The 138,193-nt window shown below is 50.7% G+C and overlaps 4 protein-coding genes and 1 long non-coding RNA gene across 19 annotated transcripts; 3 read left to right on the plus strand and 2 right to left on the minus strand.

Moving 5' to 3' along the window:
* The first annotated feature begins 17,709 nt into the window (after positions 1-17,709).
* Positions 17,710-60,452, plus strand: MAP3K14 (mitogen-activated protein kinase kinase kinase 14). Of its 7 annotated transcripts, none has more exons than XM_081577056.1 (18): positions 17,710-17,869; positions 18,759-18,897; positions 37,968-39,329; positions 40,356-40,631; positions 41,551-41,620; positions 43,486-43,696; positions 43,822-44,430; positions 45,574-45,711; positions 51,089-51,218; positions 51,448-51,579; positions 52,041-52,145; positions 53,932-54,095; positions 54,608-54,758; positions 56,177-56,551; positions 56,719-56,825; positions 57,265-57,409; positions 58,385-58,485; positions 58,852-60,452. In XM_081577056.1, the coding sequence occupies exons 4-18, from the start codon at positions 40,376-40,378 to the stop codon at positions 59,014-59,016; spliced, it is 2,859 nt and encodes a 952-aa protein (XP_081433182.1). In that variant the 5' UTR covers positions 17,710-17,869; positions 18,759-18,897; positions 37,968-39,329; positions 40,356-40,375; the 3' UTR covers positions 59,017-60,452. The 7 variants fall into 7 exon arrangements, with proteins under 7 accessions (XP_081433182.1, XP_081433181.1, XP_081433184.1 ...); XM_081577055.1 differs by lacking the exon at positions 37,968-39,329 and adding an exon at positions 37,659-37,865 and having other exon boundaries at positions 17,711-17,869; XM_081577057.1 differs by lacking the exon at positions 18,759-18,897 and adding an exon at positions 37,659-37,865 and having other exon boundaries at positions 17,741-17,869; positions 37,939-39,329.
* A 954-nt stretch (positions 60,453-61,406) lies between these two features.
* On the plus strand, positions 61,407-73,764 carry SPATA32 (spermatogenesis associated 32). The gene is made up of 5 exons (XM_081577066.1): positions 61,407-61,496; positions 64,179-64,287; positions 71,412-71,489; positions 72,334-72,388; positions 72,728-73,764. The coding sequence occupies exons 2-5, from the start codon at positions 64,247-64,249 to the stop codon at positions 73,619-73,621; spliced, it is 1,068 nt and encodes a 355-aa protein (XP_081433192.1). The 5' UTR covers positions 61,407-61,496; positions 64,179-64,246; the 3' UTR covers positions 73,622-73,764.
* Positions 67,143-73,696, minus strand: LOC145541214 (uncharacterized). The gene is made up of 2 exons (XR_014078877.1): positions 73,514-73,696; positions 67,143-67,240 (listed from the first exon to the last, which is right to left on the minus strand). It is a non-coding gene; the product is annotated as an uncharacterized LOC145541214 (long non-coding RNA).
* Positions 72,726-79,880, plus strand: LOC145541212 (EF-hand calcium-binding domain-containing protein 3-like). Of its 6 annotated transcripts, none has more exons than XM_081577065.1 (10): positions 72,726-73,617; positions 76,017-76,068; positions 76,248-76,496; positions 76,613-76,665; positions 77,467-77,610; positions 77,993-78,064; positions 78,153-78,273; positions 78,510-78,688; positions 78,793-78,951; positions 79,726-79,880. In XM_081577065.1, exons 3-10 carry the CDS (start codon positions 76,300-76,302, stop codon positions 79,860-79,862), a joined length of 1,062 nt encoding a protein of 353 aa, XP_081433191.1. In that variant the 5' UTR covers positions 72,726-73,617; positions 76,017-76,068; positions 76,248-76,299; the 3' UTR covers positions 79,863-79,880. The 6 variants fall into 6 exon arrangements, 5 of the variants coding, with proteins under 5 accessions (XP_081433191.1, XP_081433187.1, XP_081433188.1 ...); XR_014078876.1 differs by lacking the exon at positions 72,726-73,617 and adding an exon at positions 73,770-73,825 and having other exon boundaries at positions 76,272-76,496; positions 78,153-78,256; XM_081577061.1 differs by lacking the exon at positions 72,726-73,617 and adding an exon at positions 73,770-73,825.
* A 43-nt stretch (positions 79,881-79,923) lies between these two features.
* On the minus strand, positions 79,924-105,694 carry FMNL1 (formin like 1). Of its 4 annotated transcripts, none has more exons than XM_081577052.1 (26): positions 105,242-105,694; positions 96,105-96,188; positions 94,516-94,629; positions 93,696-93,769; positions 93,238-93,321; positions 92,767-92,904; positions 90,541-90,649; positions 89,754-89,830; positions 89,469-89,562; positions 88,496-88,570; positions 88,082-88,192; positions 86,917-87,066; positions 86,327-86,428; positions 85,905-86,157; positions 85,366-85,689; positions 85,048-85,172; positions 84,185-84,387; positions 83,505-83,739; positions 83,275-83,343; positions 82,431-82,511; positions 82,213-82,342; positions 81,914-82,077; positions 81,561-81,662; positions 81,318-81,413; positions 80,922-81,042; positions 79,924-80,405 (listed from the first exon to the last, which is right to left on the minus strand). In XM_081577052.1, exons 1-26 carry the CDS (start codon positions 105,368-105,370, stop codon positions 80,302-80,304), a joined length of 3,348 nt encoding a protein of 1,115 aa, XP_081433178.1. In that variant the 5' UTR covers positions 105,371-105,694; the 3' UTR covers positions 79,924-80,301. The 4 variants fall into 4 exon arrangements, with proteins under 4 accessions (XP_081433178.1, XP_081433175.1, XP_081433179.1 ...); XM_081577049.1 differs by having other exon boundaries at positions 90,541-90,669; positions 92,763-92,904; XM_081577053.1 differs by lacking the exon at positions 79,924-80,405 and adding an exon at positions 80,651-80,749.
* Positions 105,695-138,193: the final 32,499 nt, after the last annotated feature.

Below are 138,193 nucleotides of genomic sequence, written 5' to 3' on the forward strand. Positions count from 1 at the left end.
AATTTGGTTCAAAATCAAAACAATGTCAGCAGTTAGGAAAGAGGCGGAGATGGAGAAACGGAACAGAATGGGGCTCTGTTTTGGAGATCACAGTCAACAGACTTCCTAATAGTTAGGATGTGGGAGTGAGAATAAAAATTATACCCCCTGGGACTTCCCTGGTGGTCCAATAGTTAAGAGTCTGTCTGCTAATGCAGGACACACGGGTTTGATGCCTAGTCGGGAAGATCTCACATATTGTGGAGCAATTAAGCCCATGCAACCACAACTACTGAGCCATCACTCTAGCGCCCAAGCTCTACAAGAGAAGCCCCCACAATGAGAAGCCCGTGCACCGCAACTAGAGAAAGCCCACGCAGCAATGAAGACACACTGCAGCCAAAAATAAATAAGTAAATAAATAATTTCTTAAAAAAATTACACCCTCCTCACTGCAAATCAAACGATAATGATGCATACAAAGTGAACGATATAATGACTGCAAAAGCCAACAGTGTTGCCCTAAAGCAAAGGAAATAGAGGAAGGGAAGGAAGAGAGCTGGCGATGAAGAGGTTGCAGATTGAACCAGCCCTGAGGTGGTTCCTTTGCCTGGAGCTTCATGCCACTCTGCACCAGTACAGGGTTCCAGCTGAAACCCCTAGCCGGTGCTCTTGCTGTGGGCGCCCGGGACAGCCTGGTTTACACCTATCGCCTGGACAGAGTTGCCATCGAGTCCCTGTGGCAGATGCTGCGAGATACCATCCAAATCCCCAGCTGTCGGGAAGGCCAACCAGCAGATGCCTTCAGCTGTCAGCCCTCTTTGAGCATCACCTCGGCTGAAGGAAACAGTCTCCCCCAAGGTCACACCACCTTCCAAAGGCCTCCGGTTTCCAATGACCGCTCACTGTTCCACATGATGTATACAAGCCAGGCCCACTGGCCCAGCTGGAGATGAAGCTGAAGGGCCACTTCAGCTCTGGGCTCCCTGTGAGGCTGGCTGAAGCTTTCACTGAGACTCTGTCATATCTCAACCTCTCCCTCTGCCCCGTCTGGCTTCTGTTCCTTCCTTTTCACAGGTATTGATCCCCAAAACCCTCCTAATAATCTTTCTGTATGAGATCCAGCCCCTGGCCCCATCTTAGACTCTGCTGCCTGGGGAACTTAACCTGCAGCAATCACTTTTGCTCTCATTGGTGTCCTAGTTAGAATAGTAAATTGTACGGTCACCCTAGCTTCATGAGACCTATAACTCTTTGTAGTTACTTATTTAGTGACACTAGATTGGAAGCCCCCTGCAGTAGGCAATGTAGAATCATGCAGAACCAGGAGCAGGCACACAATAAGTATTTGTTGAATGGATAGATTAAGTACCTTATCTGGGTGTTTAGAGACTGGGAGAGCTGGGGGGCAGGGGAGTGAGGACGAAGCTGCTCTGAGCCCCTAAAACACAGAGTAGCATCAGGACACATGTGTCCACCACCTTCCGACAAAGGTCCGTGCAGTCAAAGCTTGGTTTTTCCAGTAGTCATGTCATGTAGTCATGTAAAGAAGGTTGAGAACTGAAGAACTGATGCTTTTGAACTGTGGTACTGGAGAAGAATCTTAAGAATCCCTTGGACAGCAAGGAAATCAAACCAGTCAATCCTAAAGGAAATCAACCCTGAATACTCATTGGAAGGACTGAGGCTGAAGCAGAAGCTTCAGTACTCTGGCCACCTAATGCGAAGAGCCAACTCATTGCAAAAAGACCCTGATGCTGGGAAAGATTGAGGGCAGGAGGAGAAGAGAATGCAGAAGATGAGATGGTTGGATGGCATCATTGATTCAATGGACATGACTCTGAGCAAACCCCAGGAGATAGTGAAGGACAAGGAAGCCTGGTGTGCTGTAGTCCATGGGATCGCAGAGTCAGACACAACTGAGTGACTGAACAACAACAAGATGACAAGTACCGAATCATAAAAATGGCCCTGGGTTCAGGGGCCTATCCCTTCCTGGGTAAAGGTCATGTTATAAAGCTGACCCTCTAGAGACAGTGGCCTCAGATTGGTAGCCTGCTCCGCACCAGGTGGGCAGAGAGCTGGATGCTGGGTCAGAAGAGAACCTGCCTTGTAGATTGCCCGGCCCCTTGCTCAGCAGGCAGCCACCCACCCTCCTGGGTGTGGTTCTCAGGAGACTCAGGTTGGGTCTCCAAAGCTGGAGGTGTCCCGGAGAAGTTTCAGGCCAAGCTGCCTCTCCATCCACCCTCTCGCTTCCCATTCTTATCTCCTGTTAGTCAGCGGGGCCTTGGCAGCCGCAGGAAGCTCACACACAAAGCAGAATTCCAGGAACTCCAGGCTGAGCAGAGTCCTGGCTGTTTTCTCAGTTCCTTTTTGCTTCTTCTTAAAGGTCCCTGGTGAAGCCCTGTGACCTTCCAGGCAGAATCCTGGTTGATGGTCTTTGTGCTGTCTCCCTCCCTCCCCCACAATTACACTTCTCTTCAGCAGCTTCTGAGAATCCTAGAAGGTCACCCTGCTGGAAAGGACCGCATACAGATAGTGAAAGAGGAAGCTGAGAGGCTCCTAAGGAGGTGGCCTCCATCTAGCTGGTTCCCACCTGCCCAGGCTGCATCTCTCCAGGCTCCCCAGCCTCCAGAAATGCAGCCACTAATTAGGTCCTAAGTAATATGGGGCACTGGAACAAGAACACCTTCACTCTTGCATGCCTGACCCTTTCTATAAGTGATGAAATAAAAAGGTGGGACAGAAAAGAGCAGAGGGGAGGATTGCTGATAACAATATAAAGCCTGGGATATGAAAGGAAAAGGCAGAGAGGACTTTCCCTGGCCGTCCAGTGGTTAAGAATCTGCCTTCCAAAAAAAAAAAAAAAAAGAATCTGCCTTCCAATGCAGGGGATGGGAGTTCGATCCCTGATCTGGGAACTGACATCCTACATGCCGTGGATCAACTTAAGCCCACACACCGCAACTAGAGAGAAGCCTTCACTGCCACAAAGAGCCTGCATCCTACGACTAAAACCCGGCATGACACAACTAAGACCTGATGCAGCCAAAAATAAATAAATGCGTTTTTTTTTTAAAAAAAACAGAGAGTTCCACAGCCCACCCCAGTGGCACAAAGGGAGATGGAGATTTTTTCCAGAAGGATGAAGACTACCAAAACTGAGGGTCTGAGTGCCAAGTGATGGGAAGATTAGGTACAGGTGACTTTGGGCAAAGAGAGAATGACCTGAATTGCTTCGGAGATTTTAGGCAGAGACGATTCTAGCTTGCAATTTGCCCTATGATTTCAGTGATGCAACAGTTTGGAGCAAGTGTACATATGTGCATTATAACCCCCCTTCCTTGTCCCATCCCTACTCCTCCCTCTCTGGAGCCACAGAAAGAAACTCTGGGTAGGAGGAACTCATCCTGCCTTGACATGAAATATCCATGATTCATTTCTTCCTTCAGCAGAGATTTTTTTTTTAAGCAACTGTTTCAGATCTTGATGAAACTGCTGTAACCAAGATTGATGTAGTGTCTGCCCTCATGGTGTGTACAGTCCAACGAGACAATTAAATGATTCCACCTGGGACTTTTCAGATGGTCCAGTGGTTAAGACTCCACCCTCCCAATGCAGGGGGCCCAGGTTTGATGCTGGTCAGGAAATTAGATCCCACATGCTGCAATTAAGAATTCTCATGCTGCAACTAAAGATCCTGAATGTCCCAACTAAGACCTGGTGGAGCCTCTCACAAAAAAATAACTAAAAAATTTTACATACACATAACATAAAATTAAAAAAAACATTCCACAATAGTGTAGGTTATAGTGCCATGTAGACAGAAAAAAAGAGAGAGTGCTAAGGAAACACAGGTGAGGGACCCATCAGAGGGACCTGTGAGTGATGGATGAAGTCAAGTCTAACCCAACCTAGGGGATGACAGTGGGTTCATCAAATGACAGAGAAACTGTCTTCAAGATGATACATCTAGTGACAGTCCTTAGCTGAATCTCATCTCTATAAACTTTGTTTGAATTCTGACTTTGCCACTTTCTAGTAAAGTGTCCTCGGGTAAGTTACTTAACTTCTCTGTGCCTCAGTTTCCCCATCTGTAAATTGGGATAATAAGGTCCCTATCTCATTCAACTGTTTGGAAAAGTAAATGTATTAGCAATTCCTCAAGTGTGGTCCAGGGAGCCCTGCAAGTCCTCAGGATTTTGTCTGGGGGGTCCAAGAAGTCAAAACTGTTTTCATAGTAATAGTAAAACATTATTTACCTTTATTGCTTTCCAGTGTTTTCCAGAGACCATATGATGTGTGACAACAGACTGAATGCAGAAAATGTGTGAATCCAGCCGTCTTTGATTAAATTAGATGTTAAAAGGAATCGCAAGAATATTTTTTAGAAAAGAATGTCACCCTTTTTACCAAGTATTTTTTATTTTGGAAAATAAGTTATTTTTGCAAAGAATGTTATTTATACCGACATGCAATGGGTTTGTTATTAGTATTTTTAATGAATGCAGTTTAAATTTTTCTCAATTTCAATTTCTAATACCTTATGTGTGTGCTAAGTCGCTTCAGTCATGTCCAACTCTTTGTGACCCTATGTAAATAATAGTAAATTGTAGTAAGTTGTAAATTTACTACAAATAGTAAATTGTAGCCTGCCAGCCTCCTATGTCCACAGGATTCTCTAGGCAAGAATACTGGAGTGGGTTGCCATTCCCTCCTCCAGGAGATCTTCCCAACCCAAGGAATGAACCCCCATCTCCTGTGGCTTCTGCATTGCAAGTGAATTCCTTACTGCTGAACAAACTAGAGAAGCTCTTTATCAGTAAATACTCCAGCAGTGTGCTGGAGGCAGCTTGCACTGGCTTGGGACTGTACTGGGACTTGTTGACTGTGCACATTTCTCCCCATTTCACATTTGGTTATTTCTGGGGGAATCTTAAAATGGGCCACAGTGGAAGAATTTATACCATGGGAATTGGCAAATACTACAAATCAGGATTTTTCTCCCAGAGAACCAGTTATTAAGCATCACACCACGATATATAATCCACAGAAATAAAAGCTTTTTGGAGGTTCTCAAAAATTTTTGAGTCAGCAAAAAAGCTTGAGAACCACTGAGTTAAGTACTCACAAAATACTTAAATCAGTGCCCAGTACAAGGTAGGTCTGCAGTAATTAATTATCAATAATTAATCTCCACCAGATCTCAAAGTTCAAGGATTTAAGCATTAATGGATGACCTTATTTTTTGTTTCTATTTTTTTTAACTTTATTTATTGTGACATGCAGTCTCGCTGGTTGCAGCAGGTTTAGTTGCTCCTCAGCATGTGAGATGTTAGTTCCCCAGCCAGGGACCCAATGCATGTCCCCTGCATTGCAAGGTGGATTCTTCCCCACTGGACAACCAGGGAAGTCCCTTTGTTTTTCAGTTTCCAAGTTCCCAGATGCTCCTTTGGGGCCCATAGCTCTGCTTGCCCCCACCCCCAACCTCACCCCTCCATTTGACTGTGGCCCCTCTCAGCTCCCTCAAGAAAGGTTCTCTGCTCCAGGGCCTTGAGGCAGCACCCATCCCCTGACCACAGCTGACAACTCTGCCAGAGGCTTTCTACCAGGTACTCAGCACAGAGAGCCCATTTGTGAAATGTACTCTTGTTTACATTTGCAACCACCAAGCTAATTGTCTGTGTCTTTTGCTAACAAGCCGTGGGTGATAACAGGCCCACTGGTGGTTGTAGGGATTGTGCAGAAGGTTCTGGCTTTGAAATCTCCTCGAAGGCCTACTCCGGTTTGGTCATTTCATCATCTTATGCTCTAAGAGCATTATTGAGCAGGTCTCAACCAGATTAAGAAAATCTGACTAAGGGTGCTGCCTGAATGCCCCTGGCAAAGGCATTTCTAAATATCTTCAGAGCAGGCAATGACAAAGAGGCAGGGCATCTGGGGAATTCAAGTGGAAGAGATTTTGTGAGAGAAAGCAAGTTGGAAACAGTTCATCCAAAAAAAAACAAACAATACAAAACCAAAAACCCTTTCATGACTAGAAGCTCAATGAAATCGAAGCATAAGAATTACCAAGCAGGAACTTCCCAGGTAATCCAGTGGGTAAGGGTTTGTGCTGCCAATGCAGGGGATGTGGGTTCAATCCCTAGTGGGGGGACTAAGATCCCACATGCCACGAGGCACAGCCTAAAGGCTAAAAAAAAAAATTACCAAGCAAGTAGTAAATGATAAACAAATAAGCTGTCTAGCAAGAAATATGGAGGCAAGACCATTTCAACACCAAAGATGAGTGGGGATACAAAAATAAACATCGAATACAGTATAGAAAGCCTCACCTTTTCTCCTTGCTTTGTTTCCATCAGTGCTTCCCAACCTGTCATTTGAACATCACCATCATGGTTTCCCTCCCTCCTCTGAATTCCCACCTATGTTATTATTTATTTAGCATTCTTCTCTAAATTGACTCACCTTTTTTTTTTTTAACTTAAATTATTTTGAAAGGAACCTTCATATTTTGATTGTAGATGGAAAATCTATGTAAAACTATAGCAAATAAAAACCAAATATTATTTTTAACTTCTAGCTAAGCTCTGGGATCTGCCAAAGCCTCTAAATCAAGACCAACACTCTCTGTCTTAAAGAGATTAGCAAGTATTAGAGAGTGTATTAAAGACATATTGGCACTAAAGTGAGACTTTCTCACCAAAGTGAGATTCTTCTTGACTTCATTAGAAGAATTGAAAGAAAGTGTGATCCACTTCTAGGAATTTATCCTGTGGCTTTCTGCACTATAGAATGTCACTCCCTGATGCAAGAACTGGATCTGTTGTGCTCACTACTCTACACATACACACACACACACACACACACACACACACACACACACACCATGCCGAGAGGTGGTCTGGTGCTACAAGTGCTCAGGAAATACTTGTGGAATGCATGGATTAATTAATATGCAAAATGAAATTGGTACAAAGATATTTACTGCAACAATTCTTCTAATAGGAAATGGGTTGGAAACAAGTATAAGTCCATCAATAGGGGGCCAGGTAAATTATAGCTGTACAATAGGATAGAATGAGGCATGTACGATATGGAACTCACTGATATGTAAAGTGAAATAAAGTACAGAGCTGTTGTGTATAGCATGGTTCCATTAATTTTTTAAAAAGAGGACATATGAATTTATGTATTTGTAGATGCATGAAACACATCTGGAAAAATACACAAGAAACTGTATTGGGAGCTATTTTTGTTTTTTTAAATATTTTCTTTTTCTTATTTTTTTTTTTAGTTTATTTTTTGGCCCTACCACATCAGCATGTAGGATCTTAGTTCCCCAACCAGGGATTGAACTTCAAGCTCCTTGCATTGGAAGTTTGGAGTTTTAACCGCTGGACTGCCAGGGAAGTCCCAAAAGTGTGCGTTTTTGAATGGTTGCTTCAAAAGAGGGAAATCTAGGGGCAGAGGTAGGAGAAGCACACTCTTCTGAAATTTGTACATAGTACACACATCAACTATTCAAGGGATTGATAAACCTGAAGAACGAACTGGAAAGAAAACAGTTTTTTCAGCATGGGGTCCAGTGATGCTGAGAGCTGTGGGCCATCATGCATTGTCCAGGTCACCACTGGAGAATCATGTGTCCACTTTAGGTCTATAGGAAAGCTTTACCCGGGTGGCACAGATTTCATGAAAACACTCTCATCTGCTCAGACATCTGCCCTAACCTCTGAATCTTAATGCCTGGGTTTTCCCTACACTTAATTTGAGTATATTTTATCTTGATTAGCTAAAGCATATCTTGGCCTTGACTGGTCCATCAGCAATGGAGTCACGCAGTCCTTGACTGACATTTCCAGCATCTCTTCCAGCTCATGAAGTCACTCATCTCCTTCCACAGCTTTTCCCAGGCAAGGTTCCCTTTCTCAGAAAATAGGAGTGGCACTCTTGACTGACTTGGGCTATAGACCTTTATTTACTGTTTCCATGTGTTACACAATCTCTCATAAGCAAACGCTCATCATACATTTAGGTTTTTGACACAGTGATTCCATTCTGGGGCTATTTTTCACCGTTGGAAATTCTCAAGTGGGATAAATTTTTACCAACCTGGGCAAATGGTTGCAGGACAGTTTCATGAGGTCATCAAGGACTCAAAGCCCACATGGCTTTCAGTTCTGCCATCAGAGAACGGAGTTTTCATGTTTATGCTCAAATACTGGCAGTGAGTATGCATTCTAGACTGAAGAAGGATGATAAAACAAAGGGTATGTGCCAGCTGCACTGGTCCTCTTTAGCAAGTTTTCCCAGGAACCCCACCCAGAGACTTCCATGTACATCTCACTGGCCAGCATTTTGTCACACACACTTCCTGGCTGCAAGGGAGTCCAGGAAGCATTTAAAACGAAGCAGGTCACCACTATGAACAGAATTAGAATTTCAATTTTAAAGAACGACAGACAAGATAACCTGTGAGTGAAAGATAGTGCTATTATTATTATTTTGACTGTGCTAGGTCTTCATTGCAGTGCACAGGCTATTAGTTGCATCACATAGGCTTTCTCTGATAGCTCAGTTGGTAAAGAATCTGCCTGCAATGCAGGAGACCCCGGTTCGACTCCTGGATTGGGAAGATCCCCTGGAGAAGGGAAATGTTACTCACTGCAGTATTCTGGTCTGGAGAATTCCATGGACTGTATAGTACATGGGGTCACAAAGGAGTTGGACATGACTGAATGACTTTCACTTACTTAACTAAAATAGGCTTTCTCTAGTTATAGCACACGGGCTCTAGAGCACATGGGCTCAGTGGCATGTGGGCTTAGTTGCCCCACAACCTGTGGCATCTTAGTTTCCTAATCAGGGATCCAACCCATGTCCCCTGCACTGGAAGGCGGATTCTTAACCACTGGACAACTAAGGAAGTCCCTGAAAGGTATCATTTTAAACTGACATTATATTAATTACTATTCCCTGGTGGCTCAGATGAGAAAGAATCTGCCTGAAATGCAGGAGACCCAGGTTCGATCCCTGGATCAGGAAGATTCCCCTGGAGAAAGGAATGGCTACCCACTCCTGTTTTCTTGCCTGGAGAATTCCATTTACAGAGGAGTCTGGCAGGATACAGTCCTTGGGGTTGCAAAGAATCGGACACAACTGAGTGATTAACACACTTCACTTCACTATATTAGTTTATTAGTAGGCATAGTTTATCCACCCTGGTAGATAAGGGGAGGGAAGGCAGAGAAGATATGTTTTGTTCATTGTTATATCTTTTATACTTCCGGCATAGAGTTGAAATTGAATAAGGAATATATTGAGGGAAACAGCACGGGAATAAAGTTAGAAGATGGAACCTGGGAAGCCACTAGGAACAGATTTGAAGTGGTGGACAATGGGGAGTCACAGCAGGTTCCTGATCTGAGGAATGGTTTTTGAGTCAATTCAGTTCAATACATATTTACTGAAGACCAATGCATCACAGCAATGAAAAACTGCCCTCTTAACAGACAGCCTCAGGGTGCTGTGTGTTAAGAGATGAGGCAGACAGTGAACTGGGAATTGCAGTGAGTGGAGAGGAAGCATTTCATCAGGGCCTTGAGGGATGGGTGTGATTTGACAGGCAGAGGTAGGAGAAACACGTTCCTATAGGCAGGACAGCCTTTGGTCTACACGGGGTGGTCTGGGACAATGGGAGTAGTACAGAAGGGTGTCTGCCGGGAAGTGGGGAAAATTAAGAGCAAAAAAAGGTAAGCAGGGGCTGGACTTCGAGGACTGAGAGCCAGATAACATGAGTATACTTATCAGTAGGCAATGGAAAGTTTTGAGCAATAGAGAATTACAACATTAGGAAGGATCAGAATAGAAGTGACAGGAAGTAAGAGGAAATGGTGGGACATCACGGGGGCGCTGGCGGAAAGGGGGGCCGAAGGGAGGCCACAGACAGAAAAGCCATTATGGAGACAGGATCCACGTGACTCGAGTGAGCTGGCGAGAGGAGGCAAGGACACTCCTGAGAGGGATGGTGATGTCATCAACAGAGCGAGACGCACAAGGCACAGGTTTGGGGGACTACTTAAAGGCAGCAGCTTCCCTGATAGCTCAGTAGGTAAAGAATCCGCCTGCAATGCAGGAGACCCCGGTTTGATTCCTGGGTCAGGAAGATCTGCTGGAGAAGGGATAGGCTACCCACTCCGGTATTCTGGCCTGAAGAATTCCATGGACTCTATGGTCCATGGAGTCACAGAGAGTCGGACATGACTGAGTGGCTTTCACTTTCTTTCACTCTTAGATGCAGCAAGAAGTTGGAAATGCTCTCTGGGCCCCTGGAAATTCCAGTTTGCAGCCCAGGATCAAGGTCAGAGCTGAAGGTGTTCATGTGGAAGTGAACAGTCAAGAAGGAAGGACAACTGATGGGGCCAGATGGACCTCAGATAACATGAACTGGCCAAAGTCAACACTCCTCTTCCTCCCAGAACCTGTCTCCTCCTATGGCTCCTGACCTCAGCAGTATCAGCACCAATTCGCCGCACCCATCTTCCATCCACACCTGAGGATCCAACTTACATTCTCAATTCTGAATCTCTCTGTATTTTGCTAGTCTGTCCTGGCTCCCCATCCCCTTGCACTGCAGGAGCCCAGCCCCTATTGCCTGTCACCTGGTTTATGACAAAGCCTCTCCCACTGGCCTCCTAGTTTGTAGCTTGCTCCACCACCCCAACTCTTTCACACTGCAGATAAACAAGTCTCTAAAATTGTGTTCCAGAAATGTCTTTTCCTCAGTCCAGCCTAAGGACACTAGGCTGTCTGCAATTCAGATTGCAGCCTGCGGGGCCAGCCTGAGGCTCTGTCTCTCTCTTCATCCTTTGCATTCCACACCCAATTCCTCAATGAGCCTTGATGTGCCCCTTGGCTCCATGCCTTTGTACTTGTTATTCCTTCCACCTGAATGTTCTTCCCACCTCATTCACCTGGCTCGCTGCTAGTGTACTTGGCAGTATCGCCTCCTCCAGGAAGCCTTCTAAGCCTTCCTTGATCTCTTCTAAATGTTCTTTCTTCACCCAGGACTTCCTCCACCTTCCACGTTGTATTGCAATCTTGTCTGTCTCCTCTTTGAGGGCAGGCCTCATGACTCATTCATCCCTCACTGTCACCAAAGGCTTTAATCAAGTGCCTGGCACACAATTAATGCTTGTGGAATGATGGAATCAAGTCAGGAATAGATGAGATCTCCAAAGGAGAAAGTACAGAGAGGTAGGAGGTTTAGCACTGAAACTTGGGGTGTGTCTCAATCTTTAAGAATGAGAGAAAGAGGGGATTCCAGCAAACTGAGATCCTGTGAGCCACAACATGGTCAAAAAATAAAAGAATGAGAGAAAGAAATAGAGGCAGGAAGTACAGTATCTGTGAAACCTCAGGAAGAGAATGGGAAGAAAAAATACCATTTTTATTGTCTTCATAGTTTTGCCTTTTTCAGAATGTCATACAGTTGGGGTCATACAATATGTAATCTTTTCATATTGTCTTTCTCCTAATAATATGCATTTAAGTCTTGTAAGTAATATGCATATAAATACATAAGTAATGTGCATTTAAGTCTTTCATGTCAGATAGTCCATTTTAGCACTGAATAGTATTTCATTATCTGGATGTACCATAATTTTATGTATTTATTACTATGGAGATAGTAAAAATATCAGTGGCTGCCAAGCTTTTGGGGGTGGCGGGGTGGGAACAGGGAGGAATGAACAGAGCACAGAGGATTTTTAGGGCAGTAAAAATACTCTGTATGATATAATAATGATGAATACATGTCATCATACACTTGTCCAAACACACAGAATGTACAACAGCCAGAGTGAATCCTAATGGAAACTGTGGACTTTGGGTGATTACAATGTGTCATGTAGGTTCATTGACTATAATAACAGGGGTACCACTAGGGTGGCTGATGTTGATAACGGGGAGGCTATGCATGTGTGGGGGCAGGGAGTAGATGGGAAATCTCTGCACCTTCTGTTCAGTTTCGCCATGAATCTCAAACTGCTCTAAAAAATTGAAGTCTTTTAAAAATGCCAGTGATTGCTGGGCACATTTTCTCCTCTAACTCCCCTTCACCCTGCAAGTCTCAGCTTAGCTTCTCAGGGAAGCCTTCTCTGAATCCCTTTCACTAAGTCAGTCCCCTCTCATCCTCTCCCATCGCATCCTTATGGTGGTCTAGGCTGTTGCTCTCCCAATCCAGTCCTCACCTTCTCTGCTCTGCACTGCAGGTGAGTGACCCTCGTAGGATCTGGGCAGGAGACCAGAGGGTGGAAGATGAAAGGAAAGGAGAATCTTCGCCTGGCTCAGTCCTGAGCGGTATCTATGGAAGAGGATTGCATCTCTTCTGTGGTTTCAACTTCTTCCAAGTAACCCTGGCCACCAGCCACTGATTACACTGCTTTCTTTCAAGCCAGGGCTCATAGTGGATTCCTGGTTACCTCGTCATCTCCTCTGGGCTTCTCAGCTCTTCCATTCTCTGTGTAACCAATTCCTTGTAGTAAATTCCATGTTAAAAATTCAGAGTGAGTTCTGTTTCCCTGGCTGCCCCTACCTGATGCAGTATACTCTGTCCATCCTCTCAATATCCTCATCATCTGAAATGACTTCAGTCCCCATCCGTAGTCACTTGTTCAAGGCCTGCACCCATGCCTCCCACCCCCCACCACACACACACACACACACACACACACACACACATACTAGACAGGAAGCTCCCTGAGGGCAGGGCAGGGACAAGTCTGAAGGTCCCACACTCCCTCCCCAGGGCCTGATACAGTAGGTGCTCAGAGCATCACAGCAGTGGCTGGCTGCAGATTGGAGCCACAAGAAGTCATCTAACTCCGATGCAATTGGTGAGGGTCTCTGGTGGCTCAGACGGTAAAGCGTCTGCCTACAGTGTGGGAGACCCGGGTTTGATCCTTGGGTTGGGAAGATCCCCTGGAGAAGGAAATGGCAACCCACTCCAGTACTCTTGCCTGGAAAATCCCATGGACGGAGGGGCCTGGTGGGCTACAGTCCATGGGGTCGCAAAGAGTCGGACACGACTGAGTGACTTCACTCTCTCTCTACAGACAGAAAGGCAGAAACCAGACTGCAGGCAGTACATGCTAGTGGCAGATGAAGTGGACACCAGGAGTACTAAGAAGTGTGGCGGCTAAGAGGGGAAAGGAGGCTGGGCCAATAGTAGAGGGGAAAGCCAGGACGGGGGAAGGGTTTTGTTTTTCTTTTTTCTTCTTTATTGGTCTGTTTTTAGGTTGGGTTGAGAAGAAAAAGCTAAAGGGGAGGAACTGAAGGGCAGGAGGTGCATGGATATTGGGGGTGGCACACATGACCTACGGGGTCTCTTAGGAGGATTAAATCTACCAGAAGGGTTCAGGATGATGTTGAAGTGAGTTAGAAGGGGATAACCAATCAGGAAGTGAGAAAAATTTGAGTCAAGCCTTAGCTCAAGGTTCCCGAAGAAGCCTAGGAAGGTTCCAAGTTCAGGAGGGGTCTTACGGATGCCCAGGATCTGCCCTTGGTGACGTTATTTTTGCCCTGTGCTCGAGACCCCTCCCTCCCCAGGCTCCATCCTTTGTGGAAATGGACACTTCTCTCCTCAGCCGAGTCACCAGGGCTCCTCCTCTTGTCCCATACCTCTATGGCTTGCCATGCCCTCTTCCATGTCCCCTTTGAAGCAGAATGGATAGGGGGCAATCCAAGTCCAGAATCCACATACAATTGTGGGCCGGGAAATGTTGAACAGTCAGCTTGGGGGTAGGTAGCCCTGGTTTATATTGTCTGCCAGTTCCCATGGTGTAAATATTTACATCGTGTCTGATTTCAAGCAACGTGAGTTCCTAACAGCAGCACAGGAAGAGTGTCCCAGCACAGCACTGTCTGCCTCCACTCCCTATCCTGCCTCCCTGGCCCCTCTGGCCTGTGTGGCAGCAATGGGGCAGATTCACGCCTGGGAGGACCACAACAGCGCCCTGGCTGCAGCCTCAGCCAGGCCCCTGATGGCAAAAGAAAACTGCGTCTCCTTCAGGAACATCCACTGCCACCCCCTAGTCCTCTCTGATCTCAGCCTCACATCCGAGTTCTTCTCAAGCATAACTTCAGGATCTCCCAAGAATGTGCGGCCTGAGATCCATAGACACACAGATGATTCACTGGCCAGTTTCTCACTAGACATGGCTGGATACCATGAACTGTGCTGACTAAGGCAATAAAAACCAGAATATAGTCTCCTTTCTTCCAAAGCAAACAGAAATGGAGAAATGATTCAAGAATGGCACTCTCTCCCTGATGCACAAAATTCACTCAGTCTTCATCACTCTTCTACAGAAATGACTGGACAATTTACTTCTTAAAGCCCACGGTCTCTTTGTAGAGTCCTGCATGCAGGAGAGCAGGCACTCTGGGTCGCATATGATTTGAAAGCAAGATCTTCTATTACTTGAGTGTTACTGTTCTCTGAGCCTCAGTTTGTTCATCTGTGAAGTGGGGGTGGTAATAACAATAACCTATTCTATGAGGTTAAGGGTTCTCAACTGGGAGTAATTTTGCTCTCTTTGGGACATTTGTCAATGCCTGAAAACATTTTTTGCTGTCACAACTGGGTGTAGGAGGGTGGTGTTACTGGCATCAAGTAGGTAGAGGCCAGAAGAGCTTTTTTCTTTTTTTAAACAAGGGATATAATCTCCCTTTTTATTTTTTAATTTATCTATTTTTATTTTGACTGCACGGGGTCTTCATTGAGGTGCATGGGCTCTCTAGCTATGGCACTAGGGCTCAGTAGTTGCAGCAAGCATACCTCTAGTTGTGTCATGCAGGCTTAGTTGCCCCGCAGCATGTGGGATCTTAGTTCCCTGACCAGGGATCAAACCTGAGTCCACCTTGCATTGCAAGGTGGATTCTTAGCCACTGGCCCTCTGCAGAAGTTCCCAGAAATGCTCTTAAACATAATATATATGATGCCCCCGGCCCCACAACAAAGAATTATCCAATTCAAAATGTCAGCAGTGCCAGGTTGGGAAACCCTGGACAGGAGTGAATATTTAGCGAGGTTATTATGCATACAAAGCATTTAGAGGGACTTCCCTGGTGGTCCAGTGGCTAAGACGACACACTCCCAAATGCAGGGGGCCCGGGTTCAATCCCTGGTCAGAGAACTAGATTCCACATGCTGCAGCTAAAGATACCTGGCACAATAAACATAAATTTAAGAAAAAAAAAAAGTTTTTTAAAGCACTTATAAATAGCTGGTTTATTTTCTGTAAGCTCTCATAAAACGGAAGCTGTTATTCATTTTGGAAGAGCAGTCTTGCCCTTCCATTTCCAGACCTGAAACACGGGGGTGAGATGTGGAAATCCTTGACTGCTCTGAGAACCCAGCTCACTGCTCCAGGTGTGAGTCACCCAACAAATACCAGTTTACTTTATTTCAGGCAGAGCTGAGACTGCACAAGTGACTCGGGGCTAGAAACCTTCCGAGGTTGTCGTGACTTAGCTGGCTGGGCTGGAAGGAAGTAATTTTACCCTGAAGCACGCCTTCCAAAAGATGCCAGCATTTCAAGGCCCGGAGTCTCTGTGGAGCTCAGAGTGAATGTCACGCTGTCTCTTACCTCAGCCCACACACAGTGGATCTTGGAAAGGCCTGAGGAAACTAGCTGAAAAAAACCACTGAGGCCCTGCTTGCCCCAAATCTCTCCTTCACTAGCCTGTAGAGGCTAGCTCCTCTCCTGCAACATAATGTGAAATTCCTTCTTGGAAGTTGCAACTCTGGATCAAGACATTCACTCACTCCCACTAATACACATTAGTGTTAGTGGATAGATTTTGCTGTTGTTGTTCAGTCGTGTCCAACTCTTTGCCACTGCTGAGTATTCCAAAGTTTCTGGATAGATTTAAAGATAGATCATCTTGATTGCGGAGTGGGGGGGGGAGGCTGGGGGGAGGGCATCCCACTGACCCAGAGAAGTGTCAAGGGGAGCTGGGTAAAGTACATGGGCACTGGGTGTCATAAAGACGGGACAGTGAAAAAGGCAGAAGGCTAAGGAGGGCCAGGGAATGTCTGCAAACTCTGGCCCTGTGCCCATGTCTTTCCTGAGAAGCGATATGCCCAGAGGCAAACAGGTGGTGGAAGAGGCAAGCTCTGCATTCAGCCTTGCTGATAACAACCATCTGGCCAAGCTCCGCCTCTCCCTGAGTCACTGAAATGAAATCTCTGAGGTTGCAAGCAGCTTTAAGGGCCCCCCAGCTTCTTCCTTACCCATCATCTCCCATGCCAGTCAGTAGCAGAGCCAGTTTATGCAACAGAGACTATCCAACTCCGAAGCATGGGCTCTATTGGGACCATAACCCCGAATGTCTCAGTAGCCAGGCAGATGACATAGGTTAAGTGGTTGAGAGCAAGACTGGGGTAGGGGGGCGGGGGTGTGCTGTGAGGAACTCCAGGCTCTGCTCTAAGGCATGCAAATTCAATTTTAAGAAAACATTGCACCAGCCAAACAAAACTAATCTATGGCCTGAGTGAGTGGATGAGGCCCTGAGGTTATGTTTTCTGCCTGAATGATTGGTCTTCTGTATTCCCCACAACCAAGATGTCTGCTAGAGGCAGATCTCCAGAAATATACATCAAGCTATGAACGACTGTCCGAAAAGTGGTCCTGTGACTTCCCTGGCACCCCCATGGTTAAGACTCCGCACTTCCAATGCAAGGGGCACGGGTTTGACCCCTGGTCAAGTAACTAAGATACCCCATGCTGCGTGGTACGGGCTGAAAACACAAAACCTGAGCAGGTCTTTGCTCCAAGGCTTCCAGAGATGCTGCTGCTGCTAAGTCGCTTCAGTCGTGTTCGACTCTGTGTGACCCTATAGACGGCAGCCCAGAGATGGGGTGATCCTTATTTCTCCAGACAGCCTTGAATGGGGCCTGCTTACCTCTACCACTAGAGGCGCTTACCTCACTTGCCTGCCCTAGACCACTGATGGGGGTGGAGTGCCTAGGTACCGGCATATCTTTTATTTTGCAAACTATTTTGTAAGTGTGGAATTTTTTTCGTTATTATAAATAAAAAACAGGCTCACTGTGGAAACACTGGAAAATTTGGAAAAGCAAAAGTTAGAAAAGAAAAAAATAGCCATACCTCCCTAAACCAACTCCCCAACCCCTTCGCCGCCCCATCCCCATTCAGAGAAGCATTGTTGACATCTTGGTGCATCTTCAGACTCCAAGTCCTTTTTATACATAGGTAAAGCTCTAGTCTTCTTTCTGGCTCCATAACCTGTAAACCCAGCGAGGAGATGCTTCACACAGCGCTCACACCAGGTTACTTCTCTGACTGTGGGAAGGGATTGCACCACGTCAGACGCACACCCTCACCAGACAAGGGTTTCAACACACAGGTGTAACCTGTATAAGCCTTTAGCTCCCCAAGCTTCTCGAGGGTAAGCACTAGAACCTATCTTAGCCTCAGAGACGCTACAGCGCCAGGTTCACAGTAAGTGCTCAATAAAATGTTTCTAAATACGCAGCCCCGCCCCGCCCCTCTCCCCCCAACTGAGGAAACACAACCAAAACCTGGGGAGAAGGCGCCTCGCGGTCTCCTAGGTAACCAGGTCTTAGGCTGGGGAGTGCCCACGCATGCGCACACTGGCCCTTCCTTCCCGTAACCTCCAGAGGAACGCAACCCGTAAGACTGCCAGAAGCCGAGCGCGCATGTGCGGTTCCACCAACACCCCGACCGCCTCCGCCTTCTGTCACTCCTTCGGCCCAGCAATCTCTTCGCTATAAACACAGCCCGGAAATAGTGCCCATTTCTGGAGACAAGGCCTCTTAAACCAATCGTTGCTTGGGGCGGTAGGACGGAACTGGCTGGGACGCACCGTCTCATTGGAAGATTGTGGGAGTGGGCGGGGCCAGAAGCTAGGTGCGGCCAAAGCAAGGAGGCGCGAAGCGAGGCAAATTTGCTGCCGCGGGTGGAGGCGTGGCCCCGGGGGCGGCCGGGAAGGCGGCGAGGGGGCGGGGTCCGGGGTGGGGCGGGGCGACCGTGGGCCCAGAGAGCAGCGGTCGGCGACCGGCGGCGGGAGATCGAGGGCGAGGCGAGCGCGACACTCGCTGGTGGGGGAGATCGGCGCTCGGCCGGTAGGTGACTAGAGCGAGTCCCGGGGCGAGGGGCAGAGAGGACGGGTCACTCCTCAACCCGGGGCCGGGCTGTGGCCAGTCCCGCCGCATCGGAATGGTGGGGGTCGGCGGCGCGGCCCGGGGACCCACTCGCGCTGATCCTCGGCTATGGCAGCTGGCCGCCGGTGCGCCCTCACTCACGCCGCCAGGGCCACGGTCGCACGCCGGGCTCGCCCTGCACACCCGCAGGCCACACGCTCGCCCGAAGTGCGCGCAGGGGCCCCTTCCTTCCCTTTCCCCGACACCCCCGTTTCCTCGCGCCAGGCTGCCCCACCGCCCAGGCCTGCCCGTCCTGCTCCGTTCCCTGGATGTTCTCCAGAATGAGGGCTCACCTCGGCCCTGAGCTTAAGGTGCCGAACGCCCCAGCGCGCCGGGTCCCTGAGTCCTCCCACCTGTCCAGGCAGTGAAACCCTCAGGTCTTTCCTGGGAAGTTCTTGGGGTCACACCCCTAGCCTGGGAGAAGAGACTGGAGCCTGCGATTAGCACCCACCGGGGCAGTGCTGGCTGGTCGCAGCATCCTTTCTCTCCCTGACCCCTCAGTAATTCTTCTTTCCACTCCACTCAGGACTTCCTCTGTCAGCTCAGATAAAATATCCCATCTTGGAAGTCCATCGTGGCCCTGGCAGCCTGCAGCCAGAGGGCACCAGGCAGAAGGAGGCCCCTTGTAAAGAGTCCCACTTGCCCAGGAACCTCCTCTGTGCCGGGTAACTTCAGAAAAGCAGTTTTTTTCCTAATTGAAATTAAAATGTGGCTCTCAGTCCTAAAGGGTGGACTGGGGAATGAGTGGAGAAAAGAGACAGAAATCTGTGATATAAATTGTTTTTGTTAACTGGAGGACAATGAACGCTGGTCCCTTGATGATGAACTCAAAAAGCAAGTGAAGTTAAACGGTGAGAGGTGCGACCTGATACGAAATAGCCTTCTGAAGTTTATTCCGGGAATAAATGTTGAAAACCCCTTGACTAGAAACATGGTCTCTCTGAAAGACTAGAAGGAGATAGTATCTTAACATTAGTGTTGTGGTTTTTTTTTTACTTAGAGTCTTCATACCTGTAACCTTTTTCCTTCAGATATTTGTGTGATAAGATAGATAATATTGTCCTGTTTTAGAGGTGAGACACCTGAGGCAGGTGTGTGTTTGGCAGGGACTGGAGGCGGGTGAATGGCTCTTGCCCAATGCCTTATAGCTGAGGCTCAGGGTGATGACTTTAATCTGGGCCACTGGAGTCTTTCCCCGGCTCCTTTCCCTAAAGCAGAACCACGTTATGGGACTTGGATGCAGGACATGGGGAGAAGTATTTGGTGTGGTATTTATGCTCTTAACATGAGAGAACAGGTGCTTGTCTCACTTACAAAGTGTTTGGATTTACTCTTGGTGTTTTTTAAGTGATGTCAAAGTCCGTTCCTTTGGTGCAGCGATGCCAGACTTCTGAGATTTTCAGATGCCTTGAGGACATCCTCGTTTATTTTGAAGGGTGTGGTGGTGAACTTCTCAGAAGGCCTCATAATAAAAGTATTCATCTCTGACTTTAATTTTAGAAATCTATACCCAGGTATGTGTTCCGGCTCTTTTGTGAGACCAGACAGCAGTAAGCCACCAAGCTTCAGTCCCCTTCTGACTGTTTTCAGGTTATAAGGAGTAGTTCTGAAAGGGGGTTTTTCGCCCCTGGTGCTGTCTGTTAGAGTTTGTGGGAGTGAGCGGCACCACAGACAGAGACCCTGCCAAATGAACCCTCATCTATTAAACAAAAATGTCTGGTTGGCCATTTCGCGTCCACAGACAGAGGCTTGGTTCCTCATTTTGTTTCTCCTATTGAACACTGACTCCATTGTGATCTGCTTGGAGTGTTTGTGTATCACTGAATGTTGAGAAGCGGGCTTGCCCTGATTGGTTGTCCAACTCCAGGCAACTGTTGTGGTTTTTGTTTGGTGCGTGGTAACGGTTCATCCTGGCCAGGGTCTGGTGTGAGATCTGTAGAGATGGGAGATGGGTAAAGACTGACCCAGGGCTGTTCTCCTCATTGTTGGCACCCTCTTAAGAGTGTCCCATCACTTTGGCCTGCAATGTCACTTTTACTTTCCTATTTTTTTCCTGTCTCAATGGACAGCACATGTGCTTTCCTAACAGGCCTGCCTCCCTTGATGAAGAGCTGAGAGATTCATGTTGGTTGACCTAACAGATGGTCTTTCTGGGAGGATAGTTAAGAAATCTTAAAACCAAGTTCGGCCCTAAATTAAAAATGTAAGTTAGCTTGATACATACATAGGCAGCCTCTTTGTAACAATGGCTTCCATCATCTCAGAGCTGTTTTTTTTTTTTTCCTGGCAAAAGGTTAAAATGCAACTAAAATTCTGCTTTCATGATTAATAAGTCACTACCGCAGTTGTATCTGATGCTTCCTGTTTGCCCCATTTTAGTATTTCAGTTAAACTGGAAACATCTGAGCCTTATGGGCACTTTGGAAGACACCAGTGTGAAAGTGGTGGTGGGGGGGGGACAGTTCCCTGTCAGTGGATTTGGGAAGCTTTAAGGATAAGCCAGCTCCCCCTGGCCTCCGCACACTGAGATCCCTGGGCAGGGAAAGTAGTGGGGGTTGAACACCTTCAAGGGGTAGGTGAGCTTTTAAATTGATGCACGTGTGAAGGCTCTGTATTTGCTGGGTGGTGCTGACTGAAATGTTGAAAGCAGTCAATTAGAAATGGAAGGCCAAACATAGGGCAGATCGAGTAGGAGAGCATTTCAGTCGAGCTAAGCGAGGCACTGAACGTCTGTTGGCTTTGGGGTCTTCGGTTCTGGCCTTGTCTTAACTACCTGAGCGACCATGCAGAGAAGAGTCACTTTTCCTCAGCGGCCTGTATGCCCTTCGTTGTATTCAAATTTGAAGGATCCCCTTCTCATGCTGGCCAAGGCAGAGGATGGGGCTGGGGGTGTAGATTGGGAGTTTGAGAACATCAGATGCAAACTCTTACATAAAGATTGGATAAGCAACAAGGTCCTACTGTATAGCACAGGGCGCTGTATTCAATATCCTGTAATAAACGATAATGGGAAAAAATACATATATATGTATATATAAAACTGTATCACTTTGCTGTATACTAGAAACTAACACAACATTGTAAATCAACTGTACTTCAGTAAAAAGATCCCCTTCTCTTCTTGCTATTTTATATCTTTTCCTCTCTTATCCTACTGGTATGAATCCCTTGAGCTTATATGGCATTAAGAGTAATGATATCTAGTGGCCATTCTCCATGTTTTCTCACAGTACTCCTACAAAGGAAGGCAGGGACCAAGATCAGGAACATGAGACCTAGTAAGGAGAGATAAAGTGGACGAGATTACTCAGGAAATCAGTGTCATGTCCAGAATCTAAACCCACATTTCTTGACATCTAGTTCAATGCTTTTTCTACTAACTTACTGATAAAAGGATAAGTTGGGTTTTTTTTTTGTTTCCAAAACATGTCCATTTTGAATATAACTAAACCAGGGTAGCTGCTTTATTTTTCTATTTACATTCACAAGTATTAACTCAGAAGTGTTATCAAGTAATGAAGAGTGGATACTTATTATCAATAATAATTATTACTAAAAGTCTGAAAGATAAAGAGCACATCCTCTGGTCAAGTCTGCTTATCCCTATTTTACAGATGCAGAAATTAAAGCAGAGGGGTCAAGTGACCTGCCCAGAACGGTAGAGCCAGTCCATGGCATCTTTGTGCCCCATGTGGGGGTTTAGGCTGCCAGGTCAAAGAGAGACCCAGGTCGGGTCCAGGTCTGCCACCGTCTGCCTGTGTAACTTCAGGCAAATCAGTTCACTTCTCTAAGCATTGGTGCCCCGTCTGTAAACATTTCGTGGTGTTGTTTTGAGTAGAAAATGAGAGAATATATATAAAGTGCTGAGCTTGGCACGGAATAAGCCAGAGGACACAATGGCTGTAAATGTGGCTGGTGGTTGTAGTAGTAATCGCAGTACTAGTAGTTGGCGATTACCACTCTGACTAGACCTGTTTTCTGTAAGATGATGTCAGGAAGGGTCAGGCTGCCTGACAGGGTCTGTCATTTTCTCAGCAGGACCTCCAGTGGGGCATTCCTTCCGTCTGGAGGTTTTAGCTGTCATGTTCTCCCTGTCTTACACTAAATTCTGCCCTCATCACCCTCCAAAGGAACCTACCAAGGCTCCAGCTCTGCCTGCTCAGAGCTGACAAGCGTAAACCTGGGGCACCCTCGGCCGCCACCCAGAGGGAGGTATAGCTGGGCTTTCCTGGGGCCCTCCTGTGTCCCCCATGCAGCGAAGTGGGTCCCAGCCTTAACTCTGGAGGGGAAAAAAGGAAAATAGTGTGTAGAATATAAGTCAACAAACACTTGTTCCTCTCTGTTTGGGAGACTCAAAGGGAAGCCTGGGTCCTGTGGGCACGGTTCCCACCACCATGTGGCACCCTGCCCTTTGTCATCTTTTCACCAGTCTGGGGGCCCTGGGTCCACAGTCAGCGACTCACAGATTTCCCTTTAAATCACCCAAGGGAAAAAAAAGCAAAAAACAGTTTCACATTACATTTTAAATTCTTTTTCTCCCCCCTTTCTTAATAGAAAACAAAAATGCAAGCTCCCACCAGGCTGATGTCCCCTTAAATAACATCTTGTTTTCTCTTGGGGAAGCTGTCTTCATGGCCAAAGAGTCATTTCTAAAGTGAACCTAGTTTTTAGAAAAAATAGATCACCGGATGTCAAGCCTCGTGTGGAGCTAACAGTTCAGATGAAAATGAAACCAGCAGGCCCGGAGTGGCAGCTCCACACTTGACTTCAGACTGGAGGTGAGAGGCAGAGTGTGTCTGAGCCCAGGTCGGCAACTGGTTGGCCCCACAGGCTGCATTTGATAGGTGCCTTAGTCATTTTCCAGGCAGCTTTGCTTAGGTGAGCAGAGCACTTTCTCTGGAAGGTGAGTCACCCTTGCAGGGGTGTAGGTGACATGCGATTTATTCCCCAGCTCAGTCACAGAGGAAGTCTTGAGCAGACCTTGTGGAGAAGCTGTCTGCCAAAGCTCGTGTTCATTTCAGTTCGGGGGCTTTGGAGGCAGGGGGGATAAGGAAGCCAGCTAGGGGCTTCCAGGGCTTGCCAAACGACAGAAAAATGGATCCCCCAGCCAGGGGGGGTCATGTGGACCCGGCAGAGAGCCCGGATCAGCAGTGTCACCACGCTCCTGAGTCTGGCCACCTTGAGGGTGGAAAATGGCCCGTTTCCAGTGACAGTCAACAAAGAAGTCAGAGGAGAGCTTTGGCTCCAGGGAGCTGGGAAACCCCTTGGCAAAAAGCAGAAAGATACAAACCACAGCTTTGGTGTGAAAGGCCTTTCGGAGAACCCTTTTCTACCTGCCTTCCTTTTCACCACCTGAGTTGGAGGCTCTGAAGAGCTCCAGGGATTGGAAAGGCTAGATTGGACCCTGGCTTTCTGGAAACTTGGGAATTCTGAGCCTGCCACACTTCTGGAGCCAGTGTTTGGACTCAGAAAGATGCTGCAAAGGAAACTCCTGAGCCATGTCTTCCACACAGTTTCTGGTTGCCGGACTTTCTGCCGACCCTCTTACCACTAAAGCCATGACCAGGTATCCCTCAAGACACAGAGTTTGTTTCAGACTCTCTGTTCTAGACCAATACAGTTGGTGTTGAACTTGATTACTGAAGGTCAGAGACCTCTCAGTGTCCAGGTGGGCTTGACTTTATTGAAACCACAGGGGAAGAGCTAGTGTTACCTTGTTTCTTTTATCCATCACAGACCCCTCTCCAGCCCCCTGCCTGCACCTCATCCATCTAGACTAGCCAGCAGTCACTTTGGGAGGGCATGGTTAAGTGACCTTAGGCCTGAACCTCTCTGTCAAGAAAGAGCTGTTGGGCTTCCCTAGTGGCTCAGTGGTAAAGAATCCACCTGCCAATGCAGGAGACACGGGTTCGATCCCTGATTTGGGAAGATCCCACATGCCACGTGGCAGCTAAGCCTGCGCGCCACAACTATTGAACCTGTGCTCTAGAGCCCAGGAGCCACAACTGCTGAAGCCTGCCTGCCCAAGAGCCTGTGCTCCGTAGCAGGAGAAGCCACTGCAATGAGAATCCCAAGTGCCGCAACCAGAGAGTAGCTGCTGTTCACTGAAACTGGAGAAAAGCCCATGCAGCAACAAAGACCCAGCACAGCCAAATAAATAAAGTAAATTACAAAAAAAAAATATTTTTTTTAAAAAAGAAAGAACTGTTTTGAGTTACAGCCTGGAAGTGATCATAACTGTTTACACGCTTCTCTGTTTAACAAAAGAGAAAATGGTGAACTCAGGAAGTTAAGTGAGTTGCCCAGGGCCACACAGCTAGTTAATTGCAGGATCTGAACTAAAGTCCAGGCTCTTTGTGCCATGCTGTGCTGCCACTGAGCAAAGGAGATACTCCTGGAGCAGGGGTTACTCCTCCTTCGTATCCCCACCCAACCCCATCACACTCGGCCTTTCTTCTAGCTCTGCCAGGCCTGGAGAGGGTGGAGCCAGAGCAATAGCTGCCCTGAAAAAGTAAACAGAAAGCTATTTATTTGACACTCTCTTGTACCATGAGGTTCACGTAACCACAGGAGGTGAAGATTGATAAGAAAATACAATTCTGGGCAGGGTTACCTGGAAGTCTCAAAGGTTGCCTCCGCCTGTAGGGCGCTGACCTACCTCACCAGGCAGTGTCTTACCTAGAGGTGGGCCTTCAGTAGCTATGAATGATTGATTGTGAGGCTGCAAACCCACTGGGTGCCAAGAAGCTCTTCTGCATCTTTTTCCTGTCGTGTGGCCCATGGCGTACAAGTAGCCCAAAGATCCGGAGCAGTTGGGCATCATTCCCTCTGGATCCATCCGGCTCCTCTTAGTGAAGAGGCTCTCCCTTGTGGGCAAAGCTTGATGTCACATCTGAATCATGTCCCCTCTAAGTCCAAAGAGTTGTCCTGTCTGATATCCGCCACCGTGCTCTGCTGTCTTCTACGTTTCCTTTTACCAGACCAGAATTAGTCCTGCCACTACTAGGGAGAGCTGGGAGGCTTGGGACAAAGGGAGGCTTTGCCAGCCTCGAATGAGGTTGTTCTTGTCAATTGAGATTAGAAATGGACTCCTCTGGCCCAGGAAGTTAGGTTGGATGAACTAGATAACTTGAGCCCATGCTCAGCAGTCCCAGTTGGGAGATGCTGTACTTGAAGAGGCAGGAATAGATTTACAAAGACGAATGTAAGGGACTTCCCTGATGGTTCAGTGGTTAAGACTCCATACCTCCACTGCAGAGGGCACAGGTTCAATACCTGGTCAAGGAACTAAGATCCTGTACTCCCCATCATGTGGCCAAAAGAAAAAAAAAAGAAAAAAAGATGAATGTAAAAGGCAGAGATTTGCGTGCAATGTCCCGTCTAACATATGTATGCAAATCTGAGCCCAGATGAATGTCATCCAGTTCAGAAGGGTCATCGTCTCAGGGATTGGAAATCGTGTTTCTCTCGAGCATGTAGGAGTGTGTGTACGTGCTCAGTCGCTCAATTGTGTCTGACTCTTGTGACCCCTTGGACTGTAGCCTACCAGGCTGCTCCGACCATGGAGTTTCCCAGGCAAGAATGCTGGAGTGGATTGCCATTTCCTTCTCCAGCATTTAGGAGAGAGGATGACAAAGGTGGCTCAATAGCCAGCTTGCAGGACTCCGCCTTGCTGGGGTGCAGGCAGAATACAGCCACCATACTGTGTGCATGGAGCTGACTTTTTCCCTCCAGCTCACCAGGCGACTGCACTGCCTGGGATCTCAGAGCCTATGGCACCCGTCTGTCCCCCAGGAGTACATCAGGCATCCTTTCTCCCAATCAAAGCTCACCAGGTGGGTCGAATGCACTGGCTCTGCTAGACACTAGCATCTGAAAACAAGGACAGCTGAGATGCTGTCCCTTGACAGGGTCGCCATGGTGGCGGAAAGTTGAACATAAAGGCAGATATATTGTGTGTGTGTTCAGTCGCCAGGTCACGTCCAACTCTTTGCAACCCCACGGACTGCAGCATGAAAAGCCTCTCTCACCATCTACCAGAGTTTGCCCAAGTTCATGTACATTGAATCGGTGATGCCATCCAACCATCTCATCCTCCATCACCCTCTTCTCCTTCTGCCTTCAGTCTTTCCCAATGTCAAGGTCTTTTTCAGTGAGTTGGCTCTTCGTATCAGGTGACCAAAGTATTGGAGCTTCAACTTCAGCAATCAGTCCTTCCAATGAGTATTCAGGGTGGATTGACTGGTTTGATCTCCTTGCTGTCCAAGGGACTCTTAAGAGTCTTCTCCAGCACCACAGTTCAAAAGTATCAATTCTTCAGCACTCAGCCTTCTTTTATTGAAGTGCTGCCCCTCGACAGGCTTGCCATGGTGGTAGAAAGATGGACATAAAGGCAGACATATTACAGGTGCCAAATCGTGAACCATGGCTGTGGGAGCTGGAGGGGGGTGAGCAAGTCCCCTCGGACGGTAGCTTGCCTTCCCCAGCTCCCGTGGGGAGGAGCCCCGCCTTCCCGTCCAGCGTGTCTGGGCAGGAACACCCACAGTATCACTCTCATCGTGGGCCCTTGTATCTCTCAGAATAGGAGCTTGAGAGAAGTCTGGAAACTTAAGCACTCCAGGGGAAAGGAGCGCAGTGGTGGAGGTATAGGCTCTGTCAGTAGAAATGTGCTGGAACGTAGCTCAGAGCCAAAGCAGACATTGAGTAGCAGACTGTTAAAGACACAGCTGACTTATCCTAGCCTTCCAGGCTGGGGCGGAGAGGGCAGTGGCCACACTTGCCAATCCCGTATGCTTGGGGCCACTCAGACAGAGGCGTAGGCAGATGGTCTGAGGCCTGACCCATGACAGTGGGTCTCAGTGACTGGGTTACAACCGTGAGAACTCCAGACTGTTTCTGTCTCCGTCACCCTCGCATCTGCTCTGGCCAGCACAGCACCTGGAGCATGGTAGCCACTGGCTGTTTGTTGTGCATGGAAGTGCAAAACTAGAATCCACACTCCTCTTTCTGGGTCGTGCTGGCCTGAGAGAGGCTAAGCCGCCACAGGCTGACACCTAGTGCCCCCTCCTTTAGCAAGGAATTGATCTGAGACCCTCTGGGAATATTCCCTGTCTTAGTGTGGGTCCCAGGCCCTTTCCTCTGTCCTGGGGGAGGACAAAGAATGTGACCCCATGTTAGAAAGAGACATGTCCTCAAGGGACATGTCCATTCAGGCCAGTCTGTCAAAGGATGTGTAGGACAGCATCTGAAGCGAGGCCATGGTCAGGGTTCAAGGCCATGGTGTGGTGCCACTGCCAGAGGAATCTTGTCCTTCCTTTCGTATACCCCTGTGCGTTGGAAGCCTTCTGTGGAAAGCCAAGTTGTTTGGGTTTCTTGTTTATTCTGAAGTTCCTCAAACTAGTTCCTCAATTTCAGAACCAGTCACCAATAACTACAATGAACTTGAAGCCTCTTTCCTGCCAGAGAGGCTGAGCCAGTCTCTCTCCAACTTCCCAACCAAACAGGTAGACCCTGCCTGAAGCCAGTCCCACCTGTGAAAAGCAGAGTTACCAACCAGCAGAGGTGGGGAGGGGTTGTGTTGCAGTGGAAATTGACCATAGCCCAGAGAACTGCTCCTTGCTTAGAGCTCAATCTGAAAAGTTAAATAAGAAGAAGTTTTTCACAAGCAGACCTTGCTCACGGTGATGACCTTAAAGCTTGGCAAGATCCAGAAGTGCGTTTTGACTCATCAAAGAGAGCCGGTTGTATTTGGCTTGATTTTAGTGTGGAGGGCAGTTTATGGCTCTGTCATCAGAAACTGGTCATGATGGAGTGGTACACACACGCTGCAGCTACCACTTCATCAGAGCACTCAGTTACACAAAACACCCCAACCTGCAGATTTCAGTGACTCCATGAAATTTTTTTTGACATAACGTACATTAAAAATTGCTTCCTGCATATTGGCTAAAATGAAGTACGCATGCGGTCAGGGTTTTTCTCAATAATACCCCCTCCATCCTCCTGCATACCAGTCCCACAGTTGTCTCTGGATCAGTGATGCTTCCAGTGGCATCTTTTCTATATGCTATTGGCTCTCCTCGTGCAAAAGATTTGAAAGTTGAATTGAGAATGTCCTTGTAATACTTTTAAGGTTTATATAATACGCGATAATCAGGGAACTAGGGACCAAGTAATAACCAGATTTATGAATTTAGTAGCTGATGCTCAAGGCTTTGCTATTAAAAACAAAAACAAACAAATGGTAAACTAGCCTCAGGAAACCTGGAGCCAGGCTTTATAAAGTGAATGATGAATTTGAACTTTGTCATAGAATTGGCCCCTGGGATGGGCCCACCTGAGATAGGCATGGGTGGGCTAAGGAGCACAGGCCTGCCACAAGCTTGGAGTCTTTGTTCCCCGTTGCCATTTTAAAGTTGCTTTTTCCAGAACATAGGCTGGCTGTGCTTATGCTTCCTAATTGAGATGCTTCCTCCTGGGTCAGTCCCTGGGTTTCTCATTAACAAATGTTTGGCTTGTGGCAGCTTCCCCATTTGGGTCCCAGTTTTTAAAACTTGGATCATTTGAAAGTGGATACAGTGTCATGGTTAAGAATATGGACTTTGATGTGAAAGAGACCCATGTGCAAATCCTGCTTCTGCCACTTCCTTGCAGTGTGACCTTGGGCAGATCACCTATCTGCTGAGCCTCAGTTTATCCCTCTGTATAAGGGGAATGATAGTAGAATTATTGTGAGGATTCAAGGAGTAATACACATGCAGTACATAGCAAACATTACCTAATGCACCTAATACATAGCAAGCAATCTTAGCTGCCGTTATTATTTTTATTATTATTGACAACCAGCATGTAATTCTGTGCAGACATACAGCAATAGGTTGTTGAAAACACCCAAAGATGCCCACAGGACAACTGATTTCAGCTCTAGCTGCTGAGGAATACTGGGTCCTGGTTCATCATGAACAGGCAGGTCATTGTTGAGTCCATTCAGAGCTGAGGCCTTGCCAGCAGACATAAGCAACCAAAGAGGGGCCAGTGTTTTTTGTTTTTCTCTCAGGTCCTGTTCTGCTGTTTCCCACTCTTTTTGGGGGGGGAGGGGAGTATAGTTCATTTACAATGTTGTGTTGGTTCCTGCAGTACAGCAAAGTGAATCAGTTATACACATTCTCTTTTTTTATATGCACATCCACTTTTTTTTTCAATTTTTTTCTCATATAAATCATTACAGAGTACTGAGTAGTTCTCTGTGCTGTTCAGCAGGTCCTTATTAATTATTCACTTATTTATAGTAGTGTGTATATGTCAGTCCCAAACTTCCAATTTATCCTTTTCCCCACTGGTAACCATAAGTTTGTTTTTTACATCTGTGACCCTTATTTCTGTTTTGGAAATATATTCATTTGTACCATTTATTTCCCATTCTTTATGGGGCCACACGTGCCCACGAGCATGTCTTACATCTGGCATCTTCACCACTGCGTTAAACTTGTCATTGGGTGGTTATAAAGGAAAAGCAGGGAAGCACTGGCCATCAGAGCTGGGGACGGCTGCCAGAGCCATCTGTGAGCACCCTCCTGCTTCTTGAGTCACAGCAAATGAAACTCACAGTCCCCAGGGGAGAACAAGAAAGGGGGCGAAACGGAAACCAAAACCAGGAGGGACGAGCTTGCCCATCTCCAGCTTCTGTGTTAGCGGCCCTACGGCCAGAACTCACTGACCAGCCGCAGGGATTCTGGCAAGGTTTCCTATGTGTGTGTGTGTGTGTGTGTGTGTGTGTGTGTGTGCGCGCGCGCGCGTGTGCAGGTGGGGGAAGCAACTATCCAGTATTTATGAAGCCCCAGTTACAAATGTGGACCCGATGCCTCCTAAATTCTCATTCCATACTGAGAGACCCTCTTTTAGATATAGCTTGTTTTCACCATAAAAGTAATACCGCAGAGAGAGCATCTCTAGAGGGACATGTAAGAAATAGGTAATGGGATCCCCTCAGAAGAAAGGGATAAGGGTGGGAGGGACTTATATTTCTCATTGTATATCTTTTCTGTATTTTATTTTTGCCACTTGGAAACATCTGTTAAATAAATGAAGACTGAGGGAATTCCCTGGCAGTCTAGTGGTTAGGGCTCTGCACTTTCACTACCCAGGGTCCAGGTTCGATCCCTGGTCAGGAAACTAAGATCCCACAAGCAGCATGGCATGACCAAAAAAGAAAAATGAAGACTAAGAAAAGTAGTACCTGCTCACTGCAAAAAAAAAAAAAAAGTGAAAATGTTAGAAAAGTATAAAGAATATTAAAACACCACCAAGAGAGAACCATTGCTGCATATCTGTGCTAAGTGTCTGCATTTTTATAAATGTTGATAAAATATACAGACACATGCTAGGTGGGATCATGTTGTCGTTCAGTCGCTCAGTTGTGTCCAACTCTTTGTGACCCCATGGACTGTAGCACACCAGGCTTCCTTGTCCTTCACCATCTCCCACAGTTTGCTCTAACTCATGTCCATTGAATTGGTGATGCCATCTCATCCTCTGTCTTCCCCTTCTCTTTCTGCCTTCAGTCTTTCCCAGTATCGGGGTCTTTTCCAGTGAGTCAGCTCTTCAAATCAGGTGGCCAAAGTATTGGAACTTCAGCTTCAGCATCAGTCCTTCCAATGGATATTCAGGGTTGATTTCCTTTAGGATTGACTGGTTTGATCTCCTTGGTGTCCAAGGGACTTTCAAGAGTATATAACTGTGTATCCTTTTTCTGTTAACTTTGTATCCCATAAGTATTTTTCCATATAGCTAAATATTATTTGTAAATGTTTTTAATGGCTGTGCCATGACTTATTTAATATTATCCTTTCATGTAATTAGACATTGTTATCCAAGTGTTTTACTGTTATAAAGATATACTGGACATCTTTGTACATCTTTTCCCGTATTTCTACATGCCCCATACCTCCTAGATTGCAGTTCTGGAGTTGTGTGCACAAATAGCTATCTTCCCTTGGTGTATGATGATTTATCATATTTAGAGTTCTTTTATCTACGCTACTTCATATGACCAGTAAAGGGGAAAAGGGTCAGGAGAATAAGGAGGATGGGTGCCATCAGGAGGGACTTCCTGGAGGTGGAAGGCCTGAACTTCACCTGGGAAGGATGAGCAGGATGGGCAGTGCCACCCACACAAGGATGAGGCACACACGGAGACTGTAGATCTGAGTAGCCAGTGGGGTCTGGAGAGCTCAGACTGACCAAAGCCAAACCCTGTGTTTAGGGAAACAATGGTGAGAGATGACGGACCACAGAGTTGGGACCGGGCCCATAAGCCTTGCACAGCCGACAGATGTCTTTCAGCTTGAGGTTATCTTAAGGACATGATGATTTGAGATTAGCTTGGCCTCAGTGTGGGATGGGAGGGGTCAGGGAGAAGCTGAAAGTGGGTAAGGCCTGTGCTAATAGAACAGGTGTGTGGTGATTTCGTGCCTTAAATACTGGAAAGGGCCTGGAGACAGCAGTGTTTCGGCACACGTGGGGCTAGTTAACATTGACATGTGGTGGGAACTGGGGATGGGCATAAATATTATTCCACACATTTCATCTACCCGGCAGTGTGACCTATGGAATTGGCAGCAAGACTGAGTTTTGTGAGCATGGCAGGTTTCTTTTTCATAACTGACGTGTAAGACTTTAATGATTAATGTACCTTCACATTTCATTTCCTCTTTAATGGGAAATGCTTAGGCAGAAATTGCTCTCCTGGGAAGCAGGCCGCAAGCTGGCGAGGAGGCAGGTTTTGAGATTCCTGCAGCTGAGTTTCATTCCTTCCTGTACTGTCTGTTTCTAGATCCAGTGCCCACTCTATCGCTCTGCCGGAGGGGAAATTAGCCAGCCTTCCAGAGGCCTGTAACTTGTGATATTGTCAGCTCAGGCTGGGCAGGTAGGGGAGTAGGTTCTGTCCCAGTGGGAGGGTTTTCATTTAATGCCCAGCCTTCACCATCTGCCCCTACCCTATAGGTTCCTCCACCTGGAACTCTGCCCCTGAATTAGACTCCTCTCGCTTTGCTGAGAATTTCACCCCTGGGGGTGGATCAGGATCAAGCACAGTCCCATGGTCTGGTACCTGAACTCCATCTGCAGCCTCATCTCCTGCAGCCCCGGACAAGCTTTGCTCTCCAGCAACCTCAAACTGTTAATTACTACAGAGACTCATCTTTGTTCCTTAACTTTTGCTGCCCCCTCTACTTGGAATGTTGTTTAGTTGCTCAGTCACGTCTATCTCTTTGTGACCCCGTGGACTGTAGCCCGCCAGGCTCCTCTGTCCATGGGGTTTCCCAGGCAAGAATACTGCAGTGGGTTGCCATTTCCTCCACGGGATCTTCCTGACCCAGGGATCAAACCCCCATCTCCTGCTTGGAACACCCACTCCTTTTTCTTGAGAACTTCTTGCTCACCCCTTGAGACTCACCCCGGTTGTCCCCTGCTTTAGGAAGCCTTTCCTGATCCCCGGCAGGCGGGGCTAGCAGTCTGCCCATGAGTTCCCACTGCGTCTCGGTGTGTCTGTCCCCGTCATCGCATCACTGTATTGTAAGGAGCTACTTGTCTCTTTCCCCAGGAGACTGTAAGCTCCTCGAGGGGCTGTGTCTTCTTCCTCAGCATACACCCCACACTCGACGCTGGCTCTACACCCAGCAGACCAGTACATGTTCAAAGAACGCTGTGTTAGAAGATCCTGCTGTTCTTTACAGCATGACAGGACAATCTAAAAGCAAGACCTTCCTCATTCAGAAAGCCTCAACCTGCCACCAGTCTCTGGATTTAGAGGCGCTTTCTTGTGGGCATATAAGTGATTGTTATATTTTTCTGTTTTAAGTATTTTGTCTGCTATTAATAATACATGTTTTAGTGAGTATTGGTCTGGCATATCTCTTTTCATCCGTTGTTCACAATCTTTCTGTATAATTTTGTTTTGTCTCTTTTAGTTAGCATCTAGCTGGATCTTTTAAAATCCTGGCTGATTGTTTGACTTTTAATGTAAAGCGGTCTTCATTTATTCGTGTGTATTGTGATTAATGATGTATTGATACTTTGACTTATTTTTGCCACCATAACTTGTGTTCTCATTTTATATTTACTGTTCTTTTTCTTTGCTTCTTTTTTCCTTCTTTCCCTACCTTTTGTTAGAGTGATCAAGTTTTCTATTTTTCCTTCTTTACACTTTTGGTTTGGAAACTGACTTGTATTACTATTCTTATAGTTAGTTACTCTTAAATTTTAACATACATACTTAGTTATAGTTTCTTCCTAATGAAATGTAAAATGTTCATATGTAAATTTCACAAAATGGCAAGGCTCATATCACTCTACCCACTGGACAACCCACCCCACCCTTCTTTCTTATCTATATTATCTAAAACTTAATATAGTTTTGTTTTGAAGTAGAACTAGAAAGCAGTTTATGTATTTTTTTTTTAATTTTTATTTTTTAAGCCGCCGTGCAGCTTATAGGACCTTGGTTCTTTGACCAGGGATTGAACCTGGGCTGCGACAGTGAAAGCACTGGGTCCTAACTTCTGGACCACCAGGAAATTCCCTAAAACTTAATGTTTTAAAGTGGTTTAAGCTGATTTTTTTTAAACATTCAATTGTTGATTAAATTGACCAACATCATATCAATTTTTGTGCCCACCATTGTTTCTTGCATCCCATTTCTTCTCTGGTTTACTTTTCTGCTTCCAAAAGCACATCCTTCAGTGATTCTTTCAGTGAAGGTGGTACTATCTTTCCTGGAACTCTTGTTTTTTTGTGTGTGTATTGTGTGGGTTTTTTTTTTTTTTCTTTTAATCATTTTAAGAAAATGAAATGACCTGTTAAAACTTATCTTGTTAAAAATGGTAACATTCCCAGGAACATGTACTGGTGTAACTCCACCAGAAGTTTGACCAATTTATTGCTGAGCCAGCCCTTAGTGATGAAATCCCTCATTTTTAGTTCTTGTTCTTCCTGCCTACACAGGCGAAGAAATTATTACCAACAGTGAGCAGACCCTGCGGGTAACTTAGGGATAGTAATATGGACATGGATAGTAATATTGCTCAATTCCTAGAGTTTCAGGTACCTCTGCCAACAAGTTTTTATCCTAGAAAGGAAATGAGGATGCTTAGGTTCCTGAGGAAGGGCCAGGAGTGTCCTGATTCTAGCTTTAAAAACATGTTGATGCTCTAGTTGTATAAATTGGGCCTCATTTGTTTCTGCAGGTAACTTACCTCTCAGAGCCTTAGTTTCATCTGAAAAATATCATCAACCCTGCAGGGCGGTTGTTCATCAATAACATGGATAAAGCACCTAACACATGCCCAGCACACAGAGACCTTTAATGAATGGTGGTGACTATTATAGCTCTTGACACTTAGGAGACTCTCATTGAATATCTGTTGAGTGAATGCGGGAGCATGCTAGCAAAGGCTTCGTTGAGGAGACAGGTGAGATCTGGGCAGATAGCAGTAATAAAGGAAGAAGACGCTCTTTACAGAAGGAGCAAAGTGAGCAGAGGAAAAAAGTCAAAGCTTACCCATTGCTGCTCAGGCAAGTGAAAGGATCAGTGCAGCTGAAACAGAGACTGAGGGTAGGGTCTTGGAGAGGGTCGGCAGGGCAGGAAGAAGGGCTGGGGAATGCATGGGGATCTCTGGGTCCGCCTGGCCAGATGGCTGTTTTGCCTGGCCAGCTCACTCTGCCCGGCACTTGCCCTTGGTTCCCCTTCCTGCACACCCCTTGTTCTTGATAGGCAGAGGCTGGCCCAGTGTGGCCTAGTAGCCAGGCAAGCTGAAGGCTTAAAAGAGGAAGCAGCAGAAAGAGATTGGTTTTCAACTAATATCTTATTAAGGAAGTTGAGTCATTCTACTTCTGCTATTTGTCTCCTCTGGGCATTCAGAGAAGGACAAGTTTTTGCTTCCAGATGAAATATCATGAGAGGGATTTGCCCTGGTCTGCTCTGGCCCCTCAGTGGACATTTTATAGATGGCCCTGTATTTCTGTTTGATACACAGTGAACCAAGGCTTAAAGCGTTGAATGCCTTAGGTGAGGCTTGATGGGTTGGCTGTATGGTGCTGAAACAGAGAAGTCCCATTGTCTCAGTGATGGTGTTCATGAGCTTGGTCACGGGTAAGGGAATGAACTTTGATTTAGCATCGTCTCTTGGCCAAGCAAGCTAACTGGACAGGCAACAGCACGAGTCCAGCCGCACCTCTGCAACTTGTCACCGTGTGACTGTTTTGGCAGGCTACTGAACTTCTCTAAACCTCAGTTTTCATTCTGAAATTGACACTAATAATGGTGGTGCTTAGGAAATATTAACTATCATTCTGAATCGAAGTCATCTAGCTTTCAAAAAATCCTGACAAATCAGTGGCATTTGGGAACTAGAGGGAACCTCAAATGATTTCCTAGGTCAGTAGTTTTCAAACTCTTTTCCTTGAAGACCTAGGATGCTGGAGAGATCCTTAGTGGATGGAGGCAAGCTGAGTGTGGGGGGCCCTTGCCCACCTTCAGCAGAGCAGCTGTCTCTAATTTGAGTTACGTGTCAGTTGCACATTTCCAGGTCTTTTATATTGTGAGGGTTGAGGTATGATTGATTTCTTTTAATAAAAATTGTCCTGTTGCTTTTTAATAAAAAGCCTCCACCACTAGAACTCGTATCATCTGGTCCCCAATCTGGTGTTTTTACTGTCCTTACTAAAACAGGGAACTGAAATATGATACATTTTAGAAAGGTCATCACCACTGAAGATCAAAATTTTAAATATTACTCTGTGCCTTCCAGTTTAATCAAGCAATCATTTCATCTAAACCCCATTCCTGTCCCAGAATCCTAGGAAGAGAAAGTTTGCTGTCAGAGAAAGCATTGCTGTGATGGTCTCAGACAGGAACTAATAGCACTTTCTACAGTGATAGAGGTATTCTGTGTGAACTCTCCTATATGGTAGCTAGTATAACTGAAGAACTGATTTTTAAATTTTATTTAAAATGAATTAATTTGAATGTCACCTACTGTACAGCACAGGGAACTCTGCTCAATGCTATGTGACAGCCTGAATGGGAAGGGAGTTTGTGGGAGAATGGATACATGTGTATGTATGGCTGAGTCCCTTTGCTGTCCATGTAAAACTATTACAACATTGTTAATCAGCTATACTCCAATACAAAGAGCCCGCCAGGCTCCTCTGTCCATGGGATTCTCCAGGCAAGAATACAGGAGTGGGTTACCATTCCCTTCTCCAGGGAATCTTTCCCACCCAGGGATCAAACCCAGGCCTCCTACATTGCAGGCAGATTCTTTACCATCTGAGCCACCAGGAAAGCCTCCAATACAAAATAAAAGAAAAATAGAAACATAAAATAAAATAAATGTAAATAGCCATGTGGCCAGTGGCTGCCATATTGACAGTGCAGCCTGACAGTATAGAGCAGGGGTCAGATGGCAATCCCTGGCCACTGGGCATTAGAGTCATCCAGAGAGCTTGTCAGAAGTACAGATTCTGGGCCTAATGCCCAGTGACTGACTCAGTAGACCTAGGGCAAGTACATTTGAGAACCCATCTAGTTATTGTAACTTACAGTCAGGTAGGATAGCACTGCCTTGGTGAGCTCTTCCTTGGCATAGAAGAATTGAGCCAGAATCAGGCATTTAGCCCTGGCCTTGGTCTTCTGGGGAGACTAGAACCACCTTCTGAGGAATGTCAGATCTTTGGGGAATGTGATGAAACTGATGGACCTCTTCCCCTGGAAAAACACCAATAAAGTTCCTAGGGCTCCCAGACCTCCCTGAAGCCATCCTTGAACCCACGTTGAAAACTCCTCAGCTTGGACAGAAGATCTTTACTAAGCTGGGGAGGGAGCTGAGCTGGAGCCCAGGGACCTTGTCCACTGCAGCTGTGTCACGCAGATGTGCCCAGGGGTTGACCTGGTGCTCTCCCCATCATTCCTACCCCCAGGCCCCTCTGAGGAGTCACGAAGACCCCTCAGAAGAGAGGACAGGCAATGTACGTGGATCAGGCCCTACAAGAATACTGACTTAATTCTGCCCCTTTCCCTTCCCCTTGTGTGTTCATGGCCTTGTGAGTGAGCCGAGCGGGTGTGGCTGTTGCCACTGCTCACATCCTCAGCTCTGACACATGGAGCAGAGGGAAGAGTGCATCTGAGGCCTGAGTGGAGCTGTGGAGAGCATCCAGCTGAGTAATGAATCAGGATTTTGACTTGCCTTCAAAGGCAGAGACACAGCAGGCTCCCACTTAGTCCTCACTTCCCACGAGCTGCAGGAGCGAGAGAAGGGGCAGAGCTGCAGGGCTCTGGGCTGGGGCAGAGAGCTGGGCCCCAAAGTCCAGAGCTGGGCAGGCCCACCCAACCAGCAGTCCCAGGCTTAGTGCAGAACCCCATGTTTTGTAGATCAGAACCCACATGGAAGTGGGGAGGGAGTGAGGAAGCGAGCGTGTGTACATGTCGAGGGCTGCTGTCCAGCCAGAGTGTCCTGAGAATAGCCTCTTGAACTTGGAGACAGTCGATGAGAGTCTGAGTCATGGTCATGTGGCACCAGAAAGGCAGACACAGGAGAAGCTGTACAACTCCCGGGCCGTGATTTCGTGCCCCCAGGAGGTGAGGGTCAGCCTGTTTTCCCCGTGCCCTTCACAGGTTCAGCGGCCAGCTGCTGGGTTAGCTAGCTTCTCAGGCTCCCTTGTTCCTCTCTCTGCCTGCCAGGCTGCCGGGTGAGTCATCAGGGCACTGCAGAGGAGGCGGCCCCAACCTCAGCTGCCTTGGCCTCGGTTTCTCTGGGACGGGGAGCCTGGAGTGCTTGCAGAGGGACGACCAGGGCCCCTGGCCAGCTGCCCACCCAGCCACCAAGGTGAAAGGACAGCTCGTCGGGGAGGGGTGCCCCACAGCCTGTCTGGAGGAGTGCCAGCTCTGGGTGAGCCATGCCAGGCAGGAAAGGCCACGTGAGCCCAAGTGCAGCTTGGCTCTAAACAGCTGGGTGCCTCAGAACAAGACTGACCACTGGCCATTTCTCTCGCTGTCCAGTGAAACTCTGTCTTCATCCCGAGATGCCCAGCATCATCCTTGATTCCCTCCTGCAGCCAGCATCCCCTGTGCTCCGCTCTGCTGCACACCAGGGACACCACCTCTGCCCTCAGGAGCCTTCTGCCCAGGGAGGCCCATGACATACACCCTTGCCTGCAGCCCAGAGACTGGGGAGTGGACAGCACAGCCCAATAGGCCCGGCCCCGCACGGCCCCATGCAGACTGGTGATCTCCGGCAAGTCTCCGCCTAATTAGGCCTCCATAAAAATGAGGAGATTGAAGCAGTGTCCCTGTCGGCATACCTCTAATACTGTTAGGTTTAGCGCGCTGGGGGTCTGTTTGTAAGATCTCGTTTCTCTTATAAAGAGGCTGAGAGAGGTAGGCCCTACTCTAGGCCCTGGATCAAGTCCTTTTGGAGATGGACAGGGGCTGCAGAGGTATGGAGTGGGATGAAAGTACCCTTACAAGTAGAACAGTCAGCCTTGGAGGGCTTTCACCTAATTGAAGTCAGAGCACCCCTTAGACTTCTTAAGGTCATCAAGAAACAGTGAAGCCACCCATTCAGCTGCCTGAGCATCCAGCCTGCAGGACCACACTAGCATCCAGGCTGAAAGCTGGAGCCACTGAGTTCAAAGCTAGCAGGCTCTTGAAGGCAGAGATGTAAGCATCAAATTCATAGCAACTGACAAACCTTCCCCCACCCACCACACCCCAGTCAAGCTGCCTCAGCCTTTCGTGTCTGCTGTGGTGAGGCAGATGCTGTAGGCAGGAGGTTTCAGCCTAGAGTTTCCCAGTGTCCCACTGTCTCTTGGAAGCTTCCAGCCTGATCAGGCAGAAGGGCAGAGGTGTAGAGGCCTGACTTCCCGCAGTCTGTCTCATCCCTGAAGAGCAGACGGAGGCGCAATTCAGGATGAATGGAGCTACCGCAGAGAAGACGTCATCTGTTAGCAGCAGCCTGAGGACCAAGCTGCCATCAAAGAGCACTTATGAAAGTGTCTGCAGTCACTGCCTTCTTAGGCTTTGTCGCAAACAAGTCATGACCCGGTAGGGCACTGCCCTTGGGAGTTCAGAGCCCCAGTCTTTAAAAACTTTCCCAACTGCTAACAATCTCAGGGCAGCACTGTTCTGTTTTGTGACCACTCCAGCCCACGTGCTCTTTGCACAGATTGTCACAACAGTACACTCTCCCATCTGGCTCTGTGGGAACGCAGAGCTGGGGGAGACGGAGCCCAGAGAGAGATGAATTCTTGTGCTTTGTCCTCATATTTCTAGAGGTGTCAGTTGGTGGTGGGGTGCATGGGCTCTAATAGAAATTCCATTACTAATGTTGCCTGAAAGAAAAACGATACCCGAAAGAGGTTTTCAGCAAGTGAGTTTGGACATTACAGAAGGAAGCATGTCAGTCCGTTCTGGAAAGCCACAAACAGATGCAGCTCAGGACGGGAGCCAAGTGCTGGCTTTGCTGCTTGCATGGTTTTTAGGTTTTACAAGATTTCATATGTGTCTCTATATAATGTGTGTATATATAAATAGACACACAAATCTATATATATACACACATACTCACATGTACATGCATACCTCTATCTGCAACTTGGGAACAAAACAAAACCTCGATTCTCTCCACTTGGAGAAAAGCCCTCAATGGGTGGCACAGGCATGTCCTCTAAGAAGGCAAGGCTTGTGCAGAATCGGTGAGGTGACTAATGGCTTTGGAGTATGGGATCCACCACCCTGTTCTGCGGAAGCAAAGTTCACCACAAAACAAACAGCAGAAAACGACTCAGCCATTATTTACATAGGCAAGAAAGAACCAACCCAGACATTGATCCACAGCTGTCCCAGAGGAGGTGGGCTAGAGTTCTCCTTGTGGAATGGAGGGGAAGAGCTGGTAGGGCCAGGGGGCTCACCCCACATGAGACTGTGGCGAGGTTGCCATTTGGATCATTTGGAGGATAAATACATGTGGCCTGAGGGGGCGAAGGCCCTCTGCCCCCTGCTTTTCTCCTCCCACTGCAGCCTGCCCTGGGGTCTGGGGGTGACCTGCTCTGCGTGTGGTCTCTCTCACAGGGTGAGCGTGAGCCTGGGAGATGGCAGTGATGGAAATGGCCTGCCCAGGCGCCTCTGGCTCCATGGTCGGGCAGCAGAAGGAGTTCGCCAAAGCCAAGGAAAAGACACAGGCGATTGGGAAGAAGCTGAGCTCCGTCCACAAGCTGGAGGCCGTGGAGAAGAGCCCTGTGTTCTGCGGGAAGTGGGAGATCCTGAATGACGTGATCACCAAAGGCACAGCCAAGGACGGCTCCGAGGCTGGGCCAGCCGCCATCTCCATCATCGCCCAGGCCGAATGTAAGAGCCCCGGGATTCAGGGCGGGGTGGGGGTGCAGAGAGAGAGGGTGGGCACAGCGCTTGGACAAGGGTGGTTAGCCACAGGTGTGGGCTCCAAGGTGCTGGGGAGTCTGCAGGATCGTCAGGCAGGCCCTCTGCCTTCTGCTGGGACCTTGGGCAGCCTGAGCATCTCTGGAGAGGCCCAGACAGGAAAAGCCAGGTTTCCCGGAAAGCCACTCTGGGGTATTAGGTTCTTCACCGCTTCCACCTCAAGGCGGCCCCCACCCCAAAGGATGAACACCTGCCCTCGGGCCTGAAGGGCGGGTGAGGCCCGGCCTGGTCCTTCTGCTTGCGCTCACAAGACCTCAAGATGGCTCAGAATGATGGCTGCCATCAGAGCCTGAGAAACTCCCAAGGGGGCGGGTAGGGCCAGGAATCCCCTCCCTCCCCACACCTTCCCTCCACCCCAGGAAGTTTCTGGGGTGGAGCCTGGCAAGACTGACAGCTGGTGACAGTATTTTCCCACATACAGCCATCCTTCCCCGCATCTTCCGCTTCCTTCTGGCTGGTCTTTGACTAGAGATGAGAGAATAAGAAAGCAGAGTGAGTGACATGGTAATGGTAGTTCACCCCACACACATATATAATAGTATATACTGAGCCATGTGCCAGGCACCGTGTCGAGTGTTTTATATGGACCATCTCACTTACCCCTCACAGTGTGTGAAGTGGGGTGGGTGCTCTTAAATGACCCCATGTTGTAGGCATGCCCAGTGCTCTTGACCCCCAGACTGGGAGGGCAGAGTGAGGTCGCTGTGAGAGGAGTTGAGCTGCAGAAAAGAGGAGTGGCCAGGAGGGTATCTGCAAAGTGCCGCTCTCCTAAGTGCCGAATCCTCTTTCTCCTTTCTGCTCGTCCAACCCCTTTTCCTTTAATTAAAAGGTGAGAATAGCCAAGAGTTCAGCCCCACCTTTTCAGAACGGATCTTCATCGCTGGCTCGAAACAGTACAGGTAAGGGGGTCAGCCTGAGTGGGGCGTCCTGAGTTGACACAGCGGCAGTGTCCCCACCCCAGCTGCTCGCCCCGGCCACTCCCGAATGACCCCTGGCTCCCGCCTTCACCACCTGTGGTTCAGCTCTTGGAACCCACCCAGGCTTCCTGGCTGAGCCGCTCTCCCAGCCAAATAAGCTTTTCAAAAGTTGCTCCCAGCGTGTGGATGACTGCTTCTGGGTCATATCAGCTTGACGTTTTATTTGTATTCTCCGCAGAGCCCTTGATGCTCCCCTCAGTTCCCATCAGTAGGGAGGTGCTGGGAACAGGAGGCACCTCGCCGCTGGTGCGTGACCATGAGTGCAGGCCCAGAGAAGCCACTTGGGGAGAAACCTCCCATGTCCTTCCCTCTGTGAGACACACCCAGGGAGGGATGAGGGCTTGGAAACAGGCAGGGGCAGACTCACAGCTCACTGGGCCTGTGGAAAGGAGGCTGAGTGAGTCTCGGTCTGTTTCCAGGCTCCCCAGCCCCAAAGACTGGTTTTTGGCAACTGGAGGTCAAACCTGGACATAGGTCCTCCTCTCTCCCCAGGCAGACTTCTTTATCACTGGAGTTTGGGAACCACTGGTGATGAAAAGGTTTTAGGAGGGCACCTGGCCTTGAACCAAGAAATGCTCCCTGTTTGGTCAGATTCCTTATGCCAGCCTGATGGCTTTTGGCCCAGGGTTGGAGGTTTCTGATGGACTCACTTCTCTCCGCTGCCTGAGAAACTCCCAGGCCCCTAGCAATCCCCAGAACAGGGACGAGTCGGCCTCCTTCGTGGGGGCAGGAGATGAGGCCATGGGAGAGCAGCTGAGGCCGTGGTTGGCTTCACAGCTATTTGGCAGCAGCCCTTTCAGAAGGGCCACCAGGGCCTTGATATCCAGAGGGGCGAGAGCCAAGTTAGAGCCATAGTGATGCTCAGACTCCAGCTCTCAGAGCAGGGCTGGCTCCCCTGGTACCCAGGCACCAGCCCGGGCAGAGTGTCTGTTTATGCCACTCCTCACATTCCTGGGGGAGCCAAGTGGGCCCAGGGCTGGTGGGGGTGGAGGTGACCAACGTCAACTGTCCTTGCTCCAGAGGCCACAGAAACCAACTGAGAGCTGAGAATGCCTGCCATGGGGTCTTCTGGGCCCTCTCCACAGGCAGTCCCCCTAGTCTCTCTCCATCCACATCAAAAGAGCAATGTGCAGCCTCTCACCTTAGTAATAACCACTGTTTCTCAGAGGCTTGCCTTGGGACCAGGCACCGAGGTAGCCTTTTCTTTTTTTTTTTTGGTAATTATTTATTTATTTTTGGCTGTGCTGAGTCTTCGATGCTGCGCAGCCTTTTCTCTAGTTGCGGCAAGCAGGGGGCCACTCTCTAGTTGCAGTGTGCAGGCTTCTCATTGCAGCAGCTTCTCCTGTTGGGAGCACGGACTCGAGGGCGCTAGGGCTTCAGTAGTTGGGGCACGCAGGCTCAGTAGCTGCAGTTCCCGGGCTCCAGAGGGCAGGCTCTGTAGTCGCTCTATAGTTGCACCATAGCATGTGGGATCCTCCCAGATCAGGGATCAAACCCACCTCTCCCGCACAGGCAGGTGGACTTTACACCACTCAGCCACCAGGGAAGCCCTCCAGGTAGCCTTTTTAAATGAGCTGTTTCATTTAAACCCCATCTCCGCCCCGCCTGGCAGAAAAGACTACCTCCTCTTTACCAGTGAGGACCCGGACAGTCCTTGGGGCTCAGGAACTGTCCTGCGTTCCCGCGAGTCCTGACTAAGCTGGGATGTGACCTCAGGTCTCTGTGAGTCCATCGCAGTCACCTGCACCTCCTCACACCCAGACGGCGTGTCTGTGTCTCTCTAACAGCCAGTCCGAGAGTCTTGATCAGATCCCCAACAATGTGGCCCACTCGACCGAGGGCAAAATGGCCCGCGTGTGCTGGAAGGGGAAGCGCCGCAGCAAAGCCCGGAAGAAACGCAAGAAGAAGAGCTCTAAGTCCCCGGCTCAGGCAGGGGTGGCCTTGGCCAAACCCCTCCCCAGGACCCCCGAGCAGGAGAGCTGCACAGTCCCCGTGCAGGTGAGGCCTGCCCCCACCCCAGCCCCCGTGCCGGGCTCACCCCAGGCACCGTCTGGGCTCAGGGCCTGCAGAAGGCCCACGCCTTGGCCGGAGCCCCGCGTCCTAACGCTGTGTTTCTCCTGCAGGAAGATGAGTCTCCACTGGGTCCCCCGTATGTTAGAAATGCCCCGCAGTTCACCAAGCCTCTGAAGGAGCCAGGCCTTGGTCAGCTCTGGTTTAAGAAGCTCGGGGAGGGCCTGCGGCCAGCGCTGCCTCGACCAGAACTCCACAAACTGATCAGCCCCCTGCAGTGTCTGAACCACGTGTGGAAAGTCCACCACCCACAGGACGCCGGCCCCCTGCCACAGCCCTTCCCCTACAGCAGGCTGCCTCACCCCTTCCCATTCCACCCTCTCCAGCCCTGGAAGCCTCACCCGCTAGAGTCCTTCCTCGGCAAACTGGCAAACTGTGTAGACGACCAGCAGCCCTTGCCCGGCCCTCACCTGGGCAGACTGGCCTGTGTAGACAGCCAGAAGCCCCTGCCCAGCCCTCACCTGAAGCCCAGCTGCCCGTCTCGTGGCTCAAGTGACAAGCTGTCCGTGGAGGAGTACCTGGTACATGCTCTGCAAGGCAGCGTGAGCTCCGGCCAGGCCCGCAGCCTGGCCAGCCTGGCCAAGACCTGGTCAGTGGGGGGCTCCAGGCCCCAGGAGCCCAGCCCTGAAACTGAGGACAGCGAGGGGGTCCTACTTATCGAGGCGAGTAGTCCCCAAACACTCAGACACATGCCATCACCACCCCCTCCGCCTCCACTTCCACCTCCACCTCCACCTCCAGGGCTGTCCATCTTCACTTCCCCCTTCCTTCACCTTCCCCCTCTTATTGTTGTTCAGTCACTAAGTCATGTCTGACTCTTTGTGACCACATGACTGCAGCACACCAGGCTTCCCTGTCCTTCACCATCTCCCAGAGTTTGCTCAAACTCATGTTCATTGAGTCAGTGATGCCATCCAACCATCTCATCCTCTGTCGCCCCCTTTTCTTGCCCTCAATCTTTCCCAGCATCAGGGTCTTTTCTAATGAGTCAGTTCTTTGCATCAGGTGGCCAAAGTATTGGAGCTTCAGCATCAGTCCTTCCAATGAATATTCAGGGTTGATTTCCTTTAGTATTGACTGGTTTGATCTCCTTGCTTGTCCAAAAGACTCACAAAAGTCTTCTCCAACACCACAGTTTGAAAGCATCAATTCTTCAGCACTCTGCTTTCTTAATGGTCCAGCTCTCACATCCATACGTGACCACTAGAAAAACCATAGCTTTGATTGTACAGGCCTTTGTCAGCAAAGTGATGTCTCTGCTTTTTAACACGCTGTCTAGGTTTGTCATAGCTTTTTTTCTCCCTCTCTAGTTGACCGGATAACTTTGTAACATTACATGATTTTCCCAAACTTAGATTTCTGGATATTATCCCATCCATCTCTGACATTATCCCTTGTCCTCTGCCCCTCTTCATTGTCCTTCCCTTTCTTTTACCTTTTAGCTGGAGTCATGTTTTTCATGGTCAAGGTCGTTGACAATTTCATTTCTGTCCCACAACCACAAGTCTGGGGAGGAGGTTTTTTCATTGCAGGGATCAGATTGCCTCAGGCAGACCGTGAAGCTCTCCTTTGCCTTCGCCTGATTCCTATCACCCCCTCTCTGGTGGTCCTGTCCCCCCCACCCCACCCCACCCTCTGCTGACCCCAAGCCCTGCCTGAGACCAGCTGGTGTCTTCTGTTGTGAGGGCTCAGCTCAGCCCAGCAGCCTGGCACGGGCCACCAGCTGGCAAGCTTTCCTCACTGTAACCTTCATCCCTCCACTGCCCTGGCCACTGAAACCGGCCTCTCTCTCCTGCCAACCCCAGAAACTCAAGCCGGTGGATTATGAGTACCGAGAGGAGGTCCACTGGGCCACGCGCCAGCCCTGCCTGGGCAGAGGCTCCTTTGGAGAGGTCCACAGGATGGAGGACAAGCAGACTGGCTTCCAGTGTGCCGTCAAAAAGGTATGCCGGGCTCCGAGGCTGAGGAGAGCAGGGGGCCGGAGGCCTGTCGCCTTCCCTCTGCCTTCTTTCAGGGTTAATCACAGGATGGCCTGGGTCTGACTCTCTTTAACGGAGCCTGGCTATCCTGGCTGCCCTGGGTCAGCTGGAGCTGGAAGGGGACCGTCCTGGTCACATGTCCCTGCCTGGGAGCTGGACTTGGTGCGTGTGTATGTGAGAGGGAGCGTGAGGCTGTGTGTGCAGCCTGGGCCCCTCCTGACACCAGGCCCCTTGGGCAAGTCAAAACCTGGAAGATGATTGGATTATCACGAAATTCATACTGAGCTGAAACTCGTAAACTTCACAGCGGGATAGCAAGGTTAATAGCGAGAGCACAGTCTCCTCCTGACAGGAGCCTCCCTAAGAGAAGCCCCCCGACAGGAGCCCTTTGGGAGCCAGATCTGACTCTGCCTCCTGTTGACTGAATGTAATCAGTCTTGGGAGATGGACAATATGAGGCAATGAGACTTAGTGAGAGCCCCAGGTTTATCCAACTGCAGAGTTTGGCTTTGACCCTCTCCTCAGGAAGGGGCAGGAGAGGAAGACTGGTGCTTCTAGGATTTTAATTAGAGGCAGAGGCCTGAGTCACATCTCCTTCTCCCTCATCTCTGTAATGTTAGAACTGGAGACCAGAGAGGGTCTGCACCTTGCCCACAGCCCCACAATCAGGCCTAGAACCAAAGCCTCCTTCTGTCAAATCACACTGTCCAGGCCCAACAGACCTTGAGGGTGTCAGCCCTCCTCTCCTTCAGATATCCTTTCTCCTACCCCGACTCTTCCCCTCACCTTGATTGGAAGCCACCTTGCCCTTGACCTTAAATTCAGCTAAGAATAAGGGCTAGCCCCAAAGACTTCCTAAGGTGGAAAGCAGAAACATTTTCACGGGCCATTTCCGTGGCCCATGGGCAGCGTGAAATAGCTAATTCAAAGATTGACCTTGTTTTCAGATGGCCTTTGTCCAGGACACTCTGATTCCCCAAAGGAAAGGGACCAAATAGCCAGAACAGGCAAGTCCAGCCTGCTCAGGCCCCACGCAGAGTGGACACTGCTGCGCCACTGTCTTGGGTGCCTGTGACTTTAAGGGGTGAGGGGATTGTGAACAGGGCTGGCTTCCATGGCTGGTGCGCGACCAGGTGTCTCTAAGCTGGAGAGTCTGGGCCTCGGGGCAACGGGCTGAGAGAGGGGACTATCCATAGGTATTACCCCAAACTTCAGACACACTCTGTCAAATAAGCCAGCTCCACCCCTGCCCACCCCACCACTGACCAAAGCACGTGCTTAGTTCTTGCCAGCATGGGTCATCATCTCCCGCTGGGATGCCGGGGCCACGTGCCTGACCTCCTCAGCTGTAGTCCCCTCCCCAGGCCACCAGAGAAGGCTCAGCTGTCCCTCCTGAGAGGCGGGTGGGAGGAGGGCAAGAGAGTGTGAAGTATCCTGGAGATGAATGCCCGTGCTGGGGAGCTTAGTCACCAGGCTCCTCAGCTGTTGCGCTGCTGAGGTTCTCAGAGTCCCAGGCAACAAGGTAAACAACCCTAATATAGTAGAAGAGACAGGGACTCCACTCCTCACCTCCCCAGGGCAGCCAGACAAGCTCCAAGCACAACGCGTGGACTTGCCAGGCCCAGACCTGCTGCTGAAGCCCCCCAGAGCCGGCCCCTCAGACCTCTGCCTCCCCTCATCCAGCACCTCAGCAGGGTTGGCTTTGGGTGGCCCACACAGGTGCCTTTGGTCAGGCAGACCACCCCTCCTTTCTCTCCAGGGGAGGGGAGTAAGGAAGGCAGTGGTATCCTTTAGCATTTTCAGCTGAAAGATCTGAGAAACAGATCCCTGCCAGGAGGGTAGGGGTGGAGGTTGAGGGCCAAGGATCAGAGGTCAAAGTGCACACGGGGTCAGAGCAAGTGTGTACACCCTCTGATGCTCCCCAGGGAGGATCCTGGATGTGGAGCATCACATGATGATGTCAGTACCCCGCTGGCCCCAGGTTAGATGCTAATTGGTTGCACACCCAGGCTTTAATGTCGGGTTTTGGGTTTTTTTTAAAGATTTTGTTTGATCTTACTTTTACTTTCAAATTAATAGAGACTCATTATAAAAGAATGGTACCCCAAAAAGCAAAAGTCTCTCTGTCCCCCAGTCCTCTTCTGAGGTAACCACCCTTTGATATGCATATATAAACATGTAGTTATATCTTTTATTAAAATTAGGTTGTGCTCATTTGTTCTGTACCATGTTTTTTCATGTTGTAACAATGGATCATGGACAGATTTCCTCACTGGTAGTATATACCTGTCTAGTGCTTTTTAACAGTCAGTGTAGAAGTTCTAATCCTAGTCAGTTCATTCATAAGATTCATGAACTCCTGGAATTGTATTCCACGTGTGGTATGGGTGGACCCATACACATTTTTTATTTACCAGATTTTCACAGGGGTCTGTGGCCCAGAGGGTTAAAAACTGTTCATTTGAGAACGTCTGGCTGAAGCATGGAGTTCTAGGAGCCTCCTTTCGCTCTGCCCTGATATGGGTTAGAGTGGCCTTGGCCAAGTCCAGCCAGCTGTTGTTACCAAGCCCCTGCTCTGTGCCAGATGCTAGACCCGGGCTGGAGACAGAGGTATGGAATCCACACGCCTGACCTGAAGGAGCTCGGATTGTAATGGGGTGGACACTTACATGGTGGAAAGATGGTAGAAGCAGCCATCAGCCGGGCATGTGGGTGAAGTCAGCCAGGACAAGTGTTGAGGAAATCAGCACAAGGACCAAGGGGAGACTGTCTCCATGGTGATGAGGAAATAAAGGACAAAACTATATGCTTCTCACATATTATTGTTCCTGCAATCTTTAAAAGAACTTAGAGAATTGCTTTTATTCCCTTATTTTTACTGATGAAATAAAATGAATATGAATACTAAAGAAAACAAGAGGGAGCATTCCAAGAAGGAAAGAGAGACCCCTGGTATAAAGCATGCGGGCAGTTAAGCAGAGGGAAATGTCCTGTGGATTTGGCGGTTAGGTGATTGCTGGCCATGCTTCCACCTAGGCATGCATGCTCTTGCACTTCAGTAAAAAAATGCCCAGGATGTAAAAGCTAATACCCCTGGAAAGGCCTTGAGCAAGGTAGGGGAGCTGGCAGCTCTGGAGTAAGGCTTACCTCCCCAAGATCCCAGCTCTGCTCCTTTATATCCAGTGACCTTGAGCAAGTCACCGGTCTGATCTTCAGCTTCTTTGTCTGTAAAATGAGATGATATCACCTCCTAGGCTATTGTAAGATGCAAACGGTGAATAAAGTTCTGAGCACAATCCCCAGAATCTGTTAAGTGGGCATTAAATATTAGTTCTCATTAACATCCTCATCAGAGTCCAGCCCTCACTGTACAGATGAGGACACTGAAGTCCAGAGAGGAGAGGTGGCCAGATGGGCAGCTGGCCTGGATTAGAAGGGCATCCTTTCTCCCTCAAGAGCATCCTTTCAGCCTGCTCTCCCTGGGGCTGGCCCAGACTTCTAACACACCTTGTGTCTTGAAGTGTCCCTTCCAACTCCCTTTGATCAGAGTGGTTAGGAAGGGTTTTAATATCACTGGGGTACTGAAAGACTTACAAATTTCTTCAGAATTAAAGCCTAAGCTTCCAGACTTCCTTGGTTCACAGCCCTTCGTGTCATTTTTTCAAGGTGCCCCAGACTAAAGCAAGTTTCATCTGTTAAATAATTGGGTCGAGTAATAAGTCTTTATCCTAACAATCTAGTAACCATTTGCATAACAACACACATAAACTGAAAAATAAATTTCCTTAAACAACCATATTTACTAACAGAATGTATATCCTGTTGGGCACGCACAGCTTCTCCACCTTTGAAATCACTGGACACCATCCCCTTCACGTCCTGCTCCACTCTCTCCCCCTAAGAACCTTTTTGTCACAGCAGCCTCCAAAAACCTACCTTCATAAAGACCATCCTCAAAAGAATGCAGTGCAGCCATTGAAACTGAACTGTCTCAAGCTAGTAGTCTAGGTGGTGTCCCCAGATGTCACCATCACTGTTCTCCTTGTGAATTCTCTGTGGTGCACGCTTCACCTCACAGTTTGGGAGCAGTAGGGTGAAAGACATTTGCTAATACAAGTCCTGTCGACAAATTAGTTCCAATTCAGGTTCAGAGCTGGAAACACTGACAGAGAGTCAAAGTTCGTGCAAGATGATCAACCAGATATTCTGCAAGTAATCAGAAGAGACATTTTCCACTGATAGGCAAAAGTCCAAAAGCCGCACAAGTCAGCAGGTCTCGGAAGACAGCCAGACCCTGACCGACTGCTTCCTGGCTAGTGTTGTTACCACTCACGCCCCCTGGTGGCTCTTCTCGAGGCTAACAGCCAAGCCAACTGCAGCCGGAAGGAAAAAAAAGTCTCTATTATAGGAAGTATAAGCATTTATTCAGCGGCTCTCATTTGAGCTAGAGGGAGGAGGCAGGAGCTGCCATTCCCTGAGCACCCACTGAGGCCTAGTGCTGGTTACCACCCCTCCAAACCCCTACCCTACACAGGAGCAGAGGCCACTGCCCCCACCATTCACATATGGAGATACATAGCTTCAAGGAAGTGATCCATCTTTGGAAACGGCCGAGCCAGGGTCTCAGCCCAGGATGCTTGTATCCAAGGCCTATTTCTTCCCTCCATGTCACGCTGGTCCCTGCAGAGGAGTGGGTGGTCCTCAGCCTGCCAGCCCACTGCAGGCGGGGCCTGGGCTAAGCCCCTCCCCGTAGGAGAATCCTCTCCTATGCCCAGATCCTGGGGAAACAGCTGCAAACAGAATAAACAAGCACTGTCGCATCTACATGGACATTTTAGCCCTCAGGGGGAAAGGCAAACAATTATTACCAAATAGTAAGTGCTGAGAAGGATGCTGAGGATCCAGAGGCACTGACAGAGCCAGAATCTTGGCTGTACTGACTCTGGCTACAGAAGCACCTTAAAACATGGATGTTGATAAACAAAAGGTCCCATAACCTAGAAACTGTCCAGACATTTGAGCTGGGGAAAAGAAAGTTCTGTGTTCAGCAGATCTGAGGGTGAGCAGCATGCCAGGGGCCTGGATAAGGATTGTCGTTTTTGTGTAACTGTTTCCATAAACATCAGCACTGCAGAACTTTAGTCAAGTCCTAGGCATTGACCCTGACCGCCCCAGGGTTCACACTTTAGTTTAGGCCCCTTCAGGGCCCTGCCTGGTCTCGGAATCATCACCAGGCCCATCTGTGGTCTCCATACAGGGAGCGCCAAGGGTCCAGATAGGAACCCAGGGAACCAGCCCTGGTCCCTCAACCTGACTCCCACCCACCTCTGGGCCCTTCCAGGTGCGAGTCGAAGTATTTCGGGCCGAGGAGTTGATGGCATGTGCGGGATTGACCTCCCCTAGAATTGTCCCTTTGTATGGAGCTGTGAAGGAAGGGCCTTGGGTCAACATCTTCATGGAACTTCTGGAAGGTAAGGAGCCAGGGGCTACTCCTTCTCCCTCCAAAGTCAGAGCCAAGGGTTTCTCCAAGTCTTGCCCAGGTTAACCTTGGTCCCCAGTCAATCCATTTTTAAACTCTTGACCTCATGACATCAGCAAGAAAGGCCTGCTTTCTACCACCTGCTGTTCGAAGTCTCTTGCCCTTGGCTGGCTTGGAGGCCCAGAAAAGCCCCATGTAAAGACCGGCCATTGATCTCCTAGGTGGTTCGCTAGGCCAGCTCATAAAGCAGAAAGGCTGTCTGCCAGAGGACCGGGCCCTTTACTACCTGGGCCAGGCGCTGGAAGGGCTGGAATACCTCCATACCCGCAGGATTCTACATGGAGATGTGAAAGGTAAGGCTCAGGGCACCCGTGGCCCTGGTCCCTATTGGGCTGTTTCCTCACCCCATCATGCCTGCTTCCTCCCAGATCTTCTGTGCCTCCGTCAAGGTGGGTGGGCTGAGCCAGCAGGAAGGGAAAGTGTGTTCTCCCAGCCCTCAGCCTGGCACTGTGATTTCCAGTGGGTGATGCCCACAGAGAACAGCTAATCAAGCTCCTACTTACTGGTGACCACGGGGAGGGGAGGGCAGCAAGGCTGAGTGGCCATATCCCCTCACCCTCTGAGGGCCTGCCTGCTGCCTGCCTCCAGCCTGAACTGATCCCCTCCTCCCCCCTCCCTCCATGACTAATGAAACTAATCAGAAGCTGCAGCTGCCACGTAGGGTCAGCCAGAAAACTGCCCCGCCGGAGGTTCAAATTGGGCTGGGGCCCTCAGTGACTCACCTGTTCCTCTTTTTCCCGGGGTGGCCTGGCAGCCGACAACGTGCTCCTATCCAGTGATGGGAGCCGCGCAGCCCTCTGTGACTTTGGCCACGCTGTGTGCCTTCAACCCGACGGCCTGGGGAAGTCTTTGCTCACAGGTATGCCCTGCCCTCCACCCCTTGCCCCGAAGATAACAGCCGGGCAGCCTTCAGTAAGCATTAGCCCTGCGCCTTCTCCTGTACCTTCCTTAATGACAGTCAGAGATGTGAGCACTTTATGTTCATGAAGATACTTCAGCCCCACAACCACCCTAGGTTATGAGGCTTTTGTTGTTAAGCTTAAATGCAATCATGCATGTCAGGTGCTTGTTTTCTGATGTTCTTGTTACACGGAGGAGGGAACAAAAGAGGTTGGGTGCCGCACCCAAGGTCCAAGGTCTGCTGTCTCCGAAGCCCCAGGGCTCCAGCACTCTTGTCCAGCCTTTACGGGGGAGCTGTGCTCCCAGCCTGTGACCCCAGCCCTCCCTCGCCTCTGAGAGCACGGTTTCGCAAAGCAAAATGAGAAGGCTGGCCAAGGGGCCTATGCTCTGTAGCTGGAAAAATGCCTGTTTTTAACTTATATTTTTCTGATTATTAAAATCATTCGTGACCACAGTAAAATATTGGATAACTACAGTGTTAAGTGGTTTGGAAGGGGAGGAAAAGTTCATACCATTCCTCTTGCCCAGAGAGATAATCATGAATATTTTAGATAATTCCCTCCAGGTCTTTCCTTATTCATAATTTTTTTTGTACTTTTCTGTGTATAGTTAAGGTCGTCATAACACACTTTTGTGCCCTGCTTTTTTATTTATAGCATTAGCATAAAATTATTTCATTTTGACCAAAGGAAAAGCAATCTTTTAGAAGTGATTCTTTGTTGTCAAAGGACTCTTGATAATTCTGAAGATGTAATTTCAACAGATACCTGCTTTCCACTTTGAAATAACTGTAGTGTTATTATTATATTATAAAATATCTTTTATATCTTATATATATTATATAAGATATAATATATTAATATTATATATTAACATTAATGTAATATATAACACATTAATATTTATACAATTATAATAATGCATTAATATATAATATAATATTACATTATATAATATATTATATAATATATTATTATATAATATATACATATATATCTTATTATAAAAATATATTTTCTAATATTTTAACAGAAAGTAGAGCTAAACAAAAATAAGAAACACAAACCACCAGAAAAAAATACTATTCATATCTGGCATCAGTCTTTCTAGTCTTTTATGCATATAAGTTTTTTCCTTTTTTTTTTAAGTTACTAAAATTTCAGGAACATCATACTTTTAATCCCTCCCCCCTTTTAGAAAGCATTTTGAGAGTTTGATCCAAAGGGCAGAGCCAACGGGTTTTTTAATTTATTTGTTTATTTATTTTTGGCTCTGCCGGGTCTTTGTCACTGCATAGACTTTCTCTATTTGCGATGAGCAGGGGCCACTCTTCTTATCTGTGTGCGGGCTTCCCATTGTGGTGACATCTCTTGTTGTGGAGCACAGGCTCTAAAGGGCAGGCTTCTATAATTGTGGTGCACAAGCTTAGTTGTTCCACGGTATAGGGAATCTTCCTGGACTGGGGATCGAACCGTGTCCCCTGCACTGGTAGGCAGACTCTCAACCACTGGACCACCACAGACGTCCAGAGCCTGTGCTTTAGATGGTATATTCTTTGTTCCCATCCCCAGCACAATCCCAGCCTTGGCTTATCCCCAGCAAGTTGGATCTGGAGGCTTTATCTGTACTTACAGTACTTTGAGACAGAGTCAAGGTATATCAGGAACTGACTGGGGTGGTCATAGCCGAGGCTTCCGCCCATCAGAGCTCACAGTTGCCTTTTCTGTCTCACCTCACCTCCACAGGGGACTACATCCCCGGTACAGAGACCCACATGGCGCCAGAGGTGGTGATGGGCAAGCCCTGCGATGCCAAGGTGGACGTCTGGAGCAGCTGTTGTATGATGCTGCACATGCTCAACGGCTGCCACCCCTGGACCCAGTACTTCCGAGGACCGCTCTGCCTCAAGGTCTGTGAGAGCAGCTGGGGCGGCCAGCAGGGCCACGGGGTGGCGCCTTGGTGCCAGGCTTGGTGGTCCCTCCTGTGTTGGCCGCTCTTCAGTGGCAGGCAGGAGCAAGCAAGGGCCTCATGAGAAATGTGGGATCCTGACTTAAATACTTGGCTACCAAATTTGAGGGTCTGAGTGCAGATCCTGGGTGAAGGGTCTTCTTGAGTTCATGGTTCAGGGCTCTCTTGTGTCCACACCCCAGACCACCCCCGCCTGTCCTTCCAAGGGTCCTGGGGGTTGTGGGTGCCTGGGAGTTATGGGCGCCTTGCCTCCTGCTCTGTTCTCTCCTACCTAACCCCCTTTTCCCGTCTTCTTGGAAAAGTCCCAGCCCTTGCTCTAGACCAGGCCACTCTAGTCTTTGTGACTGACCCCAGCACAGCAGGACAGGGGAGAGTGGGGAGGAGCAAGAAAAGGAAGTGAGGGGCAGGAAGTGATGGGGAAGCAGGTCTCATATGTTGCCTTTTGACCCCCAGATTGCCAGTGAGCCTCCACCTGTAAGGGAGATCCCGCCCTCCTGTGCCCCACTCACGGCCCAGGCCATCCAGGAGGGGCTCAGGAAAGAGCCTGTCCACCGAGCATCTGCAGTAGAGCTGGGAGGGAAGGTCAGCCTGGCGCTGCAGCATGGTAAGAGCCCCGCGCTGGCTGCAGGGAGTGAGAGAGGCGGTGGGGTCGTGTGGTGGTCAAGAACAAGATATGCAACCTCTCAGAACCTTGGCTTCCCCATCTAGAGCATGAACATGACACCAACCTCAGGCCTGTTAGGAAGACTGAGGTCACGTGAGTCCAAGTGCTTAGTACTGTACCTTGATGCAGAGGCCATGCTCAGGAGATGGGGAAAAGAGGTCACAACATATAAAGGGGGCTTGAACTCATTAGTATCAGAGAAGGTGAAATAAAGCCAGGTATCACTTTCTAGCCATTTGTGTGGGAGAAAGTCAGGAAGCTGGTGGTGCCAACTGTTGGTGGGGATGTGGGACAGTGCCGCGTAGGCCCTGCTGGAGGGCACCTGGCAGCACTCAGATGTCTGCAGACCTGGGGCCCTGCACCCTACTCCAGGGCGCATCATCAAAGAAACTCTGCCCAGATCCATGCGGGACACACCTGGGGGCATACACTGCACTGTCATTGGTGGGAGGGGAGATGGGCGCAATTGGGTGTCCCTCCTTGGGAACACGAAGAGGCCAAAGGTGGGAGTGGGATGGGGTGGGCTGGGGTGAGGGATGCTCCACGCAGCACCCACAGCAGTAAAAGCACCTTAGTGTTCACAGGGCAACCTGGCTGGGTCTTAAAACTATAGCACCCAGTGAAGTGGGGACCAACAGAGCAAGGCCTGGAATGCAGTGCCTTTTGTGTAATTAAAAATCGATAAATAAAAACAACACACACCTAGCAAGAATTCAGTGAAACCTAAAGTGACAGATTGTACTTTTGATGTTTACTGAAGATAGAACATCAGTGGGGTGCAAGAGAGGGAAGTGGCAGGGCTTGAAAGGCAGTGGTGAGGAGAATGAATAGGTAATGAGTAAAACAGAGAGACTTTGCATAGCCCCCACCCCAAACGTACATAGTAGTTATAATGGCCCCTCCATTTATAATGGCTGAACTGCCCCTCCACTCCAGAGAAATAGTGCCCCCTCAGGAAGCACTGACTGTCAGGAAGGGAAGGGTAAGATACAGAGGGTCAGCGTGGCCTATTCTCCTGGAAGCTATCAGTGGGCATTACCGCAGAGCTATTTTTAAATCTTCCCTTTATAATATTATTAATATTAACAAAGTCCTTCTCTGGAGCCAATTCTATAATTTTTAAATTTGCAACTGTTACCTGGAAGGAAAATGGAATAAAAGAAATACTGTTCTATTTTCGTGAGAGGACCCACCTTAAGGAAGAAGCCTCCTGTGAAGACCACGCAGCGCCCTCTGAAATCATGTCCTGGCTGGACGTGGGGCCACCCTCCCTGCCCACTTCTGGCGCTGCTCTGCTCAGAAAAGGCCCCCCGGCCTGGCCCATTCCCTCCTCACCACATGTGCTCTCTGTTTTGTAGTGGGAGGTCTGAGGAGTCCCTGGAGGGGAGAGTACAAAGAACCAAGACATCCGCCACCACTCCAAGCCCACCCACCGCCAAGCCAAGGCCACCCTCACCAGATCCTGCGTGCCCCGCCAGGGGACCTCTCACCAGGGGCCCCTGGGCTGCAGCCAGCTAAGGATGCAGCAGGTGGGGGCCCTAAGCTCCAGCCTCCTCCACCCCCAGACCCCCCAGAGCAGAGCAAGTCTCCCAGCCTGCTCTGGGGCAAGGAGGAGTCTGGGACATGGGACCCACTGCCCCTGTCCTCCCTGGATCCGGCCCCCGCCAGGAACCCCAGCTCACCCGAGCGAAAGGCAACCTTTCCTGAGCAGGAGCTGCAGCAGCTGGAGATAGGTATGGGCAGCTGCGGCCTCCAGGGCCTTGGACACGGGCCTGGGCGCTGCCCCAAGGCCTCGGCTCTGTCCTCTCCATAGCCAGTCCCCACCCTGGGCTCAGCAGTCCGTGCAGCGAGCCCGGACCCCTCCCAGTCCTTCACAGCCGTCTTCTGCCTCTCTCTGCAGAGTTATTTCTGAACAGCCTGTCCCAGCCATTCTCCCTGGAGGAGCAGGAGCAGATCCTCTCGTGCCTCAGCGTTGACAGCCTCTCCCTGTCAGACGACAGTGAGAAGGTGAGTGGCCATGGACCAGGAGCATGGCCACAGGGCTGGCGGCTTTGTGTCTACCCCGTGGAGGTGTTGTGTGCAGGTAGCGGGTAAAGGGCAGGTGATAGGGTCGCCCCTTCCTTATGGGAGGGGTCCTCATTGGGGCTGGGGGGTCCTGGTTTCTCAGAATGAGAAAGTCCATCTCCAGCACACCTGGGAATGCAGGACTGATTTGGGGACTAAGATAGTGAGGGGAAAGGCTGGGCTTTAGTCCCCATAGAGAATAATCGTCACCCTCCTCCAGCCCCCGGGCCCCTCAAGAATTCAGCCCCGTGCTGAGTCCCAACAGGGACCAGTAGAGCCACGCTCCAGCCCAAGCCAGGGGCACTTTCTCGCCAAAGCAGACCAAGGCCAGAGAAGGTGCCCTAAGCCCAGGGACCTGAGTCTGTGCCCACTCTCGTTTCAGAACCCGTCCAAGGCTTCTCAGAGCTCACGGGACACACTGAGTTCCGGCGTGCACTCATGGAGCAGCCAGGCAGAGGCCCGCAGCTCCAGCTGGAACATGGTGCTGGCCCGGGGGCGGCCCACTGACACGCCGAGCTATTTCAACGGTACAGTCCCCTGATCCGCCTGGGACTGGGGAGTCTGCGGGTAGGGCACAGTGGGGAAGGGAGAGGAGGAAGGTACCTTGCACCCAGAATTTGAGGTGCCTGGCCACTGAGTCAGTTTAGAGTAAACTAAAGTCAGAACCTTTCCTTATGGGGCAATGAAGGACCATGGCCCCTCATGGGCAGCTGATGGAGTCCCAGAAGCCTCTAGCTGGGGGTAGAGAGCAGTCTCTCCTGGCCTGGAGTCAACACCTGAACTTCTGAAGGGAAAGGGAAGAACAGGAACCCATGAGCATTTTAATCAAGAACTCAGCAATAGGGACTTGCCCAGTGGTCCAGTGGTTAAGACTGCCTTCCAGGCAAGGAGTGAAGGTTCAATCCCTGGTCAGGAAACTGAGATCCCATATGCCATGGGGTGTGGCCAAAAAATAGAAGAAAAAAAGAGAGCTTAGCAATAGGTTTCCTGAGATCCTCCTCTGGGATTTGAAGTCAGAAGATGAGAAAGACAACACATGTGGAACTTCTTTGTCTTTAAGTGTGGTTGCAGAGGTCATGCTGTGATTTTGATAGAACGAGGCTTTAATCAGCTCACCGTTCCCTGGCCTTTCCAGGGCCAGTGTGACTCGTGGCATCAAGCCCCATGCCTGGCCAGAGGCTGTCCCACCTCAGGGAACATTACCATCTAAGTTGTCCACAATCCAACTTAAGAATCTTTGTTTCCAGTTCCTTTCTGCTTTTTGTGTATAAGGTGGAATCCTGCTTCCATACAGGAGCCGACCTTAGCCCTTGGCACTGGGCAGGCCAGATTCCCAGTACTGACAGAACACGGCCATGCAGAGCTAGCAGGGGTGTACCGTGACAGCCACCCCCTCCTAAAGCCATCTCTGCGGCTGCTTCAGCCACCCTGCTTCCCCCTCCCTAGGGTGCCTCAGGGAGCTCGCAGCCACTCTCCTGACGGTCACCTTGCCTGGCTTCTAGGTGTGAAAGTCCAAATACAGTCTCTCAACGGCGAACACCTGCACATCCGGGAGTTCCACCGGGTCAAGGTGGGAGACATCGCCACGGGCATCAGCAGCCAGGTGAGGGCAGGTGCCTGCTGCGGGGCAGGCTCCCAGAGTCCCGTGTGCCTAGCTCAGGCCTCCAGGAAGGAAGCCTTTGAATGAGTAGAAATGGCACTGGAGGGAATGGTTGGCCCTGTGATGTAACCCCCTCCCAGGGTCCCAGGGCAAGACTGGCAGTGGTGACTGAAGGGTCCTCAGGATCCCCACCTGGGCTGGGTGAGATTCTCCAAGTCTTCCAGAACGAAAGGCAGATAATGCTCCAAGGCTGCCTGTGGCGTTGGAGGGAAGTGTCTCCCAGCACGACAGGAAGCCATCAGCTCTGCTCTGCTGGGACCCTTCAGCACCCCGGCCGCTCTTAGGCCCCCTGGTTTGCTCTGCCCCCAGATCCCAGCTGCAGCCTTCAGCTTGGTGACCAAGGACGGGCAGCCCGTGCGCTACGACATGGAGGTGCCAGACTCAGGCATCGACCTGCAGTGCACCCTGGCCCCAGACGGCAGCTTCGCCTGGAGCTGGAGGGTCAAGCACGGCCAGCTGGAGAACAGGCCCTAAGCAGCCTGCCACCACTGACTCCACTTGGCCAGAAGCGGCCTTCCTTCTCGGTGCTCAGTGCTGTCCCTGAGACACAGGCTCCGCCTGCTCCCAGAGCTCTGCCAGCCCGTGGCTCAGCAGTGGGACCAGGGGCTGGCAGCAGTAAGGCGGCGCCAGCAGAACACTTCCCAGGATCTCCCACCTAGGTCCTGCCTGAGCCCACAGGAGAGGAGGAGGAAGACAGGAGGCCTCTTCCCACAGGGAACCAAGAGTGTCTTCTCTGCCTCGGTCCCGACAAGCTGGCCTGACCCCGTTAGGATCAGTGACCACCTGCTGGCAGTCAGGGGAGAGCGGCTTCCGGCCCAGGTCGGGGAGAGGTGGGTGAGCCCTCCCTCGGTTTCCAGGCAGGTGTGAGCGTCTAACGACCCCCAGCCAGGCCCAGTCCAGGACTGGGGTGGCAAGTGTGCCTCCCCTTGAGTTAATGGAGGGGGCCCCTCTGACCCCCTTGCCCAGCTTTGCCTGGCCATCAACCCCTCTTCTAGCACTAGGAGCTTTTCAGGCCAGGGAGGCAGGAATGTCTGACATGGGGGTCTCCCTGGGAGAGAATGCCACTTCTCAGGGTGCCATGACTCAGGCCCTGAGCTGAGGTCAGCTCAGAAGAACCAGAGAAGGCGTTCAAGTGACACAGTTCTCAGTCCCCAAGCACGTGCCCCTTTGCCGCCAGCCATCAGTCTGCCCCAGAGCAGCAGGCCCCGAACCCAGCCGCAGGCCCAGCACTGCCCCTGCCCAGCTGGCACTCAGCTCGCTCAGCTGTGGAAGTGGAGGGTGACATGAGACCTACCTGACAGGAACGCTCTGAGGACAGAGCACGATTGACTCCACAGAAAGCAACCAACGCAGGTGCTCCTGTTACCCAGGCCCTGGCCCTCCACACCCTCACACAAGCCTCCCGGGACACTCACTGACCCTGCCGCCCCTGGTTTCCAGGGCACCGCCAGCTGCACTTTGCACTCTGATGACCTCAAAGCACTTTCATGGCTGCCCTCCAGGAGGGCAGGCCAGCGGTTCTGCATGGGCACAAGCAGGCCAGGAGATGGGGGGAAGGGACTGAGCTCTTGACCCTTCTTCATGCATGTGACCCCTCAAACCTCCTCCAGATTTCCTTAAGATGTGCCCCCTCCCAGGCCAGCCTCTTCTTTCGGGGGGCAGCTGATCAGGACTCATGTAGCATTAATCAACTGTGAATTGTTGCTGGGTGAGGGGGTGTCCCCTGAGATTCCATCTGGGGAGAAGCTCATCCCCACATCTTGCCAGGTGGCCTTTGCCCAGCTATCCACATTTAGCCAATACTGCTCCCCAGGGAGAGATTCCCGGCCCCCAGGATGTGAAGAACTGCAGCCTTGCAGAGTTGAGACAGTAGAAAACTTTGTAAGCAATAAAGTTTGAGGTAATGACAAGTGTGTTTGGGCCGTGGTTGTCTCCACTCCCGCCTGCCTGTGCCCTGAACCTCACATCCTACCAGCCGCCTCCCTCTGGCTTCTTGATGGGACCTTATCCAATCTTGCCCTACCCTGGACAAAGACTGTTTTCAACCCTTTCCCACCACTCCTTCCAGTGACACTTCCAGTCCTACCTCTGGGCTATCCATTCAGTCCAGTTAGACAAGACGCCCCGCATGGTGACAGCAGGGAAGTCCCTGGCCGAACAGTGCCAGGCTGAGGGGAGGAGGAGCAGGGCGCCAAGGGCTAGGCACTGACCAAGCAGGGGTAGTGGAGGCAGACTGCATGCCCAGAACCAAGATTGTCCCACTCACTCCTCTGTCCCTGAGGCCTGGCTCCCAAGGAACTGGACTGGGAGTGGGCCTGAACTGCCAGCCTTTCCAGCCACCTGGGTGTCTGCACATGCTCAGAGATGGCTTTCCCAAAGTGGATTCCCTGGCATTGGGACAGAACCTGAGGATGGATGTCACTGGCACACAGGGTGCCTTGTCTAATCTGGCTCTACAACTGGAATCTGTGTCCAGTTTCGTGTGCACAGATACATGTGCACACCCTGGGGCAAAGGTGGCAAGCTCAGCAGGTTCTTGGAGGATCCTGGGCACGCAGAAGGTGCAGCGGCCTTGTGCCAATGTGCCCAGGACAGATCCAAAGCTCAGCCCAGCAGACCTCAGGCTTACCAGTCGCTATCGTCTACCCATCTGGGCTGGCAGCAGAGAGCAGCGCCGCCTGGATGTCTCCCAAGAAGGAGCTCCGGCTGCGGGGCGAGGAGGAGCCCCCTTCTCTGGAAGACTTCCCGCACCAACCGCCAAGCCCACCCACACACCACGGGGCTCGCGTCAGGAACGTCACAGAGGCGGAGACATCACAGGCACCGGCCCCCCGCCTCATCTTTACCGCCCCCCACAGCCTGCCACCAAAGAGCGCACTGGAGGCGGAGGGGCAGCAGCCACCAGCCCGCTCCCCGCCTCCCGCACAGAGCCTCGGTCAGCATGGGGGTGACAGGTGGGAGCGGGCGGGCGCGCGGCGGGGCGGGGGCGGGGGCGGGGCCGGGCGGGAAAAGTGAAAGTGAGGGCGGGGCTCGGGGGGCGGGGATCGGCCGCGGCGGAGAGGAAGGTGGACCCCAGCCAGACCCCTCGCGGTCCCTGCGGTCCCCGCGGGTGAGGGGCGGTGCTACCCTGGCCACCACCCAGCATTGGCCCTGCGCTGCGCACGACTGTGTGTGTGTGTGTGTGTGTGTGTGTGTGTGTACAGATACACGTGCACACCAAGGGGTAAAGGCGTTCTGGACACCCAGAAAGAGTAGAGGCCCTGTGCCCAGGAAGCAATATATGAAGTACCCCAAACTGCAGAGGAAACACCCCCGCTCCAAATCAAATCAAGTGTTTCTGTGGTTGGTGCTTGAGGCTTTTGCAGAGAAAGGGAGCGTGCTTCAACAGATATTTACTGAGACCCTCCGTTGTGCTTTGCACTTCGCTCTGTACCCTTGAGCAAAGACGGTTTCCCCTCAGGGCCCTGGATGTCCCAGGTTTCTAACAAGGGGGCCCAGATCTCCCCCACCCCCGGATTGGAGGCTTTTTTCTCAGGGCTTTCTCTCCCAGGACGACATGGGCCAGCCTTCAAAACGTGCCAAAAATCAACAACCAGAGAACAGCTCTCCCCTCAACAAACAAACGATGCAGAAAATGATGCAGACATCTTAAATCATTCGTGCAATGTATATTGCATCCCCTTCTCTCTTTTTTTTAATCTTAGAGGACTATTTTATTGTATTTTTAATTGAAGTATTGTTGATTTACAATGTGTTAATTTCAGATGTACAACACAATGATTCAGTGAGATATATATATTATATATATATATATATTCTTTTTCAGACCTTTTTCTCTTATAGGTTATTACAAAATATTGAGTATAGTTCCCTGTGCTATACAGCTGGTTGGTTATCTATTTCAATATATAGTAGTGTGCATATTATTCCTACCCACCCACCCCTACTGCTTTCCCCTTGAAAGTGAAAGTGTTAGTTGCTCAGTCCTTTCCAGTTCTTTGCAACCCCATGGACTATAGCCTACCAGGTTCCTCTGTCCATGGGATTCTCCAAGCCAGAATACTGGATTGGGCTGCCATTTCCTTCTCCAGGGCATCTTCCCAACCTGGGAATCAAACTCAGGTTCCTTGCATTGCAGGCAGGTTTTTTACTACCTGAGCCATCAGGGAAATTGCTTTCCCCTTTGGTAACCATAAGTTTGTTTTCTGTCTTTGAGTCTCTGTTTTGTAAATAAGTTCATTTGTTTGTTTGTTTGTTTGTTAATTTCCACATGTAAGTCATATCATATTTGTCTTTCTCTGTCTGGCTTCTTCACTAGTACAATAATCTCTAGCCATCCGTGTTCCCTGGAGAAGGGAACGGCTACCCACTCCAGTATTCTGGCCTGGAGAATTCCATGGACTGTATAGTCCACAGGGTCGTGAAGAGTCGGACACGACTAAGAGACTTTCACTCACTCACTTCATCCATGTTACTGTGAATGGCATTATTTCATTCTTTTTTATGACTGAATAATATTCCAGTGTGTGTTTGTGTGTGTATACCACATCATCTTTATCCATTCATCTGTTTATGAACATTTAGGTTGCATCCATGTCTTGACTATTGTAAATGCTGTAATAAACATTGGGATGCAGGTATCATTTCAAAATAAGAGTTTTCTCCAGATGTTCTCCAGTGGAATTGTAAGATCTTGTGGTAACTCTATGTTTAGTTTTTTAAGGAATCTCCATACTGTTCTCAATGGTGACTGCACCAATTTACATTCCCACAAACAGCGTAGGAGGGGTTTTTTTTCTTCACACTCTCTCTAGCATTTATTATTTGTCAGCACTTACTCTTACTCTGTGCTAGGCCCTGAGTCTAATGAGTTAACTAAAAATTAAAATGTGGGTTAGACAGCTAGGTATGTCACAGAGATAATGACAATGGAGATTTGAGTTGGGCTGTCAGGCATGAGTAGGATTTTTATCAGTAGAGAGATTTTCTGAGTATCAGAAACAGCATGTGCAAAGGCACTGAGGCACAAAAGTTCCCACTGTGCTCCAGGGCCTCTTGAGCTTGGGGCAAGGCAGGGAACTGGATACCAGGAGATGAAAAAAGAAGGCAGAGGTCAGACTATGCAGGATCTTTGAGGCCACCCTAGAGTCTGGATGTGAGCAGGTGTGATGCAGCAGGCTTGTTCTGCAGTCATTGAGATGCCCAGGTTGGGGCCAGGGTCGGGGGGAATATGGATCAGTAGTCCATATTGGATTACATCAGCTAGAGGCCTAGAGAAATTTCAGCCAGCACAGTGGGTAGCACCATGGGGTATGGAGCCGATCTGACTTGTGTTCAGGTCGTGGTGCTGTTCTTGAGAGCTGTGTGACTTGCACAGACTTCCTCATCTATGAGAGAAGAGTCGTGGCCACCTGTGCAGAGTGTGGCTCTGAGGGTTGAATGCTTGCAAAGCACTCAGCACCGAGTGTTGAGGGGGTCATGAGTCCTGGGTTTGTGTTGACTTTGGTGTCGGAAGAGGAGAGAGACAGTGGGGATGGAGAAAGGATGTGCACTAGGTCATTGATAGTGGTGGGAATATCAGGAGCTGGGGAAGTGAGGAGGTTGCAAGTGACCCAAGTCTCTAACTGGGGTGACAGGATAAACGATGAACCAGGGAGAGGAATTTATCAAGAGATAAGAGATTGGAAAAGAAGACGGGTCAAACATGCAGAACTGTATTGGCCATCCTAGAGTCTGGACACCAAGGTATGAACTTGAGGCCAAAAATGGGAGATAATCTGAAGGGTTTCGCAGGGTGAGAGGAATAAGGAAACCATTCTCTTTTTAAAAATAATTTTATTTATTTATTTATTTTTTGGCTGCACCGAATCTTCATTGCTATGCAAAGACTTTCTCTAGTTGTGGCAAGCAGGGGCTAGCTACTCTCTAGTTTTGGTGCACAGACTTCCCATTGCAGTGGCCTGTCTTGTTGCAGAGCATGGTCTCTAGAGCATGGGCTCAGTAGCTGTGGCACATGGGCTTAGTTGCTCCATGGCAGATGGGATCTTCCCAGACTAGGGATCCAACTTGTATCCCCTGCATTGACAGGCGGATTCTTAACCACTGGACCACCAGGGAAGTCCCAGGAAACCATTCTTTGCACAGACTTTTGCTGAGAATCCACCTTGTGCCTGACTCTGTGTAGAGGATCAGAGATTCAAAGTAAGCCAACCTCACACCTGACCCACCTCTAACTGAGGGTCAGCAAGAAGCTGTGCACTTAGATAGAGGTCTGCTGTGGGGGGGCCTGGGGGTAGAGGGGAAGGGAGCAACTGGAGAAAGACTCCTCAGCTTGGTGCCTTGAGATAGAGTCTGGGAAGTCTTTAGGAAGAGGTGACCCCCTAGCTCACCTAGTCATGACAATAGGAAACGGGAATTCCATTCAAACTACTCATCTCAGGCTTTGACAAGGAATCCATAGGGTTTTAAACAAAGTGAAGTTGAGGCCCCCTGAGGGAAAAATGTGTAATCAGTGACTGCAGTTTAAGTCTAGAGCTCAGGAGAAGTGGGAGTAAGAAATAGAAATTGGAGGGTCAAGTGGGAGTATGAAATAGAGATTGGAGGGTCTCCTGTGGTTACAGCCACAGGCTTGAAAACTCCAAGGGGCAGAGATTGTGTATGTTCATCACTGTGTCCTCTGCCCCTAGCACAGTGCCTGGACAATAGCTGGCCTCAGCCTTTTAAAAATATATTTATTTGGCTACACCAGGTCTTAGTTGCAGCACATGAGACCTTCAGTCTTCGTCGTGGCATGTGGAATCCTTAGTTGCAGCGTGCCAACTCTGAGTTGTGGCAATGCGGGATCTAGTTCCCTGACCAGGGGTCAAACCCTGGGCCCCCAGCATTGGGATGGCAGAATCTTAGCCACTGGACCACCAGGGAAGTACCCCTGGGGCTCAACATTTTTTTTTAACTTTATCCAAGAAATACAGGCATATGGTTAAATAGTACTGAAGAGCTTATTCAGTGATTGAAAAGCAAGAATCCCCTACACCACATTCCCAGCCTCACTCCTCAGAGCACCCACCATTGTTTCATTTGAACTATTTTTCTGCCTGGTTACCATCTCATCTCTCCACAAGCTCACAGGCTTCTTCTTGGTTTATCAGCTCTAGACATGACCACCTACCCACTCTAATGGCACCACCCTGCCCCATCCTCCCAACATCAATTATTTTTAGATCTGCTAATGCCTTTGGAAATTTAATATATTTATTTTTTCATCAACTTTAGAGAGTATCTTTTGACACACATATAGTAAGATGTTTTAGTGGACCCTACCTTTTCCTTCAACTTTCCTTCCTGCCTTGTAGCTCCCAAAGACTCTAACCTGTATGTTTATTTTTTTAATATCAAGGTTGATAGCATTCACATTGTCCCATAACCATAATTATGTTTTCCAAATTTTGCTTATATATTGATTCTAAATGTTGAAAGTTAATAAACAGGATTTATTATCATGACTACATGAAAACTGTTCACTGCAGAGCCATAAAAGGTACCACAATTACCTTTTCTTTCTCATACAGCTTTTTGTTTTTCCTGTTTTTGTTTTTTAGTGACCTTTTACTTATACTCTTTGCTTTTATCATAGTCTTTGTTTTCTTAAACCTCTACATCTAGTTAACTATTCTGTTAGGTTTTCTTTATTTCAGAGACCTACTGCCCAGGACCCTTCATCCTATTGTACCAATGTGTAGGCCTCTACACAGTTAATATCTGGGATTCAGCTGCTCTCCTGGGTTGGATATGCTGTTTCATCCCTGACTCTCTTGTTTTACACCTTTATTTTGCATTAGCACATCCTCAAATAACTTCCAAAAAAAAAAAGGAGTAAACTTTCTTACTTTTCCATGTCTGAAATGATAGTTTTGCTGGATATAAAATTCTAGGTTAAAAACCATTTCCCTCAGAATGTTAAAGACAACCATATTGCTAACTCCACTGCCAGTATGATTCTCCTTCCCTTGTTGTTGACTTGTTTTTCACTTAGAACTATTTAGGAATCCTTTGTTCCTGGTGCAATGAACTTTTAGAGCAAAGATCTTTTGGCATCTATAGTGCTGGGTATTCAGCAAACATTTTTAAGCTAATGACATCCTTCAGCTCAGGGAAGTACTGATTTCTCTTTTCTTCTCCATGGTCTCCATTCTTTCTGAATCTCCTTTCTATAACCCAGAATTGGATTACCTTCTGATCCTTTTTTCTCACATTGTCTTGATATTTTAGTTCTACCTTCTAGGAATATTCTCTGTATTTTATTTTTCAATTCTGTTTGCTAAAAAGCTCTTTCTTTTCATAGTTCTTTTTAAAATAGTATCCTGTTCTTGTTCTTTGGATGCAATATATATGTTGCTGAATATCTTAAACTCTGAATCTCTGAAGATGATTAGAATTTTTCAGTTTCCTTGTTTCTCTTCTGGTATCCTGGAGTAGTCTTTTCTCTTGGTCTAGCTCTCCTATGTTAGCAGTTTTCTCAAATGCCGAGTGATGCTTGGTTGTCCATGTATAAGAGTGAAATCATAAAAATCTGATTGGGAGCCTATGACTGCAGGAGCCTATTGCTTTGCAGATATCACTTTAATGTGACCAGTCAGGAATCAGACATATCTCTGGCAGGTTTGAGAACACCCATACAACTGATACATCTCCACCCAAACTGGACAAGGGAAAAAAACAGACAAAAATTACCAGCATGAGGAATGAAAGAGGTAACACCACTACAGACTCTGCAGATATGAAAAGGATAATTAGGGAATATTAGGAACAATTTATGCCAATAAATTTGACAACTTAGATAAAATGGCTAAATTCCTTTAAAAAAAAATACAAACTCCAAAACCTCACTCAAGAAGAAATAGATATTCTGGGAATGGATAGTGGTGATGGCTACATGACAATATACTTAATGCCAGTGAACTGCATACTTAAAAATAATTTTAAAAGGGCAATTTATGATACGTGTATTTTACCACAATAAAAAAGAAAGAAATAGGTAGGCTAAATAACCCTGTGTCTATTTTTTAAGTTGAATTTGTAATTAAAAATCTTCTCACAAGGAAACTCCAGGTCCAGGTCCACAGGCTTCATTTGTGAATTCTACCAAACATAATGAATAAATAATAAAAATTTTACACAAACTCAAAAAATTGAAGCGGGGACATGTCTGAACTCATTCTATGAGACCAGCATTACTCTAATGTCAAAACATTACATCATAGACATTATAAAAAGAAAGACATTATAAGAACAGAAAATTGCATACCAATACACCTCATGAACATATACGTGAAAATTCATCTTAGAAGTCAGAAAATAAAATTTGACAATGTATAAAAAGGTAGTACATTGTGATCAAGTGAGATTTATCCCAGGAATACAAGATCTCACCATGAACAAATTATAATAGAATTATTAGCAGAATAATATGTAATATATGTAGCACACACCATATATAACTTCCCTGGCTTCTCTGGTGGCTCAGGCAGTAAAGAATCTGCCTACAGTGCAGGAGACCTGGGTTCTATCCCTGGGTTGAGAAGATCCCCTGAAGGCAGGCATGGCAACCCACTCCAGTATTCTTGCCCAGAGAATCACATGGACAGAGGAGCCTAGTGGACTGCAGTCCATGGGATCACAAAGAGTCAGACACAACTGAGCAACTAAGCACATACAGCCATACATACATAACTTATATAATATATTAACAGAATATAAAAGAAAAACATATGATAATCTCAATAAATTCAGAAAAAGCATCAGATAAAACCCAACATCCCTTCCTATTAAGTAGGAACAGAAAGAAACTTCTTCAACCTGATAAATAGCATCTATGAGAAAAACTATAACATTATATTTCATGATGAAATACTGGATGCTTTTCCCCTAAGCTCAGTAGCAAAGCAAGAATATCTACTCTCAATTCTATTCCACATTGTTCCAGAGATTATTCTCAGTGCAATAAGGCAAGAAAAGGAACTGGAGACATCCAGGTTGAAATGGAAGAAGTAAGACTATGTTGAGTCACAAATATTATTGTTTATGTAGAAAACCCTATGGAATCTTAAAAAAGCTACTAGAACCAATAAGATTTTAGGATGGTTGCAGGATACAAAATCAATGCCTTTCTATATAAAGCAATCCACAGCTGGAAGTTGAAATTATTTCATACACTACCAAATGTCACTTGAATCCCTAATAGAACATTCCCAGGTAGAATATAGAGGCCCCAAGTTGAGTCAACCTCAGATTTTTGCTTCTAAACCCCAGTACTGCAGTGAGGTTCATACCATAATAATTTTTCCTTCTATCCATATTCAGTTGCTTTTTTTGGAAGGCTTTAGGTGTTGATTATACTTCCCAGAAAAATTTTGTAAAACAAGCAAAAGAAACTAAGATCATGACATCCAGTCCCATCACTTCATGGCAAATAGATGGGGAAACAATGGAAACAGTGATGAATTTTATCTTCTTGGGCTCCAAAATCACTGCAAGATAGTGATTTCAGCCATGTAATTAAAAGATGCTTGTTCCTTGGAAGAAAAGTTATGACCAACCTAGACAGCATATTAAAAAGCAGAGACATCACTTTGCCAACAAAGGTCGGTCTAGTCAAAGCTATGGTTTTTCCAGTAGTCATGTATGGATGTAAGAGTTGGACCATAAAGAAGGCTGAGTGCCAAAGAATTGATGCTTTTGACATGTGGTGTTGGAGAAGTCTCTTGAGAGTCTCTTGGACTGCAAGGAGATCAAACCAGTCAATCCTAAAGAAATCAATCCTGAATATTCATTGGAAGGACTGATGCTGAAGCTGAAGCTCAAAAATTTTGGCCACCTGACGCGAAGAGGAGACTCATTGGAAAAGACACTGATGCTGGGCACGATTGAAGGCAGGAGGAGAAGAGGATGACAGAGGACAAGATGGTTGGATGGCATCACCTACTCAATGGACATGAGTTTGAGCAAGCTCTGGGAGATGGTGAAGGACAGGGAAGCCTGGTGTGCTGTAGTCCATGGGGTCACAAAGAGTTGGACACAACTTGGCAACTGAACAACAACAACAAGGCAAAAGAAGGCTGTGGGATCAGAAGCCTGAGGCATAGCAGCAGTTGGGGCAGGTAGAACTGGAGCAGAAGAGATGTGGGGAGGACGTTGAGGGATGGTCAAAGAAAGCATGGTGGTCAAAGAAGTGATGAGTTCCGAAGAGACCACTGAGCGGACCACTGGGAGCCTGTCCCTGGTGCACTCTTAGCCCAGTCACCCAGCTGATCCAGGATCCCAGGCCCAGGCTGAACCTGTGGGTGCACGCTTGATAAGTCACTTCAATCCTGTCTGACTCTTTGCAACGCTATGGACGGTAGCCCACCAGGCTCCTCCATCCATGGGCTTCTCCAGGCAAGAATACTGGAGTGCATTGCCATTTCCTCCTCCTGGAGAACTTCCCGATCCAGGGATTGAACCCATGTCTCTCACATCTCCTACGCTGGCAGGTGGGTTCTTTACCACTAACATCAGCTGGGAAGTGCATGGAGCAGCCCAAAGCCCAGGACCAACATCAGCCATGCGAGGACCCTCCCCAGCCTCTCCACCTCTAGGAAGAGGCCACAGCACATTCTAATCCTTCTAATCTAATCCTGGGAGCAATTCTTCTCAGCCAGAGCCAAGGCTGTCACTTCCTGTCACACTGCAGGCTCATAGGGATCCCAGCTTGCTCATTGCCATAATGGCCCCAAAATCAACCCCTATCCACCACCCTGGGGCTCAGAGAATGGGACAGCCTGGTGGCCCCTATCACCAAAGGATGAAAGAGAAGCTTCTGCAATAAAAGATTCAAGCTTCTAGGAAAGGGGACTGTGAGGGGGGACGTACCCCAAGGAGCCAATCTCCTCTGCAAAGGATGTTTCGTGTTCCGAAATAACCAGAGGGGCTTCCCACATGGCACTAGTGGTAAAGAATCTGCCTGCCACTGCAGGAGGCCTAAGGGATGCAGGCTCAATCTTTAGTCAGTAAGATCCCCTGGAGGAGGGCATGGCAACCCACTCCAGTATTCTTGCCTGGAGAATCCCATGGATAGAGGAGCCTGGTGGGCTACAGTCCATGAGTCACACAGTCAGACACAACTGAAGCAACTTAACAAGCACACGTCACCTCAAATCAAGCACCTGGGGTGAGAATTCTGGCCCGGCGTTGGAGATAGATGATCACAGGATGTGAAATGGCATGAGAAGCCAGGGGAAGAGAGGACAGGATAGGAGTGGCTAGGATGAGAGTGAGTGGCAGATCTGAAGCCTGGCCAGACAGAATGGAGAAACGGGAGTGGGGGCAGGAATGGAAAAGATGAAGAAAGTTCACCTGGGGTGCAACGGAGAACCCCACACAGTTACAGGCTCCAGGGTAGGATGACATTCAGGGCAGGGCAGTAAAGAGTTCCTTAAGTGAAGCCTGCATCTAAGTTCTGACTTCCTGAGTGATCAGCTGAGGGACCTTGGGCAAATGAACCTCTTCTCATGTTTTGTGTTCAGTCAAAGAACTAAAGCCTATAAAGTGCTCAACACAATCCCTGGGCTAGTTTCTAGCACTCAATGAATGGAAGTGACCACTATTCATATTTGCCCTAATGGAGGACAGTGATGGATCACGAAAGGCGGAAGGGAGCAGACGTGGAGGATGGGGTGCTGGTGATGCTGGCAAGGGGATGGCACATGGGCTTAGGTAAGGGACAGGGAAGGAGTTGGGGTGGCTGCAGCAGTGCCACCAGCCTGAGTTCTAGACTCGCTCAGGGACTGTCCGAACTTGCGGGTCCCCTGCCCTCACGTCCTTCTCCCTGCCAGGTGCCAATGGATTTCCCTGCTGTTGCAAAGAGTCGGTGGACATTGTGGATTCACAGTGAGAACCAGTTCCCCATCACCGTAGGACTTCTCCCCAACCCCCGAGATCACCCACCCTCACCCAGGATCTCCCTCTATCTTGCTTATTTCCAAAATCTCCCCAAGGCCAGTATCCAGGCCAAAAGGCAGCAGGGGTGGGGATGGAGGCCATCCCCCGCTCCACTTCCGCCCCCAACCCCTCACATTGGAGGAGGATTGAAGGGTGGTGGGGAACACCCAGGACATGGATGGAGCCTGACCCCTTAGCGTTGCCTTTCTCTGAGATCAGAATTGTCCAAGGGGAGGGTGGGCAGGTGCCTAAAGTAGGAGAAAGGTTACAATGACTGAGGGCAGCTGTCGAGATGGCAGCCAACTAGCAATAAGAACCGAGGGTACCCTCCACACACACCCCTGCACTTCAGATTTGCTGAGCTGAGAGTGGGCAGGTTCTGGAGAGGGTGTCCCTCTGGGCTTCTCCCTCTGTGAGGAGTCGCTTGCAAGACACTGGCCCACTGGAATGCTAGATTAAAATGCAGATTTCTGGGCCTCGCCTCCAACTGAAATAAAAGATACAAGCTTCTAGGAAGGGGACTGTTGGAGCGGGGGACCTCCCCCAAGGAGTCAGTCTCCTCTGCAGAGATTGTAGGGGGAGGGGGGCAACTCAGCAAGCTCTCTAGGCACTTTCTGAACTCACTGAAGTTTGAGAATATGAGTCTGCCATGGGATTCTCTGTGGGAGTGGGCACCGCCAGGGGAGTGAGCTGGGGGCATCTTGCCAGTCCTTGCACAAGGCAGGAGGCTTTAAGGGCGCCAGAGACCCTCCCCTGAAGCTACTCCACCCACCGCATGGAGGTCTGTCACCCACTCTGTGTCTCCTTCTGTCTTAGGGGTGACATAAACCGAAACCAGTTCCAGCCAATACAAGAGGAAGATGACATGGAGGTAATGGCAGACCTTATCACCTCCTAGGGGGAGGTGGGAGGCCAGGGGCAGGGGTCTTTGAAGCCCATCTTGTCTAAAGCCTGACCATCCCCCACCCTGGACAGTTATGGGACCGACCCTAGCACCAGACACACACAGGCATACCCACCCTCACCAGCTGCCCCCACTGCCTCCCTGCCCCAAGCAGGTCACTTGGAGGAGGCAAGTGTCGGGGAGGAAGTGAGCAGAAGGAGAGTGAGGGGGCAGGGCCGGGCAGAGAATGGGGGATGGGGAGAACCACAGCGGTTGAGGGGTGGAGGGGGCCAGGCGCAGCCTCAGCTTCCTGTTGAAACCTTTCAGCTGGAGAACGAATTGCTAGGGCCAGAGGTTCCCGAAGAAGAGGTCCCTCAAGTGAAGCCAGAACAGAAGCCCAAACCCTTCCCACAGGCAGAGCCCAAGGCCAAACAGGAAGACCCCGAGCCCCAGGGGTACAGGCAAGAGTCCCCCCAACCCTACGGAGACGGGCTAACGAAGCCAGACATCAGACAGCTGAGCATGAGGTCCAACTCCAGCTACATGGGTTCCATGGACGAGGACTACCGCTCCATTCACGTGCAGACCTCCAGGCACCTCTTCTGGGTAGACAGGTTCATCCAGGTGTCAGAACACAGCCTGCAACCAGCGATCAGCACACAGCCCATCCAGAAGAGCACAGAAAAGACCACTAGATGCCTGGCCCAACAGATGGTCCCCAAGGACACCGAGAGCTCCAAGAAGCAGAGCCAGGACCCCAGTGCCCAGCAAGGCCCTCTAGACAAAGCCTCCCAGAAGGCTCCAAGCCCGGAGCCGTCCTTCTGCCCGCCCACAATGGACCTGGAAGAGCTGATCAATTTCGCATCAACCCTGGCCGTGGCCTCCTCCAGCAGGATGGACTTGCCCAGCCTGCAGCACGTGATCAGGACCACACCCCAGAAGGCCATGCCACCTCCCACAGAGCCCGCTGTGGAGCATGCTGCCCAGCCCACCACGGACGAGCCAGGTCAGGAAAATCTCACGAAGGATGAGAAGCCACCAGAGGAACCAGGAGAAGCCAGGGAACCGCAGGATGCCCCAAAGCAAGAAGATAAGGACGTCCCTCACCCTTACCTTGACCTCAGCAAGCCAGGGTTCAAGAGGGCCACCATTGAAGGGGAGCTGAAGTTTCTCCCGTCCCCGACCATGTCCCCTCAGCCAGAAGGAGCTGCAAAAGAGTAAGTGAGGCTGCCCCATGGCTCACACAGGATGTGCAGGCGGGCCCACTCCTCACATAGCCGAGTGTGGGCTGGGGACAGTGGAATGAGGGGCTGGCTGAGTGATGCCTCCACCTCAGTGACCTCATAAAGGCTGCTGGAAACAAAGTTCCGGTGGGCTGAGGTGCAGTGCCAAGGCCAGGGCTGACAGGCCTGGGGACCATGGAGGGTAAGCGCTCCAGGGTGGGGGCAGGGACTTGGGTTCGAAGCTGGAACTAGAATGCCATTCTAGCATTAGGAAGTTTCTCGCCACGAGTGTAGACGGCCTCACCCTCATTGGAAGCACTCAGGCTAGTTTCTTTCCTACTGAGAACCCCTAGGTCTCAGCTCTGGGCCCTGAATATGCCCAACGAGGCAGGACTGAGGACTCTGGGTTCTCCAGCACCCCGCGCTTCCTGGTGATGATTGAACATGACAGAGGGGCAGCTGCCCATCCACAACACACAGCAGGAAGAGGCCGTCTGAGCCCCTGCGCCCTCCTCAGAAAGGCCTCCGGGCTCACCCCTCCTTTGTCCTTCCCACCAGGGCCCAAGTGACACTCTCTCTTTTGCGTTGCAGCTCGGTGCCGGGAACCATGAAAGGGAATCCATTATTCCTGAAAATCCATTTTAAGCTGTCGTCCCCCTCCTCCCCAGAGAAATGACTAGACAAAACCAGTAAAGCCTCCAGTGCTGGCCCCTCGGCTCAGACTTTTTGTGCAAACGCTCCTGGACCAGTGAGCTCCTCTGACTTCAGCCTCCTGGTCTCCGATGCTTAGAGTTAGCCACCCCAGCACCCCCTGCCCCCCACGGGCTCCGTCAGCCCTGTGTGGTCCCTGCTTACTCCCCCCGCACCGCGCCAGACCTCTAGGCCAGCATCAGACAGTCGTGACTTGCCTTGGGGAGGGCTCAGTTGTGCCCTGTCTGAGGCTTCTTAGATGTAAAAAGAGTATTTGGGGATTGTCTGAGGCGAGAGCCTCCTGAAGGTGGGACTGGGCAGGCAAGAAGGCTTCTGGAAGGAGTTCTTCCCACTCCTCTCATGGTGAAGGCCTGGCGTGGGGAAGAGATGGTGTTCACGGCTTGAAGGGGGGAATAATGAAGCCAAAGGACTGGTCCTCCAGGGACCACCACCTCCACTCAGAGGTACCTCCAGTGTAGGGGAGAGTCCATGGGTCACGATGCACTTCTGCAGGCAGTCCACACACACACACACACACACACACACACACACACCAGCTGCTGACCAGCACGTGACACCGAGATGCACATGACACAGCCACACGCAAGCCAAGGAAGCATGTTCCACACGTTCCAGGCACACAGGCACACACCTACACAGTGCTTGTGACCCAGATGCATGCACTTGGATGCACGAGCCTCTCCACGGTAGGGGAGGAGGAACAATGTGGGGAAGCTTCTGGAAGAGGAGATGGCCACAAGAGGGAAGAGAATTTGGAGTGTGGGGATGGATGTGGGTAGGAAGAGGGAAGTCAGGGAGAAAGAGAGGGGGAGACAGCACCGAGGCTTGGGGCCTAATGAGACTCGAGACCTCCTCCGGACCAAGGCTCCCCTTCAAGTGAAAGCCCTACTTTGCAGATCCTTAGAACCCTGCCCTGCCTTGAGAGGGGGCTGAGGAGGGAGGTGCCCAGGGTCAGGGAGAATGGGATTAGGAAGGGGTGGGTTTCCCAGGTGGCACTGGTGGTAAAGAGCCCACCTCCCAGTGCCGGAGACATGGGTTCAATCCCTGGGTCAGGAAGATCCCCTGGAGGAGGGCATGGCAACCCACTCCAGTATTCTTGCCTGGAGAATCTCCATGGACAGAGGAGCCTGGTGGGCTACGGTCCATGGGGTCGCAAAGAGTCAGACATGACTGAAGCAACTAAGGAAACACGCATGAGCACTCAAGAATGGGCCAGGGCCAGAGAAGGGGGCAGGTGGCTGGAAGGAGGGATGAAGAAGAGACGCAGAGGTGAATGTCTGGGGAGGGGCTAGGCCAGCACTGGCATCTGGGTGTTGGGACACATCTTTCCAGAGGAAGGGCTCCTTCCCCACCAGGGGACCTCGAGTAAGGTGAGCCACAGTCCCATCTTGGCTGGACCCCACCTTCCCATGCCTTGACCTGGGGCCTCTGGAGCCTGCTTCTCCCCTGCACCTCAGCCTTCCTGTTAGCTTCTGGCATGGAGTCACAAAATTTAAGTGCCTTAAAGGAGCAGAAACTCAAAAGACTAAAAGTGCAGGTTCCCCAGCAGAGAGGAGCAGGCCTGTGGGGAGGGTGGAGCGCACTCCTGCTGACAGTTGTTCAGATCCACCCCAAACCCAGCCTGGGGGACTGCAGGCCTGATGGACAGGCCCAGCCTCCAAGGGTGCAACTCTGCCTTTCAGGCAGCAGAAGGCGGAAGACCAAGCGATCACCATCGGCAAAGAGAACATCCAGGTGACCAGGGGGGAGGGATGGTCCACCACTCCTTCAAGCTAGTGCTTCCAGAATCCCCCAGAGAGAGGACTGTGGGCGCAGGCTGGCAGGGGCCAGTCCTGGGAGGTGAAGCTATGCACTCACAGGTCTGGTCCCAGGTGCCCTGAAGTCCAAACACTCAAATGGGCTGGACCCCTCAGCCCTGTCTTCTCCTCACCTCCAAGGCCTCAACAGAAGCCTCAAAGACTGCTCATGCAAGACCCAGGAGAGGAGCAGGCCGGCAGAATCCAGAAGGGAAGGTTGCAGCAATGTGCTACCTTCCTGACCCGGAAGGAACCAGCTGCCGCCTTGACCACAGGGGCTGAGCAGGCTTCCCAGAGGGCCAGGCAGCTCAAGGGCCTTGAGGCCACCCATACAGTACAGTCAGGCCCCCGGACCGGGTCTCCAAGGTGAGGGCAGGGACCAGGGCCAGGGCTAGGGTGCTGGGTCTGGGGAAAAGCCTGCCTGACTCTGGCATCGCTCAGCAGCAGATGCAAAGACCTTTCCACCCTCTTACCCCTGCCAGAGGCAGCTTTGCAGACAAGAACCCGTTTCCCCTGACAGCACGGCAGCTGGCAGGTGAGGGCCTTGGGACTGGAAGCAGGGAGGAAAACTAGGGGGTGCTCAGAGTAGAAGAGGTTGGGGACACAGTAGAAGCCAGTGGCTGTACTGTAACCTCTCCATGCCTTTCTAATTTGCTCATTTCTGCAATCCCAGGGCTCATGGCTCTGTGTGTGTGTGTGTGTGTGAAGAAGGGAGGGAGGGGTTGTTGGATAGCAAGGTATGTGGATGGTGGATGGATAGATGGTAGATGGATGAACAGGATGAAAGGAAGAAGGAAAACTGGAAGAAACAATGGAAAAAAAGAATCTGAAGTCCCTGCCCCACTGGGGTTTGGAGCTGGGGAGTAGAGTTGGAAGGAAACATTTCTACATTTGGGGGCCCCAGTGTCCCTGCAAAGATCATGCTCTGATATTGGCAGGGGACCCTCAAAGCAGAATCATTCTACTCATCAATAGTTGTCAGTGCATGCTACAGGCCAGGTTGCCAGCAGGGCTCCTGAAGCCTCCAGACATTGGAGCTATAATAGCCAGAGCACCCAAATCGAAAGCCCGGCATGGCTCCTATGGATGGTGTGGCCTTGGACATAGAGTTTTTAACATTTTTTCATACGAGCATGTCCAGACATGAATTTTGGACAGGAGAACTGAACAGACACTTAACAGGTGCCAACACACAGCAACCACTGTTCTTTACCTTAAGTTATAATGCCCAGGGGATCGGTGAACTCGTCTTCAGTCTCATCTGGCTATAGTGGATGAATCTCAGGGTTCCTGTGCACGGGGTTCACCTTCCCCACCTGCCCCTTCCCATCCCCAGCATTCCAGGATGTCTTCAAACTGTTCAGCTCCAGCCCAACAGGCTCCGTGGACATGCGCAGTATGAAAGCTGCCCTGTGCAATGTGGGTGTCCAGCTGAGCCCTCAGGAGATGTGTGAGGCTCTGCGGCAGGCGGACTTGGATGGTGGGTGACCCTGTCCCTACCCTCATGACCTCTCCCACCTCTAGCCTTGAAGAATGCCTCCACTGCCCACAAAATCCCCGGTCTGATCCTTTTCTAAAGTTCCCTCTTCCCGGAAGCCTCCCCTGATCACCACACCTAGCCCCTTGCCCCTAAACATTTCTGCCGTGATAATCCTCATCCTGACTTGGGGCTCCCACATGGCAAGGGCTATTTCTCCCTGACTCAACCTCAGAAAATGCTTGGCCAGAGGCAGGACTGGACATTCTGATGCCTAGAACTTCTGGCAAGCCTTCTGCAGGGGGCAGGCACCTACAGCACCCCCTCCTTTCTCTCTCTCTCTCTCTCTCTCTCTCTCTCTCTCTCTCTCTCTCTCTCTCGCCAGGTGATGGAACAGTAAGCTTCAAAGACTTCCTGGGTGTCCTCACTGACAGCCACCGCCTGGCTCAGTGCTTGGGTGAGGGGCAAGGCTGGTGGGGCAGGAGTGGGTGGGCCTGGCCTGGGGAAGGCTCCTCCTTACCTTCCCCCACGTTCTCTGCCCCTAGGCAAGGTAAGGAACAGCCTGGCTTGTGATCCCCAGGGCTTGCAAACCCTCTTCTTAGAGATGCTGTTCAAGCTGATGAGTCTGGGCTTTGTGCCCTTCAAGTCGGTACGGGAGGTGATGAGGTGGGCACAACTGGACCCAGCTTCAAGGCCCAAGATAGGGGGAGCAGACTGCCCCGTTCAGGAGTCCCTAGATGTCCCTGCCCCAGAGAGGAGAGCCCTGAATTCTGGGTCAGTTTCCTGGGTGCCAAGTTGCCCCCGATCAGACAAGTTGCCCCGGATCAGATTCCTGTCCCACTTTGGTTTCCCCACGAGGGAGATGCTGTCTGAGGCGTCTACCCACTTTTCTCTCCTTCAAGCTACTACTCCAAGAAGCAGCAGTGTCTGCGGCTGAACGCAAGCTGGAAGGGTCGGTCCCGCAGCCACGACCGCAGAGGGCGCTCTCACGCGGGCCTCGCTTTCTTCTGCCAGGCCGCGCGCCTCGTCGGCCTCTCCAATGCCGAGCTGGCGCGTTCGCTGCAGGGACTGCACAAAGCGGGTGAGCCCGGGGCTGGGCGGGGACCCGCGGGACTGGGGACTCTCCTCACAACCGGCTTTCAGGAAGGCCCCCTCCTTTTCCTCCTACCCGCTTCCTCGCCCCAGGAGCGTGCAGTCCCTACTCCCAGATACCTAGCCTGAACGGGCAGACGCAGCCAGAATCCCACACACAGAGCCGAACTCCGCTCCCCTACGTCCGACGTCCCAAGTCGTACCAGCCCAGCCGCCCCAAGCGCGGGCCCAAGAGCGGGCGGCTCAGCCAAGGTGAAAGTCGACAGAGGCAGGGCCAGCGGGCGGGGCCGGGTTATGTAGATAAAGGGCGGGGCATGTTAGGGTGGGACAGGACCGAGAGGATAGGGGCGGGGCAGACAGAGCGGGTACCCGACAGATAAATGGGACAGACAGGCGGCGAGAGGAGGGACGCGCAGAGTGGAAGCAGAACTGCAAGAAATTGGGACCTGACCGGGGGAGATGCAATAAGAGATCACTCTTATTGCCATCTCCTGTTTGACCACTTCCAATTTACCTTGATTCACGGACCTAACATTGCAGGTTCCTAGGCAATATTGTCATCCCACTCCAGTACTCTTGCTTGGAAAATCCCAGGGACGGAGGAGCTTGGTAGGCTACAGTCCATGGGGTCGCTAAGAGTCGGACACGACTGAGCGACTTCACTTTCACTTTCCCTTTCATGCACTGGAGAAGGAAATGGCAACCCACTCCAGTATTCTTGCCTGGAGAATCCCAGGGATGGCGGAGCCTGGTGGGCTGCCGTCTATGGGGTCGCACAGAGTCGGACACGACTGAAGCGACTTAGCAGCAGCAGCAGCATGCAATATTGTTCTTTACAGCACTACTAAGGATCGACTAAGGATAGGGCGGGGCATAAGAAAAAGAGGCGGGGGACCCAGGTAGGAGGCAGGACTGGTGGAAATGAGGCGGGGCCGGCAGAAATACAGACTCAGGTGGAGCTAACCCTGCGTCTCTAATCCTAGCCGCAAACTTGACCCTCTGTACGCCCCCTCCGCGCTTCCGCAGGGTTCGCACGCCAGCTACTAGGGTGTTTGTGCCCTTCGAAACTGGCTCCCTCCCCCCCAACTCTGATCCAGAAGCAGCCCTTCTCCCCCTCTCCGGCCTATTTGCAGAGACCTGCTACGAAGAAATTGTACAAGTAAAGTGTTTGCTGAGCGAAACAGGCTGCTCGTGGTGGGGGCGGGCACGGAGTGGACGCGGATCTTTTGCAAACGTCTTTATTAATCTTCTATAAAAATAAGGTCCATGGGGAGTCCTCGGAGCTGGGTCGGAGTTGGGGGAGTGGAAGGGGCGCGAAGTTATCCTTTACATAAGTTACAGGCCGGGCTCCCGCTGAGCCCAACTATGGCTGTTGGTGGAAGAGGGGTGCTGCAAGCAGCATTTGGGGGGAGGAGCCATAGATGCTTCCCCCTGTGGCAAGATGAGGGGTGCCCCTGCCCATTCGAGGGGCGCCCAGGGGTGGGGACCTTGGTGGAGGAGGCTGCCCGGCCCAGCCGAGCTGAGTCCCACCTTCCTTGAGTCCCGGGTTGCCCCTCCCCGCCCCCGCTCCCAGGCCTCGCAGTCCGTCTGCAGAAATAGTGGCTACAGCGAGATGTCGGAGGTGACCTGCAGCGGTGGTCCCGGCGGGCGCCGACGAGCGCTGCGTCGGCCTGTGTCTGCGCGGATGTAGGGCTGGTTCCGTAGATCTGCCGGCGGAGAGGAGAGAGATTTACTTTTCAAGGGGTCTGCCCAGGGTTGGGACACCACTCCAGGGCACAAGCCTCACCCCTCCAGGTTGTGCGCAAGTGGGAGAGAGCCTGTTTGTTTATCAGACCTCCTTCCAACACACCCCAGCCAGTGCCTGGCCCAAGGGAGGGCAGCATGACAGACCCCCCAGGAGCCCACAGGGCTGTGAGCAGCCACTGGGATCCAAGGTCCAGCTGGTGGGTACCTGGAGGCTAGAGGGGGATCTCCTCGCCCAGGCTGGCCTCATAGAGGAGCCTGGACGTCCTCTTGCCAGTGCGAGCAGTGAAGGGCACCGTCTTGAGCACTGAGGGTTGGAAGGAAGGAGCCAGGAGAGAAAGAAAAAAGGGAAAAAGACAGAAAAAGTAGCAAAGAGGCAGTGAGGCAGACAGATCCCGCCCCTCCCCCCAGGGTTGGGGGGTAGATGGAAGACAGCATAGGACAGACCAAGGACAAGACAGCCCCTGCCAAGCCCCCACCTGTGATGATATCTTCAATCGCCCCATCACGGTCACTCTCATAGATGAGTGGCTCTTTCTGCTGCTTCCGTTTCAGCTCAGAGATGAGGTCCATCTGTTGCCGCCGGACCTTGGGAGGGGACTGGGGGGAGGGCGAGGGTATATAACTCCAGCTCCAGGATCCCCTGCCCCCCTGTGCCACTAAACCCTAGACCACCTGCCTGGTCCCCCACAATAAGAACAGCTGGCATGAGGAAAAGGAACCCATTCCCCACCACAGGCTACAGAGCCATCCTGGCCTTGGGCAGGGTCAGTCCATAAAAATGAGGGTGCGGAGGAGGACCAGATCTTTGGGATGAAGATACCAAGCATCAGCATCACTGGATCCCAGTACCAAGTTCAGCAATAGTTGCCTACCTTGGGTGCTTGGGGCTCCCCTTTCCCCGGGGTGTTGGTGCCTGCCTCCTGGGCAGCTGCTTCTTTCTTCCACTGTTCCACCTCCTGCTCAGCTTTCTGAGGAGCCAAGGTGGATCTGCATGAGGGGAGTCATCCCTTCCCTAGTCCACCCCCAGCAGAAATAGCCCCCACCCCTCCCACTGCCCATGTGGAGAGGCTGCAATGCCCTGCATGGGTCCCAGCCTGCCCATCAAACAAACATACCTTATAGGCTTTGATGAAGCGACTAAAGAGGGAGAAGAACATGGAGGGGGATGTGGTCTTGGGGTTCTCTCCGAAGTACTCCACCACAGACTCGTAGGCTTCCTGTGGGCACAGCCTGTCAGCCCTACCAGCCCAGACCCCTCGGGTCCTGACCACTGCTCTGTACATGCTAAGACACTGGCCACTTCATCTCTCCTCCTCCAGGCAGGTGGCTGCTCCCTCCTGCCCCATCCCCTAAGGCGTTCTTGCTGGGATCACGGGTTCCAGGCCTTGGCTACACAACCCTACCTAGGTGGTCCTTTGCCCCCATCCCAGCCTCCCTACCTCCCTGGCTGGGGCCAGCCCCAGCCCACCTGAGCTGTCTTGCTGTCTGCCAGCAGCTTATCCATGACAGGTGAGTTGACCCTCAGGAACTCCTTGAGCACCACGCAGTCATCCTGCCTCACAAACTCCCGCTGGGTCAACTCCAGGCCTCGCTGCAGGGAGCGGACATCCCCCAGCACGCTGTCCAGGGACACTGAGTGGGAGGTGGGACAGTACAGAAGCAAAGAATCAGAGAGGCAGCATTCCCGTCCCATTACGTCCTGAGCTCCCCTGGCTCTCTCCCAAACTGTATCCGTCCCCAGGGCTGAGCCCCACCCCCCACCCATACCTGAGCCAGCCTTGTCCAGAAAGTGCAGGTCGCTGTGGAAACCTGTGAGCTGTGGGTACTTTTCAGCAATGACCTTCACCAGGTAATGCAGCAGCGTCTGCTTGCGGTCAGTTGACTTCATCTCCAACAGCTGCAATGAGGACCTGCTGTAAGCCACACGCCACCAGCCATCCCCCATCCCGCAGGTCAGGGGGCCCCCTCCTTCCCCCCCTCCTTACCGCATCCAGACTCTGGAGCCGGAAGCCATAGGCTGCTCCACGCTTGCTGCTGTTCATGTAGTTGCCAAAGGCCAGGACGATCTGCAAGAGGTGGGACAGGTGGGTGGTGGGGAGCTCAGCTGGGTGCTGGGGCTGATGAAACCCCCTAAAGTATAAATTACACAAGAAGACAAGGTGGCCAGGAATAAGCCCTACACTCAGCAGCCACCACACTCCTGCATGGATGCCTCCGGTCCTTGACACACGTATACACGTGTTTAACACATATGCACAGCTAACACCATGGCACACCCAATTTGGTCACCTGCTGTGCTGCTCTCGGTCACTCAGTCATGCCTGACTCTTTTTGACCCCATGGACTGTAGCCCCCCCAGGCTCCTCTGCCCACGGAATTTTCCTAGGCAAGAACATTGGAGCGGGTTGCCATTTCCTGCTCCAGGGGATCTTCCTGACCCAGGGATCAAACCCACATCTCTTGCGTCTCCTGAATTGGCAGGTAGATTCTTTACCACTGAGCCACCCATCCCTACTCAAGTCTGTGCTGCCCACACCTCATCTGAGGCTGTGGGGTCAATGCCCCTCTCAGCCATTTCTATTGGTTCTCAGACAATAGAAGACTCTGCTAATGAACACTCAGGCAGGGTGTGAGATGGGCTGTTGGAATGTGGCCCCCAACACCACCTTAGCGTTGTCGTCCTGAGCCTGGATGTGAGAAGTAAGAACCTTACAGTGGGAGCAGCCCAGCGCCGCAGGGCAGGGCCTGGGTCTCCCTCTCACACAACCCAGAACACACAAGCCATCATGGGTGGTCTTTGTCTCCTAGACCCTTGCCCTAGGGTCTCACCTCCAGGATCTGGCGGAGTTTGTCCGAGGACTTGATAGATATTGATGCTGCAATGATGGCATTCAGTTGCTGGGGGCAGGATGGGGGAGGCATGGTAAGCTGGGGCGGGAGCGAGGGGGAAGCCCGTAGGAGGCTCCAGAACTCTCAGATGCCCTCTCGGAGACCAGGCTACCAGCTGCCTCCTCCCAGATCCCAGCCCAGGCCGCACCACCCTGCCAGCCCGCGCACACCGGCATGAGCATCTGGGCAGTGTCTGGGAAGTTGCCCAGGAAGGTGAGCGTGTTCATGCGCTCTGGCAGGCGGGGAATGCGGCTGAAGCGCAGCATGAAGCGGTCCTCCTCTGACAGCTCCTCTATCGGTCGCTGCTCCCGCTCAAAACGGGTGATGAGGCTGCGCTCATACTCTGTGGGCAGGAAGCGGGTCAGCAGCTCCAGGAAGTCCAGGCCAAGGGTCTGCAGGTCATACCTGTGAGGGGAGGGGTTGGCATCACTCCACACCCACCAGTTCTTGAGAGCAGGTCTACCCCTACCCCATCACTTGATCGAATAAATGAACTTAAGCATTTGCTGTTACCAACAGCTTAAGAGAATAAGAGATAAGAGTCAGAGGAAGTTGGAAGCTAGGAAGCCAGAATCCCAGACATATATCGATCAGTGGCAAATACCCAAGCTGTAAATGCCTGAGCCTGAGTGCAAGGAGGCAAGAAGACAAAAGGAACATCTCCATCTGAGAATGGACTCACAGTATGACCTCAGTTTTCTTAACCTGAAAATGGGAAGTTTCCTCCTCTACCCTCTGACCAGCGTTGGTATGAAACTTGATGGACTCCGTCCCATAGCTGGGACTGCCCAACAACCCCATCCTAGCAGAGGGGCTGGGCTGCCCACAAGCCCAGGACAGAGGTACTTACGTTTCGATGGCCTGGCAGATGCGATCTGCCCCCAGGTTGCCCTTGCGCAGGGTGATGGCCAGGTTCTTGGCCCGGTTGGCCTCGATGAGCGTGGCTTTGCTGGGGGCCTTCTGGGCTGCCTTACTCTTGAGAGCACTAAGGTCTACACTGGGACCTTGGGACTTAGTCTTGAACTGCTCCTCGAAGTCACTCATGTCTAGCTCCTGAGGGTGCAGGGAGAGGAGGCGGTGCTGGGCGGGGCCGGGGTCTGGTGTGGTCCGGGCTGAACATTGTGCTCTGTGCTAGAGCCATCTACCCAGCCCTGACCAAACCATCAGCAGAGAAATAAACCAGTCAGTACTCAGCCTGACCACAGGCCTTGATGGGGGAAATGGGGGAAGCAGATGAAGCAAGAGCAGCACCCCACCCAGGGGATCTAGACTCCAAGCCGTTTCAGCTGAAGGAAGAGCTCAACTCGCCAGGGTTAAGAGGAGAAAAGGGAAGAACATTCCAGGCAGCGGGACAGCATGAGCAACGGCCTGGAGGCAACAGAACACATCCCTTTTAGAAAACTGAAAGTGAGGCCCTGGGTGTCTGTGGGAAGGTAGTGAGTGAGGGGCCTGAGAGGGGGAAGAGAGAGGCCAGGCTTAGGGGAGGTTGAGCACCTCTGTAGGGATGGAGGGAAAGCCTCCAGGGGAATCAGGATACACTGCCTACTAACTAGATGCACTAAACCACTTTGGTTTAACCCCCATTCCTGGGCCTCCATGCCCTCCTCTGTAAAATGGGTAGAGGAGGTGACCACCCCCCATGCCCAGCATGATCCAGGCACGTCCCCTCCTCCTCCAGTGCCCACACTGGCAGCAAGACAGAGCCACACTCACCTGTAGCACCTTCTCATCATTGAGCTCAGTGAAGACAGTGCCTGTGATCTGGTTGGGTTTCAGGGCTACCCAGTTTAAGAGTGGCATTCTGAACTTGGTCTGGATGGGTTTCTTGGCCTTCACTCCTGAGACAGAGGGAGTGAGTGGTCACTGGGGCAGTAGGTGGTGGGATGACTGGAAGGAACCCTACCCGGGTCCAAGGAGGACAGACAAGGCAACCTGGAGGCCCACAGACAGAAGGTCCTGGAGGACAGTGAAGCCAGAGCCCCTCCCTCTATCCTCCCTTCTTTGCCCCTCTGCCCTGGGCAGTCCACTCACCTGGGCCCATCTCTGAGCCAGGCCCTGCCTGAACATCAGAGGGACCTCCCGGAGGTGGCGGGGGCGGCGGAGGAACCGGCCCGTCCGCGCCCGGAGGCGGCGGTGGCGGCGGGGGTGGGGGCGACTGGTCGCCTGGCAGAGGCGGCGGGGGCGGGGGCTCGGGGCTGCCTGGGAGGGGCGGGGCAAGAGGGGGCGCCAGGGGTGGGGCTTCCTGCTGGGAGGGGAGACCAAGCAGTGGGGGCAGCGGCGGTGGGGGTGGAGGTGGCGGTGGCGGTGGCGGTGCCCCTCCAGGAGCTGGCTCTGCTACAGGTGGGAGTTCCGAGGCTAGAACCGGGTAAGGAGGGGGAAGAAGGTGGGATCAGCGGCGCCGACCCGCCCTGCGCATGCGCACTGGGCCCATCGCTGCCCACACTCACCTGAGCCACGCCCGCTACCAAAACCTACCTCTTCCACCTCTCCCGGCTTGAGACGTCCCCAGGCTCCCCCTGCAGCCCCCCATTCCTACCCTCCTACCCCGCCAGCCTGAAGCTCCTGCACACCTGGGCTGGGGGAGCCGGTGGGCGCCCCCGGAGTCGGGGCATCACTGCCGCTCGGAGTTGCCACAGCGACCGGGAGAATCTCGATGGAGACCGCATCCCCGGGCCCCCTCAGGATACGGATTAACCCCTTCTCCTCCAGCTCCTCCACTTTCAGCTCTAGGGCCGACGGCCGCGCCGGGGCAGGGGCAGGCACTTTCTCGGGCTCAGAGGGATGTCTGGAGGTGCCCATAGGGGTCGACTCGCTGAAGCGCTCCTGCGAGCCCCGGGGGAGGGGTTAGGAACCACCGGCAAGCCTGGCACGGAGCCCCCATTCTCTTGCCGGGGTGGAGGGACGTGTCAAGCCTAGAAGCCCCCAGATGATCTGTTCTTGGGAGCCCGGCCCACCCCTTGTTCCCGCCCAACCCATTTCCCCGCAACCTCACCCTTAGAGTCTCTGACTCCTTTCGGGCCTGGCTCAGCTGCTTCTCCAGCTCCGCGATCTTGGCCATGGATTCGTTCTCCGCGTCCCGAAGCCGCTCTGTGAGCTGTGGCACCAGCCCATGGTGAGCTCCCACCCGCAGCCGGGCATTATCACGGCCGCTGAGAGGGTGGCACCAGGCATGCCTGCCTGGAGGGCTGGTGGAGGCTTCCGGATGTGCTTAGCCCCGGGGGAGCCTGGCACTTGAACCCAAGTAGGGGAAGTCCTGAGAGCACTAAAGTTCTCTCAGGATGGGGAACCAAGACACCACTGATGAAGGAGGGAGATGGAGAGGAAACTGGGCTGGCAGGGGCGCCCAGGCACCCAGCTCCACCCAAATCAGGGCCTGGGGTCTGACCCCCTGGAGGAGAGGGGATCTGCCTTCCTCAGAGGTCCAGCCCAGGGGAGGAGCTCAATGAACATTCATTGAGAGAGACACCCAAACGATTCAGGTCAAACTCAGGGGGCCCCCCATTCACACCTAGAACCAGTGCCTGATATCAGCGTGGGGGGCTCTGTGGGCCTGCTCTCTGCCGGTTCAGGGGCAGCTCTCACCAGGACCACATGCTCCTGCAGCCCCTCCATGTGCTCCAGCACGGCATTCTTGGTCTCGGTGTCCTCCAGCAGCGCGCCCACGTCAAAGATGTTGTCCAGGTAGGCCTGAATCTGCACCTGCAGCTTGTCACTCTCCGTGAGCCGAAGCCTCTGTTCCCCAGACAGAAGGTGCAGGGTGAGGCCTGGTGTAAGAGATCTTTCCAATAACCCCCCACCCCATCACCACCAGAGCGAAGACAAAGGGGCCTGAGCCATAGCCCACTTTTTTGTTTGTTTGTTTCTTTTTATTGAGTATAATTTATATACCATAAAATTCACTCCTTTAAAGTGTACAATTCAATAGTTTTTAGTATATTCACAAGGTTGTACAAACCTTCACCACTACCTAATTCCAGAACATCATCCCCAAAACAAACCCTGTCTCCATTAGCAGCCACTCCCCCATCCTCTCCTCTTCCAGCCCCTGGCAACCACCAATCTTTCTATCTCTACTGGACCTACCTATTCCAGACATTTCATTTTAGGGAATCATACAATATATGGCTTTTGTGTCTGGCTTCTTTCACTGAGCATAATAATAGCATAAAGTTTTCAAGGCCCATCCCTATTGTACCATGTATCAGTACTTTGTTCTTTTTTGTGGCTGAATAATATTCCATGGAATGGACATACCACCCTAGCCTGCTTTTCACTTTTTGTTGATCCTGGCTTTCAAAAATCCAGTCCCAAAGGCCCTGCTCATCTTGGGAAGCCTCACAGAGAAATCAGAAGAAAGCTATAGCTTGTCTGCTCAGGCCGAACCAGGAAGTACCAAGCCCCTCTGCCCACCTTCCCCAGAGCAAAGAACTCTCCCATGACCCAGACCCATACAGCAAGAGCCAGTTCCTGCTTTGGCTCAGAATCTCTGTGCTCCCCATTGTGTCCTTTCTGAGTCTGGTGCTCCCAGAGCCAGACCCAAGGCCTCCCAGAGCCTGTTCTAGAGCCTACAACAACAGCTCCGTGATCTGGGTGCCTATTTTGCAGCAGGTACCTCTCTACAAATTTATAGTCTTTATTATTTCTGTGGTTCTCCTATTTTACAGATGCTAACCACTGAGGCATACTCTGCAGCAGGCAAGTGGTTAAGTCCCGGGGTTGGGGGTGGGGTGGGGGGTGCAGGGCTAACCTCCAAGTACAGGTCCAGGCCCAGGTGAGTGAACTCATATTGCAGGAAGACACGGAAGTTCATGTTCTCCACTGAGTGTACCACAATGTTGATGAATTGCATGCAGGCCACCTGCAGGGGGGCAGTGAGCAGGTCTATGATCCTCTTGGTGGGGGGTTCTCAGTGACTTCCACCCCCTAATTTATCCCCAAGTCCCCCACCCTTGCTCTATTTTTCACCCCACTAATCAGGCTGTGTCCCATACATATTTTCCCCCACATCTCTTCCTCCCAGCCTCCCTCTTGCTGACATCCACCCCTCCTCCACCAACCACTCAGTCCTCATACTTGGCAGGAGCTTAGCCCAGATCCCAGATACCAGGCTCCTAGTTGCTCCTGGCACCCGAGGGTGGCCTGAACCCAGGCCTGAGCTCACCATGAAGTCGATGTTGCTGTCCTCATTCCGGAAATATTCCATTAGCTTTTCAAAGCGGTGCTGCTCTCCACATACCTGGATGGGAGGAATGGCTGTCACTGAGGTCCCAGTGACATACCATCTAAGCCGTCTTGCAGCTGCCCACCCCCTTATGCCTCTATGGGCTCCTCTCAAATTAAATCTAAGTCAGGCCACGTCATTCTGCTCAAAACCTCTCTTCCCTCTTGATCTCTCACAGCCCTCCCCAACACTGACTCCATTCTGGCCACTCTGGCATCCTAGTACATTCCTACCCTAGGGCCTTTGCACTTGCTATTCCATCTGCCTGATGAGCTCTTACAGAAGACAGCTACCACACCAATCCCTCACTCCCCTCCCAGCTTTGCTCACATCTCACCTTCTCCATGAGGCTTTCCTGACTACCCAGCAACCTCCCAGTTCCCCCTCCCTCTAGAGCCTCCCTAATTTTTTTTCCCTAGAATATTTATCATTCTCTGACACCATGTAATTTACTTATTTATTGTATCACTGATTATCTGTCTTCCCCTGCCTCCTCTGTTTCTTTTATTCACTAATGTATCCCAAGTGCCCACTCTGTGCCTGACACACAGCGGGCCCTCAATAAATATCCATTCAAGGAATGCATGACCGTATGCTGCCTTATGCATCATATTCTCATGCAGTTACTTCTCATGAGCCTGTTAACCAGAGTCGGTAACTCTGAGATGTATGGATCAACGCCAGTTTGGATCTGGCAAGACTGAAGGTCAGAGGTTCAGCAAGTCCCCGTAGTTGTCCCTGTCGCCCCGGACGGTGCCCCTGTGTGACCCTGTACCTTCCCTTTAGATAAGGAACCCCCACACCCCACAAATACCTACCCAGCATCCCCCCGCCAAATACCTACCCCCAGCAGAGGCCACACCCGCCAGCAACAGGGCTCCAAGCAAGTACATGTTACGTGGGGCTCCATTACCTCCTTGAAGTTGTCAAAGGCGGAAAGGATGATATCGTGTCCTCCCCGCACCAGACACACGGCCGCCAGCAGCTCCAGCACCAGAGCCTTGGTTCTGGGGAGAGAAGAGGCAGGTGGTCCCTGGAGAACAGGCAGGCCCCACAGCAAAGGTGGACATGGGCCTGGCTGGGGAGGAGGACAGGGAAGCTGATGGGAGTGGTCCTGAGAACTGGGGGACAGAGTAGGCAAGGGGTTAAGTAGGAAGAGAATCTAGACACGGAGAAAGATTAGGGGCCGGGACCTCACCTGGGGTTCTTGTTGTTGAGACTCAGAGCAATCTCATTGACACAGGCTGGGTGGTTCATGACGAGGCTGAAGCCAGACTAGGAAGAAAGGAGAGGTCAGCTCCTCCAGGCAGACCCCCAGGACTGCCAGCACCCTCCTGTTCCATACCTCCAGCACGGTGAGCGCCATGCCATTCAGGTCTCTAAGTGCCCTAGGAAGTTCTTTGTTTGTTTGTTTATTTTTTGCCTGTGCCAGGTGGTTTGTAGGATCTTGGTTTCCTGACCAGGGATGGAATCTGGGGCCCCAGAACTAAGAGCACAGATTCCTAACCATTGGACCATCAGAGAATTCCCAGGAAGTTCTTTATATCCAACCACAGCCTCTTCAGTGGCTGCCAAAGCCTGGCCGTTTTTTTTTAAATACTTTTGTTTGTTCAAAAACCAGTGTCAAGACTCAGCATCTTGGACACAGTGAGTCCCGAGAGGCCTGCTGAGTGAGGAAGGACTGGCTTCACCAATCACCCCTCCAAACGAAATAACCCAGAGGCTGCTCTCCTGTGGGTATCTAGCCTTTCTTGATGGGGGTGCCTATGCCCCCATGTAAGGTATGTCCACACCCCTAGCCATGTCTAGGGTATTCTAGGTGACCTGGCTAGGAGGGGACAGAAATCTGTGTTTCTCCTCTTAACAGCCCGTCCCCAGGATTCCACTGGGGACAGGGTGGGAGACAGTTGGTCCCAGAACCCCAGCAGTTTAGGCAGTCCCCAAGGAGGACAGTCAGAGCCCATGCCCCAGGCCCAGTGGCCAACCTGGTAGTTCATGATGGCACGCAGACACATGATGCAGACGTGGACATCGTCCTTCTGGCTGACGATGCGGGAATTTCTCAAAGCCTTCTTGCTGTGGGCCGGGGTCAACCTGTGCGGGTGGGAAGGAGGCTACAAGGGTCAGAATCCCAAACCCTTCCTGTTCCCCCACCACTCAGATGGCTTCCTGCCCACCCAACCAAAGAAGCCAGGTGAGGGCAGGAAGTCCACCTCAGTCCTTAGGCCTGGCGCTTGGTATTTTGGGGGGAGATTAAGGGCGGAGTCAGGGAAGTAGACCCCTAACAGTGACTTGGTGGCATTATAAAGAGTTGCTGTATCATGGGAACTTACAATATACAGAGAGCTTATAGAAAGCAAAGACCTCCAAAGCTTGTAAACTGCAATGAAAATGATCTCCACAAGGTGGCGCTCATGGCCACATGGGTTTATCTTCCATCTTACGAAGTCAGACGACTGCCTTGAGTCAAATCCCAGCTCAGGGTTTGCGAGGTAAATTACTTAATCTCTCTGGGCCTGCTTCCTCTTTTGTAAAATAATAATGGTATAACAGCACCTTCCTGATAAGGTTGTTGGGACTATGAAATGAGTTTAGAACAGTGCCTGGAACAAAGTAAGTGCTATATGAATGTGCTCACTGATTCTTTGATAAAAGATAGGTGATTTTTTCCATTGTCACAACCACCAAACTTCCACATCGGGTCCTCAAGACAATTCTATCCCATTTCCAACGTCACTGGGAGATCCCACTGCTCCCTCTGCCTGCCACATTCCCGTCATTGCTCAAATGCCTCTGAGTCTTTGCTCATGCTATTCCTTCTGCCTGGAATGCCCTTCCCCATGCCCACCACTGCTTGTAAAACTCGCAAGACACAGTTCCAGTGTCATCTCTTCTGGGATGCCTTCCTCATGGCCCAGGCAGTGGCCACTTCCCTACTTAGAGCTCACAGTTGTAACTCCCTGACAGCCTGTCACACACTGTCCCCTACTAGATGGAAGGCTCCCAAGGGTGGTGTCATCTGTCACCTGAGCACCTACCACCATGCCTGGTACACAGCAAATGCGAAAAAAAATGTTTGTTGAATGAATGAACGAAGAAATTGGGGAGGGCTTCCCTAGTGGCTCAGTGGTAAAGAATCTGCCTGCCAATACAAGAGACAAAGGAGACTTGAGTTCGATCTCTGGTCTGGAAAGATCCCACATGCTGTGGAGCAACTAAGCCAGAGTGCCACAACTGTTGAACCTTTGCTCTAGAGCCCAGGAGTCACAACTACTGAGCCCAAGCACCCCAGAGCCCATGCTCCACAACAAGAGAAGCCACTGAATGAGAAGCCTACACTGCAACAAAGAATAACCCCTACTCTCATCAACTAGAGAAAAACCCACATGGCAACAAAGACCCAGCACAGCCAAAAATAAATAAAAACTATTAAAAAATAAAAAATTGAGGGGCAAGGGTGGACTTCCTTGCTGGTCCAGTGGTTGAGACTCTGTGTTCCCAATGCAAGGGGCCCAGGTTCAACTCCTGGTCGGGGAACTAGATTCTACATGCTATGACTAAGACCTGTCACAGCCAAATGAATAAAAACTAAAAAAAAAAAAAAAAAAAAGAAGAAGAAGAAGAAAGAACTATATTGTGAGAGTTTAGGTCTTAAGATGAAGTTGTTTTCCTGTCCCAGAGAGGGAAGGGAGGCACCCAGGGTCCACACAAGGGTTCAGAGCCATCTCCCCTCTCCTGCCCTCCCAGCTGGATGTCTTAAGTTAGGGTAGGCTGATGTATCGAAGCAGCTGAATCCAGGGGTGGATTCAACCTGAGTTGAATACCTCACCCAATCCCACCACCACCCTGGGAGCCGACCAGGCATGCACCAGCCCCTAGGCAGCTACGTACCGGGGAGAAGGGGGGCACCTGGAGGCCGCGTGGGAGAAAACAGGGGGTTAGATGAGTACAAGAGGGGTCCCCCCGACCCAGAAACCCGCTCTTTATCCCAGACTCCCCCTCAAATTCCAGCCTCTACGTGCTCACCCCAAAGGCTTCTTAACACACCTATCTCCTGAGCCCTGTGTGAGGCCCTTACTCTGATCCCCGATGCCAGGCAGCCCTCCCACCACCCCCAGGGCCCAGGTGGAGCAGGCTGAGTACAGCAGTCAGGAGTGAAATCTCCATTCACCCCGCCCCTGCCACCCCAACCCGGTGGGGGGCCCACATACTTGATGGTCAGGTGGCGACTCTTGGGTGGGGGCGGCAAGGATGAGGGCGGACCCTTGCTGAGATCTTCCACCGACTGCTCCAGCGGCTTGCTCTTCTCGGAGCCCGGGGCCCCGTTGTCTGTGGTCTCCATATTGTACCTGCGGGCATTAGACTGTGGGTGGAGGCCAGCCCAGCAGGGCCCTTAAGAGAGGGGCAGGGGGCACCTTGGGAGATTGCAGGAGAAACTAGGGGCCGGAGGAGCAACAGCGTGTGTTCTTGACCCAGGGTTGGGTCTAGTAGGTCCCAGCTGGCTGTCAGAGGCCCCGTCCATCCCTGTCTACAGCGGGCCTTCAGGAAGGGGCCTCGCTCGGGGTCCACTGCAGGGCTCCAGACTGGGCCCAGGGTGCGCCGTTTGGAAGTGGCCAGAGTAGTGGGTGAAAGGCAGGAAGGTGTGGACTCTGAGGGTTGGCATGAGGGCAGGGCCAGCTTACGCGACGGAGCACTGTGCGAAGGCCAGGTACTCAAGCAGCACGTCTAGGCCACGGTTCTCCTCGTTGAGGAACTCCTGCACCCATCTGTGGGACACAGGGCTCCCTGAGGGCAGGCCAGGAGGGGGTGCCGACAAGAGTGGGCACAGCCAAGGGCCCCAGGGCCCTTCCCCCAGAAGACAGCAACCAGCCCCCACCTCAGAAGACCCGGTGACACCACGGGAGGATGCTAGAAGAACTCGGGCAGGACCCCACGGCCCAGCCACACCTCAAGGGACCAGCCAAGGGTGGGCAGGAGAGGAGGCAGGGAAGCTGTTCTTGACCCCCATCCTGGAGGGGGGGCCCACAGGCACAGCCTGGAGTGGGCATGGGGAGGATAGTAAGGGGCCCCCAGGGGCTCCCTGCTGGCAGAGCTCTCTCCCTCCCCTATCCTCCCCACGGAAATCCAAGCCCTCACTCACCCAATGTGGTTGGTCCTCAGAGAGATCTCCAATTCCCGGAGCACCTGCGTGGACTCCTGAACTCGCCTCTTAAACTGGGAGCCAAGAACAGGGGGAGTCTGGTGGGTGGGGCCCAGGCCTCAGCCAACAGGGCCCGCCCGCCCCCCACAACTGGCCTTTCACGCTCAGCCGCCCCCACCACCTCCACACAACTGCCTGGCAGAATAAGCATTCTCAGGCCACACGTACTCCCCCTACACAAACACACAGGGTGTATGCCACACGGCCATGTGCAGACACAAAAGAGGCACACCAATGCCTCCTTACACACACGCACACACACGTACATGCGGACAAAGGATACGCACACATTCAAACATGAACACCCTGGGTACTCACGCAGATGTGCACATCCATACACAAGTACAGGGGGTACACAGACATAAGATACAAATCCACATACAGACACATGGGGTACACACACACACACACACATACCCCTGTTCAAGGACTCGATACACATACATCCATATGTGGACACAAAAGGGCACACATAATACACACACATACACATCCATGCCTGCACACATAGTGTGCACATGTGTACATATACACTACACAAATACATACGAGTATACATACACACATCAGAGCACAAACAGGAGCTGCAGAGGAACCCATAAAAGTGCACACCCAGGGCACTTGCAGTCCCCTATATATACACCCTCATCCGTGTACCCACACAGGCCTGCAGAAGAGCTCACACGCACAGTTCCTCCAGCTGCCCCAGTGCTTGCAAAGTGCGGGGGAAAGGGACAGAGAGAAAGAGGGGGACAAATACCCCGAGGTTGGGCATCCAGTCTGCTGCTACTTTTCGGCTGACCCCACCGGTTTCCAGGTAGCTCTTCAGCTTCTGGATATAGGCTGCTGGGGGGTTCTTGACTTGAAACCGCTCCTGCAGTGATGGAATGGGGTGTACCAGGTACCAGCCAGGGCCACCCCAGGGCAAATGGCCAGCCCTTGCCCCAGAGCCTCGTTCTCAGCTCGGATCCGAGGTCCCAGGCTGTCTTAAAAACCCCCACCTCCAATACCAAAGGCACAAACCCAAACAATCCACCGGGCCACTTTAAGAGATCCCCGATCCTGGGCCAGGCCACCCCTTCCCTTCATGGTCACAACCTGGGTGCAGTGTGGAAGGGTCCATCGTACCATACACCCCATCCTGGAGGGGAGACTTGGGCAGGTCAGTAAGTGGCACCCTCGCAGCCCCCTGCCCTCCCTGGGCCTCACCCCAGCCCAGAGCTGGGAATACAAGGCAGAAGAACAATCTGGAGGGGCCTGAGGAGGGGCCAGCGCCTGGCAGGCTGGGGTTCCCTCCCCCAGGGCTCTGCCCCAGCTGTCCTGTAGGGACCTCTGTGTGTGAGTGTCCAGGGCTCTAGGAGCCACTCAGACAAGAGGTGGAGGCCACACTAGAGCCCCCTGCCCAAAGGAGCTCCCTGCCTTCCCAACCCAGACCCCTCAGAAATGCCCGCCACCACCCTCAACCCCTCACTTCTCTCAGGCCTTTATGTGCCCAACCTGAGATGCCAAAGAACAAAGACCCCCTACCCCAGCCCCGAAACCTCCAGAGGCAGCTCCCCGCCCTCACCCCCCAGACTCCTGCCCTGCCAGCTCCTCCCATCCCAGTCCATTAGCTGGAGCCGAAGGCCCAGCCCTGGCTCCCAGGGGAGGCTCCCTGCTCCCCAACTCCCCACCCCCCAGCCTCCTTCCCTTGCTGAATCACGGCAGCAGCCAGGCCCCACCCTGCCCCAGCTGTACAAAAGGGGTCCTTGCTGCTACCATGGACAGCAGCCCCACAGCCAGAGGGCCCGGGCAGCCAGCATGAGCCAAGAAGGCGGCAAACCCAGACACCTGACTGAGCACCAGGAGCCAGTGGCTCTGGTCCCTGCTCTGCCCTCTGGGAACTGGCTGACTTGGGAAGCGGCTTGATTGACTGCAGGTCCTTTGGACCCAAGGTCAAAGGAGGACAGGGATTCCCGACCCTCCTCTCCACCCTCCAAGGGGTGGAACAAAGATGTCCAACCCCGAGACTGCACCTGCTCTTCCCCAGCCCAGAGGCTGCTCCAGGGAGCTCAGCAGGAAGGATGGGGATGTGGGCCCAGCCACAATGGCAAGTGCCCTGGGCCACCCCTGCCCCAGCTCTTCAGAGGGCAGACCCAGCCCGGTTCATGTCTCACCAGGTCCCTGGGGAGGCCCATGCCCAAGAGAAGGGGATTTCAGAGTCCAGCATACGCCCTCAGCACGCTCCCCAGATGCTACACTGGCCCCTGGGCAGGGTTGTGGTCCTGCGGCAGAGTGGCCGTGTCCCCTCCCCTGCCCGTCGCAGCCTGGAGGGCAGGGCACCCAATGATGGGCGGGGCCTGTGCCCACCTGGTCACATATGAGCTCCCACTTCTTCTCGTTGTCATACTGGCTCAGCAGCTGGACCTTGTCTGGGGGCAAGTTCATGCAGTTCTGGGGAGGAAGACAACCAGGTAAAGAGATTGAGTCTGGTGATCTAACATTCAGGGGAGGGGAGCCTGGGCATCTTCAGGGGACCCCCCCTAGAGGCCAGCTCCCTATGGGTCCCTGTCCCCATCACACCCCTGGAGATAAGGAGCATTAACCAAGGAGAATACGGAGAGGAACACCCCTCCGGAGGCCCAACAGCGGGAAAATGAGACTGGGATTTGAATCTGAGCCTGCCTGACTCCAAGGCCTGAGCTCTGTCTGTCACCCATGGCGTGGAGGCAGGAGCGTGGGTTCTCAGCCTGACTTCTGGAGATCTCAGGCCCCTCTGGGCTCGTTTGCCCATGCGTGATAAGCGCGTATCATCTCTTCTCCCATTTGGGTGGGAAGCTAACAGGGACCCATCTTCATCCAAGCCCACGTGTGGCCAGGAGTGCACCCTGCTCCGTCCCCATGTGCCAGCAGATACCATGTGTGTTTAGTCCCAGCTCAGGGCGCCTGTGTCTCACCAGCACCACAAAGCCTCTTGCAAGCACAGCCCCCAACAGCCCCCAGCCCTTCCCAGCCCCCTCCTGCCTCATCACTTCAGGACAGAAGGAGTTGGGGACAGGCTGAGAGGGATGAGGTCAGACAGGCCGGGAGTTCCGAGCAGGTGACCACTGCTGCAGGGCCCAGGGAGATTCCAGGGGAAGGCCACTCCGTCACAGGAACCGGGGAGAGCAGGCAGCACGCTGGGTCTGTGGCTCTGGTGGCCCAGGCTGGGACTCCCCTCCAGAATTAAGAAAGGTCAGCATTGCTCTGCCTGGGCCCTCCGCCCCCAGCCACAGATGACAAGGCTACAAGGTGGCTGCCAAGCCTCTCCCCACAGGACAAGCTTAGGGTCCCACCTAGGGCTATGGAATCACCAGGTGCCTCCAGAACTAGGGTCTTCCTGGGCACCCCACCCCCCGGACTTTGAGTGTCTCCCTAATAGAACCAGGAGATGATGCCAGTTCACCTCATTTCAGTAAAACCCAGGTTTATTGAGGGTCTACTAGGTGTCAGGTCCCAAAAAACAATTCTAGCCCTCAAGGAGCTCAGAGTCTGAGTGGTGATGTGGGAACCCTGGAGAGACCCAGCCCAGGATGGAGGAGCCCACCCCCACCCTCCCACTGTCTGCACTGATGGCTCAGACTACACATATCCTCGGTCACATGGCCCTGAGCGGAGGCCACAGCTGGAGCAGAGATGGAGCCACACCCACACCCGAGGCTTCTCAGCCAGCTTCCTCTCTGGGGTGCTGCATCTAATTCTGGGGCTCTGGCCAGATCTCACCCCCAAAATCACAGCTTGCAGTCAGCCCCAGACACCAGGAAGCTGCGTGCCCTCAGCCCCTGGTTGCCCAAGTTTTCCGGCCAGTGCCCCACTTGAGAGGTGAAACGGCCTGTCCACCAGGCCCCCTCCCCGAGCAGGAGTCTGGGGATGGGGCTACGTCATCCCTCTCCCCCGTTGCGAAAGTGAGTCTGGATTGAGGAAACCACCCGCGGTCTCATCTGCCACCCTCCCCCAACCTGGCGCCAAGGGCCTGGACAGCTCCTGCCCTCTGGAAGGGACTGCCCAGGAAGGGGCCCTGGAGCCCAGAGCAGGGTCCTATTGGCCAGAAGTCCTCCCTGGGGCCATTCTCTGTCTCTGTCTCTCTCTTTCTCCCTGGGCTCTCCTGATCCATCCCTCCACCCTACAGAGACCCAGGGTGGGGCAGAGCTAAGGTGGAGGGGGTGGGGGAGCCAAGACTGGGCAGCGAGGAGGAAGCAGAGAGAAGGCAGGCAACGTCAGGGAACCTGGACTGGTGGCCAGCACAGAGGAAGGAGTGGGGGGGGAGGGGAAAGGGCGCAGAGGAGTTGGGGGAGGCTCAGCAGCTTAGCCTTAGAGGGGATCTCTGCTTCCTGATAGGGGTCTTAGGGGCCCTCACCCACCCTGGGGACTTGTTGGCTCCTAGAGTGGCCCCAGTGGCACTTCTAGAGGCAGCAACTAATCCTCATAATGACTCCAACAACTGCGATGCCAGCTTTGCCTGAGGGCTGACCAGCCCTGCTCACAGAGGGCCACCTCCCCCCATCCCCACCATTACTGGCCCCGCTATCACCCATACACTACAGGTTCAAGCACAGGTTGATGACCTGCCCAAGGTTAGGAAGCCAGGACGAGGGGAGCCAGGCTGGCTTTGAGCCCCAAGCGGACTGGGAACCAGCGCCCAGGTCCACTCCCCCACTTCTACCCCATGGCTATTACTGGGGAGGGGGCGGCCTCTCCTGGGCCGGCACACCTGTCCAGTGGTGGTGGGGGAGGGTACCCCTTTGCCCCTTCCCCACCTGGGCCTCCTCAGGCCCCCGGGCCTGCATTCCAGCCTGCCAGACAGGCTAAATTTAGGCTCAGAAATCAGAAATAGCTCTGACAGCACTGAGTGCTAATTAGCAGCTGTTCCTTGGAGGTGCCCACCGAAGAGACGAAGAGACGAAGAGACGGGTCCCGTGGGGAGCAGGAAAGGGACAGGTGATGGCACTCACTCTGAGTGGGGTGAGGCCACCCTGGAAACATCCACAGACCACCAGACTTGGGGCCCTTAGTGAGGAGGCAGCACTCGGGGGCTGGGGGCTGGGAGACAAGCAGGAGGTTGGCTGACAGTGCTCATATGAGGAAAGGATCCTGAAGTCCAGGTGTCTGTGGGGGGTGGGGGGGACACCCACCTCCTGCGAGGGAAGGAGGGGGAGGCGGCTGCGACGTGGATTACCTGAGCTGGATTCAGGGGACCCACCTAGCCTGACTACTTCTCTGCCTTCTTGAGCCTCAATTTCCTCCTCCATAAAATGGGCACATTTCCCTCCTGCCTCAGACTCAGGACTCCCAGGACCACCCAGTGAGGTGCCATGCTTTGATGTAACAATACTCTTCAGGGGCGAACCATGGTGAAGAGACACGTCACAGGTTGGGGGTTGTGGGAGTCCACTGAAGCCCCCAAGGCGAGGGATGTGTGGCAGATAGAAGTTTGTGAAAAGAGCCGGATAAAGCAGACCTGTCTCCAAAGCTCAGCCAAAAAACGAACTGAGCCTTCAGCCCCCTCCCCCGCTGCCCTTCATGCTGTGAGGGCGACTCATCTCTCAGGGCGTGACCGTGACCGTGACCCTGACTAAGAGAAGAACCTTCTATTAGAATGTGTGGGGGATCACTCGGTCTCCTTCCTGCCCCCCTCTCTGGGTGTCAGAGGGGCCTCCAGCCCTGCACACTCAAGAACAGCCTCTTGGAGGCCATCCCCTCCTCCGCCTCCCTGACATCTTGGCAGGTGTCCCTGGAAACTGAAGGGGCTCCAGCTACATCTGGACACAGCCACACCCTCGGGTTTCACTTTCAGTTTGAGCTGAGACTCCGTCCCGACACACCTGCCCACCCTTTCCCTAGGACGCCTAGCCCATCAAGCCCCAGGATGCCCTTGAACTTGGGCACCAGCCCAAATTCTCAGACCAGTCCCACAGGGATTCCACAGCCTGATGGATCCAGAAGCAAGCCCCTACTTCCCCATCCCTCTCCCCCGCCCACCTCTACGTAGCCTCAACCTTCGTCTTAGAGCTCTCAGTGCGGCTCCAGAAACAATCGATTTTATCCACTTTTCAAAATTCTGGTATATAGATTTTCTAGGGCTCTTATAAGCAATCCAAGGCTTAGAGGGGGATGTGGGGTAACCTGGCCCTAGGATCAGGTGCTGAGAACCCCACAAAGCTAACAGCTTCTCCCATCGGGGTTGAAGGGTCCCCATGGCAGGACCAAGGCAAGCAGGGTAGAAGCCAGGGCAGCAGGTACGGCCCTTATCATCCAAGCTGGTAGGAGACTAACAGTGATGACAACAGTAATTAATATTCCCTAACCATACTGATTAAAAAAATGATAATAATGAATATTCCTCCCAAACATTCACCCCATGCCGTGTGACTTACATCTCAACAACAATCCTACAAAGTATTGGGTTGGACAAAAAGTTCATCCAGGTTTTCCATAACAACCTACAACTTACAAGCTCGAACAAACTTTTTGTCCAGCCCAATAGATACGATCCTAATCCCCATTTCACAAATGGGAAACTGAGGCCTGGAGCCATTATGCCGCTTGCCCAAGGTGACCTCGAAGCCAGCTGGTTAAGAAGCCTCAGTTTCCTCGAAGAAAGGGCGCTCAGAGCAATGAGAAATGTGGGTCCCAGGTCCCCAAGGGTCTTCCTCAGACAGCCTGGCCCCTGGGGCCTGTCTGAGGAACCAAGCCCGTTTCCTGCCACCCAGCACCCTACGTTTCCTGTTGTTGCCCACACCGAGCTCTTACTCACTGGGGAAGCCCCCCCCACCCAGCACACCCTCTCTCAGAGGGAAGTGGAGGCCTCCCCACCCCCTCTCCATGTGCACACAGCTACCGTTAGCACCGCCACTGCCCCACCCTCCAGGAGAGGTGGGCCCTCCCTCTCGCGGTTTCCGGCCACCAGTAGCTTTCGTCAAGGCCCCACTGTGGCTGACCTGTGCGATGGCAGGGAGGGCAGCCTGGCCTGAGGTGGTCGAAAACTAAAGATGGCACCTGTGGTTGGTCTTGAAGGTGGAGGTGGGGGAGGGAGGAGGCAGGGTCTGGGCCCCTTCCTCCTCCAAGGGGCCCCGAGATGAAGAGGAGCAAATGGGTTCCAACATCCTCCTGTCCTCATGGTGGACAGTGTTTATTGAGCACTTGCTCTGTGTCAGGCATCGCGCTAAGCACTCTATTTAATCCCCTCGATTCTATTTAATCCCTTCGCGGATCCTAGTAAGCACACACACACACACGCTTTTGATTTTTTGGTCGTATCACGTGGAATGCGGGATCTTAGTTCTCCAACCGGGGATTGACCCCGCACCCACTGCAGTGGAAGTGCAGAGTCTTAACCACGGAACCACCAGGGGAGTCCTTGACATATAACCATTTTTCTTATCTTTTAAGGAAAACTGAAGCTCAGAGCGTGTGGGTAACCTGCTCAAGGTCACAGAGGTAGTAAGTGGCCAGGACAAAGCTCAAATCCTCAACTTCATGACCCCAAAGCCCAAGGAAGCTCCTCCACCTTTCCCATGAGTAACCCCTGCCCTTCTTAGAGGCTGGGAAGCCTGAGCCACCTCCCAGGGCCCCGTGTTCCCAGGAAAAATGCAGAGGTGGCCCGAGATCAGCCCCACCTGTTCCTGCCCATCTCCCCCTCCCAGCTCTTTGCCAACTGGTCCCAGATGTCACTGTGAATCACGCCGACCACATCCCCAGGTCTCTGGGGGCAGCATGTGCCAGGCCTGTTTGCTGGGAATGGCATCCCATGGCCTCTGCCCAGCCCAGCCTCTGACCACAGAGCCACAGCCCCACTGGGATCCTCCATGTGAGACCCCAGAGACAGGAGACACAGGGTAGAGTGACCTCCATGCGCCAAACTTCGTCTTGGCCCACCCTAGAGGAGGAACCAATCGAGAAGGCAGCGCCTTGGTTGCAGTCGACAGAATGAGACACCCACGTTTGCCCTTCACCTCTAGTCCCAGTCCCCTCGGGGAAGGGGTCCAGCTAAAAGCAGGACTCCCAGAAGCCACACCCTGCTTGGGACTGTCTTGACCTCCCCACACAGCCTGGCCAGGTGCACACCACCTTGGGCACATGCTAAGGGCACCCCAGGGTGCCAGGGCCATCCGGTGAATTCCTCTCCTCTCAGAGGCCAGCATGACTTGGGCTCCAGCACATCACAGCGCCTTCCCTTGATCCCTTTGCCCCAAGGCCACAGGATCCTCCCCGCCCAGACAGATTTAGGGGTGTCCTAGGCCAGACTGTAAGCCTGGCACTTCCGGCAGGCCTTGGAAAGAGTGCCCTGCCATCCTAAACCCTGACCCCTGCAGGGGAAGGGCTAAAGGAGCTGGAAGACACCCAGCGTTTGGCAGGGCGTAGGAGAGGCGAGAGCACAGAGCTTGGCGGGCTGGTTTCCCACTATCGCAGCAGGCCTGTGTCTCTGGGCAGCCATCGCTCCTCTGCTGTTGCTAAGGCAGCAGGCGGAAACCCTGGCGCAACCTGCTCTTTCTCCCCACCCCCATTTTAAGCCGGGGCACCCCTGTCTCTCACAGTCTCCTCGGAAAAAGAGCCCCCACCACCCATTCTTGCCTGGGAAAAAGGCTGCCCCCAGGGAAAGGGAAAACAAGCACCCTCACCTTCTGTCTAGCAGTGGGTCTGGTCGGGGCACCCCTGACCCACAAGAGGGGTCCCACTGCCAGAAGCCAAGCAGTGGTTTTGTATGGGATCCTACTCCCCACCCAGGAGGAAAGGGCTGAGCTTCAGTGAAAGGAAGAGGTTCCCTGGGGACATGTGACCAGATCCCAAGGGGAGGGCTGTCTGTGCTTCCCCCATCCAGACTAGAGGATCCCTGGATGTGTGAGGTCCACCCCCTCAGCAGTCTGAGGTTCTCCTCTTAGATATTCACTGAGGACAGGACTCAGCTCTGGCCAAGGAGGCAGCATTCAGATGGAGGGTGTGCAGTGCTCAGTCGCTCCGTCATGTCTGACTCTTTGCGACCCCATGGACCGTAGCCCACCAGGCTCCTTGTTCCATAGAATCTTCCAGGCAAGAATACTGGACTGGGTTGCCATTTCCTACTCCAGTGGACACCTTCCCGACCAAGGGGTCGAACCCACATCTCCTGCATTGGCAGGCGGATTTTTTACTACTGCACCACGGAGGCACCTCCTGTAATCCTTGTTACTGGCCCTATGTATGTGTGTGTGTGACTCTTTACCACCGCATGGACTGTAGCCCGCCAGGCTCCTCTGTCCATGGAATTCTCCAGGCAAGAATACTGGAGTGGGTAGCCATTCCCTTCTCCAGGGGATCTTCCCAACCCAGGGATCAAACCTGGGTTTCCCCCATTGCAGGCAGATTCTTTACCCTCTGGGCCACACTGCTAAGTCGCATCAGTCGTGTCCGACTCTGTGCGACCCCATAGACGGCAGCCCACCAGGCTCTGCCGTCCCTGGGATTCTCCAGGCAAGAATACTGGAGTGGGTTGCCATTTCCTTCTCCACTGGGCCACACTAGGTTTAGCCAAATCCACAGCCCCAGCCAGCCTCAGGCAGGAGCCAAGGGTGTCACCCCAGGATGCGGTGAGGAGTTAGAGAAGCCAGGTTCTTAGCCAAGCGACCTTGGGTTGGGTGTGTTCTGATCATGCAAGACATGGGACAGGCTGATCCCTCCCAGGAAGAAGGGGGAAGTGTAAACACACTAGGGTTCCTGGGGGTTGGGAGGGGTGAGACCCAGTGGGTGCTGCTGCCCTAGATTTCCACCCAGCCTCTACCGCTATCTCCACCAAGACACCCTCAGACCCCTCTCTGGGCCTCCACCCTCCGTGCCCTGGTTCTTAGGCACCCCTAGTGGCATTCAGTGTCAGACTCAGCCAATCAGAGCAAAGGCCAACAACAACAAAAAAACGCAAGCAGGGCAATCAAGTCCTACACAGGCATTACCCTTGACTTTTGGATTTTCCAGGGGTCTGAATTATTCACACAGCTCCTCCCCATCTCTTCATAACAGAGAACGCGGACTGGGTCCTGGGCCTCACCCCGAAAGCCCAACCCCCCATCCATAGACGCTTAAGGGGAAAGACAGAATGGTGTCCCCCCATTCAGGCTGGCTGGGGTCCAGGGATCCACCACTAACTCAGGCTCCCTCGATGGCCCCTTCTCCCTCTTCCAACTCTGCTCCGCTCCACTCAGCTTTGTGCAGCCATGGGTTTGGGGAAAGGGAAGCAGGTGGAGAGGTAGGGTACTAGGGGCCTAGCCTATGTGAGGTATCCTCCTTCTCCCCGCCTCCCTCTCCCCGAATCAAGCAAGGTGGATAGATCAGAGCCCACCCCCACCCCTCAGCTCCTCCAATCCCTCCTAGGCTTTCTCCTGGGAGGGGGCAGCAGCCAAGATTTCCAGGAACTGTTAGGAGGGGCCAGGCAGAGGATCTGGCAAGTACGGCCTCACGGCAGGCCAGGGGAGGGGAAGTGATGTCAAGGAGGTGGAGGGGACGGCTACCGGCCTGCATGGCTCTGCTGCCTGCAGCTCCCTCGGGCCCCCACCCTCAGACCTGCAGTGCCAGCCTGCTCAGACTTGGAAGTGCCTCTGGGGAAAAGCACGGCCTTATTTGCCTGTCACCCAGGGTCTGGCGAGGGAGCTGACAGCAGACAGGCCACCAGGCAATTAGTTAGAGAAGGGAGCCTGGGACCGGGCTGAGGTAAGGAGGGGGAAGTGAGAATGAGGGGCCTTTCGCCCTCCCTTCTTCCACCAGATCTTAGGGAACCCTGACTTAGCTCTGGAGCCCCCACCCACCAACTGCCTCCAGGTTCAGTCTGAGTTGGTGATTTCCACTTTGGTAGCCTAGTCCCCAGTCACCTCCAATTCCCTGGAGCAGGTGACAGTGCGGGAAGGGGGCTTTCAGACTTTTGCTCCACCCCAAGCCAGAGTGACCAACCCATCCTGACCCCGCCCTTCTTAATCTGAATCCCTCCAGTGGGTGCGAGGGGAGGCCCAAGATAAGGACCCACAGACAAGCATTCCCTAACACAGAGGGAGGGAGAAACACAGCCAGCCCCTCTGCGTGACCTGACAACCCAGCTCCCAGCAGCTCAGACACCAGCAGATCAGGACCCCAGACACAAGCAGATGCTCCAGATTTGCACCCGGCAGCTGGGCCTGGGTGCAGAGGGAAAGGGGGTGCCCCCGGGACCCCACTGCACCATCGCGCTCCCAACTTCCTCACAGGACATTTTTGTTTAGACCTTTAGACCCAGAAGCTCTCGGGGAGGGGGGTGTCTTGGGGAGAGAGACTGGGCGATCGCAGAAGAAAGTTTTGGGGGGAGAGTGCTAAGTCACTCTGAAAGAAACCACTGTCACTCCCACCCCCCCCCTCCCGGAGGGACTGCCGGGGATCTCCAAGCGGTACCTGAGCCCCCGGGGGCGGGAACGCCTGGCGAGCCCCTGTTACCCCACGCCCGAGCCGCGCGCACCGCGCGCGGTCATACTCACCAGGACCCGGTTAAACCTCTCCTCCAGCTCTCCGGCCGCGGGCATGGGCTGCTTGGGCGCCGCGGGCTGCTTGGGGGCTAGCGCAGCGGGGCTCGCGGGCTGCTCCGCGCTGCCGGCCGCGTTGCCCATGGTGGTCCCCACCCAGTCGGCCAGGCGCCTCCAGCCTCGGAAATCCAGCTTTCCCGGGGAGGGAGGACAAGGCTCCTGGCCTGGGGGGGCGAGAACGGCAACGGCTCTCGGCGGCGGCAGGGGCTCGGCGACTCGGGCGCTCGGATCAGCGGCGCGCAGGGACCCGGGCGCGGCGTCCCATCGGGGCGGCCCCGTCCGAGGAGCCGGGCGGCGAGCTGCGGGGTGGGGGGAGGAAGTCAGGCTGCAGGCCGCCGGGGCCAGAGGGCTGGGCCGGGGGCAGGAAGCTGCGGCGCGGGCTCCCCCCTCGGTGATCTTCTAACTTCTGCTGTCTCTCCCCGTGCGCGCAAACCGCATTTCGGCGCCGCCGCTACGCACCCAGCCCCAGGGGGGCGGGCTGGAGGAAGGAGGCGGGCGCCGGGCGCCGGCCGGGGGTCCGCCGCAGCCATCGCGCTGCAGAGAGGGGGCTACCGACCCGCTTCACCTGCCGCAGAGGGGGCGGCGGGCGCCTCTTCACCTGCCGGAGCGGGAGCGACGGAAGCGAGGCAGAGGCGGCGGCGCGCTCGGCGGCGCCTCCGGGTCCTAGAACCGCAGGCTCCTGTTAGCTCGGAACCGGGGGTACCTGCGGGGTCTGGGTGAAGGGAGTCACAGCCCGGGGGACGAGGGGGCCAATCCTCGGAGTTGAGGACCGCCAGCACCTACGAGAGTGGCTTGGAAACCCATGACGCGGCGGCGCTGGGACGCAAGGGCAGCGTCCTTCTCTCTGGTTCCCGCCGAAGAAGATGGGAACCCCCTTCCAGGCCCCCCACCCCTTGTTTCTCTCCTTCTCTGTTTAGCCCAGGACCGAGCTTTAGACCAGAGGGAACCATCTGCAAATAAGAACCCCAAAGCAGGGGTGGGGGGCGCAGATCCAGGCCAGTGGAGACCCCCGCGACCTGTTCCACTCTGGACCGACTCTGCGCCCGTTCCAGCATCCTCAGGGCTTTTAGAATGGAGGTGCCCATGGAAAAAGGCAGGCTGACAGAGTCTGGAGACCATCAAGGCGGTCTCAAGGAGAAGCGCAGGGTTGGGGAACAGGAGGATTAAGGCCAGCATCCACGCTGGGAAAGAAGCAGGCACTGCAGAGAGGGGGAAAAAATCTTGACGCTGTCACCTCCAGAGATCTAACTAAAGTGGCCTCTCACTCATCTTGGCAAATGAGAGTCTCTGAAGTCTGGCAATTACAGCAGTACTTCCAGAGGTCTTCTTTCCGTCATCCTAACAATGACCAGGGAAGGTAGGTATTGATATCCTCATTTTAGAGGGGGAAATTGAGGCTCAGTGTGACTTGCCCAAGGACCCACAGTTAATAAAGAGCAGAAACAGGCCTCCTTTCTGTCCACCTGCAAAATCTCCAGTGCGTTGGCCTGGCCTCCTACTGGCCCTCTCATTCAGGATGGACCAGAGGATGAGAGAGTGTTCGGAGGTGGAGGGTAGAACCCTGGGTCTGGGCACAATCTCCAGCTTGAATGTGAGGCTTTTCTCTTTCAGGAGTTCCTCCTGCTCCCCACCTAATTTGTGGGGATCCTCAGTTGGTCCTTCCTTGTGCTGTCAAGGCATTGAGGACCAAGGACCCATTAATGAACCCTGGCTTTTCTCTAGGCCAGACAGGAGCCATATATATATGTCCCCTCCCCTATAGCTTCCTCTTCCTTCTGCCCTCCTCAGATTCAGAACCACTGAAGTTTAAGCAGGAGCTGGGAAATTTATCTAATCTTAAGGAAGGCCCTGGAATGAGCCAGCCCTTTCCCCCAGGCTGACTCGATTTAAAGCTTTATTCTCCCAAGGTCACAAGCACCTCTGGTGGGTGAGAATTGTGATCACTTATTTCATGTCCCAGCCAGGGACCCATAAGGTCAGACAAAGCAAGATACTCCTTGGGCGTGTTAAGAAGGTGACACTGTGTGCCCGCTGCCCTCCGCTCCAGCCCAGAGCAAACCGCACTCTTGCCCTTGGGTCCTTGCCCTTGAGATTACCTAGGACCTCTCTTTTTCTTTTCTTTTTCCTTCCTTCCTCTCTTTCTTTCACTCTCTCTCTCTTTCTATTTAAAGAATATAGTCCCCGATCTCTTCAATGGCTCTCCTTCCATTTAACAAGCCTTTACTTAGCACTAGCTCTGTGCCTGGGACCGTGCTCACTCTTGAAGGTTCTGAGGCTGATGAGAAGAGTCTCTGTCCTCAGGCTGCTCACAGCCTAGCAAGGAAGGGACACACTCTCAACACATCTGGGAGAGTGGCTTGTGGGAGCTGTTTCCCATAGCTGGAAATCCCATCAAGGTGGGGAGCCTCTAACGTAACAGTTGTCAGCCTGCACTCTCAATCCCTAGGAGTGGTCAGGTCATTGCCAACCACTGCCCATCCAAGGCCTATTGGAAATAAGCCTGGGCTAAGCAGGACCTCTGGTGTGGAAAATGATCAACCCAGCAAACCTACGTTATCTCTCTCTCATGCTGATCAGAACTGTAAGGTGCCAAAAAAAAAGGAATGGAATTTTAATCAATTGTTACCTTAATAGATTTGGTTTGCTTGGCAGGAAGTATCTTTCCTATCGTGGTCCACAGAGGAGGAAATCCTAGAAAAGGATGCTTGAAGTTTAGGACCAACGCTTTGGTGGGTCTGTGCTTCCCCCTGCTGGGCACAGGAGGTATGACAGCCAAGACAGGGTGAGGCCTCCAGTGGTGATGGAGATGGAGTCACAGCGTGGATGACATTTTTAAATTGTTGTCGCCTTGTCACCTCCGATGGAATGATTGTGCAGTCACTGGGCACACTTGGAGCTCAGGTGACTGAGAAGGTTTCTCCAGGAATCTCCTCCCTCCCCATCCTTGCTCACCATTACTCAGTTGGTGCCTCATTTTTTTTAAGGTAATACATGTGCACAGTTTAAAAGAAAAGCAATTTTAATGTATCTTTCCAGAGATGCTTTGGATATTTACAAGCAATGTGTGTGTGTGTGTGTGTGATAGCACACATTCCACACTGTTTGACACCTTGCTATTTTCACTTAATAATGTTTCTGCCTCTGGGGCTTCCCTGGTGATTCAGTGGTAAAGAATCCGCCTGCCAATGCAGGAGACACGGGTTCAATCCCTGGTCCAGGAGGATCCCATATGCAACTAAGTCCAAGTGAGCCACAACTGCAGAGCCTGCCCTCTAGAGCCTGGGAGCCCCAACTACTGAATCCATGTGCTGCTGCTGCTGCTGCTAAGTCGCTTCAGTCGTGTCCGACTCTGTGCGACCCCATAGACGGCAGCCCACCCGTCCCTGCAGCAACTACTGACTCCTGCATACCCTAGATCCTGCCCATGCTCTGCAATAAGATAGTAGCCCCCACTCATAGCAACTAGAGAAAAAGTGCCTGCAGCAACAAAGAACTACCACAGCCAAAAATGAAAAAATAAAATTATATTTTAAATAATAATAATTATTTTAATTATTTATTATTATAAAAATAACTATTTAATTATTATTTACTTCTGCCTCTACAAAATCTACATAGGCTTTTGGCACATAGACTGTGTCACAATTTATTTCACTATTCTCTTCCTAGTGGGTATTTAGGATGTGTCAGCCTTTTGTTACTATAAACAATGGTGCCTATAGGCAAATATCTTTGGTACATATATTTATTTGCACTTATGTGTGTATTGCGGAGAAGGCAATGGGATCCCACTCCAGTACTCTTGCCTGGAAAATCCCATGGACAGAGGAGCCTGGTAGGCTACAGTCCATGGGGTCGCTAAGAGTCGGACACGACAGAGCGACTTCACTTTCACTTTTCCCTTTCATGCACTGGAGAAGGAAATGGCAACCCACTCCAGTATTCTTGCCTGGAGAATCCCAGGGACGGTGGAGCCTGGTGGGCTGCCGTCTATGGGGTCGCACAGAGTCGGACACGACTGAAGCGACTTAGCAGCAGCAGCAGCATGTGTGTATTGATGCTTTTGAACTGTGTTGTTGGAGAATACTCTTGAGAGTCCCTTGGACTGCAAGAAGATCCAACCAATCCATCCTAAAGGAGATCAGTCCTGCTTGTTCATTGGAAGGACTGATGTTGAAGCTGAAACTCCAATACTTTGGCCACCTCATGCGAAGAATTGACTCATTGGAAAAGACCCTGATGCTGGGAAGGATTGGGGGCAGGAGGAGAAGGGGACGACAGAGGATGAGATGGTTGTATGGCATCACCGACTCGATGGACATGGGTTTGGGTAAACTCCAGGCGTTGGTGATGGACAGGAGGCCTGGCATGCTGCGATTCATGGGGTCACAAAGAGTCGGACACAACTGAGCAACTGAACTGACTGATGTGTGTATCTGTAAGACACATTTATAAATGTGACATTGCAGGGTCAAAGGTTATATGCTTTTAAATGTCAGATAGATTTTCACTGAAATTTGGATAGATTTGGAATTGTCTTTCAAAAAATCTGCACCAATTTGCAACCTCACACAATGAATGAGATCACCTGTTTCAACCATCCTAACAGGATATTTTCAGGCCTTTTGGGTTAGTTTTGTGGTTTTTTTAATATTGTTTATTTTACTGCACCAGGTCTTAGTTGCAGCGCGTGAGAACACTTAGCTGCAGCATATGGGATCTAGTTCCCTGACCAGGGATCAAACCCGGGCCCCATACACTGGGACAATGGACTCTTAGCCACTGGACCACCAGGGAAGCCCAGCCTTTTGGTTTTTGATGAGGCCTCTTTGAAAGTCTTTGTGACAAAGCAGGTGATGATCTTTCTGTTTCTTCAAGGCAGACACTGTCTTTTCTGGCCCTGTCTCCCCAGCACAGGACTTAAGTATTAAATGAAAGAAAATAAGACTGCATTTTGGTAGACCTGGAGAGGGGAGTAGAGGGTTAGGGTTAAGCATGAACTCTGTCCTTAAGGGTCACTCTTGTTTCCAGGCCCTGGTCAAGCCTCTGCGTCAAACCCAAAACCATCCTCTTGAGAATTCCCTGGCAGTCCAGTGGTTAAGAGTCTGTGCTTCCATTGAAGGGGGCGTGGGTTCAATCCCTGGTTAGGGAACTAAGATCCCAAAAGCCAGGCAACTTGGCCAAAAAGCAAAAGCTTTCCTCTTGCAGGCACCTCCCAGATTTTAAGATCTGATATTGAATTATTTCCTAGGCAGCTCTCACTCAGCTCTCTTGTATCCCAGGGATGGGCCTCATCATCCCTGAGCTGCCTAAAGGAAATAAGCCAGATGTTCAGCAACTGAGGATCAGTTAAACCAGCAATCCAATAGAACTTTCGGTGATGGTGGAAATGTCTTTGTGCTGTCCAATACAGTAGCTACTAGCTACATGTCGCCACTAAGTATTTGAAATGTGCAATGAGAAAATAAATTGTAAAAACAAGTAAATTAAATTAAAATTTAAAAAAAGAAAAGAAATTTTGGTGTTCTCTCTTTCCCCCCTCCCCCCCTCCAGCACCAACAGCTTGCAGGATCTTGGTTCAAAAACCAGGGACCAGGGTTTGAACTTGTACCCTCCACTGTGAAAGCTTGGAGTCCTAACCACTGGACAATCAGGCAATTCCCAGAAATGAATATCAAATTTCACTTCACTGCAATTAAGTTCAGTGTAAATAGCCACATGTAGCTACTACACTGAACGATGAAGGGTTAAATAAATGTATAAAGGTATATCCCCGTGATAGGAAACTATGGTGCTATAAAAAAAAAAAGAGAGAGAGAATGCCAGGTACTGATATGGAAAGATCTCCAGGATATATTTTGAAGCAAAAATATGGTGCAGAATAGTATATATAGTATGCTAACTTTTGTATAAGAAAGGGAGGTGAGAAGAAGAATAAATGTTTACATTTGCTTGAATTTACATAGGGAACATAATAAAAGTGGTGACCTGTAAGTTTCTGGGGAAACAGAGTGGATATGGCAGAGGTGGGAGCAGGACTTTTCAATTCATTTCTTTTTTTAATTTTTAATTTTAATTTTATTTATTTTTGACTGTACCGTGTCTTCGTTGCTGCATAGGCTTTTCTCTAGTTCTGGCGAGTGGGGCCTACCCTTCCTTGGGGTGTGCGATCTTCTCATTGTGGTGGCTTCTCTTGTTGGAGAACATCAGCTCCAGAGCACAGGTTCAATAATTGTGGCTCATGGGCTTGGTAGCTCCGCAGTATGTAGGATCTTCCCAGACGGGGGAATTTAACCCATGTCTCCTGCATTGGCAGGCAGATTCTTTACCACTGAGCCACCAGGGAAGCCCTCAATGAGTTTCTTTCTATACTATTTTGATTTTTAAACCATATGCATTTATTACATCTTCAAAAAGTTCAAGTAAATAAAAGCAAGTTGCTCATTGTCTAACCAAGGATGGGCTGCTCTATCCCTCTTGTTGTGTTCAAACCTGGCTGTCACTCAGATTCAGAATCTCGGGGGAGGTGGAATCAGGGATCTGTGTCTTTTAGAATCCACCATCAACAACTGTGGCTCAGCGGTAGAGAATCTACCCGCCAATGCAGAAGACTCGGGTTCAATCTCTGGGTCAGAAAGATCCCCTGGAGGAGGAAGTGACAACCCACTCCAATATTCTTGCCTGGGAAATCCCATGGATGGAGGAGCCTGGCGGGCTACAGTCCATGGGGTCGCAAAGAGTCGGACACGACTGAGCAGCTAAACAGAAGCAAAGGCAGCTGTCAGGCAGACACTGAACCATCTTTGTCAGTGACTGCAGTGAGGAGGGGAGGACAAGCACCAGGCATATGTCCGTTCCCTGTAGACTGCAGTGGTCACCATGTCTTCCGAGCACTAGCAGGATGGCAGATGCAGGGGCGGGCACTTTCCATGTGCCATTCAAAACCGAACAGCAGCCCTGCAAGGCAGACCTCTTTGCTGTGCTCTCTGAGCTCAGAGTTCTCTCGAGTGACTGATCTACCCAAGGTCACAGAACTGGTAACGTCAGAGCTAAGATCTGAAACTGTCAGGAATCCCTGAGCCTCTGTTTTCTGGTCTCGAAAAAACAGTGATATGATTTCATAGAACTATTTTGAATATTAAATAAAATTTCAAGTTTACAGTCCAGGGGAACTTGGATAGAATTTGTATCCTGCTATTGCGTGCAAACCATGTAAATCTTAATTATGTTGAATGGTTCATAGTGCTTTTTAGTCTACTATATCCTTCTACTTTTCTGTCTATTCATTCTATTAATTTTTGAGAGTTTGATATTGAAACTCCAACTAGAAATCTTTCATTTATCTTTTTTTAAAAATAATTGCAATATATAGTGAAACTGTATGTAACCTTGTTCGGTATTTTCCAAGTCTCCTATACATGTGTTATCATACTTTAAACAAGAATAGAAGAAAGGAGTCTGAGTTCATTCAGAAAAGCAAAGCCATTAAAATAAATAATAAAAAACCTTCAACATAATGTACAAAAAAAAAATTCAAGTAAAGGGATAACATAGATCTTAAAAATTATTTATTTATTTTTAATTTTTTTCTGTGCTGGCTCTTCGTTGATGTGCGTGGGCCTTCTTGAATTGCAGCAATCGGGGGCTACTCTTGTTGTGCAGGCCGCTCAGTGCAGTGGCTTCTCTTGTTGCAGAGCACTGGCTTTAGGGTGTGAGGGCTTGGTAGTCGTGGTGCCCAGGCTCAGTTGCACCGCAGCATGTGGAATCTTCCTGGACCAGGGATCAAACCCATGTCCCCTGCATTGGCAGATGGATTCTTAATCATTGGACCACCAGGGAAGTCCAACATAGACTTTTATTTCCAGCAATAGGGTAGATTATATGTCCAGAGAAACCGTCCTCATATAAAACAACTAGAAATGCTAGATAAAAGATACCTCTGTATGTGTGTGTATGTTATTTTCGGTGCAAGACTGAGCTGGCAAGAAAAGAAAAATCCCCAAAAGGCACAAATTGAAAAAGGAACAAGGCAAAACGTGGGGTTTCATAAGGTAGAAGGCTAGATCAGAGACGGTCATCTGCCCCTTGCAAGAAGTCAAGGGTGCTGCAAAGGTGACATCCTTGGATAAACTTGATTTTAACAAATCCACCCTGCCAAGAGAGATGGACACATGCCTGCCTCAATTTATCAAGACAATATAACCATTCTACAGTGGTATGCACATAATAAGGTATCTTCAAAATGCTGAAGGTGAAACTCCAATTCTTTGGCCACCTGATGCAAAGAGCTGACTCATTGGAAAAGACCCTGATGTTGGGAAAGATTGAAGGCGTGAGGAGAAGGGGACGACAGAGGATGAGATGGTTGCATGGCATCACCGACGCGATAGACATGAGTTTGAGTAGGCTCTGGGAGTTGGTGATGGACAGGGAAGCCTGGCGTGCTACAGTCCACGGGGTCGCAAAGAGTCAAACACAACTGAGCGAATGAACTGAACTGAACTGAAAATCATAAAGCAGAAAATAGAGGGATAAATAGACAAGTCCATCAGTGTAAAGGGAGATTTAAATTACTTCCCTCTAGTATTGGTAGTTTTGGAGTAGGCAATGGCAACCCACTCCAGTATTCTTGCCTGGGAAATCCCATGGACAGAGGAGCCTGGTGGGCTACAGCCCATGGGGTCACAAAGAGTCAGACACGACTGAGTGACTAAGCACAGCACACAGCATTGGTAGTTTAAGCAGATAAAAAATTCAGTAAAGATGTAGAAGGTTTGAATAATACAATTGACAGGTTTAATCTAATTGAATATTTTGAATACTCCTGTTGACTATTGGAGAACACACTACTGCTTTCAGTCACACATTTACAAAAGTGACCACATATTGGACCATAAGGCAAGTCTCTACCAGTTCAAAAAAAGCTATTCAGACTTCATCATCTGACAACAATATAATTCAGTTAGAAATCAACTGGGAATTCCCTGGCCATCCAGTGGTTAGGATTCCCCACTTCGATTGCAGAGGGCCCAATTCCTAGTTGGGGAACTAAGGTCCCACAAACCACAGCAAACTTAAAAAAAAAAAAAAAAAGGAAATCAATAATCAAAAGACAACATAAACAGACCACCCCATGCAATTGAAAATGTCAAAATGCACTTCTAAATAATTCATGGGTTGAAGAACTCATGAAAGAAATTAGAAAATATCCAGGATTTCCTTGGTGGTCCAGTGGTTAAGAAGTCACTTGTCAATGCAGGGGACACACTGCATTGTGTGGGTTCAGTCCCTGGTCGGGGAAGATTCCATGTGCCTGGAGGGCAACTAAGCCCATGTGCCACAACTATAACAGAGAAACCGCCACAATGGGAAGCCTGCACCCCGCAACAAAGAGTAGACCCTACACACCTCAGAGAAGGCCCTCACACAGCAACAAAGATTCCGTGCAGCCAAAAATAAATAAATAAAAACTTTCAAAGGCAATTATAAAATATCTAGAATAGAATATCAAAAATATTAGGTATAAATTTCTTAGCACATAATTCCCTAAAAATGGACGTGAGGAGGAGGAGGATGAAGAGGCAGCAGTAGCTTGTGGGGCAGGGGGATGGTGTCTGCAATACGGACTTGGCCATCGTCAGTCATGAGGTCAAAGGCGGAGGGGCAAACGGTGAAGGGCTGAGTCTGAAGGTAACCGCTGAGTCTGGGAAGGAAGGACCCAAAGGATGTTACAAACAACGACCCTGTGAGTTGGGGATTACTCTGAGGATTACTCTGGGGATTACTCATTTCCTAATGAGACCCCCGAGTCTGCTATCCGCAAGGGAGGCCGAGTCACCCAGTCAGAAAATGGTGCCGCCAGGATACAGACCCAAGTTGGCCCTTTCACTTCCGTGTTGCCCCTGAAGGGACAGCTGAGCCAGGCAGGGATGAACTTTTTGGTTAACAATAAGTCTTAATCTCAGATCAAGTGTCTTAATCTCAGAAACAGTCTGCCAAGGAGGCATTTGCTCACCCCTCAAGCTCCGGGATGTCTAGCTGAGCTGAGAGGCCACAAACCACAACCATCACCATCATAGATCTGTCTGTCTGTCGATTAATCTGTCTCAACCAGCTCTGCTAGCCCATCCAGAAGTGAAAAACGTGGTCTTTCATGCAGGGCCTGGAAGTCCACACAAACTAGGAAGGGTGAGCCCCCATCCAACCAGCAGCCAAATGAAGTGGGGCACACAGGTGCCCAGCGGCTTCCCAGGTGGCTCAGTGGTAAAGAATCTGCCTGCCAATGCAGGAGACACAGTTTCAACCCCTGGGTAGGGAAGATATCCTAGAGTAGGAAATGACAACCTGATCCAGTATTCTTGCCTGGGAAATCCCATGGATAAAGGAGCCTGGTGGGCTACAGTCCATGGGGTCGCAAAAAGTCAGATGCGACTGAGAACACAAACATACAGGTGCCCAGAAAGGAGAAGGCAGGCTGGCAGAGCAACCAGGAGCACCCAAACCCAGCCTCCAGGCCAGAGGTCACCTCACCTAAGATGGGGAACAAAGCCTTGTGCCTGGCACACAGTAAGCATTTAATGAATGCTGATTTAAGGGACATTTATGGAAGACCTGTTGAAAACAGTCACTGTGTCTGTGAAAGCGTTTCATTTAGTTTAGTGTGATCCTCATTGTAACACATTAAGGTTGGTGTTATTATCCCCATTTTTTTTTTTTTTTACAGATGAAGGAACTGGGGCTCAGAGAGATTATGTGACTTGTTCAAAGTTGAAAAAAAAAGAAATGGTAAATCAGAGACCCAGGTCTGGGAGCCCAGCTCTCCCTACCACATCCCCCAATCCAGGGACAGCTGGTTTTCAAAGAGGTCTTCCTCTCGGCCAGTCAGCCGGCCACTGTGATGAAAGCCAACATCAGGGCAAGGCCTTGGGCAAGCAGCTGAATCGCTTTACTTGATAACAATCTCTGGTGAGTGAAGAGCCTGCCAGTCACTGGAGAAGAGAGAAGAATTAGACTCAGCCTGACCCAGAAGAGCTCACAGCTGGGTGCTGGGGGATGAGGGGAGGTTCTGTCTGCTCAGGGGCCACGGAAGAAGAAACTAACTAACCCCAGCCCCACTCCCGACACTTGTGGGCTCAGGACAAGCAGAAGGGGGCGACAGATGGTTGGATGGCATCACTGACTCAATGGACATGAGTTTGAGCAAACTCTGGGAGATAGTGAAGGACAGGGAAGCCTGGCATGCTGCAGTCCATGGGGTCACAAAGTGTCTGACACAACTGAGCGACTGAACAACAACAAAATGTTCAAAATGTTATAAGGCAAGCCAACCCAGATAAATACATTCTATCTTCTTACCCTTGTAACTATACCTTAAAGAGAATCAGGAAAGCCAGGTATAAAAATAAATCCTCAGGGAACTTCCCCGGTGGTCCGGTGGTTAAGACTCTGCACTGCCAATGCAGGGGGCGTGGGTTTGATCCCTGGTCGGGGAACTAAGATCCTACATGCCACACAGCATGACCAAAAAAAAAAAAAATTCTAAAATTCTCAGACTACAGCTCTGCACTAGAACACCCCTGGCTCTTTCTTGCACTAAAAGGAGTCACAGTCTTACATACACAAACACACACCCCAGGCTATATAGCCAAGCTGCTTCCACACCCACACTGACACCCTTCCAAGCACCCTTACCCACCTCTGCACCTAGGGCTGTGTAGGAGAATAAACCTGAGGATGGCCTGTGTAGGCCCTGGAAGCAGCTTGGGGACCCTCTGAGCAGGGAACCAGCAATACTGGGTCCCTAAGACATAGTCTCTCAGTCATGTTTGACTCTTTGTGACCCCATGGACTGGAGCCCGTCAGGCTCCTCTGTCTATGGGATTTCCCAGGCAAGAATACTGGAGTAGGTTGCCATTTCCTTCTGCCTGCAATGCGGGAGACCTGGCTTCGATCCCTAGGTCTGGAAGATCCCCTGGAGAAGGAAATGGCAACCCACTCCAGTATTCTTGCCTGGAGAATCCCATGGACGGAGGAGCCTGGCGGGCTACAGTCCATGGGGTCGCAAAGAGTCGGACACGACTGAGCGACTTAACTTTCAACTTTCAACTTTTCAAGACATGGTCTAGCCCTAGGCTATCCAATATAGTAGCCACTAGCCACACGTAGCTATACACATTTTGATTTAAATGATTTAAAAGTAAATAAAATACCTCAGTCCCACTGAGCCACAAATCACGTGATCAGTAACCACATGTGGCTGGTGGCTACCACACTGGACAAAACAGATAGAGGATACTTCTATTACCGCAGAAAGTTCTACTGGATGGCACTGGTCTAGATGGTGAGGCAGGTCTCCCAGTGGGCTCCTCACTCTGGGGGGAGTCATAGAGCTGGAGGTGCCAGAGATGCACCCCTCTTCCCAGATGTAATGGTAGAACAGCCTAAGGATGTCAGGAAGCCCTCACAAAGAGGGTGTCATTTAAACACCAGACCAAATTAGTGGGAAGAGGTGGAGAAAGGAATGTGAGTGGCCATTCATGTGCATATGCAAAGGCCCAGTGGCCACCAGGATGAGGGGCATAGGACTAGAAGGCGGAGGGTGGGAGTCTGGAAGGATCCACCGGCCCAACTCTCAAAGTCCTAGAGGACACGATAGGGACAGAGTAAAGGGACAAAGTAGGCAATTAAACAGTTAATCGCACTAGGGGATCAGAAGTAGAAAAAGTATAAGAGACCCCTGTAAGTTAATGATTACGCAAGAAAGCGGTTTGCTTAACCACAAAACCAAGCCAGCTCGCTTAGCAACAAAACCATGCAACAGAAGCACAAGACATGCCCCCAAACAATAAAACAATGGTGGCATGAGATCCACATCCTGCCCAGTGAGCTCAGTAAGTTAATGATCTCTAGGACATGCTCTTCACACACATAAAAAACAATAATTTGTGGACTTAACTTGACCAAGTAGAGACAAGAAAACTCCACTGTTCAACCCAGAGGAGAAGCTGATGATGGAAGCATGACGTCTAGCCAAGAAAGACAAAAAAGGTCTTCTCCCCGCCACCCCTGCACTTTTCCTTTGGTTATAAAACTGTAGCCCAATAAGTTCTCGGGGCTCAACACCCGCTCACCCACCTACTTGTAAACCTCACAAGCGTCCCGTTCTAGTGAATCACTTCTTATCTATCGCTTTGCCTCTCGCTGAATTCTTTTCTGCACTGAGACATAAAGAACTGTGGTACTGGAGCTCTTCAGAGCCCCAAAACAACACCTCACTGTTTCAGATATACTAAGGATATGACACTTGAGCTGGGGGCAGGAGAGGCAAGACGAACATGGTCAGATGGGGACAACAGAAAGAAAAGAAAGACCTGAAGACCGGTTAGGGATTTCAAAAAACAACAGAAGCCACAGCGAAGATCCCACATGTCGCAACTGAGACCCGATGCAGCCGAATAAATATTAAAAACGGACAAATAGGACTTCCCTGGTGGTACCATGGATAAGAATTCACCTGACAATGCAGAGGATGTGGATTCAATCCCTGGTCTGGGAAAATTCCACAAGCCGCGAGGCACCTAAGCCTGCACGCCACAACTACTGAGCCTGTACTCCCAAACAAGAGAAGCCACCGCCGTGAGAAGCCTGCACACGGCAACAGAGAGCATCTCCTACGGCAACAGAGAGCATCTCCTACTCGCTGCAACTAGAGAAAGCCCACCTGAAGCAACAAAGACCCGGCAAGACCAAAATTAAATAAATAAATAAACAAACAAAGCAGAACAGACCAGGAGAGATCAGCTGAGAGGAGGAGAGGGAGAAGACGTGGCTTTGATGTAAGGGTGAAAAAAAGTTCATGTTTGGGGAGCAGGTGATGGGGAGATGGTGGTTTACAACAAGGACAAAGATGAGGGAGGCGTTACTGATTGGGAGAGAAGAGTTCGACTTGGGATTCCTGGAATCCGAGGGGCATCCACTAGGCTGGTCCATACAAGGACATGGAGCCTGGGCCATTCCTGCCTTCCTACATTGCTGAAGAAGAAAGGGGATGTAGAAGCCACACACAAGAAGGCGTGGCTTCCCTCAGGGGAGACTCATCTCAGGGTGAGAACTGGGAGGCTGTCTCCACTGAGGGGTGGTGAGGCTACGACAAAGACCAAGACCTATGGATTTCCCCGATAAACCACAGTTGCAAGGCTGACTCCCAGCGCAGCCAGCAGGGCCAACCAGCACTTCATTATTTGTGGATGAGCGAGGATGGGCGGAGACTGGGAAAGCAGAGTCGGGGAGGTTTCAGGAAGGAGGGCCTGGGAGGAGGTCAAAAGGGTAAGGACTATGAAGACGACTGAGTTGGGCAATCGGGGTGTCCCTGGTGACCTTCAAATAGAATAATGCTTTCAACAGATCACTGAACTTCAAGGGCGAGTTTGGCAGCAGGGGGGACAGAAGGGGAGAACAGAGAGTCAAAATCTAAGCCAGCCATCAGCAGACAGAAAACAGACACATAATTAGTGATGCCATTCTTTTCTAAAAAATTTTATTTCTTTATTTTTGGCTGTGTTAGTTGCGGAAAAGAAGGGCTTTCCGGTGCTCAGGATTCTCACTGCGGTGGCTTCTCTTCTTGCACTTTGTGGCCTCTAGAGCACAGGCTCAGTAGTTGTGGTGAATGGGGTTAGTTGCTTCTCCGCGCGTGGGATCCTCCTGGACCAAGGATTGAACCCATGTCTTCTGCATTAGGCAGATTCTTTACCACTGAGCCACCAGGGAAACCTACTGGTCCCATTCTTAACTTGCATTGAAAATCTAGTTCAACTTTTTGCAGATATGCTGTTGTCCCTAAGTTGTGCCCGACTGTTTGTGACCCCGTGGACTGTAGCCCGCCAGGCTTCTTTGTCCATGGGATTTCCTAGGCAAGAATACTGGAGTGAGTTGCCATTGCCTTTTCCAGGTGATCTTCCCAACCCAGGGATGGAACAAACATCTCCTTTGTCGCCTGCATTGGTAGGCGGATTCTTTTACCACTAAGCCACCAAGGAAGCCCTTTTACAGATAATCCATGGGTTAACCTTTAGAGGTTCAGGCGTTCCAGGAACTCCTTAAAGTGGGGAATCCCACCTCAAGAACATAAAATATTGATTATGCGGTATTGCCTCCCAAGCTGTGTAGCCTGAATCTATTCATAAGAAAACACTAGACAAACCCCAGATGAGGACACTGAATTAAAAGAAGAAAAGGCACTGGAGCCTACTATGAAAAAATGTCATGAAAGATTCAAAAAAAAAAAGATAAGGACTTGTTCCAGATTAAAGAAGCCTAAGAAACATGACAATTAAATGCAATCTGTGATCTTGGTTTGGATTGTACACTAGAGGGGGAAAAATGCTCTAAAAGACCCTATGGAATCAACTGGCAAAACTGAAATATGGACAGTAAATTAGATGAAAGTATCGTTATCAATTTGAAATTTCCCGAAGTTGAAGAGTGTTTATGCAAGAGAATGTCCTTGTTCTTAGGAAATACCCACTAAAGTATGTACAGGTAAACGGGGTAGGAGGGTTGCTACTCTCCGTTCAAGGAAGAAATAAGCAAATAAATATTTGGCAGAAAATAAGAGAGAGCAAATGGGACAAAATTTTAACATCTGGTGAATCTGTATAAGGGGTATGTGGAGGATCTCTGCATCTTATTGGAACTCTTCTGTAAGCTTATAACTTTTTCCAAACAAAAAGTTTTAGAAAACAAAAGAACTCTACCCAAACCAGGAGCCTTGAAGCTATGATCCTTCTTTTCCCCCCTCCGCTGGACTTGGGCTGGCCCAGGGCTGGCCCACAGAGGACCCTCGGCCGGCGTCTTGTGTGTGCAGGGCAGCGTTAGGGGCGGGGACGGCGACCCGAAGAGACGAGGCCCGCCGCTGGGGGACACGCCTCGGCCCCCGACATTTTCTGACCCGACAGCTGGGGCGCTCGGTCGCCAATACAGCCAGGAGTGACTCACCCGCTGGGCTCCCAGGGCGAAGAGGGAGGTCCGCCCCGCAGGGAGGGCCCCGGCCAGCAGGTGCCGCTGTTGAGCCGGCGCTGGCAAAACCCTTGCAGGGGCTCAGGCGGGACCTGGAGAGGGTCAGCCATGGGGTGTCTTCCAGAACGCAGCCCACTGGGGTCTGTAAGCAGCCTCGCACATCCTTGCTCCTCAAACACCCTTGCACTTCCCACTCCCGGGCCCTCAGCTTCCCCGCACCCCCTCCCCCACCTTGGATGTCCCAAGGCAACTCCCTTGGATGACGCCTGGTGGAGGAGGGGAGGGGATAAGCAGGAAGAGGCTTCAGTCCCTGGCCCTGGTGTCCAAGTGGCGAATTAATCCTCCCCTTTTCTCTGCTCCATCTCCCGCTCCTCCTCCCCTCCCCCTTTCACTCCCCTCCTCCTCCTTTTCCTCTGAGAGCGGCCCCAGGGCTTTCAAAACTGACGCGCACACCCCTCAGCCCACCCTCAGCTGCCCTGGGCCTTTCTCCAGGAGTTGTTTTTCCTAGACTCCAGCTCCTTCGGCTGGGTGCAGGGATCAGGGTGGAGACAAGAGGGGGTGACCGGGTGCTGAGGCGGGTAGGGAGATGCCAATGAGTTTATTTTTTCCTCTGTGGAAAGGAGTTGCTCTCACAGCCCCTCTGCGTGGAGGGGGTTGGGGTGAAGGTAGGGGGGCTCTTTCCCTGCCTGGGAGGTGAAGCTGGCCCTTTACTCCAGCTCTTCCCTGGCCCTCCCAGACTGGGGGTGAAAGGGGTTTAGAGAGGCTGTTTGGTCCATCCCTCTGGCTGCAGGAAGGACCATTTAATTGCCTGAAGTTCTCTGTCTCCTGGAGGGGTTGGGAGGGAGGGAGGGGAATATACATATAGCTGATTCAGGTTGTTGTACAGCAGAAACTAACACAACATTGTAAAGCAATTATCCTCCAATTAAAAAATAAAAAATAAATAAAACAATTTGAGCTCTTAAAAAAAAAACGTTCTCTGAATCCTGTGTGTTCACTAAGGCCTTCAACAGCCCTTCACTGAGCATCAGCTCTGTGCGAGGTACAAGGAGCCTCATCTACAGCACTTCAAATCCTCACTAGGAAAAAAAACATCCTTAACTAGGACCACTAGAGACTAGCACTATTACTGTAAGTTGGCTTGTCCAGGGATCCACCCCAACCCAGTGGTCCTCTCACTCCTCCTGACTCTCCCAGTGATCTCTTCAGCTTTGGGGTCACCCTTGCACCTCACAAGATGTTTCAGTTACTGTAGTTGTCTTCATGGGCCCCCTCCCCCACAAGACTGGGTTCCAGACCACTTGGCTGACGACAGTGAAATCTGAGGACCTGCTCTAGTCCTCACTATGTAGCCTTGAGGAAGTTCCTTCACTTATTTATTTTCCTGTTTATTTATTTGACTGAGCCGGGTCTTAGTCATGGTATGCAGGATCTTTAGTTGAGGTATGTAAACTCTTAGCTTCAGTATGTGGGATCTAGTTCCCTGACCAGGGATTGAACCCAGCACCCCAGCATTAGAAGCACAGAGTCTTAGCCACTGGACCACCAAAGAAAGTGAAAGTGAAATTCATTCAGTCGTTTCTGACTCTTTGTGACCCCATGGACTATACAGTCCATGGAATTCTCCAGGCCAGGATACTGGAGTCGATAGCCTTTCCCTTCTGCAGGGGATCTTCCCAACCCATGGATCGAACCCAGGTCTCCCACATTTCAGACGGATTCTTTACCAGCAGAGCCGTAAGGGAAGTCCCTCCTTAATTTCTTCAAGTTTAGTTTTCTCATCTGTAAAACAGGGTTAATGGCAGCATACTCCTTATAAGATTGACATGATGATAAAATAAGATACATAGAAAATGCTTAGCACAGTAAATTTAGCTTAAAAAAAGGAAGCCCAGCCCCACCAGAATGGCTAAAATTAAAAGAGCAGACACCAAGTGCTGGCCAAGGATGTGGAGCAAAGGAACTTATACTCACTTGCTAGAGGTGGAAAACCATTTAGCAATTATGCTAATTATATGCATACAACATGACTCAGCAATTCCGATCCTAGATACATACCCCAGAGGAATGTGTGTGCATGGGCACTGAAAGATTTGTAAAATAATCTCCAGAGCAGCCCTCATCATAATCCACCCAAAACAGGAAACAATCCAAATGTCTAGCAGCATCAGAATAAATTTCTGAATTCATGCATTTTAGGATACTTGTGCAATGGAATACTATACAGGAATGGAAAAGAATGAACACCTGCTCTTCATAGCAACATAGACAAATCTCACAGACATAATGTTGATGGAAAGAAACTGAACACAAAAGAGGTACACACAGCATGTTTATTTTCACAGAACATCCTAAAACAGCTGGCTCATCCATGGTAGTCAGGATGGATGTGCCCTTGGTGATTAGAAGCGAGGCTCGAGGAGTTCTAGGGTGCTGGTAGTGTTCTGTTTCTTCATTGGGTGTGGTTACACAGGTGTGTTGACCTTGCGAGAATTCATTTGGCTGTACACTTATGACTTATGCACCTATTTGTATAAATGTTATACTTCAATAAAAAGTATTGTTGTTTTAGTCGATAAGTCGCGTCTGACTCTTTTGTGACCCCATCAACTGTGGCCCACCAGGCTCCCCTGTCCGTGGGATTTCCCAGGCAGGAATACTGGAGTGGGTTGTCATTTCCTTCTCCAGAGGATCTTCCTGACTCAGGGATCAAACCCATGTCTCCTGCATTGGCAGGCAGATTCTTTCCACTGAGCCACCAGGGAAGCCCCACTAAAAAGTATACACAGAGAAAAAAGACAAATGAATTGAGCTACTTGTATCACATCAATAAATCTGAATACATTTTTTACACGAAGACCATATTATGAAAAGATCTGGGTCATATGATTCATAGAAATTTTAAAAGCACCTAAGACTGCAGTTTGTTTAAGTATACATACCCAGGTCACATGGGGCTTCTCAGGTGGTGCTGGTGGTAAAGAACCCACCTGCCAGTGCAGGAGATATAAAAGATTTGGGTTGGATCCCTGGGTTGGGAGGATCCCCTGGAGGAGGGAATGGCAACCCACTCCAGTATTCTTGCCTGGAGAATCCCAGGGACAGAAGAGCCTGGTGGGCTACAGTCCATAGGGTTGTAAAGATTCGGACACAACTGAAGCAACTTAGCAAACACACACGCATGCATCCAGGTCACACAAATAACAGACATGCAAGGGGTGATAAACCCAAAATGCAGAATAGAAATTCCATTGTAGAGGGAGAGAGGGGCCTCGGGTATGCATAAGGGACTTCAAATGTTTTTCTAGCTTTGTCTCTGAAGCTAGGTGATTCTTTTTTTTTTTTTTTTAATATTTATTTTTATTTATTTATCTGGCTGTGCCGGGTCTTAGTTGCAGCATGCAGGATGTTCCATCTTCGTTGCAACATGCAGGATCTTTAGTTGAGGTATTTGAACTTCTTAGTCGTGGCATGTGGGATCTGGTTCCCTAACCAAGGTTCTAACCTGGGCCCCCTGCATTGGGAGCATGGAGTCTTAGCCACTGGACCACCAAGGAAGTCTCTGAAGCTAGGTGGTTCCTATCAGGGGTGTTCATTTTATTATTCTGTAACTTTATACTTTTCTGATTACCTGGCACATCTAAAAGTACTCCTCAGCATTAAAACACAAAAAGAAAAATGAGAGGGGGAGAAACTGTGTCTTATTTATCTTTGTCTTTCCAGTGCCAACCTAGTGCCTGGCACTCAACAAATGTTTAGTGAAGAAAGATCTCTTGACCAGGAAAAGTGCTGGAGCCAGAGTGGAATGTCAGGTTTCCCCACACCAAATCCCAAGACCAGGGCACGCCAGACACACTGCTTCCCACCCCCGACCCCCCTACCTCATCCCACCCCCCGCCAGTCAGGGGAGGCTGGGAAGGAATAGAAACAATAGAGGCCCCAGCCTCACTCAGCACTCTCTGATCTGAGTTGAATTACAGAATTACTGAATTACCAGGTACAGAGAAGGAACAAAACGACTTCATCAATTGGAACTCTGCAAATTCAGAATCTGGTGGCCTAAATTTCTATAAGCCATACTGTCAACATCGTTTAATAACCTGCTGTTTATCCAAAACCTTTTAAGATGTATCTATATGATTGATGTGCCAGAAAATCTGGAAAACTCAGCAGTGGCCACAGGACTGGAAAAGGTCAGTTTTCGTTCCAATCCCAAAGAAAGGCAATGCCAAAGAATGCTCAAACTACTGCACGATTGCACTCATCTCACACTCTAGTAAAGTAATGCTCAAAATTCTCCAAGCCAGGCTTCAGCAATATGTGAACTGTGAACTTCCAGATGTTCAAGCTGGTTTTAGAAAAGGCAGAGGAACCAGAGATCAAATTGCCAACATCTGCTGGATCATTGAAAAAGCAAGAGAGTTCCAGAAAAACATCTATTTCTGCTTTATTGACTAAGCCAAAGCCTTTGACTGTGTGGATCACAATAAACTGTGGAAAATTCTGCAAGAGATCGGAATACCAGGCCATCTGACCTGTCTCTTGAGAAACCTGTATGCAGGTCAGGAAGCAACAGTTAGAACTGGACGTGAAACAACAGACTGGTTCCAAACAGGAAAAGGAGTACGTCAAGGCTGTACATTGTCACCCTGCTTATTTAATTTATATGCAGAGTACATCATGAGAAACGCTGGGCTGGAGGAAGCACAAGCTGGAATCAAGATTGCCGGGAGAAGTATCAATAACCTCAGATATGCAGATGACACCACCCTTACGGCAGAAAGTGAAGAAGAACTAAAAGAGCCTCTTGATAAAAGTTAAAGAGGAGAGTGAAAAAGTTGGCTTAAAGCTCAGCATTCAGAAAACTAAGATCATGGCATCCGGTCCCATCACTTCATGGCAAATAGATGGGGAAAGAGTGGAAACAGTGGAAACAGTGGCTGACTTTATTTTTTGGGGCTCCAAAATCACTGCAGATGGTGATTGCAGCCATGAAATTAAAAGACGCTTACTCCTCAGAAGGAATGTTATGACCAACCTAGATAGCATATTTAAAAGCAGAGACATTACTTTGCCAACAAAAGTCCGTCTAGTCAAGGCTATGGTTTTTCCAGTAGTCATGTATGGATGTGAGAGTTGGACGGTGAAGAAAGCTGAACGCCGCAGAATTGATGCTTTTGAACTGTGGTGTTGGAGAAGACTCTTGAGAGTCCCTTGGACTGCAAGGAGATCCAACCAGTCCATCCTAAAGGAGATCAGTCCTGGGTGTTCATTGGAAGGACTGATGTTGAAGCTGAAACTCCAGTACTTTGGCCACCTCATGCGAAGAGTTGACTCACTGAAAAAGACCCTAATGCTGGGAAGGATTGGGGGCAGGAGGAGAAGGGGACGACAGAGGATGAGATGGTTGGATGGCATCACCAGCTCGATGGACATGGGTTTGGGTAAACTCTAGGAGTTTGTGATGGACAGGGAGGCCTGGTGTGCTGCGATTCATGGGGTCGCAAAGAGTCGGACACGACTGAGCGACTGAACTGAACACGATTGCTTGTTTCTTTCTTTTCTTTTTTTTTTTTTGTATTAGATCATGTGTTCTCTCCATGGAACAGAAAAAGGGGGATTTCTAAGACAAGATGTGATAACAGGATTGTGGGACATAGCTGACGAGTGCAAGAGAATAAACAAACAGCCTTCAGCACATGAATTCTTTGTCTGTGAAGAGACGCCACTAATTGCAGATGCGTTTTATCTGTTTGTGAGGCCCCGTGTGCGGTGCAGCCTCTGAGAACAGCACTTCTCACCACTCTAAACCCACTGAAGCATGCCCAGCCCTGAGAGGGGCTTCTAGGAGTGCAAACAAGCAGCTGCCTCTGCCGCCATCAGCAGATTTCACCGGGTGGTTTCACAGAGTTTCATCAGGGTGGTTTTTAAGGAAGAGAAATGTGTCCTACCTACTCTCGTGGGAGGCTGATTATTCACTTACCTCCAGAGTGAACCGTTTTTGAGGGGTTGTGAGTGACACTGGCGGTGGCCGGTGGCCGGAGCTAGGAGAAGCCTGTCTGGGCATCCATCACATTATCACACAACTGTCTGCACAACAGAGGTGCACCCCATCCCCACTGACATGCCTGCCAGCAAGGTGTCTGCTTGGCAGCATGGATGAAGGTGGTGCCGTGCCATACTTGATGGGGGAAAAAATGACCATTCTCAAGGACTCTCATTCAGACTTTCCTCTTGCCACCAGCATCCTTCACCAAGGCAGGCTGCGATCCATCAACCGTTACTCATTCACTCAATTTGCCAATTTTTTTTCTTTGTTTCTAAGAATCTTTTTTTAAAGTTTTGTATTTTTTTTTTAATTTATGTATATGGCTGTGAAGGATCTTTAGTTTCGGCATGTGGAATCTAGGTCCCTGACCTGTGATCAGACTCAGGCCCCCTGCATTAAGACCATAAAGTCTAAGCCACTGGACCACCAGGAAAGTCCCCCATTTACCAATTTAAATTCAATAGGAAGTTCCCTGGTGGGTTAGCATTATGATTCTGGGCTTTAACTGCTACAGACCGGGTTCAATCCCCGGTCAGGGAATTGAGATCTCAAAGACCTGTGGCATGGCCTAGATAAATAAATTTAATAAAGTCCCCATTTGCGCCAGCCACTGTGTTAGATGCTGGGGTGACAAAGGTGACTAAGAGGTTCGCTACCCTTAGGGTCTCAGAACGAAGCTAACAGCTCATTGTGCATGCGTGCTTAGTCATGTCCAACTCTTTGTGACCCGTGGAATGTAGTCTGCCAGGCTCCTCTGTTCATGGGATTCTCCATGCAAGAATACTGATGTGGGTTGCCATGCCTTCCTCCAGGGGATCTTCCTGATCCCCTTGATTGAACTCAAGTCTCCTGTGTCTCCTTGCATTGGTTGGTGGATTCTTTACCATTAAGCCACCAGGGAAGCCCAACATCTCTTTGTGAGTCCATGTAATTAGGGCAATGCTACAGGGAAATATCACTCCAGTATTCTTGCTTGGAGAATTCCATGGACAGGGGCAGGCTTCAGTTCATAGGGTCGCAAAGAATTGGACACAACTGAGCAACACACACACACACACACACACACACACACACACACACACATACATACACACACTCAGGGAAATACGGAAGTGGGGTCTCCATGAGGGCGGGGCTGGCTGCTCATCTGCCTCCCCAAGCTCCTTCCTCTACGCCTTTGCCATGCTGTTCTCTCTGACAGTGATGCCCTTTTCTACCCCCACCTGACTGCAAACCTCCAATCCCCCCGAAAAATTCGGCTCCAGATGATAAGCCCTAAAAGCAGGTGGGTGGTTCATCTTGGAGGATGCCATCAGGGAGGAAATTTGTAATTTCCTGGGGATTCATTGTAATGTTTTATTTCCTAAGGAGGAGGTTCATTCTATCATCCTATATGGCTTTCTGTGTCTGAAATATTTCATGGGAATGTATTTTCAAAAGAGAGTCAGTTCAAGCTACACCGCCACCTTGATCCCCTGCTGTTTCCTTGTCAAGAATCAAGCTCAAAAATCCCTTACTGTCAGTCAAAAACAAAGTCATGTTTCTAAAGATGTGTGGAAATGACTGTCATCAATCTAGGACCCTAGTTCCCTTTAGGGTGTGGAATGCAAATGGGGAACAATTGCTGTTGGGGCTTCAAAAATAACAGCAATACTGCTATTTCTTTAACTGGGTGGTGAGATGTTTGTTTTATGTCTAAAATATGATATATTAAATTAAGCATTTAAAAGAGCAACTGTGTCCAGAGTAAAAGGAACAGAAAGGAAGAAGGAAGGGAGAAGGAGATTTAGAGGCATTCAATAAGAAGAACAAAGAGGGACTTCCCTGGTGGTCCAGTGGCTAAGACTCTGCATTCCCAATGCAGAGTTGGGAACTAGATCCCACATGCTGTGGGCCTGGCAAAAAAAAAGAGCAGGGCTTCCCTGGTGGTTTAGTGGTGAAGAGTCAGAGTGCCAACACAGGACAGTCGTGGGTCCAGGAAGATCCCACATGCCTTGGAGCAACTAAGCCCATGCACCACAATTAGTTAGTCTGTGCTCCAGATCCTGGGAGCCACAACTACTGAGTCCACGTGCCACAACTACTGAAGCCCTTCTGTCCTGCAACCGGTGCTCTACAACAAGAGAAGCCACCACAATGAGAAGCCCACACACCTCAACTAGAGAGCAATCCCCGCTCTCTGCAACTAAAGAAAAGCTCGTGTAGCAAGGAAGATCCAGGACAGCCAAAAAAAATAAATTAAAATAAAAAGAAGAGCAAAGAGGTGACTTGCCCTCTGCTAGGTGTGGAGGGCACATTGAGTTATCAGGTTTGACCTGATGGCAGAGGGTAGAGAAAAAAGCACAAGGCTGTGTCTTCCTGTAGTGAGCCACGTGGTGGTGGCTAAGGGCATGGATACTGGAACTGGATCATCTGGGTTCAAGTCCCAATGCAACCTCTTTCTTATCAGCCCATGACATTGGGTAACTTACTTCAATTTTCTCATCCTGAAAAATGCCCAAGGGGATCAAGTGTGTGATGTAGTGTGTGATGCTTGCACTGGTTGGAATCTAGCAAGTGCTGTGTGATGTAGCATGTGATGCTCTAACTGGTTGGAATCTAGCGCATGCTGGATATTGTTATACTTGGGTTACCACTGCTTAATCACAGGACCCTGAACAAGTCACTCCAAAACTCAGTCTCCCCATCTGTGAAATGGGAACCTCATCATATTACCCAAATAAACTCATGTGAATGAGAGTGCTTTGAACACACCAGTGTGGTTCATTAACAAGAGGTTGTAGTAGATAAGAAGCTATAGGTTGGGACTTTCCTGGTGGTCCAGTGGTTGACAGTCCATCTTCCAGGGCAGGGGACGCGGGTTCAATCTCTGGTTGGAGACCTAAGATCTCACATGCCTCAGGGCAGCTAACCCTGTGTGCCACAAACCGCAGAGCCCAAGAGCTATGAAACCCACATGCTGCAACTGGAGAGAAGCCCATGCGTCGTGAAGGAGATTCCACGTGCTGCAACTAAGACTTGATGTAGCCAAAAATTAAATGAATATTTAAAGGGGAAAAAAAAACCTATAGGTCAAAATAAAGAGCACAAGAGAAGGTAAACGCCATGAGGGCAGGGGCTCTGTCCATACAGCTCACTGTGCTATGCCCAGCACCCAGCATGGTGTCCAGCACAGCACAGACACCCACTGTTATGGACTGACTTGAGTCCCTCCTACAAAAAAGACACACTGAGGAACTTCCTTGGTGGTCCAGTGGTTAAGAGAGGACACGGGTTCGATCCCTGGTCAGAAACTAAGATTCCACATGCTGAGGAGCAACCAAGGCCATGCTGGAGACAGCAGAAGGTTTTGCATGACACAATGAAGATCGCATGTACCACAATAGCCAAAATAAGTAAATATTAAAAAATAAAGTAAAAGGAAGTAAATCTTAAAAAAAGAGATATGCTGAAGTCCTAACCCCCAATATCTCAAAATGTAACCTTATTTGGAAATAGGGCTTTTTTTTTTTGGCCGTGGTAGGTCTTCACTGCTGCCCGGGCTTTTCTCTAGTTGCAGTGAGCGGGTACCACTCTCCAGTTGCGGTGAACGGGCTTCTCACTGCAGCGGCTTCTCTTGTTGGGGAGCACGGGCTCTAGGTGAGCAAGCTTCAATAGTTGCGTCTCCTGGGCTCTAGAGCACAGGCTCAGTAATCGTGGTGCACGGGCTTAGTTGCTCCATGGCATGTGGGATCTTTCCAGATCAGAGATCGAATCAGTGTCTCCTGCATTGGCAAGCAGATTCTTAACCACTGAGCCACCAGGGAAGTGCGGAAATAGGGTCTTTACAAAGGTAATCAAGCTAAAATGAGGTTATCAGGGTGGGCTCTCATCCAACAAGACTTGTGTCCTTATAAAAGGGGGACATTTGGACACTGAGATAGGCACACAGAGGGAAGATGGAGAATTGGACAGATGTACCTACAAGCCGTGCGAGCTAAGTGTCCAACTCTTTGCAACTCTATGGACCGCCAGAACCTAAGAAGAGTCAAGAAAGGCTTCTTCCCCTACAGGTTTCAGAGGGAGCCTGGCCTGCCCATACCTTGATTGCAGACCACCACTAGCCTCTGGAGCTGTAAGACACTACAGTCTCTAGCCACCCAGTTCGTGGTACTTGTTATGGCAGCCCTAAAAGATGAATGCACCCAGCAAACGTCTGTTGGATCAACAAATGGTGCTTCTAGTGAAACAGGACATTTCATCAACAGGGGAGGAGGCATGTGTGCAGACAGGTGATGGGGAAGGTGCCTCTCCTCTTCTGCTGTGGGTGGGGAACAGCAGTGGATAGTCCAAGAAGCACAGACTCTTCATCTCTGCACGAGAGAAGCCCACCTGGCCCAAATGAACCTCCCTACCCAGCCTCCACATGGCCTCCTCCCCCTCCCTCTGTTCCAGGAAAGCCAGAAAAAAAAGGGGGGCCAGGAGATAATCAATAAGGCACTAAAAAAGAAATCAAGGAGAGCATTTGATCCTGAAACTCCCTGCAGACTCATACACAACACCTGCTCACAGACAGATATCAGTAGCAGGAGGTCTATGTAACCCCCAGTACGGAGCTCCCACCCCACCCTAGCCCAGATGGGCAGAAGCATCATCACACACAAACCACAGGTGGTTGTGCTGCTGTGAATGTGAGGCAATGGTTCTTTGCCAGGTAGAATTTTCAGAGTCTGATGTCTAGAGGGCCCCTCAGCATACTTTCTGGTCTCACTTTTTGCCTTTCCTCATGAGCCCTGGCACATCCCGTGATGGAGGCTGCAAGTCTCTGGAACAGTTTGACCCCAAGGCTCCCCGGAACACCCTGATTCACTGTTTGGCATCTGCACATTGGAGGTCATGCTATCTTGGAGTCCTCCTAGGGATGTGGACAGGTGACAAGCACCCACATGCCTAACCAAGATGAGCTGGGCAGAGAGGATAGTCAGAGTTCTTAGAACTCTGGTTCTCAGCTCTCTTGCTGAACCTATGCATCCCCCTTGAAAGCCTTAAAAGCTCCAATGCCTAGGAGTTCCCTGGCAGTCCCGTGGTTGCACTTCCTTTGCAAGGGGCACACCTATCGCTGATTGGGGAACTAAGATCCCACATGCCACACATCATGGCCAAAATAAATAAATAAATAAAATTTAAAAAACTTTCCAATGCCTGTGGCTCAGTGGTAAAGGATCTGCCTGCCAATGCAGGAGACTCAGATTCAATTCCTGGGTCAGGAAGCGTCCCTGGAAAAGGAAATGGCAACCCATTCCAGTATTCTTGCTTGGGAAATCCCATGGACAGAGGAGACTGGTGGGCTACAGTCCATGGGGTTGCAAGGAGTCAGACATGACTTAGGGACTAAATAATAACAAATGCCTGGGCTGCACCCCAGAAGAACTAAATCAGAAATTCCGGGGTGGCACCCAGTCGTCGGAACTCTAAATATTTTTCCCAGATGATTCCGATAGGCCATCAGTTGAGAAGCAATAATTTATTGGACAAAGGAGTTCTATAAGGAGAGGAAACCTGGGGTCCAGCTGGATGGAAACCAGCAGGGGAGCAATTTTATCAAAAGGCTTCTAGAAAAGAAGAATGGTAGTTGCCAGGGGCAGGGGGAGAGGGGATTATTGTTTAATGGGTAGAGTCTCAGCTTGGGAAGTTGAAAAGGAAAATGTTCTGGAGATGGATGGTGGGGGTGGCTGCACAACAATGTGAATATACTTAATGCCACTGAACTGTACACTTAAAAATAGTTAAAGAATATAAGAGAGGGTCACAAGTTTAGAAAGATATTTAATTCAGCCTGAAGATAGGATATTGAATTAGGTAACGTCTAGAACTCTCTCACATGCTTGCTTCCTTCCACAATACCTGTATCTGAGTCTATATTTGCATATCTATCTATATCTTTATATACAGATATTCAATACATAAAGATATGCTTTGGGGAGAGGATCCGAACATGCTGCTCTTTTTAAAAATAGATCATTAATTTATTTGGCTGCATCGGGTCTTAGTTGTGGCACATGGGATCTTCCTTGTGGTACACTGGCCCACGGACTCTAGAGCAGGAAGGATCAGTAGTTTTAGCCTACAGGCAGGATAACCAAGTGTGGCATATGTTATCTTAACTCCCTGACCAAAGGTTGAACCCACATTCCCTGCATTGGAAGGTGGATTCTTAACCACTGGACCACCAGGGAAGTCCTCAGACATGCTGCTTTTGAACGTACGCTAGAAAAAATTTTAAATCTAAGAATTTCCAATACTTTGGCCACCTGATGCGAAGAGCTGACTCATTAGAAAAGACCCTGATGCTGGGAAAGACTGAAGCCAGGAGGAGATGGGGATGACAGAGGATGAGATGGTTGGATGGTATCACTGACTCAAAGGACATGAGTTTGAGCAAGCTCCGGGAGATGGTGAAGGAAAAGAAAGCGTGGCGTGCTGCAGTCCACGGTGTCACAAAGAGTCAGACACGACTACGTGACTGCACAACAACAAAGAATATCCAGGAATCTTCACTGAAAGAAGAGTAAGGCGAGAGACTAGAGCTATCAGATATTAAAGCATATTAAGTAGCAATCAGATTTTTTTTAATGTGACTGGTTTGTCAACAAATGAATTAGTGGAAGAGAAAATTCACACATGCATTTGTGAAGGTATTTTATGTCATAGAATTTCGAATTGTGATGAAAAGAATTTTTCAATAGTGTGAAGGTATGGGGAATTCATCTGGTGGGGGAGGAGGGAGTTAAAACTAAGGCCTCTAGCATCTGAAGCCTGGGGTAGGAGTGGGGAGAGGCAACTGAGGAGGGGAAGCTGAGGGGGACCCTGGGAGTGGGGTGAGTCCACAAACACAGCTGATGTGGGTTACAAGTGAGGACAGTTGGACTAGGGGCCCAGAGGAAAAGAGCTGTTTATCAAAAGCCCCAAGAGGGAAATGGTTGAGGCTGGGACAGAGAAGCTGAGGAAGGGAGGTCTAGCTGGGAAGGATGGAAGGGCCAACAGTAAGAAAACAGTAAGGATGGAGTAAGAAAAGTAGGCAGCCAGCTGAGCAGCCACCGGGCTTGGTTCTGGGCATGGCTGTGAGAGGAGTTTGCAACTTCCCCCTATCCTCACTCAGTGATAAAGGAGCCTGATGGCTGACTGGGCCTGTGTGGGCCTAAGGAGCATCCCACAGAGGGCGCTGCTAGAAGGATCAAGAGCCAGGACAGGGACTTCTCTGATGGTCCAGTGGTTAAGACTCCAGGCTCCCAATGCATGGGGCCAGGGGTTCAGTCCCTGGTCAAGGAACTAGATCCTCTATGCCAAAACTAAGGATCCCGCAGGCTGCCACTGAGACCCAGCGCAGCCAAATATTAAAAAAAAAAAGAGAGAGAGAGACAGACAGACAGAACAGATAAAAGGCCCCAAAAGACAGGCTGTGGCAGAATCCCGCCCTGGACACCTTCACAGTGTCTCCTCACAGCTTAGTCTCCTTGGGAACTTCCTCTCAGAGCCACTGGACTCGGGTAGGGATAGAGCAGGGGAGGGGGCCCTGCCTGGTCGTCCTGAGGAAGAAGACAGCGGGCATCCAGAGGACTGATCTGGGCGTTTCCATCTTGGAAGGGTTCCCGGGGCGGGGGCCGGGAATCTCTCTGGCAGGTGGTCTCTGGAATGTCCAGGCCCGCAGGCAGCCGAGACACAGCAGCCAACTGGGGAACCAGCTGCTCAGTCTGGCCTCTGCCAGGCCAGGCCTGTGCAGTCCCCTCTCTCCCTCCCCTGGATCCACAAGCTCCTTTCTCTTTGAGGGGGCAGGGATGGAGTTTCAACCAGGGAGAAATTGGTGAACTGAGCTCCGTGGAAGGCAACAATCATAATATCTCCCTCACTGGGGGAGAAGGGAGAGAGGCTTCCCACACCCACCTGCCTTAGAGACTTGGGGTCCAGGCAACCCCTTGGTCCCGACAGGAGCTGTCATCCTAGGGAGGCCAGTGAGGACAAAGATGAGGCAAGGGGGGAGAGAGGAACTCCCAAGAACCACCTTGGTTTTTGTGGTTTAGTGGCTAAGTCGTGTCTGACTCTTGGTGACACCATGGACTGTAGCCTGTCAGGCTCCTCTGTCCATGGGATTTCCCAGGCAAGAATACTGGAGTAGGTTGCCATTTCCTCCTCCAGGGGATCTTCCTCACCCAGGGATCGAACCAGGGTCTCCCGCATTGCAGGTGGATTTTTTACCAAGAATTTACCAAGAACCACCTTGGACTAGAGCTATTCATTTCATGATTACACAGTGTTCCACAGTGTAGTAAAATTTGTGGCTGTTTCCATTTGAGAGCACCTCCCACACAGCTGGCATTTTGCTAAGCCCTTAACTTTATCTCTTTGAAGACAGGAGGACACTGTGGTCAAGAGTTCCAAAACAATCAGACTGAACCGGCTGCCACTCCAGTGCAGCAGGAGTTGTGTGGCCTTGGGCAAGTTTCTCAACCTCTCTGAGCTGAAGTTTCCTCATCTCATGCCTCTGACCCCAAACTCTGCGGTATTACACCTGGGGCCATCTTCACTGCCTGGGCCTGGCAGGGAGGAGCCAAGAGGATCAAAGAGGAATATTTTTCAGGTCAGGCTCCACAATCCCAGGCAGAAGCCTCCAGACAAGGGTGTGATCTGAAGGCTGAGGATCCTAGACTGGCCTGAAGTACCCCAGCCCAGTGAACAGGGGAGGGGAGGCCCCTGAATTAGAAGCAGAACTGGGATCTATCACAGACCTCGGAGGGTTTCCCAGGTGGCTCAGTGGTAAAGAATCTGCCTGTCAATACAGGACACACAGGCGATGTGGGTTCAGTCCCTGGTTCGGGACTATCCCCTGGAGGAGGAAATGGCAACCCATACCAGTATTCTTGCCTGGAAAATCCCAGGGATAGAGGAGCCTGGAGGGCTACAGTCCATGAGTCACAAAGAGTCGGACACGACTGATTGAGCATGCACACAGGCCTTGGGACTCCTGGTCCAGTGCTCCCTCGACAATAGGCCCTCAGAGCATCTGCTTTTGACATACAGGCCCCAGGCGACTAGGTTTTTCCTCTTTTCTCTACCCCAGAATACCCAGAATAAGTAAATCCATAGAGTCAGAAGGCAGATAGGTGGTTGCCTGGGCTGGAGAAAGGCGGGAATGGGTATGGGGCTTCCTTTTGGGTTGATGATGTTTGGAACTATTGTAGATGGAGGTGGCAGTTGTATACACTGGGAAGGTACTAAGTGCCACTGAATTGTTCTCTTTAAAATGGTTGATTTTATGTTAGGTGAATTTCACCTCAATTAAAAATAAGGGTCCCTGGGCTTCCCTGGTGGTCCAGTGATTGAGAATCCATCTGCCAATGCAGGGGAAACGGGTTTGATCCCTGCTCTGGGAAGATTCCACAGGCCCAGGGGCAACTAAGCCCATGCACAACTACTGAGCCCATACACCTAGCGCCCATGCTCTGCAACAAGAGAAGCGACCACAGTGAAAAGCCTGTGCACCACAACTGGCAAGTAGCCCCATTTGGCTGCAACTAAGGAAAGCCCTCGTGAAGCAACGAAGACCCATTGCAGCTAAAAGTAAAATTATTATTTTTTTTTTCTTTTTTTTTTTTTTTTATAAATTTATTTATTTTAGTTGGGGGCTAATTACTTTACAATATTGTAATAGTTTTTGCCATACATTGACATGAATCAGCCATGGGTTTACATGTGTTCCCCTTCCTGGACCCCCCACCCACCTCCCTCCCCATCCCATCCTTCTGGATCATCCCATTGCCCCGGCCCTGAGCCCTTGTCACATGCATCGAACATGGAATGGTGTTCTGTTTCACATATGATAATATACATGTTTCAATGCTATTCTCCCAGAACGTCCCACCCTCACCTTCTCCCTCAGAGTCCATAAAATTGTTCCATGCATCTGTGTCTCTTATTCTGTCTCGCATATAGGGTTATCGTTACCATCTTTCAAATTCCATATATATGCATTAGTATACTGTATTGTTGTTTTTCTTTCTGGCTTACTTCACTCTGTATAATGGGCTCCAGTTTCATCCATCTCAGTAGAACCGATTCAAATGTATTTTTTTTAATGGCTGAGTAATATTCCATTGTGTATATGTACCACAGCTTCCTTATCCATTCGTCTGCTGATGGACATCTAGGTTGCTTCCATGTCCTGGCTATTGTAAACAGTGCTGCGATGAACATTGGGGTACACGCGTCTCTTTCAATTCTGGTTTCCTCGGTGTATATGCCCAGCAGTGGGATTGCTGGGTCATATGGCAGTTCTATTCCCAGTTTTTTAAGGAATCTCCACACTGTTCTCCTAAAAGTAAAATTAATTAATTTTTTAAAAAGGGTGCCTGGGGAATTCCTCAGTGGTCCAGTGGTTAGGACTCTGCACTTTCACTGTTGAGGGTGCGGGTTTGATCCCTGGTCAGGGAACTAAGATCGCATAAGCCACTCAGGCGCAGGCAATAAATAAATAAATACAACAAATTTAAAAACCATAAGGGTTCCTATAGGTAAGAGATTACAGGAAGAGCAGGCAAGTGCAAGGGGGTAAGGGAAGGTGAAGGAGGGCCTGAGGTGTGAGGGAGGGAGAAGGATGTTGGAGAGCTGCAGAAACAGGGACATTTGCCGTGGGGGAAAGGCTTGAGGGAGGGGGCTTTCCTAGGCTGCTGGGGAGGGTGGCCTCGAGGATGTAGTTGGTTGAGGAAGCAGAGCTGGATCCTGTAAACTTGGGAGCCACTGCCCTTTAGAGGAAGGAGGGAGAACCAGGAGAGGGAGTGGGGCAGGCGCTTTGAGCATTTGCTTCCTCTCAG

This window comes from Giraffa tippelskirchi, chromosome 3, assembly GCF_054371585.1.
Source record: "Giraffa tippelskirchi isolate mGirTip1 chromosome 3, T2T-mGirTip1v1.2.pri, whole genome shotgun sequence".
Taxonomy (NCBI): domain Eukaryota; kingdom Metazoa; phylum Chordata; class Mammalia; order Artiodactyla; family Giraffidae; genus Giraffa; species Giraffa tippelskirchi.

Excerpts from the sequence above, each read along its gene's own strand:
- MAP3K14 (XM_081577056.1), top strand. The coding sequence starts at position 40,376 with ATGGCAGTGATGGAAATGGCCTGCCCAGGCGCCTCTGGCTCCATGGTC. Across the intron at positions 44,431-45,573 it reads AGGGGGTCCTACTTATCGAG|AAACTCAAGCCGGTGGATTA; the intron begins GCGAGTAGTCCC and ends TGCCAACCCCAG. Across the intron at positions 56,826-57,264 it reads TGTCAGACGACAGTGAGAAG|AACCCGTCCAAGGCTTCTCA; the intron begins GTGAGTGGCCAT and ends CTCTCGTTTCAG.
- SPATA32 (XM_081577066.1), top strand. The coding sequence starts at position 64,247 with ATGCAGAACTGTATTGGCCATCCTAGAGTCTGGACACCAAG. Across the intron at positions 64,288-71,411 it reads CCTAGAGTCTGGACACCAAG|GTGCCAATGGATTTCCCTGC; the intron begins GTATGAACTTGA and ends TCTCCCTGCCAG. Across the intron at positions 71,490-72,333 it reads AGAACCAGTTCCCCATCACC|GGGTGACATAAACCGAAACC; the intron begins GTAGGACTTCTC and ends CTTCTGTCTTAG.
- LOC145541212 (XM_081577061.1), top strand. Across the intron at positions 78,065-78,152 it reads CCGCCTGGCTCAGTGCTTGG|GCAAGGTAAGGAACAGCCTG; the intron begins GTGAGGGGCAAG and ends CTCTGCCCCTAG. Across the intron at positions 78,689-78,792 it reads GCAGGGACTGCACAAAGCGG|GAGCGTGCAGTCCCTACTCC; the intron begins GTGAGCCCGGGG and ends TCCTCGCCCCAG.
- FMNL1 (XM_081577049.1), bottom strand. The coding sequence starts at position 105,370 with ATGGGCAACGCGGCCGGCAGCGCGGAGCAGCCCGCGAGCCCCGCTGCG. Across the intron at positions 84,388-85,047 it reads ATGATGAGAAGGTGCTACAG|GAGCTAGACATGAGTGACTT; the intron begins GTGAGTGTGGCT and ends CTGCACCCTCAG. Across the intron at positions 81,043-81,317 it reads GGGAGCCCCAAGCACCCAAG|TCCCCTCCCAAGGTCCGGCG; the intron begins GTAGGCAACTAT and ends CCCTCCCCCCAG.